The sequence below is a fragment of the Catharus ustulatus genome, chromosome Z (assembly GCF_009819885.2).
Source record: "Catharus ustulatus isolate bCatUst1 chromosome Z, bCatUst1.pri.v2, whole genome shotgun sequence".
Classification (NCBI taxonomy): Eukaryota; Metazoa; Chordata; class Aves; order Passeriformes; family Turdidae; genus Catharus; species Catharus ustulatus.
In genome coordinates this window covers 19,525,445-19,669,623 of record NC_046262.2, presented here as the reverse complement: position 1 = coordinate 19,669,623, position 144,179 = coordinate 19,525,445, and the positions used below count along the sequence as shown (strand labels likewise).

General features: G+C 40.7%; 3 protein-coding genes across 5 annotated transcripts; 2 read left to right on the top strand and 1 right to left on the bottom strand.

Annotated features, from left to right (window-relative positions):
- The first annotated feature begins 24,024 nt into the window (after positions 1 to 24,024).
- SMIM15 (small integral membrane protein 15) lies at positions 24,025 to 26,667 on the top strand. Of its 2 annotated transcripts, XM_033085734.1 has the most exons (3): positions 24,025 to 24,092; positions 24,207 to 24,263; positions 24,884 to 26,667. In XM_033085734.1, exon 3 carries the CDS (start codon positions 24,911 to 24,913, stop codon positions 25,133 to 25,135), a length of 225 nt encoding a protein of 74 aa, XP_032941625.1. In that variant the 5' UTR covers positions 24,025 to 24,092; positions 24,207 to 24,263; positions 24,884 to 24,910; the 3' UTR covers positions 25,136 to 26,667. The 2 variants fall into 2 exon arrangements, with proteins under 2 accessions (XP_032941625.1, XP_032941624.1); XM_033085733.2 differs by lacking the exons at positions 24,025 to 24,092; positions 24,207 to 24,263 and adding an exon at positions 24,334 to 24,538.
- Positions 26,668 to 27,354: 687 nt separating this feature from the next.
- NDUFAF2 (NADH:ubiquinone oxidoreductase complex assembly factor 2) lies at positions 27,355 to 91,221 on the bottom strand. Of its 2 annotated transcripts, XM_033085730.2 has the most exons (4): positions 91,042 to 91,221; positions 53,677 to 53,766; positions 42,978 to 43,018; positions 27,355 to 27,710 (listed from the first exon to the last, which is right to left on the bottom strand). In XM_033085730.2, exons 1-4 carry the CDS (start codon positions 91,166 to 91,168, stop codon positions 27,453 to 27,455), a joined length of 516 nt encoding a protein of 171 aa, XP_032941621.1. In that variant the 5' UTR covers positions 91,169 to 91,221; the 3' UTR covers positions 27,355 to 27,452. The 2 variants fall into 2 exon arrangements, with proteins under 2 accessions (XP_032941621.1, XP_032941623.1); XM_033085732.2 differs by lacking the exon at positions 53,677 to 53,766.
- Positions 91,222 to 91,380: 159 nt separating this feature from the next.
- ERCC8 (ERCC excision repair 8, CSA ubiquitin ligase complex subunit) lies at positions 91,381 to 123,037 on the top strand. Its single transcript, XM_033086027.2, has 12 exons — positions 91,381 to 91,503; positions 93,379 to 93,474; positions 93,624 to 93,725; positions 103,942 to 104,065; positions 106,810 to 106,891; positions 107,563 to 107,631; positions 109,233 to 109,299; positions 110,385 to 110,488; positions 111,535 to 111,659; positions 114,041 to 114,238; positions 121,247 to 121,333; positions 122,656 to 123,037. Exons 1-12 carry the CDS (start codon positions 91,427 to 91,429, stop codon positions 122,722 to 122,724), a joined length of 1,200 nt encoding a protein of 399 aa, XP_032941918.1. The 5' UTR covers positions 91,381 to 91,426; the 3' UTR covers positions 122,725 to 123,037.
- The last annotated feature ends 21,142 nt before the right edge of the window (positions 123,038 to 144,179 follow it).

Genomic DNA, 144,179 nt, shown 5'->3' with positions numbered 1-144,179 from the left:
CACCCATAAAAGGTTATTCCCTGCTTCTAAGTTAACTCAGAGTTTTTGGAGTTATGAACCACCCATTATTTCATTATGACAGCCCCCACAGAGACAGATATGTCAGCATGGCTATGAGAAAAGGAGGGTAGATGTTAACATGGAATCCTACTTAGAGCTAACAGATGTTGAAAGGTATGATGGCAGGGTTTTCCCATAAATTTCAGACTGAAAGAGTACCTGAAAAAGAGCACAGGAAGCACTAAGCCACATTTGTCAGCAACTAATCATAAAAAAACTCATGTGAACTTAGCTTTTACTTTCTACAAGAGCAGGTAGTCTCATTATGCAGTTCAGTGATAACAGCAGTAGCAATAACCAGTTCAGTCATATTAATTTCAATTCCTGTTGCAACTATTTTATATGCTGATTTATTGACTGAAACACAAAATATGACCAATAATTAAAAGTCAGTGATACGTGATTACATTCTCATAATGTCTCTATAACCTGTTAATATGGAAAAAAAAAAAACCTGTGCCTACTCCAAAACGTATACCACTATCCACAAAATTATGCTTTATTTATAACTGATGACACATAGCTATTAATAAGGATCAATATCTGAATATAACCATTTTAGGGCTTCCTTAGGACCATCTAGCTAAAATCGCAGCAATTATTTGTGTACTGAGAGCAGTACACTCAGTAAGAATTACCTTCTTCACCTGTAAGTGGCCTGCCAGTGGAGAAAAAAGAAAAGCTGAGAAATTAAATTGATAAAGTACAAGGACTGCGGGAACAGAGGTTTCCTATAGGAACAGAAACAGGGCAGCTTGAGCTGTGAAACATTATCCCATTATCCTACAAATAGAAAGGCAGTATTATATGAAGTAAACATGGGAGCGGGAAAGGAAAAAAACTAACATGCTGTTTTGTATTGTCGTCACTGTTGAATTCACAATTATATTTTTGTGCATGGAAAATACTGTATAAAAAGTATAAACAATCTCAGTGAGACTTTTTTTATACTTCTTGTTCAGTATGATGTAAAAATAAAAGCCATAGATAAAGGGTATAATATGGAATTTCTCTTAAAAACAGGGAACAAAATCCTGCAACACTTCTGTTTGCAGCTGCTTTGTTACACTTCAGCAATGAAACAGAAAACTAATTATTACCTGTAAGATGCAAGCAGTCTATAGAAATTGGCATCATCCCTTTGGCTAAATTTCAAACAACTAGTTTTACAATTTCTTAGGCAGTTGGTCAACACTTGGAAATGTCATTCTGTGGATAAAGTAGACTATGCTCCATGTCTGCTGCACTAAACAAACAGTCATTCAAAGCAAATATTGACAGAACCTCACTTAATGCATGAGAGAATGTCCATTTCCATTAATTTATTTTCTTTAAAATGATAAATTATTACACTTGTGAGCACAGGAAGACAACTACATCCATTAATATACCCAAGCTTAAACCAGATTAGGTCCCGAAGAGGAAGTCCATAGTGCCAGTTCCTCCAGGCAGAAATTGGTGAAGTCTGTCCACTGACTTCTAAGTGCACTGAATCATGCCATTAGGCACCATTGCATGAGTTTAAATCTGCTTATAGATGGGTAGTTTCTACTTATAAATATATATGCTCATGTTTTAGTGACTATAGGTCACTATTGTGGCATCCTTTTACAAATTTTTCCTTACACTCAACAGAAAATAGGGATTCATCCTTTAAATGAAACATTTTGCACGTCCAAAAATAGCTAAATTAGAATAGGTTTTGTATGCATAAAGGGAGAGGTTACTTTTAAGGAGTTGTTATGTATTTATTTCCTAGCTTTCTACTTCCATGTTTGGAAAGAGGATGGCAATGCTGGTTTTATTCTGGTATAGAAGAATAGAAGGAAAGTAAATTTCCTTTTTATTTTCTTATGAGTAGCAAAGTATGTCGGACACCAAAACAAAAATTAATCATGGTTTACTAACAAAGGTGGGAGCTGTCCATGAAATCCAAGGGTATCCCTTCCAAGGCAACATCCACTGTATTTTAAGTATTTATCCATGCAAATACAAAATAAAACAAACAAGAAAACTATCCTTTCTAAAGCCAAAAAAAAGAAAAACATGTGCTGTTATTGCACAAGCATTCTATACCCTAGGAACAAGAATAACTTATACCAACATCTCCCTGGGCTACCTCAAGGATATTCTGAGGCAAGCTGCTGACTTCCAATAAGAGGACTTAGGCATCTACAAGGAATACTTAAAAAGTATAACACTATTTAAAGAAATATTTTCTTCATGTGTGGCATAGCAGCTTGCATGGCCAGGTTCTGGACCTATGTGTTTCCATGGTATCAGAGGCTGAGTGAGAAGGCACAGAGTACAATATTCCGGAGAGATTCTCAAAAACTTTGCCAGTTTACACACAAGGTACAGTAATTTCACGAATACAAGCCGCAGCAATTTGACAAAAATTTTGGTGGAAACCCGGAAGTGCGGCTAATAGTCGGGTGCGGCTAATATGTGAATAATTTTCTGACATTTACAACCCCAGATGTGCCAGCCAGAGTGCCGAGCCAAGCACCTGCCAGTAAAAGCCGGCATTTCGCAATTGTTACAGTGTTACCGTGTTGCCCTGGCTCCCTGCAGGCAGCACGGGGGGCGGGGAGAGAGGCGGGAGAGCTCTCTGCTTTCCTCCTCTGCTGCAGCCCAGGGGAGGAGGGGGGGGGGGGCGCCGCCATTGCCGCGGCCCGGGGAGCCGACGGGGGGGGGGGGGCGCCGCCATTGCCGCGGCTCCGGGAGCCGACGGGAGCCCTGCGCAGCCATTGCCGTGGCTCGGGGAGGAGGCGGGGTGCTTTGTCCGCGCCCGCCGCCGGCGCCACGGGTGCGGGAAAGCTCCGTCCCCGCCCGCCGCCGCTGCCGTAGGAGCGGGGGAAGCTCCGTCCCTGCCTGCCACCGCGGGGCAGCGCCGACCCGGGGTGACCGAGCCCAGTGGCAGCGGCGGCCAGCCCCGAGCGGCAGCACCGGGCTGGGCCACCTGGCCCCGTCAGCAGCCCCAAGCGGGCCGAGCCTGCACAGCCTTAGCTCAGCCAGTAAACCCCGCCCTCCCGCGGTTCTGTTACTAATTGCACGCGGGTCCTCGCTGCGAACGACAGAGCGGCTTATATTCTTGTGCGCCTTATCTATGGACAAAAACCGAAATATTTGCCAACACCCAGAGATGCAGCTTATACTCAGTGCGGCTTGTATTCGTGAATTTACTGTACTTTTGGATGGTAAGGTGCTTACAGCTAGCATAAATTTTCACAACTTTTTAAACTTCATTTTCTGTGAAATAAACATGGGAAAAGTGAGAGCAAGCCTAAGCAAGAGTACCCTCTGCATCCCATTTTGCCACACAGGGTCAGGCAGTGCTTTTGAACTCTTCTGTGGCTCACAATAGCACCCATACCCCATCCTGAGAAATTAGTAACTGATGTGGGACTTGTCTTTCTCTGTCAGTGTCCTACTGACAGAGAAAAAACAACCAGACAACTGGACAGGTACCCTGATGCCCCTTTAGCTGGTGAAGTTCTTCCAATGTGTTTTTCTTTGTGGATATGCATGAGTGCACAAAATCCCACCTCCACAGCACATGACTCCCAGGGGGTTCTGTTGCCAGGGTGCTGCAGCATTTTTTCCCTACTTTTATTCTTATTTGGGTTGCTACTCATTTGAGAGACCAGACTACTCTCATTTATACGATGTGCAATAACTCGTATTTATATAAAGATTTATACGCACAATGTTGGTGTTAACAAAACTGATTATATGATACGTAAGGTTTTTTTAATATAAGATTTTTTTTCCTTATTGGTATTTTTTCCCTATAGACAAACAGGTTAACCAAGCATACATATTAAAAATTGATTGCCTAATTTCTGCCATATGATCTCAATACAAACACTCTTAATTTCCAAATGCAGTGAAAAGAGCCTTGTCTGTATTTATAAAAGCTCTCCTGCATATTTCTTTCTGGTTTACAAATTTCTTTGAAAGAAGCATAGTCAATACCAAGTAGTTTATGACAGAATGAACAGAGATAAGCAGAGTATCACTCTATAAAGAGGCAGGCAGAGAAAATATAAAAATCTATACTAAAACACAAAACATAGAAACATAAAACATTATTTCTGGAAACAAGGAGAGAATCTTTTTTACTAAAAGTTTATGCTGTGTGAGAAGCAAGACTGCTCTATTAATGAAAATAATATAGTGCAAATTCATTTTACGTTGGAGGAAAAGTGTCGACTGCAGTACTAGATTTTTGAGATGTCCAGTTTAAAGAATATGAAGAACCCATCTGAAGCACTTACACATGCTTCTGGAGGAATGAGGGGGAGTCACATCATTTGTGTGGGAGGAATGCTACGTTATATCATGAGAAGAAGAAGGAGAGGAGTAGTACATACATTTGGGATTATCTGACTTGTAAATTCATAGTAAGTTGTTTGTGGATGATCTACTAATATGACATTCCTTCAGCACTACACAAACAAGAAGGTATTTCCAGAATTAAAGTTACACTAATTTCACACATACAAGGCACAGCCTTTTGACTAAAATTTTGGTCCAAACCCGGAAATGTGCTTTATACCCCAGAGCACCTTATATATAGACAAAGTTCGGAATTTTGCTAACCCAGAAGTGCGAGCCGAGCCAAGCCAAGCTGCGGAGCCTCGGCAGCCGTGGAGCCCCGCCGACCCCGCCACCCCTCGCACCACCTGCTGCGTCCCCGCCCGGCCCGCGCCCGGGGCTGTGCAGCGCTGTGGGCACACCGAGGCTCCGCAGCCCTGCCCACTGCGGCTCCGCTGGGCTCGCAGCCCCCAGCGCGGTGCCGCGCTCACCCCACACACACAGTGCGGCTGCAGACACCGGTGGGCCCGGGCTCCGTGCTCTCACCTGCTGCCACATGGTGCCCAGGGCAGGGGTCGGGCGGTGGCACCTCTACCCACAGGGCCCCTCTGGGCGGGTCTGCCCCAGCCAGCCACGGACACTGGCGGGCCCGGGCCCCGTGGCCCCGCCGGGTGTGCTCGCCCTACCCCGGGGTCTCCATGGTCGCGGCCCTGCCGCCTGCTTGGCTTGGCTCTCTGACTGCCGAAAAAGTTTGAGTATTGAAGGGATCTCAAAACAATTTCTGTTTCACATTATGCAGCAACAAACATGAAGCTCACAATGAAATGACCACGAGCAGGCACGTACTCATTTTGAGGGGTTTTTACTTTTTCCCTCTGTGGAGAAATTTTTCCCATTATCGTGCTAACAAAGCTGGCAGGGTGACTCCCTTGGCTGTTAATTGCTCAAGACAAAAGAGATGGGTGTGTGCTCAATGGCTAAAGTCGCTGGGGGGGTTTGAGCGGTCAGAGTGGATGGTTATGGTTTCCTTTTTTTTTCCCAGCCTGAACACTATTTTTTTTCTGCGGTCAGATCTGCCCTGCAGAAGGGCACTGCTAGGGCAGGGTCCCAGGGAGCAGAGGTCAGACGTGGGCTGCATCCGCGCCCCGGGGCAGGACACTGACCCAGATGGCGAGCAGTGGGGCCCACCCCGTGCTGATGGCCCTAAGCATCCTGCAGCCCTGGGCCACTCCAGCTCGGCCGGTGAGCAGCGGGGTCCACCTGGCACCGGGGCCACCCCAGCACTGGGGCGGGCCAGCGCAGCTCTCGGTGGGGCTCCGCCACTCACCAGGAAACTTTCCTGCCTGCGGCCCCCGCCGCCTCTGACAGCCCGGGACAGCAGGTCCTCAGCCCGCCCGGCCCCGCTGCCCTCACCCCGCTGGGCCGTGCCCTCCCTTCACCTGGGCAAGAGTGGAGTCGGTAGGTTTAATAGAAGTGAGTGATTTTTGTCCATATTTTTTTTAGTCTTTAGGCTGCGATCTGTGAAAAATGTTTGCAAATTGAGCACCTGCCAGTAAACCCCGTGATCTCGCAATTCCGTTACTAATTTGTTACTTTGTTGCACAAGGATCCTCACTGCGAACGAAAGTGTGCCTTATACCCCAGAGTGCCTTATGTATGGACAAAGTTCAGAAATGTGCTGACACTCGGAAGTGCGCCTTATGCTCCAGTGCACCTTATACTTGTGAAATTACTGTAATTCTTTTCCAAGCGGAATGTTTCAGTTCAGTCAAATAAATTCAGCCTTAAACCATCACTTCTTTCTAGTAGCTGTAATGAGGAATTAGGGCTCAACTGTAGCAGGTAGGCAAGATGAACTTCTACCCCAATACTTGTTAGAGGCACAGTTAAAAGCACAGAAGAAAAATTCAGTGCATGAAGTACGGGAAAAGTTATCTGTGTGAATGAGATGTGACTCAGGCTGAGAACGGGATGGAACAGCATTAGGGACAGAATCTGTCTGTTTCTGGAAGACCCACACTTAGACAAGGGATACAGAGCCAGCAGCTTGAGAGAGGAGTTCATACAGACAAAAGTGATCTCTCAGAGGACAGCTGTTTTCTGGGATAGTACCAAAATGCAAGTGACTCTTCTTCAACCTATAATGCTGTACAGAAGAAGGTGTTGTGATCTCCCACTTCAGCAGCCTATTCTGACCTCCTCAGTGTCATTGGCAGCAGAAGAGATGAAAATGCTGTGGTAGATATTATGATGCCTAGAAGAGCCAATTCAAATGGGAGCTTCTAGAAGCTTTTCAGGCTGGATTACACAAAACACTTACTGGGTGACATTACAACATAGATCTGTTCTAAGGGTTGGAACTGATGGAGTTAGATTTTACTGATGTGCCCTAAAGTCTAGAGATATCCCATGGGTCCCTATCTGAAAATCTTACTTTACAGTATACAATTGTTCCTTATTATTCTTGCTATTTAAGAGACTCATATCCTATCTTATCCCCTAAAGAATCTGGATACAGAAGACCTGATGTGTTTCTGTTGTATGACAGATTAATTCCTTGGCTAGATTATTGATAATGTAGTTTGACATTACTGCCAAACAAATTTAGCTGTACCAACACTAGCAATTCTTCCCCTCCTCCTCTTGCTCCTCATGCTCTGGTACCTGGGAAAGTGTGTTGGGAAAACCTCTCTGACTCAAGCAAGGAGAAGCAGTGAAGTGTGCATGAGGAAATGCTAGCACATGGGTCCTGCCCTTCACCTGGGGCAGCACTTGTCAACAAAACAGCAAAATTAGTTACAAAGATAGCCTGTCATTAAAAAAATATTTATTTGAACATTTGTCAGAGGACTGCAAAGTCATGGCAGTTTCAAATTTCTTAGCATCCAACAGAAAACTGAGCTTTGCTGTCTTTAATTCACTTTGGAAGAAGAAAATGTAAAGAGAAATTTAAACAGTATGAGTGTCTGCAAACAGACTAATCCTGTAACACTCATCCCACTTCACTTTATATTAAGTCACAAATAGGTGACTTCCAAGTATCCAGATATTTTGTTGGCAAAAATCTGGTGGCAATCTAACCTAGGAAAGGAGATCTTTTAGCTTGCACCAAGGATTTTACAATAAAAATACTTTGACTTTCTGTTAGTAGTTTTACAAGGTCTTTCATATGGAAGCTAATAAAAGCATGAAAAATAAAATTCTTTAAAATTAATCTAAATAAAAGCTGTCCAAAAATACATTAGCCTGAATTCCTGCTTTAGGCAAAATGTAACTGCCCTGAACTAATGTACAGTAATTTCACGATTATAAGCCGCACCATTTTGACTAAAATTTTGGTCCGAACCTGAAGTGCAGCTTATAATCAGGTGTGGCTTATATATGGACAAAGAATGAAAAGTTGCTGTTTTAGTCTGGAGGACAAGCGTCTGCTGAGAAAGGCAGGAGCCTCTCTTTGATATGGAGAATGTAAACCCCCTCCAAATTATTCTAATTTTGGAATCAAGGGGCTTTCAGGCAAAAATATGGGAATTAGGAATAACAGTTCTTTACTAGGAAAATTAAAAAAGAAATACAGTACTACAAAGAAACAAACTCCAAACCCTGACAAAGTCAGAGTACAACCTGACACCCCGTCAGGCAGGGTGTTGGTAGTAGTTTGATTAAATGGTGGCTGCATCCTCCTGCAGTGACAGATGTGATTCAGTTGGAGCAGTGCTCCTGCAGAAGGTGCAATTTCCCTCCAGAGGTCCAGTGGTGATGTGGAGAAATCCAGCTCCCCTCCGGAGTCTAGTGGAGAAAGGGGCTCCCTTAGTGTCCCAAAACCTCTGTTTTTATCTTGGTAAGAAATGTTGGGCTCTTCCCCCCGGCTGGAGCAACTTCCAATGGGATGAAGTAATTTTATCAGTCACACAGTGGGACTCAATGGCCATTAGCAGAAAATGACTCGCTGGAGGAAGGATGGGTTGTGAAAAGATAAAGAACAATGCCCCACCTGGTTTCAATGGATGGCCCATCAGCAGAATATCTGCCGTTGAGATAGGATCACTGCCTCCACCCTCAATAGATGGTAATAGAATAGATACCTTTTACCACACTCTGTATTGTAATGTGTGGTTTATAATCAGGTATGTCTTATAATCATGAAATTACTGTAATTGTTTGTTTCAGAAAAAGTTTCTGGAAAAGATGGAAATTCCAGGTTCTGATTATAATTCTTAGGAAAGGCTGCAAGGTGTAAGAAATTAGATAATTCAATCAAGGCCACAAAGAAGACTGTGTCTTCCACAGTCTTGGTACACGTCTTCAGTATTATACCAAAGTAGAGGCCAAACACTTGGCCCTTATCACTGCATCATGTGTTCTAGGAAGAATAAATCTCAAATAATATTAAAAGTCATGGTCTCTCTCAGATGGACACTTCATATTCTTACTCCTATTTAATTTAGAATACTCCTCTTTCAATATTAAATGAGAGCTGTATTTAATAAGCAGAAAGCATTTTATTTTATATACATTCTCTGTGAAGATGTAGTTCCATTTGAAAAGTGTTCAGAATTAGGAATGCTAAGCGATACTGAGAAAAAGGTATTATATATCCATTATTTCCTTCTTTATATTTATTTTATGTTATCACTAGATATGCATTAGAGAGATATGGTCCAAAAGCAGAGCCCCAAATCTGACACTTCCCAAACAACTTGGGAGTTCAGGAATAAGAGAGTACTCTTCAAGTGAGCCCTAAGCTCTGGGATCTGATTCCCTGTTTAGTTTATAATTCTCTGGATTTAGAAATATTCCAGGTATGCTACACAGTTTTTCTTGTCTTGATGTTCAAAGAGGATTAGGCCTGAAAGATGGAGGGCTGGAAACAGTGAAGAACAACGTAGGTTTGATAACACTGGTCTCTAGAGTGCCTTTGTGTTTTTGTGGGAGAATATGCAAACAGTAGCATGAAGAACAGGAAATTTTGATGAACTGAAGTATGCACTGAAACCTTGAAAGCTTTCACCAGGCCAGATGGTGACAGGTGCTTAGAGCTGTGGGTCACTGTACTTGTTCCACAATGGGGATAATATGAAGAAACCATGCACTCTAATGGAAACAAATAAACCAAATAACACGCTTCCGAAATAATCACAAATATGCAAGATATAGCTAGAGGCATGCTGCTGCTCTGGCTGGTTTCTGGCAGCTTCCCTAAGCTATTAGCACTATAAGCACTAATAAGCACTAAACTGTGTACAGTAATTTCACGAATACAAGCCGCAGCAATTTGACAAAAATTTTGGTGGAAACCCGGAAGTGCGGCTAATAGTCGGGGGTGGCTAATATGTGAATAATTTTCTGACATTTACAACCCCAGACGTGCCAGCCAGAGTGCCGAGCCAAGCACCTGCCAGTAAAAGCCGGCATTTCGCAATTGTTACAGTGTTACCGTGTTGCCCTGGCTCCCTGCGAGTAGCACGGGGGGCGGGAAGAGAGGCGGGAGAGCTCTCTTCTTCCCTCCTCTGCCGCAGCCCAGGGGAGGAGCGGGGGGGGCGCCGCCATTGCCGCGGCCCGGGGAGGGGGGGGAAGTGCGCGCCGCCATTGCCGCGGCTCGGGGAGCCGACGGGAGCCCCGCGCAGCCATTGCCGCGGCCCGGGGTGGAGGCGGGGTGCTTTGTCCGCGCCCGCCGCCGGCGCCACGGGCGCGGGAAAGCTCCGTCCCCGCCCGCCGCCGCTGCCGTAGGAGCGGGGGAAGCTCCGTCCCTGCCTGCCACCGCGGGGCAGCGCCGACCCGGAGTGACCGAGCCCAGTGGCAGCGGCGGCCAGCCCCGAGCGGCAGCACCGGGCTGGGCCACCTGGCCCCGTCAGCGGCCCCTAGCGGGCCGAGCCTGCACAGCCTTAGCTCAGCCAGTAAACCCCGCCCTCCCGCGGTTCTGTTACTAATTGCACGCGGGTCCTCGCTGCGAACGACAGAGTGGCTTATATTCGGGTGCGGCTTATCTATGGACAAAAACCGAAATATTTGCCAACACCCAGAGATGCAGCTTATACTCAGTGCGGCTTGTATTCGTGAATTTACTGTAATTAAAAGGTGCACAGGTGATTTACAGAGACACTAGTATATTCTTATGCACTATAAAATCAAATTGGTGCTGCAGAAATCAAATCAATAAATAAAAATAAATGTACACTGAAAAAAAAAGTAGTCCACTATGTTGTCTTTTTTTTTTTTAATGAGAAAAAGTTGCACGCAATGTTTGAGGGAATTGTAGTTAATTAGAATAACATTCTCAAATATCACATATCATAACTGGGAAAGATTCAGACAATAATGCTGAAGTCATACTGATGTCTGGAAGCTGAAATGGTCTGAGCTGTGTGCCGTTTCAGCAGCCTGTAAGGTAATTTAGTGCACTGTATTTGAATTCTAAATGTTAACCAAACAACTAATAAACAATTAAAGTAATTTCACAGATATAAGGCACACCCTTTTGACTAAAATTTTGATCTGAACCCGGAAGTGCACCTTGTACTCCAGAGCACCTTATATATGGACAAAGTTTGGAAATTTGCCAACCCAGAAGTGCGAGCCTGCAGCAGCCCCGAGCTGAGCCAAGCCCGCCTGGCCCCGGGCCAAGCCAGTAAACCCCACAATCGCGTGACTCAATTACTAATTCGTTACTTTGTTGCGCGCGGATCCTCGCTGCAAAAAAAAAGTGCGCCTTATACACCAGTGCACTTTATATATGGACAAATTTTGGAAATTTGCCAACACCCAGAAGTGCACCTTATAGTCGTGAGATTACTGTATATACCATTTCCCCTGCCAAACCAAAATCAAAACAATAAGAACCTTTAACATAAGTGCAGTAATACTAACTACAAAGACAGACGTATCCACATTTTGGCTACTTTACCTAATGCAAACAAAATACCAGGGCAACAAAGAAGATATAAATGTAGATAGGACTGGATCCTTCTTAAATAAGCTTTGGTCTAACTGAGAATTGTGCTTATAGAATTAAATTTCCTCTTATTTTACCACTTTCTGCAAAGACATTAAATGAATTGTCTCTGGTGTTCACATAGGAAAATTCCAAGTGCCTTTAAAATAGCATTGGTAGATATTACTATTGACTGTTCTTTTATATTGCACGATCATACAATACACATGCCCAAATACAGTATGATAGAACACGATTCTGTTTATATATATGTTTTTATATATATGTTTATATATATATGTACATATTATATAGGAAGATAAATGCATATAGTTATATATTTGCATGGCTCATTACAGACCACTGTGCAGTTCAGTTTTGACTGTGATATGCTACATCTTGGTGTCTGAAGTTTTGGGATCATGCAATTCAATACCCTATTAGGGTGTAAAAGTGAAAAATGCCAGAAGAATCTCTGAAAATGTTTGACATTTCCCACCTTGAACTTTACTAAAGTTAGAGGTTTAATGACACACTAGCATGTGTGATTTTATAGCATTCTCACCATAGACTTCCCCAAAGTCTATAGAAAACAGTGGGGCCATGGGAGAGCTCCTGACTAAGACGCACTGTCAAAGAAATTTCTGTATTGAACACCTATTATATGAGAACAGCAATCAAGATCAAGTTGCAACCTGCCTACAAGAAAACATCTCAGAGACGGTGAATGAAGTGATGCACTCTAACGCAGAAGGTAAATGTCAAAACCTCATGTGCTTTTCCATACTTACTGACCACAGAACTGAATGGTCAACTTTTCAAAAAACAAAGGACAGATAGTAAAAGATTAGTTTTACGTGAACACTAAGCTTACAGTATTTCATGAAATCACTACCTTGTTATATTTGCATTTATTATGTTGCATTCAATGTATTTTTTGCTTTCAACAGATTTTTTTTCAATAGACTTTTGCATGGTCTACAGTTGTTTGAAAGTCATAGTCTTTTAAAAATTCTTACCAGTGAACATACTAGAATCAGACTGAAGATTTCTGAAAAAAAATCAGAATTGTGTGTGGCTTATCAACACCTCTTAGGGAGGATTGCTGATTTCTCTCCAAAGGGGCAGTATCAAGTTCTGCCACATGGCAGCAGAATGGTGATATTTAACTGACAATATTTTCTCCCTTTGATTTATGAGACTATTAATAAAGGCATTTCCTATGAGGGAATCAACAAATCCACCATTAAGGCATTCCAATACTCAGTTCCAAGCTGTTTTATACTTCTCTGGCACCACCAGAATGTTAAAGAGAGAAAATATTATCTGAGAATATCTCCTCACTGGTCAGCCACTTGCCAGCATTAATGGATCTTATCTGAATCCCTGATGCAGGGGTTTGGGACACAATTATTTTGTACTTTTTGAGAAAAGTGCAGTGCAAGGAAGAAGTCCTCCTACATGTTTTGCCTATCCTGATTATGCACATCTGTTTTAATTTATTGGCTCCCCGAGGCACAGGCATTTTGTAAAGCACTTGCCCAGTATGAAGTTCAGCAATCATCACTAAGCAATTCATGTAGCCCTCTCCTCTGCCTTCAATTTCTTTTTCCTGCAGGTTTTCCAGTGGTGTAAAAAGAAGATGTAGCTTCCAAAAAAGCCCAACAATTCAATACCTGCCTCTCTCAGACTGATGGAAACAATGATTTTTGAGTAAATATTTTGTACCATGCTCCTCAATGCCATTTTTGTGAGTTTGACTCTCATTCCAGTCAAGTCCATAGGAAATTCAATACCAATATGGGCAAGGTAGAATTGGACTAGGAGTCATAAACATCCTTCATCTGACCAAGGAGTCTGAGGGCTGATCTTCCCACTGCTTAGAGCAGTTTGTGGGAACCACCAGAATTCACACATCTTTCTGTTCTCTGTTCCAAAACAGAGAGAGCAAAATCTCATATGGAAATGTTTGAGCAATTAAATAAACACAACAAGCACAGAGAAGTTAAACTTCAGGACTGAGTATAAATAAACTTGATTGGTTCAAAACGTTTTAAGAGTGAAAACTAGGGGCTATGCCTCTTCCTCCTTGAAAAGGCCCGTGATTAATGTGAAAAAAGTCTTTAAATCAGAGCAGAAAAATTGTGCCTTCCGGTTTTTGGAATATTTCCTTGGTATTTTTGAGGAAGTGGAAGCTCTCCTTGGAGAAAACACATTGCCTCTATAATGCATGCCTGACGGCAGAAGGAAAGCTTCCTGATGGCTTCCATTTCAGAAGCAAATTGGAGAAAAAAGCATAAAATTTAAGGACAGAAATGAAGCAAAACTTTGAATGCAAAATGGTCCTAGTCATGCAGGTGTTTCTTTGTTAATCACAGTTTACTGGCAAATCTCAGAATCAAGGACATTGTGTCATGGGCTGAGGGAGTCTTGAAATGTGAGAGCAGGTAATTCAGTACCCACATGACATAAAAGACTGGGTTGAATCATAGTCTTCAAACACATTATGAAACACTTCCATACAAAAAGGATGTCATAGCCCTTGGCATGCTCCAGCAAACATTATATAATGTGTACAAGAGCAGAACAAACAACTTGGAGAGGTGTGACACAGAGTATGAACACCTACCTCATCATCCAAGCAAGATGAAAGATATCATTGTTGGGAAATAAAGTGAAACAGACTCACAAAAAAGTCCTGTCTCTTAATCCGGAGGATTGTTACACAATGTAACATACTATTGACTAAGACTGTTTCAAAAGCAATAGTGATAAAATTATGTTTTTTAGCTGGAAATAAAAACTATGTATAGGAGACAAACATTTTCTTTAGGTGCTACCATCAACAGGCATTGTTGCCACTAGGAGCACTGGTTTCAGTTTAACAGAATATTCACTAAATATGTATAGATGTGGCCACGGACTCTGCATGCTGATTGATTCCAGCTATGAGGTTTCTTTGTATCAGCTTTTTGTAAAATCACTTTCCCTACAAAAGGGTCCTTTTGAGAGGTCCTTTCCTTTAATAAATAAGTGTTCACATGTATTAGGCCATGAACTAGGCTCTTTACCAGATGTAGATAATAAACATTTACTAAATATTTCAAACCATCCTGGGTGAATTCTTTCATTAGAAGAAAATACAGTCAAACCTCCTAGTTATCCTTAATTCTGTTGGCGATAAGCTCGTTTGCTTCCTTGTCTTACCAGCTTTCTGTACTTCTTATCTTCTGCTATAGAATAAGAATTAATGCTTAGTTTTCCCTTTCTTGATATATATTATTTCTGAAACAGTGGCTTTAGTTTTCTTTTTTTTTTTTTTTTTTTTAGATTGCATCATCTAATTTTTGATTTTGGGACATCTAGTAAAACTTCATTGAAAATTTCTAAAATCATTCATTTTTATAAGTTCCCTTTAGTAAGTTATTCATCTTTTAATTACTTGCAACATTTTTTAATGAGAGAAGAAGATATGAAACATAATTTAGGAAAGATGTATATTACCCAACACCTTTTTTTAAACAAAAAAAAATCCATAAGCAAAAGAAATTGCTTAAAAATAGGGCTCATTGAAGGCAAAGAAATGGAAAGTGGTAATATTTAGTAATGAAAAATAAAGGTAAAATTTCCCTACTTGAACAGATTGACCTTGATAATCTGGGTTTCTTAGTTACTTTTATTAATAAGTCTGGCATAAAAAGTAGAGTCTTGATGACAAAATTGCATATCTGTAGGTTGTATTCAGTTCAAATAAAGCAAGTCCAGTGTATGTACACAAAGATCATTAAGGACTTGGAGTATTTGCCATGTGAAGCAAGGTGCATAAGCGAGCACGGATCAGCCTGGAGAGGAGAATGCTCAGAGGGATCTTACCAGCCTGCACAGATACCTGATTAGGGAGGAATAGAAGGGGTGCAGAGGAGATGTAGCCAGACTCTTCCCACTGGTGTCCAAAGGAAGGGCCAGCAGCAATGAACATGAATCAGAAATTCCATTCCAATGTAAGAAAATCTTTCTTACTGTGAGGACAGCCAAACACTGGAACAGATTACCCAGGGAAGCTATGAAGTCTCCACCCTTGGAGATGCTCAAAACCCAGTTGGATATGGTCTTGAGCACCTTGCTTTAGTGACCCTTCCTAAATTTGGACTAGATGATCTTGAGATCCTTTACAAACTCAAACATTCTGTGATTTTGTGAACCTAGAGGATGATACTGGCATAAAAACCAACCAACCCTTAAAAACTAGCCATCAACACATTAGATCTGAAATTTAAATGTTAAAAACCTTCAAAATAAAGAAATTCTGTGGAAACAAAATTTTCCTCCTAGTTTAGAGGTTGAATTTGAGGAGTTATCAAAAGTATTAGAAGACAGTTTCACACAATTGCTTGTAGTAAGACTAATCTACTCAGAAGATAATTTCTAGTCTTCATTTTCAAAACTAGGATTTTTAAAGCATGAAGAATGCAAAGGTATTTAATACATCCTGGTCTAGCCACAGACAGTTTGAATTGTTTGCCTCCCCTAAAGGCCTACCAGCATCAGTGCATATTGTTCCCTCTCCCAGTTCTGTTAAATTATACAGTTAATCTTAAGAAGAGCCTAAACAGGTTATCTCAAGCAAGTTTCTACATCTGGTAATTACAACAGAACTGTCAGAGAGCAATTACAAACATAGGTTCAGATGGGTGGTGGTCTCTCACATAAAATCTTTGGTGAGTAATGCTGGGGACCAGCTCATTAACTTGTATCAGCTATAGGCAGAACAATTCACCTTACCATGGCCAAAACCTCAGGTGTGGATCTTAATTTCTTTCTCTAGATATCAAGGAAGGCTACTGAATAGATATTGAATAGAGACGCAGTTGGAATACCAAACTGCATTAGGGCCCCAAGTGTATCTCTTCTCCAGAAACTGTGGTCTTACCTAAAGTACCGCTCAAAGTTTGGCACACCTCAATACATGAAAAACATCAAACCACTAGAGTATGTCCAGAGGAGAGTGGCCATGATGGTGAAAGATCCTGAGGATAAAACTTAGGAGTAGCAGCTAAGTTCACTTGGCTTTTTTGGCTTGGAGAAAACAAAGGTGAGGGATGACCTCCTGGCAGACTACAACTTCCTCCAGGAGATCAGTGGAGGGGATAGCCCTGATCTCCTCTCTCTGCTCCCACTGATAGGACACAAGGAATTGGAATCAAGCTGCATTAGGGAAAAGTTGAGATTGGACATTAGGAAATGATTTTTCACTGAGAGGGTGGCCAGTCACTCGAACAGACTCCTCAAAGAAATGATCATGACAAAAAGCCTACCAGAGTACAAGGAGCTCATGGATGATGCTTTTAGTCATTGTTAGGTTTAGGTTTAAGCAGTCCTGCAAGGAGCAGAGATTTGGATTTGATGATCCTGCAAGCTTCCTTCCAAGTGGAGATATTATGTGTTTCTCTGATTCCATGGTTTAGCTGCCTAAGGCTCAAGCTCACCATTGGCTTCATGCAGCTCTGTGACCTTGAGTCAGAGGCAGGCCTAGAAAGTGCGGTGTGAGAAAAAGCTGTAGGTGGGGTTCTATCCACTTTTGCTATAGAGCTGCTTCTAAGTTCAGGCTCTTGCTCTTAGTCTCTGCTTGTGCTTGGTCTTCCACCTTCCAGCCTCTTTGATCTGATCCTGACCTGATCACTTGATATTCTGTCTTTATCTTGGACTGTTTCGTCCCTACAGGCTTGCCTGTGGTCTGGTCTGTGAGCTGAGCCTTGATGCCATCACTAGACCTGCTCTGCTCTTCACGCTTAGGTACTGTGGCACCCTTGCCAGTGTCCTACCTGTCTGCATCCCTGGCTCACCTGCTCTCAAAGTGGCAGTGGATCTCAAAGATCTCCTGCCCTTGCTGCTTCCTGCTCAGTATGACAGGGATCCTTTGGAGGATACAGAACAAATCACCATGCTAGTCCTGCGGACAGAGCTCTTAAAAAGCATGAGTACAGCAAGGAATACCTCTACCTTCAAAAACATACCTGACCTCTTACACAGGATTTCTGCTATCAAGAGAGTCAGATGAGCATTTGAATCTACTGCTCTTCTATGCCTTAGAATGGAGAAACAATTGAGGGAAAAGCACCTGATTTTTGTTGCAGTGTGAAATCCTGACAGCAGCCTTCAGTTGTCTGAACTTTTGAAGCTACTCTGTAGAGCTGGTTCTAAACAAATGAGATGTATGCTGCCGTATTTGGGGACAATAAAACTTACACAAGTTTAGTTGTTTTTTCATAGAGATGCTATTCTAAAAGTATATTCCATATGTTTGAAACTTAGGAGTTGACCTTGCAATGGCAAGGACAGACAAGCTGATGCCTACCTACCCAAACTGATGTGTGTCATGAACAATTCAATTCCAAGAACATACACTTTTACATTTACTTACAATACTGATCCCCACTGTCATGATGAAGGTAAATTTATGTCCGTGAGACTTCTCAGCTGTGAAGGTTCTTGTAAAAACATTATTTCCTATAATCTGATGAAGAAATAAATGAGTACAAATTCCATAGCAGTGGAATTATTTTTCTGATTATCTTTTGAGCATGCAATACAATTCAAGCATGTGATCCTGAGGCTGAGGTATTTTAGACAACAAAATCAGCATCCAGACTGGCTGATATTTAGATATTCTAATCGTGGTGATGCTCCTTTATGTTTAATTATTCTTCTTTGCTAGGAATGAGCTGAGAAGTTTGTAGTTTTAGGTGTTTTAATTCCGGCATGAAAATTAAGTAAGGGAATGCATTAGAATTTTGTTTTTGTTCTGGTAAAGACTCCTTTGCCAACAAGTAGAAGGCAAGAAGGATGTACACATAATGCTACAGATTGCTAAAGCATTCCATTCCATAGACCTAAGAATTCATATGAGATACAGACTCACACTTCCACCGAAAACAGTTTCTTGCCATATAAGAGCAGGAAGCAGCCAACAATGCTGGCTGTCTTTCAGACCTCAGTGACTCATGCATATACTACTTTTCTAAATTAACTTAATTCTGAAATGGGGGCCCTCATTATCAATACTGAAGATTTATAGTGTCTTTCAGCAGCAGAGAGACCACAATACTTTATAAACACATATAAACAAACAAACAAACAAAAAAAGATTCTGCCATGTTCAGATGGAAAATTATATAAAACTATAAAACACACAGTAAAAATGTACCATAAGGTCTAGTTACCCAAAAAGGAATAAAGAATTAGAATTATAGTGCCTTGCTATAACAGTAGTCCTGACTTATTAAAGTATATCCTACTATGAGAATTTCCACTTTTACCCTAGATTACCTGGTGCCCTGAAAAACGGAAATAAAAATCACTGGAGGTGTGAAAACAAATTCAGTTGAGAAAATGTATTTGAACTTGAATTAGCAAAGACACTTAGAAGAGCTGTGAGTGACTATGTAATGAACACTTCAGAGTACTGAAACAATAAACAGTACAATTATTATTACTGAAGTATCAGGAAGTCATTATTATGAAATATGCAGATCATGATGATTCAATAGAAGAGGTTTTTGCAGACACTACCCTGGGACATTTTTTGAACTCCAGTTAGGGACAGTGTGACCTGCAGAAAGCAGTTGTAATACTCAACGAAACAATATTGTTACTTCTTGCTGCTCTTGGAAAGAAACTGTGAAAACAATAACTGTGCTCAGCTCTCCCATAATGAAATGTAGTGGTTAAACAGAAGCGTGGTTTCTTGTTCTCTAGTTCTCAGAACCTCATTCTCTAATTCTCAGAACATACAAAGCACTTACGTACACTCTAGATGTCATACCTTAGAGTGTACGTCAGTCAAGCTGAACAAAGGATGTCATTTAAGAGTTAAATTCAATTACTTTTCTCAATTCTGTCTTGTCTGCTGAAGAAACCATTAAAATTATCACAATTGTAAACAGTTTGAGATGTCTAGATGCATATTAGAAATACTAACATCTCTAAACAGGAATAGGGTAAGAACATAAACAGAAGAAATTTTAGAAATGAAACCCTACTCCCTGAACTTGAAAAAGCTGTCTTTAAAACCCTTACTTGCATATAGCTTTATAACAGACATAAATTGCTTGTTAAACTCAAGTGTCTACAAAATCAAGGAAAGCCTGAATCCTAGAAGTTCAACTGATAGTCATGCTAATATTGCTTCTTTTATTCAAGAACCTCAAAGTATTTTAAGAAGGTGAATAAATATTAGCACCTACTATATATGGAGTTGATTCATTGGAAGATATGCTGTTTGGTTTGTGTTTCTTGCACTTCAGTTTGGCATTTCACTGAGCTGTTTAATCCTCAGTCCTTAGGGCCCTCCATGCTCTGTGAGCACAAGCAGCTTCAGGGAATGACTTGCATTGTGGAGGACCTGAATTACCGTTCAGAGGTACCAATCTCTCTCCAGTGCTTTTCAACTATGTTGAAATGGAGATAAGACTTTAGGGGAGATGGCTAATTTTCCAAATTAGCCCAGGCCTAATGTCACAACTGGTATATTATCCTGTGATTCCCGTTTCTTACCTGACCTGCTATACTAAATTACCTCTGGAAAAAGATCCAAGGATTTATAAAGTTGTATTAGCAATGATTTTTTTTTCTCCTTCCATTTAATATAATCCACAGTTCTAGAAGTCAGTTGAATTAATGCCTGCATCAGTTATGCAGTAAAGATCCAGGAGATGAAAAGATCCCTGCCATTTGAATAGCTTATTTTTCTATCTTGGATCAATTTTTTTGTTTTTGAACAGCAGCAAGACCTACAACAGGAACAACTGAAGGTTAGAGAAAAGCATGATACACTTTAGTTTTTCAGTTATATTATTCATTAAAACAGTAATAAAAACAATGCTATTATATAAATGACTCCATCTAGAGCACAGAAGCATTTGATCATTCTTTAATCAAATATTGGTCAAAAGTACTTCTATGTTCTGTTACCTTCTTGAGATACAAAAGCATGCAGCATGTCAGCCTTTGGGTCATGCACTGTCCCAGCATGTCCTGTCCCTGAATATATATAGGAGTAGAATAATTTGTAAGGGTTGTTTGAAGTGAATTTAGTACAGCAGCAGTACTAATCATGATTTTCACAACTTTAGTCTTGGACACTCAGAGGTAACTGTTGGGAATGATAGTCAAACTACAAACATTTGGGGTTGATCACACAATTTACAGAATAAAAATGGACTGCAAATCCACTTCAATATGAAACACCAAAATGGTTAAAGATTTGTAGCAGAAAAAGAATCCTTACTCCTCGCTGCTGCAAAGGAGTTTCGTTGGCTTAAGTACCATTGTAAAAAAGAGAATGTTCATTGGCTGGCACATACTGTGAATGTATCATACATGGTCAAAAAACTGCCAATAAAACTTTCACAGCTTAGTTATTCAACAGGCTGGAGAAAAAAATAAACAGTTTTTTACTTTACAAAACTTCTAAAAAACCTCACCATTGTGCAATGGCACAAGAATTCCACCTAGCTCTTCTAGCAACAGAGATATTCAGCAAGTGGACTATGCCATACCCAGGATACGAATAAGAATACATGAAGATTACCGGAGAATTCATGCTGTATGTAGAAAAGAACTAGCCTCAAGGAATTAGTTTAACCTCAGACTGTACAAATGAGAGAAGGGTAGCTAGAGATTACACTGAGGGAAATATTTAGCAACTTCCTTATTCGGAAAGATTCTGGACTACTGATACATGTCAACACATCTGAATGAAATTAATACATTTACTCAAACTTGTCTTAACACATACAACCAAACACTTCACAGACCCTTCAGTCACTATTGGGGTGAGAAAGGCTTCGCTTTCATGCAAATAACTCTCCCATTTTCCATGCCTGTATAGCATTCCCAGAATTCTATCTTATTTTATTATTTCTGGATTCTTGGAGTGCTGTTTCCATCTCCCTGCCCACTCCCTCACTGTGATCTTCGATCAGTGGATCCTTCCCAGACAGATACAAAATTAATGACTGTCTTAAAATAAACACAGGCACATACATCACTATAAATAACAGAACAGGGTAATTTAAAGGAATTCTAGATTAAATGTAAAAGAAAGTGCAGATTTGCAAAGTAGCAATTCAGTGACAAAACTACAGTTAACATAAACACATGCTTAATGTGGTCTTTTAAAGTACTCTGATGGTGTACTAAGGGTTGTGATATTTTGTGCAAGTTGTAGTTAATTCTGAAATTCCTGTTCTCTCTTTGACTACTTAAAGTCCAACAGCTGACTAAATCAGAACACCAAAATAAGTATCCTGATCTACCACAGTCTCGTGGTAGAATTATTCTGAATTTGGTAAAGTACAAGCCACAAAAGAAGTCTCCCCATCTGGTAGTAATTCCCATAACACCTATTCCTATTAGAGATGCACTGTAGCTTTCAGTCAAGGTGGTAGTCTGGGCCTGTCTTCTTTACCTAGCCATGTGTTTTCACAGGTCTTAAAAGGAGCAAAATTATTATCTACAAGACTTCTGCTACTTTGCAAGTAACATATAACAAGTGAATAGCTTCACAAGCCGTTAGGGGGAGAAGGACAGCAGGAAAAGTAATCACATAAGATCTGTTTATTAGAAAAAGTGAATTAAAAATCTCAGCCTTTTTTTCCTTCCCTGCCACAATGAATCAAGTACTTTTCCTCTTTAAAACAATAAGACAGAGAAAATATTGAAAGACAGACAGATGAGAGACTTTCTATTATGTGAAAGACTGGAACTGGAAATTAATTTTGCAGTGCTTATATTAAAAACCTTGTATATACCTGCTGACTAAGTCAGTGCTTATTTTGGAAGATGTATCTGAATTTGACATCCAAGCCTCAGAAATATAGCTGTGTCCCCTCTAGCCTAATATGCAATTTTACCAAAAATAGGATATACTTACGTAATAGTCCAGCTACTTTTAACATAGCTGCACAGCCCACAAAAACTTCCTATTGTGATACCATTAGATACAACATCTCAGAAACAGTATCTAAGATCCAAAAAATTGATACTGTTATATTTTTCCAAGATTTACAAACTACAGACCAAACAGGGTCCCATAACTTCTCTTAGGAGTTTTAATGCTCACATAACAGCTGAGTAACACAGGTCCAGAGACACATGAACAGACAGCTCCCAAAGATATTGGAGTCCCTGGGGTCCTGGATGGGAAGCTACACAGCACTATTCCAATTTACAAAAAGGGCATGAAGGAAGATGCAAGAATACCTCTTGGCACAACCTCAGTTCCTGGATAAATTACGGAGCAGATCACAGTGGATGCAGTAGAAAGGTGCTTAGAGAATAATGTAATCATCAGGCAACTTTGTCAACAAAGTTTCACAAAAGGAAAGTCTTCTTTGACTGATTTGATATCCCTCTATGACATGGTCACCTGCCTAATGGGTGAAAGGAAGGATGTGGATGTAGTTTTCCTGGATTTAGGAAAGATTAAGGATTCTTAATGGATTAAGTCTGGATTAAGCCTTCTGACATGTAGCTCAACAGTGGGTTCACAGGTGAATCCTGGCTGAAGGGCAGAGCTCACGGGGTGCAGTGACTGGGTCTGCATTTGCCTGGTGACCAGCCACCAGCAGTGTTCCTCAGGGTGCAATTCTTAACAACATCTGTAGCTTTTGGTCAGCCCTGAAAGGGCCAGGCAGTTGAACCAGATAACATTTGTAGGTACCTACCAAAAGAACTATCCTATCCTATCCTGTCCTGTCCTGAAAAGACATTACAAGAGGCTGAACACAACAGACAAGTTTGAAACAAAACCACACAAATAATGCAATCTTCCCCATAGCAAAAAATTGCATTCAACATATGGAAACTAAAGCAATCTAGATAATCAGTCAGGTGTCCTCTCAATAATTACTTAGCAAAATATATTATTATTTGCCTGTTTTTTGCACTTGAAATAATATAAATATTCTCACAAAGAAAAGATATATGAAAACAGATTGCCATGGTGGTGTAGTATAGAGAACTGATCCTGAATTGTTCAATACAATTTAAGTGATTGTAAGATCCTCTCATGAATTAACCGAATATCCTAATCTACACTTTTCCTTGCACTGGAAACATAACGAACTTGTTATTCACATCTGCGTCTCTGTGCGAAGGGAGAAGGCTTAGTGCAACATATAAAGGTAAAACATGATTTTTTAAAAAAACACCAGATTTTCAGTATAAGCATATTAAAGGCTCAGAATAAACGTAGATCAGCCGAGTATTTTTGCTGAGGTCAGTCCAGTGGGGAGCAGTGCAATAGCCAGCGGCTCCGAGAAGAGCCACAGTGCGCCCAAAAGGCAGACCCAAAAGGACCGGGACGTACAGGTGGCACCTCGCCAAGCGCACGGAGCTCCCAGCTCCGAGCGGCATTCCAGCTTCCAGAGGCTATTCCAAAACGTGAACTACCCATCCGGATACCTCGGAAACTCCTTCTTCCCGGCTTACAGCTTTTTTCTTAATGGACTGACGAACCCTCCCCCTTCCCGCCGCGTGGTTCCCTGCAGGCAGCAGCGCCTGACCCGCGGAGGCTGCGGGCGGGGGTCAGGGAAAAGCAGGGCCGGCCCCGCGGAGGCTGCGGGCGGGCCCGGGCTGAGGCAGCGCGGACGGGGCGCGGCAGCGCCGCTCCAGCCCCGCGGCGGGCGGGCTCTGCTCCCCGCTCCCGCCCGGCCGGCAGGGCGGGGCAGGAGCCTCCTTCCTGTTTCCGCTCGGAGTCCCGGAGCCCTCCAGGGCCGCGGTACCGCGGGGCAGCGGCGGGCGGGGGTCGGCCCCGGCAGCGCGGCTCGGGCGGGAGTCGCCGGCGGCGGGGGGACATCGCCGTCCTCTCACGGCCCGTGTGTTCTCTCCGCAGGGAGCTCGGCTCGCCCTTGCGCCGCTCGGGAGGCCCGGAGGGTGCCCGGGGCCGCAGGTGAGGCGGTGCCGGCCGCGGCGGGGCGGGGCGGGAGGGTCGGAGGGCGGCGGTCAGGCCGGCACCGCCGCCGTGGGTCTGGCGGCCCGACTGCTGCTCAGCACCCAGAGCACCGCCGGGGCTCCCTGTGAAACCTGCAGAGAGATAAACCAACCGCGCTGGCTTTCCTTCACTTCCAGAGAACCACAAACCGCACTCTTTTAGCAATATATTCTTGGTAGCATTTGTTCTGTTGGATTAAATTACTAATTATTCTATAAGCACTGAACTTTAAGGTAGGGTCAATGCTTTGTGTTACACATTCATATACTATGCACAGCTTTTAGCTTCTAGCAAAAATGATCTTGCCCTTTGATAGTGAACAATGAGAAGTTATATTAAAATGGTACTTGGTGTCTCAGAATCACCTAGAGCAGGTGACACGGGAACCTGTTGAAGTGAGCTTTGCATTTCTCCAGAGGGAAACCACAACCTTCTGGGCAGTTCCAGTGCTCAGCCACCCTAATGTAAAGTTGTTCTTTCCCATGTCAAGGTGAAGTTTCATGTGTTTTGTTCTTGGGTATGAGTGCTTTTATTTTGTTGAGTACTCAGAATTTTTTTTTTTTTTTAATACTCCACAGGCTTTTCCCAATAGGAAAACAGAAAAGATGTTGGATATTAAGGCTTGGGCTGAGTACATCGTGGAGTGGGCCGCCAAGGACCCCTACGGCTTTCTCACGACCGTGATCTTGGCTCTCACGCCCCTGTTTGTAATTAGTGCGGCACTGTCATGGAAGCTTGCAAAAATGATTGAGGCCCGGGAACGAGAGCAAAAGAAGAAACAGAAACGCCAGGAGAACATTGCAAAAGCCAAACGAACAAAGAAGGATTAAATGGCCAAAAATGGCCTTCCTTGTGCAAAGAATCCACTTTTAAAATGAAATACTTGTAGATTTTGTGTTGTAACTGTCCTTTGATACTTGATCCTATTATTTCTTGAAGTATGAAATTTAATACTTCCAGTGTATTTCTTTTCCTGCTGATTTGTGTTAAAATTTGCCCCAGTGACACTTGTTAGGGTAATTAAATTTACTACTTGTATTCTAGTGCAGATTGCTTTTCTAAATTTGCGTGTTAAATTAAAAAATTAACCTCTTGGGTGGCTCTAGAGGTAGACTATTTTTTTTCTCTTAGCTGATCTGTGACTTAACAAGTGTCTTAAAATTGTCAAGTTTAGAGGAAAATGTGAATAATAAACTGGATTACAGAAATGCAAGTTTTGATTTACCTTGAGCAGGGCTGTAGAGACAAGCTAGGTGTAGCATTAGATAGCAGACATGACTAATTTCCTTTAAGGTCACTGCATGTAGCTGCTGCAGTGTCTTTGATGGTGGTACTTGTCTGCAGAAATAATCTACCTTATCTTTTCCTGTTTCCTGAACTAGGGGCCATGAACAGCCTTCAACTTCAACCCAGGTTCTAGGAAACTGATTGCATGTTTTTATTATTTTCATTTCTTTTAAGGCCCTCATGTTCTATAAAATACAGTACTGTTGTTTGGTCTTCCTTAACAATCACCTGAATGCTCCACCTGTAACTGATTTGTTTTTGCCTTCATAAACTCTTTATGCCTCAAAGAATAGCCATAAATGGGGTGAGACCAAAGACTCAGGTAGCCTAGTACTCTGAGTCCCAGAGACCTATAGCAGATGGCTGTGCAAGGATGATGCACAAGCTGGTGACAGTAGTTCTGCTTGCTAACCTGCTGGCTACCTTTGATCTGAGACTTGAGTTTAGGTAGGACTTCTGTTCTCATGGCCCTTGAAACTTAGCTGCCTTACAGGTTGCAAGATTCTGACATAGTCAAAAAAATTCAGGTGTGTGTTGTAAATACATCAAAATTATTTAATCTTTTTTCCTGCTAATCTCTTCTTAACAGAATTGATTAATTTTTCAAAGCCTAATTTTTAATAATGGTCTGTGGTGGCATCTATGTAGTCTAATTCAAAAGAGCTTGTAGCAGTCATTAGGATTTTACATTTTTGCATATTTCTAAACAGCAGCACGGAGCTGTGCATTCTAACAGCTGCTCTTTGATCAGGTTTAAAAATGAAACCTTAAAATAATACCATTGTTCAAATGAGACCTATAGAGCTGACACCAAGGGGGATCAGAAGTGGGGAGTCTAACTGAAATTACTTTAAGTAAATGTGCAGTTGATCCCCTTTCAATTTTGTTGGTGAAAGCAAGCATTATTAAAATATGACATTTGGGCATTTTATAAATATGTGAGATTATGTCTCCATGTTTTGTATGAAGTATTGTCAAATATGTATGTGTTCGACCTTTGATACCTACGTAGCTTGAAACAGAGGGAGGAGAACGGATGAGGGATACACTCCATAAATAAATTTGATACTTTTTGGAAAAAAAATTGTGTTGTCTTTATTTTTATTTGAAGTTCTCAAACATTGTATCTGAGCAAATAATATGCACATTTTATGTATCTAAACTATGGCCAAAATGATCTAATCATCTAGGGAAGTCCACAGATACACCAGGAATAAAAACTAATTTGTTTTTTTAAATATTCATGATGTCTCAGACCTAATGTTATTTTCCAGCTGTTTTATCAAGCTTCCATTATAGCACTTATATGTTGTTTAAGTGATTTTACCCTGTGAAAATTGCTGCCTGCAAATGAAACATTCAAATAAGTTGACTGTAGTAACTTACAAGAACGACTCTATGATAGTACAGTGCATAATCAGTGTAGTGTCATAGTGTGATTCCTGTTAATGAAATCAACTTTTCCATCTGCTTGCCAGCAGAAAGCATGCGGGCACTGCCAAGGGGTTTATTCTTAAGAGACAGCTTGGCCAAGGTTTGGGAAAATGTAAGTGTACTGACCACAATTCTTACATCAAGAAGAGTTTTAAAACTAAATTTGTCTTCAAGGAAAAAAATTTAGACTTATGAATTCAAGAGTAACTAATGAACAGCAACTGTCAGAATCAAACTTACACACACTGTTTTTCACCAAACCCAAACAATTTACAATACTCAGTCATGATTAAGCCCATTTGAATAGTTCTGCAAAAGTAACTGAAACTGCTTTAATACTACTTTATTGCACTCTTGCATATAACAGCCATGTGTGTTTGTCTGTTAAAATATTTAGCCATTAACAGTACCTGTCCATTAAATTGCTTATTTATTTTGACTGTTACCACTGCCTGGTGGCATCCAGGCACCTGGCTGGAAGGTATTTGCAGTGCTTGTGGGGTCCTGTGAGGGCTCCTTCTTTCCATAGTAAGGGGCAGATGCGTGGCCTTTAACCTGAGTATGACTTGGTTCAGCAATAAGTCCTTGCTCATATTCCTTGGCCTGAAGCAGCTTATCCTTTTCAGATACATCCTTGGCTTTCTGTTTAATTTCTTCTCTATAATTTTCATTCCTAAGAATCTCCTAAGAAGACAGTAGAAAGACAATTAGATTAGTCAGAAGCAAATGCAGTACACAGCGTTGCAATAAAACATTTTAAGCAGTCGTTTCTGTTCTTAATTTTATAACACACATTTTCAAGTATTAAAGTAAAATTAAATGTGGCAAAATTGGTTGGTTTTCTACAATTGCAAATTCAACCCTATTTTAGAAGATTCTTAATGTTTGGATTATCTTGTTGAAGAAAAACTGCATTGTGGTGTCCACTATTCTGATGGAGCAAAAAGAAATTAAGACATTAAGTGCAGTCATCAACGAATGTGAAAGTACATTAAAAATAAAGCTATTTTTTTGCATTGTCTCCTATGTAGGAATTGACACTTAACAGCTATTTATCATTTGCATCTCTTCCTGCAATTTACTACGCCTGTGGTGTTAGGTACCTGTGCCTCAGGGCACAGTTTTGGGACAAACAGATGTGCAACCTTTGGGGCCTTGCTAGTGCAAGACTACAAAATAAGTAACTAAAATCACAAAATCACAGATTGGACAGGTTGGAAAACAGTACAGTGGGTCATTTGGTCCAACTTCATTCAACCTCCATGCTCCAGCAGGGTCATCCCAGAGCACACGGCACAGATTTGTATCCAGATGGTGCTTGATTATTTCTGGTGAGGGAGACTCCACAACCTCTACGGTCAATCTGTTCCAGTGCTCAGTCAACCTCACAGAAAAGAAGCTCTTGCTCACACTCACGTGGAACTTCTGTGTGTCAGTTTCTGCCCATTGCCTCTTGTCCTATTGCTTGGCACCACTGAGAAGAGCCTGGTCCATCTTCTTGGCACCCTCTCATCAGACACTGACATTCTTCGATCAGGTCCCCTCTCAGTCATCTCTCCTCAGCTTTTCCTTGTAGGAGGGATGCTCCAGTCCCCCAGTCAACTTCATTGCCCTCTGCTAGATCTGCTCCAGAAGTCCCATGTCTCTCTTGTCCCGAGGAGCCCAGAACTGGACACAGCACTCCAGGTGAGGCCTCACCATGGCTGAGTACAGGGGTAGGATCACCTTCCTTTACCTACTGACAATGCTTTTCCAAATGCCCCCCTGGATCCCATTGGATTTCTTGGCCACCAGGACATGCTGCTGGCTCATGGACAGCTTGTTGTCCACCAGGACCTGCCAGGTCCTTCTCTGCAGAGCTGCTCCCCAGCAGGTCAACCCCAGGCTGTGCTGGTGCCTGGGATTGTTCCTCCCCAGGTGCAGCACCCTGCCCTTGCCTTTGCTGAATTTCAGGAGGTTCCTCTGCCCAGAGTCCTTCTGAAGGGCTGCACAGCCCTCTGAGTATCAGCCACTACTCCCACTGTCCTCAGCAAACCTGCTGTCCCTTCCCAAGCCACTGGTGAGTAAGTTAAATAATCCTGGGCCCAGTACTGAACCTTGAGGGACACCGCCAGTGACAGGCCTCCAAACAGACCCTGTGTCAGTGATTACAACCCTCTGGGTTCTGCCATTCAGCCAGGTCTCCATCCACCTCACTGTCCACTCATCCAGTCCACACCTGTTCAGATTTCCTCCAAGGAAGTTGCAAGAGACAGTGTCCACAGCCTTGCTGAAGTCGAGGTTCCACTGTGCTCCCCTCCTTCATCGAGGTAGTTGTATCATCATAAAGGTCAGTTAGGTTGGTCAAGCATGATTTATCTGCAGTGAATGCATGCTGACTGCTCCTGATCACCTTCCAGTCATCCATGTGGATAGAAATAGCCTCCAGAATCAAAAAAAGGCCGAGTTCTTTTTTTCCAGATTGCAAGTATATGGAAGAGTTAAAGATAAGCTGTACCAGTCCTCTGAGAGCAAGGGACTATGCTACTATGTTAGGAATTCAGGTGTTAAAATACATGCGATACTGCCAAGAGTTGAAACAGTAATCATAAACACCTAAGAAAGCTTAAAAGACAGTAATTAAGGAAAACCTTATAGAGGGGGTTGACCATGGCTGGATGCCAGATGCCCACCAGAGCTTGTCCATTCTGTCCACAGCTGAACAGAGGAGAGAAAATATAATTAAAAGTTCACAAGTTAAGGACTATGATAGATCACACACCAAACACAAGCAAACCAGACTCAATCCTATTCTAGGATGATGAGAAGTAAAGTAAGATCCTAAAATGATCATCCCCCTACCACTCCTTCCTTCCCATTTCAGTCTCCTCTCCCTAGCAAGTGCAGGGAGCCAGGGAATGGCAGTTAAGGTCAGTTCATCATACATTCCTTGCTCAGGGAGAGGAGTCCTTCCCCTATAGCATGATGAGATCCCACCCATGGGAGACAGTTCTCCATGAACTTCTCCAAATGAGTCCATCTCATGAGCAACAGTCCTCCCCAGACTGCTGCAATGTAGGCCTCTTCTGTGGGCTGCAATACTTCAGGCACAGTCTGTTCCAGCGTAAATCTCCTATAGGGTCACAGGTCCTACCAGGAAATCTGCTCCAGCATGGGCTCCTCTCTCCATGAGTGGGCAGGTCCCTGACAGCACCTGCTCCAGCACAGGCCTCCAGCACATGGGTCACAGCCTCCTCTCAGGCATCACCCTGCTCCAGCAGGGTCTCCTCCAGGGGCTGCAGGTGGATCTCTGCTTCCCCATGGCTCTCCCTGGGCTGCAGGGGCACAGCTGTCTCACCATGGGCTGCACCAGGGGCTGCAGGGGAACCCCAACTCTGGCTCCTGGAGCACCTCCTGTCCCTCCTTCTGCACTGACCTGGTGTCTGCAGGGTTGTTTCTCTCACATACTGTCACCCTGCTCTTCTCTGAGCACAATTACAACTCTGCAGAACTTTTTTAGGTCTCCTAAAATATGTCATCAGAGAGGCATGACCACCATTTCTGACGGGCCCAGCCTTGATCAGAGGCACATCAATGCTGGTACTGGCTGGGAGTGTCTCTGCCAGACATGGAGGAAACTTCTGGCAGCTTCTCACAGAAGCCACCCCTGTAGCTGTCCTGCTACCAAAACATGGCTACACAAACCCAGTACACCTTATCTTAGAGGTACCATGGAAAGTAACCCCTTTTCTTAGTTACCTCCGTACTTAAATTCACATATATACAGAGCAGAGGCAAAACCCTTTGCAAACAAATGGAAATTGAATGGAAATACACAAGTAATACACACATGACTTTGCAAACTGAAGAGAGGTGAAAATTCTCACATGTTCAAATAGAAATATTGCCAAGCATTACAAGATCAAATTTTAGACAGCTAGTATAGCAAAACCTCTTTGTGACATCTCTCAATTCTATCCTTGTTTACCACATGCCTATAAATCCACCACAATCTTATTGATTTCAATGGGTTACTCCTATGGTGCTTGTATTAAACCACTACTAAGAAACAACTAAAGCAAACACCTTTGTGATAACTGAATACTGCATCATTGTCTCTGCTAAAGCAATGGAAAGTGATTTATTAAAATACAAGCATAACCTACTTACTGTGAACAGCAGTTACTAATTTAAAATCTTTTCAAGTGATTACTTAACATAAAGTTATCTTAGTCAGGTAAGAGCAGCTGTAACCAAACACCAAATGCTCCTAGTCCATTTTAAATGTTGATATATACAGTAATTTCACGAATATAAGGCGCACTGGAGTATAAGGTGCTTTTCCAGGTGTTGGCAAATTTCCAGGCTTTGTCCATATATAAGGCGCACTGGCGTATAAGGCGCACTTTTTTTTTGCAGGAAGGATCCGCGTGCAACAAAGTAACCAATTAGTAACGGAATCACAGGATCGCGGTATTTACTGGCTCAGCTCAGGGCCAGACGAGCTCAGCCCTGCTCGGGGCTGATGCCAGGGGCGGCCCCAGCCCTGCTCCCACTCAGGGCCAGGCGGGCTCGGGGCTGCTGCGGGCTCGCACTTCTGGGTTGGCAAATTTCTGAACTTTGCCCGTATATAAGGCGCTCCGGGGTATAAGGTGCACTTCTGGGGTCGGACCAAAATTTTCATCAAAAGGGTCACCTTATACATGTGAAATTACTGTAATTGTTCTCTGGTTTTCAGAGTTAAATAAGGCTCTTATAATCAGCTTTGTGGGGACAAAGTATAATTGTGATACAGTAAAATGAAAAAGTGGATCTTACAAAAAAAAAAAAAAAAACAACATGAGAAATTATTCTTTTTAGCAATTGCAGAAAAACCACCCCAAACTGAAGTTTGAACCCACAATTCTCTGGACAATCTATCAGGACAAAATTTTTCAACTACAAAATGTACATATTCATTTTTGGCATTAAACTCATGCCACTAATATGTTTATTGATATCACTGGATTCCCGTGAGCAAATTAAAGAAAATATGAATCGGAAATATCAGGTCAGTTGGAATGTTAGAAAAACTGGGTCAAATACATTCTCACTTTGAGACTCCATTGCTAACCAATCCTGTCTGATTATGTTATAAAAAGTAAAAAAGGTTATTAAAAGGTTGGTTTGTTTAAAAGTCAGTTTGTTTGTGGGGTTTTTTCCTTTGTTTATTTGTTTAAGTTACATTGTCAGGTTCAGAACACTTATATTCTCTCCTCCTCAAAGTTGAATTTTATAAGTATTTTATAAGATGGGTATCTTTACTGCCCTGCAATAAATTTTCTGCTAAAATATAAGTACATGAACATGTAATGTTCTCTGAGTATTAAAGAAAGTACAAAAATCTTTCTATCCAACCCAGAGAACATATAGCTGCAGTTTTTTAAGGATTAGCTTGTTCTTCCAACACTCTTTTTTTGTACAAATAAATTACATAAGCTCTTTGAACCAGCATTTCTCAGGAAGTACATGGCATCTCAAGAGTATCAGAAATGCCCTTTAACATTTTTATTAAAAGAAAACTCTAAGAACAGCAGCTATGCAGCAAAACTAAAAAAAAAAAGCCTTAAGACATACAGCCACATTTTAAAGTAGTTGAAATCTCTACATGCAGATGTTCACTTTGAAATGTATCAGCTCCCAGTATATGGAATAGGATACACATGATATGCCAAGAGCTAGGTCCAGCTACATGTTCTGCAGTTTATTTTTAGGTGGAAAGAAAAACAAGACATTTTATCACTGCAGGTTGTCCAGCTTTGGTGATTATTTTAAGTTGTATGAGGTTTTTAACACTTTTAATGTTTGGAGCTGCATGTGTTCCCTCCTTAGGAAGGCAGAGTTTAAGAAAGTGATGTCTAAAGTTTTTCTTGAAGATCTTTATTATTAAGGAAATACTGAGTAGCCCTTTGTGGAGTTTGAGGCAGCTGTTTTTCATCCACAAAACTGCTGACTTCTGCATAACCTGACATCCTAGTATTGGTAACAGCTGCATGATCAAAGAATGAAAGATGGCCTGCTCCTAGGAGCAACACAGCTCAGGACATGTAGCTGTCTTCCACGGGTGTTTCTGCAAAAGGCATCTGGCTGTACTTCCTGCCACCAGCATGAAACTTTCACTTTTTTTGCAAACTATGTATCTTTCAAAGCTCTCAGGTAACTCCAGAAGCTGAGTTATATCACAAAGTATCCATGGTGGCATGGAAACTGTATTCACATCCACTCCATACAAGGAGAAAAAGCTAGACAAAGGATTTTAGATGCCTACCTGACTGTACTGGAAGACCTGTTTAGTAGGGCCAATATTTGGAATGCACTTTTGAAATGTTCTTTTGCTCTAAAAGACCCTCATATTGTCACTTCTTTGCCCTTCTTGAATAAACCAGTAGCCTTACAGAATGAATAAAATTAGTTCCTCTTGAAAGGAAGTTGCCATGAATACCAAAGAAGGTTCTCTAGACAGGCTCATTTTGTCAAGTGGAGTCTGGCTCAGTAGTGACCAGTCTTGGCTGAGTGGTTCTTGCTATTCTTCCGCACAGGCAAACGGCAGCACTGAACCCTTTCTACCCTGCAGCACCTGCTGAACCTCACCCCCTGAGGACCCAGTCCTCCCCTCACCATACCCCGCCTCAGCCCTCGAGCCAGCCACAGTCACACCAGCACCTGCCTCCCACAAAACAATTTCAAATTTCTGGGCACAAAGTTGTGGATGGAGCTCTAGGGATGCAGGTACATGCAGATATGCAGTACCAACATGCAGTGTCTAAGGGGCAGAGTTTAAAGATTATTTTAAGATTGGCACTTTCCAGAAGGTCTTCTAAAGACACTAGACCTAACCCTTTACTTACAAGGCCTTTATTTATTATTAATTTTGAGGAAAATGTCACATTTCTTTTCAGATGAGTTTGTATTTTGATTAAATTAGAAATAAATAGCTTCTTTATGTTGTCTTAGAAAATATTTCAACTTCTCAAGTTATCATAAGTTGAAATACTTATGATTTCTCTTGATTTGAATCATGTTAGCCAGTTATTGTTGGATGCCAGAACTGAGAAACAGCTGGACAGATTAATGATTTTTGAAGACAGTGCAATTTATAGAATACTTACATTTTGTGTCTAGTTTGAATTTTTTATGCTTAATCATGAATGAACTTGAACTTAGAACTCCGCCTGCTAACAATTCATACCTGTAGGTTGACAAAAATTTCAAAAATAACAAATGGAATGAAAAAATTGGGCAGAGTATTTAAAAAAATTGATGTAAGACAATTAACATGTCAAAATTTTTCTTCATTATCAAATTAACCGAAACTCAGGCAAAATGCTAGAAGTTAAACTGAATCACTATTTTTTAGAATATCACCAAGCAACTAAACGAAACTCCATTTTCCAGTTTGACAAGTTCAATAGGCAAGATGAAATAATTGGCTATTATATCATATTTCAAGGGTAGGAGGCGGAGAGAGGATCTCATCTTTGGGAAGCACTGAATGTTCTTATCCAGGGCAGGTCTTGATAAGTCAGCAAGTGAACATGAGTACCAGCTTGGGAGTGAGAAATAATGTCGTAAATGAAAAGCTGTCACGGCATGGCAAAAACAGAGGAGTAGTACGAAATAGAAAGGCTTATTTGGATTAGCCAAAATAGTTATTTAAATTGAACACTGACTCAACTGACTACTAATTTAATAAAGAACATACACTAAATATCCTTGGTCCATCAACAAATAACATTAATCAAATCAATGTAAGATTTGCTTTACGCAGGTTCTGTTTTTGATCAAGTCTGTGATCAGTTACAATATTTAGTTTTACATACAGTGCTAATATCACATTTTCTACCAAGCTAAATCAGTTAAATATTAATCATAACTCATGTAATTTTTGTTTAAATTATATCTGGAGACAAGCAGTGCTTATTACTAGTGAAGTACTATAGTGCTAGATATGAACTATAGAATCCTTGGCATGAGCTGACATAATTTCTAGGGCACCACAGTGTAACACACACGTTTGGCAACAACATGTACCAAGAGGCAAAAGGAAGAGCCGCTGGACTGTAAAGCATATCACTAACACGTGCAGACATTAGGGTTTTGTGCCTGAACTATTTTTAGAATTCTGCAAAGATATTTTTCCAGAACCACACATATATTCAAGATCACAGATGAAACTGTAGAAGCAGCAAAAACCACAAACTAGTCTGGCACCACTGCACTCTGCTCTGAATACAGGGCAATCCCCACAGAGTAAACAAGGAACTGTAGCTGTGACTCAGTCACAGTTTGGTCCTTGCTTCCCCTAGTCTGCATATGATGTAATCTGTACCAGCCCTTTTCCTGGTACGCCTCACTTTACCCTCCATCCCCACTCAGCTGTGCTGCCAGGGAATCAGGACACAGAGCTGGTGCACCATGAACTCCTTTTCACAGGGATAGGAGTAGAAGAACACCAGTACTCTTTCTTCTGCAGCCTTGGAATCTGCAGCATGGGCAATCTGGAAGCAATGGACAAATTGGTGCCTTGATACTCCTCTGTGGAGGTTGACAAGCAGTTGTATTTCAAATTTGAAGAGAAAGTTAAAGTGAAGTTCTTTATGTTATCAAATTTTACAGCCTTTTTGCACTGAATAATAATCCTTTCTGGAATCATGCATAATTTACTATGCAAAATGCTATTTAGTGCAACCTAAGTTATCAAATATGGCCCAAATCTGGTTGTGATTCTGGACAATAATGGTGGGAAATATTTTGCTCAGAGACATGTTTATCCCCGTGCTTTTAAAATATTTTTTCCTTGAACTGTTAACCATACTGTGCAGCTTTTGGTGGCTTCAGGAGTAAATTACTCATGTGCTAAGCCCTGGTCTCTATGTAAGAATGTACAGCCTCTATGTCAGTGTTCTCATGTTACAACTTCTCAACTGAAGCATCTGAAAGCAGACAGAGGCAAAACTATAACATGTAATCCCAAGAGTGTCAAACAGAATTTTTCTAAACTGTACTCCACTCTCCCTAAAGGAACGCAAATTTTGTGTAAACTAATCTCCATGAACGAACCTACTTTTGATCATACCATCTCTCATAAGTATTACAATAAGTAATATTTATGATCCAAAAAATGGGAAGAGTGGATATACATTGTGGGAACTAAATAAAAATTTAATTTAAATGTACAGTACTTTCACTATTACAAGCCGCACTGACTATAAGCCACATCGCTGGGTGTTGGCAAACATTTAGTTCTTTGTCCATACACAAGCCACACCCAATTATAAGCCGCTCTGTCATTCGCAGGGAGGACCTGTGTACAACAAAGTTGCCAAATAGTAACAGAATGGCTGCATGGCGGGGTTTATTGGTTCGGCTCGGGCCGTGAGGGCTCGGGGCTGGGCCAGGTGGCCCAGCTCAGTGGGGCCGCTTGGGGCCGGCCACTGCCACTGGGCTTGCTTGCCCCGGCCTGGCGCTGCGCCGCAGTAGCAGAAGGGGATGGAGCCCGCCAGTATCCAGGTGGAGGCAGGGATGGAGCTCCCCCGCTCCTGCAGCAGTAGGAGGGGACGGAAGCCCCCTGCCTCCCCCTGAGCCACGGGGCCAGCAGGAGGAAGTCCCCTGCCTCCCCTGGGCTGGGCTGCCTGAAGGAGGGAGCTCCCCCGCCTTCCCCACCCCCTGCGCTGCCTGCACGGAGCTAGCTCCACCCACCACGAAACAGAGTAACCAATTTGTAACAATCACACAGTCCCAGGTGTTACTGGCAGGTGCTCGACTCAGCACCTCGGTTTGCACTTCCAGGGTTGTAAATGTCAGAAAATTATTCACATATTAGCCACTCCTGAGTGTAAGCCGCATTTCCGGTGTGCGAGCAAAACTGTAGTCAAAACGGTGCGGTTTGTAATTGCGAAATTACTGTCATTAACTGGGGTTTGAGAGGAAGAAATCTTATGCTTTTTACAACTCACTGAAGTATGTTTTTTCCTCACTTGACAAGGAGTTTGCCAAAACAGATAATTATGGATACCCTAGAACCATTTTGAAAGAATAAAGGTGTCATCACAGAAGTATTTTTTAGCATTTCACCTTCTATCCAACTATGCAATTCAGAACTCACTGAATTTTATTACTGTGTAACAAGTACACACTGCATGAGAAAAGTAGTAATTTACAGTAATTTCACAACCATAAGGCGCACTGGACTATAAGGCGCACCCCCCGGGAGCCAGCACATTTCGCAACTTTGTAGATCAGATAAGGTGCACTGGACTATAGGGTGCACTTGTTTGTTTTGCAGCGAGGCTCCGTTCCCAGCTCCCTCCCGTGCGCTTGCTGGCCGAGACCCAGCCTCAACCCAGCAGCCATTGGCTCCCGGGCCTGCCTGTACCCGGCGGGGCCAGGCTATGCCTGCTGCCACTGCGTGCAGTGTCCCTGGGGCCGGGCTATGTCCGCTGCTGCTCCGTGCAGCGTCCCCAGGGCCCTGCTGCTCCGGGAGTTCCCTGGCACTCCGGATGACCTGATGCTGGCAGGCTTGCCCTATGCCACCGCTGCCCCAATTCCAGCTGCTTGCCCCCTCCCCGCGTGGCAGCCGCCCCGATTCCGGCGGCTTTCCCTCTCCCCGTGTGGGGGGCTGTACCGATGCCGGCGGGCCCACCCCGCACGGGGGATGCCCTCATGCCAGCGGGCCCGCCCTGCACGGGGGACGCCCTGATGCCAGGGGGCCCGCCCCGCATGGGGGATGCCCCGATGCTGGTGGGCTCGCACTTCTGGGGTGGGAAATGTCTCAACTTTGTACATCAGATAAGGCACCGGACTATAAGGCACACTTCCAGTTTCAGGGGAAAATTTTAGTCAAAAGGGTGCGCCTTACAGTCGTGAAATTACTGTACTGTGGTTTTCAATTTCAAACCATTTTCAGGATCTTTATGCTAATTAAAGGAAATTAAATTAATTTTAAAATTAATTAAATTCTTTACTTCCCATGAAATATTAATATAACACACACATGCATATGGAGCAACAGAGAGCTTACAGTTCAAACTGAGATTTGTGGCTGTGCAGCCCTGTGTGTTTTTTTGCTTCCTTGCAGCATCTCTACCAACAGGGAAGTTCTATCTAGTAGAAAGATCTGTGTGCAGAAAGATGTGTTACTATGGGTTCACATTTACCACTTTCCAGATACCACCTTGGTGGGTTCAGAGATAAACTATATTTCTCTCCACACCAATTTCTCTCAGCATTGCCATAATTGCAACTTTCCTCAGTAGTTTTCTGACACCCCAAGAAAGTCTGTAACTTTATTTCTGTCTTCATTTTACAGACATGGCTTAAACAATGCCATGTTTCTCAGATACCCTTGAACCTCAGGACATTGTCAGAAGTAGTGCAGAGCTGTAAGATCTGTTATGGGAGAAAATAAGGGTTAGAATTTTAAATAAATTTGGATATCTTGTGTTACAGATGGCACAATTCTTTAAAAGTCTCTACAAATTTGATGCCCTCTGAAATAAGAAAAAAAAAATCAAATAAAAGTTAGGCACACAAAAGCATGAAGAGAGAAGGTTTCCTGCCTGTCTTCACAAGCATATTTTCTTTTCTTTCCAAACAAGATGTGAAAAATCCAGAATATAAAGATGATGTTTAAGGTCAGTAGAGAAATGTGTAGCTAGAAGAAAAACTAGAAGGTAGAAGCATATGCAAGACAGCACATTTACATTTACCTTAGAAATATTTGGATGAACTATACAGATGGTAGATTGTGGCTCAAAGAATGGAAGGGAATAGCCTCTTAAAGAAGTAATTTGCATGGCTGGAACATCCTTTCTATACAACAACTGCTATATCTCAAGACATCTTTTCTTAATAAATTCTGACAACATTAAAGCTTAGCAGGTGAACAAATATGCATGTAAAGTGATAAATTATTAAATCTGCTTCCATGAAATAACATTTGATTAAAATTATTTTAATATTAGCAGCCTTTAAAACATTTTCATTAATTTAAAACTGTAAGGTCCACAGACAATGACATATTTCCTAATTTGCCAAAACACTTGCTACATACATCTAGTTTCCTATATACATAATAAAGAAATGCATTAGTCAACTTAGTTATGAATCCCTAATTAAACTGGTTAAAAGAAATAAAGGTAATGATTTTCCTCAGCCAACCATGTATGATCATATTCAATATACATATAAAGGATGCTATAGTACTGCAAAAATATACATATTCAAACTCAGATTCTCACTGTTATTAAGGAGTAAATATACTCTACATATACTGTACACATGCTCAGACAGGACAAAGGCATGATCCAGAATTCTATATCAAGACAGATTCCCTGATTACCATAGGATCAGAGTATGTTTAAGAAGAACATAAGAAACAATGTGATTTGCACTAATTTGTCAAGTTATCACCCTCATCATAATTGAGTTGAGACTTGGCTTATTTCAAGCTGTAAAAAAATCAAAAAGCAACCAACTGTTAACTAGTATCCCAGAAAATTATCTTAAAGCCCAAGACTTCCAGCATTAACATTCTTTATGTAATTGCCAGGTTAGAAATAACCAAGTTGATGAGCAGCATTCACGAGTTATGTCTAGCCAGACACAGAAGGTCAAGCGATTTCCTTCAAAAGTGGGGAAAAAGGGATGGCCGCACAAGGAGGAAAGAAACCATCAGGGGAATGGTATATTTAACACTGCACAAGCTCACTTTGAGTATTCTTCCATTAAAAAAAAACAAAAAAAACCCCACAAAAACAACAACAACAAAACACCCAAAAAGAGAGAAACTAAAGAAAGCGAGAGGTAAAGCAACTTATTCTTAGCAAAAGTGATGGAAACAAGCAAACAAAAAAAATCTGTTAGGTATGTGTGGAAGAAAGAATGGCCTGAATAAAAAACATGATCAAGTCTCAAGAAAATTGTCAACAGACTTAGCTTGATGTCATGACCCAACTACTCTGACCACTGTCAGGCAGGAACAACTCACATTTGTTCTCACTTAAATGACTGACATGTCCTGATGATTATGAATGATATTTAGTAGCTTACAGTATTTACCAAACTATTGGTTCCCAACATGTGGTATCAGCGTGACCAGTAAAATTCAACCACCTTGTGAACCTGTATCTCTGCAATATTTTCAATTAAAAATTCATCATAGCCCTCATAATGAAACCTGGTAAGCTGAGCAGTCGGGCAACTGCTATCATCAATGGCCAAAGGCTAATAAAAGATAAGATAGACAAATATCTTAAAAACCCCACAATATTGATATTTTGACAAATATAAAAAAACCCCCGTATATAAGCTTTAAAAGGGGGGGTCGTAGGCTAACAGAGGGGAAACAGAAATCGTAATAAAGTTTAACATATGTCATTTGATGTTAGAAAGAAGAAAAATTATGAGCAAAGGACAGGTAAGAGAGGAAAACAGAAAATCATCCAAAAAAGTATTTTTACAGACTGCAAAGCTAGGAACATTGACACACCTCCAGAAACTTATGCTTTAGGAACTTTAGGTTTGTTACAATAAGATGTTGACAGAAAAATGTCATTAAAACAACAATGCAAAATTTGAGGACTGGTCTCATGAGAAATACACAAAAGAGCATGGAGATTTGTTATACAGGGTTTCAACATGGAATATGCCACAATATTCCCTTGTTTCACAGCTGTCAAACAGCTATGAAACCATACCATCTTTACTGTCAATAGGGGAATATAATAGGGAATAGCAGCCAGTAAAGTTTATGTAGCTAAAACGCTAAAACACTAACGCAAATCAGCCCTACAAATAGGGACTAAACAATATGCTATATGTACTTCACTACTATAATTATATTTACAATGATATTGCGATGTAAGGGTTTGTGCCAGTTTCAAGTTAGGAGAAAAGCAGATCATATATACGTCCCACACTGTTCTTTGTAATAAAGAGAAAAACATTAGGCTTTACTATCACATATTAAACATAAGACTGGAGCACTCTTCTCAAAATATTTGCAAGAATTTTTAATGTATATATATTTTAACTACTTTTTCTTACACAGGAAAAGAAATCTATTTAGAGATCACTAAAAGGTATCTATTTTCAAATTCCTAGTTTATCATTGCTCTGTGATACGGTCCATGCACAGCCCTGCAGGTAAAGTAGCTAGCTGTTAAATTATTTCTCAGATCTATTACCTCACAAAACTAAAAATATAGGAAGTCCTGTAACTCTGAATGAAGCATTAGTCACAGTAATCTTTCACTCTCCATAAACTGCCTGTTCTGGAAAGTAAAGTATTTAGAATACTGTTGTTCCACAGTTCTCTCACCTGTGGAGACTTCTTGCTCCCTATTTCAAAAAATGAACCAACATCTCTAGCACCAGAAGGAATTTTACTGCATCAATTCCAGACCAAGGCTGCTTGCCTCAGAGCAGGTTTACCTCAGAGCAACTATCACAGCAGCCTGGCTCACAGAAACGACTGAACAAAAGACACAGCACCTCCCATCTTCAAGTATCACATTAAGTGGTAATTTCAACAATAAAAGTTGTTTGTATATTGTTTGAATGTAAACCCCCCCCTCCAAATTGTTATAATTTTGAAATCAAGGGGCTTTTCAGGCAAAGATATGGGAATTAGGAATAACAGTTCTTTACTAGGAAAATTAAAAAAGAAATACAGTACTACAAAGAAACAAACTCCAAACCCTGACAAAGTCAGAGTACAACATGACACCCTGTCAGTCAGGGTGTTGGTAGCAGTCCCATTAAATGGTGGCTGCATCCTCCTGCACTGACAGATGTGATTCAGTTGGAGCAGTGCTCCTGTAGAAGGTGCAGTTTCCCTCCGGAGGTCCAGTGGTGATGTGGAGAAATCCAGTTTTCCTCTGGAGTCCAGTGGAGAAAGGGGCTCCCTTAGCGTCCCAAAACCTCTGTTTTATCTTGGTAAGAAATGTTGGGCTCTTCCCCCTGGCTGGAGCAACTTCCAATGGGATGCAGTAATTTTATCAGTCACACAGTGGGACTCAATGGGCCATTAGCAGAAAATGACTCCCTGGAGGAAGGATGGGTTGTGAAAAGATAAAGAACAATGCCCTGACTGGTTTCAATGGATGGCCCAATAGCAGAATATCTGCCGTTGAGATAAGGATCACTGCCCCCACCCTCAACAGATGGTGATAGAATAGACACCCTTAATCACACTCTGTATTGTAACATATGGCTTATAATCAGGTGCGGCTTATAATCGTGAAATTACTGCCTCCACAGGTATAATTTTGAATCTTCTGCAGCAAACAGTGTCTTCTCTCTCATTCCTAGTTGATGATTAGCAACTTCTAATAGAAATGGTGGGCACATCGTATACGTGTGTACAAGCATCAGCATACACAGATCAGCAGTCAAACTTGTTTCTTAAGTCTTTACAAACTCATCAGCATGAAAGACACTATGGGACATTTCTCTACTTTCTCTTATGAAAAAAGACATAGCCGCAACTCCCTGTAGAATTAGCAATGTAAAATGCTAGTGCAACTCATTTTCCTGTTTTGATGAATCCACTGGCAGCTGAGTTTGAAACCCATATTTCAATATCAACTACCATGAAAAAAAAATCTTACATTAACTGAAAAGCTGTAGCAGTAATTTAAGGATTTTTTAAATTGAAGAGATCTTCAAAGTTTATGATCACCTTAAAGAACCTACGTATAACATCTTGAAAGAACTCACAAAGAGAATGACTAAAGAATAATGGAGTTTATCTTACTTTTTAACTTTTTTCTAAGTGTTAGATATCTAGTCAGTGTGTATTTTCATCAATTAGGCAAGGAACATACTAAATTCTCCCCCACAAGTGACACGTTATTGTACAGATGAGTCCACTTAAATTACTTATGGTAGTTTCATTACAACAATTAAAAATTTAAAGCCATTTCGTCTCACCTCAATGGTGGGTGGATCTTCTCTCTTTTTTCTTATCCATGCTGAAAAAAAAAAAAAAAATCAAATTGATTATTTCAAAGATCATAAACAGTATTAAAACTCAAAATTATTATGAATTTATAATAGAAAGAAATATTTATTAAAAAATTACAATAGAATTTACCACAACCTGGCAAACCTGTCATTTCCCAAAATGTAGGCACAAGATGTTATTTCCCATTTCCGTGCTCTCTCTTCAGAGAAGGGAGGCATGGGGGATGGTGTCACCACTGCGTGGAGACCTCGGGCACAGTTTACACATCATCTCGGTCATCAAAACAGGGCTTAAAAAGTAGGGCTTATGGCACAGAGTTATTGCTGAGCTTGCAATACAGAGTTGAGGTACACCCTAAGAAAATGGCAAGCTGACTGATGGAAAGTCAGAACAGCCTTAGATCACTCTGTAAAAAAAGGATTCCTGTACATGTTTCAGATATTCTTAAAGCTGAAAACCTTTTTATGTTACCATCAGGTAATGTAGTAACCTTTTTATGCTACCAAAATTCCTTTACAGTCATGAAAGGTTCAGCCCCAGACCTGACTGCAGGAGTGAAGCACATCATGTGGCTCTGTGGGATTACCCACTTCCAGGAGGGGTGGGTACTGTGACAGGGGGAAGGATCCTCCAGCTCAGTTAATTCGTGCTGAAGAGACAGCAGAGGAATGGAGGAATAAAAGCAGTGGTGATGACAGTTGTCCTGTGGCTCAGGTTTTCTGAACAAGGTCCAAACAGACATTTGCCCACCGCCATCACTAACACTGGCAGGAGGCAACAATCCAGACACTCCATCACAGATGCTGACAGGTCTCATGTAGTACAGTCAATGAATTAAGAGACAGAGCTCCAACTACTACAGACACTAGTTAGAGGAATGACCTGACATCACTTTTTAGAAATACCACTATTCTAGCATTTTTTCATGCCTTTATAATCCATGCAATTGGTAAATTCTTGGTTGGATACTTTCAAGACATTTGTCTTTTCTGCCCAAATTTTTCAAATTACTTAGAAGTAGAATGCAAGTAGCCAGTAATGAACAGAATGACAAACATAAGGAAAGCCACTTCCAAGTGCTGAGACATAGCAAAATGTTATTTCATATGTTTGTTTTGATAATTAAGATTTTTGTTACTATGCTTGAAAACTAAAGCAAAAATAACATTTTGTTATAACCTACTCAAATTCCTGGCCTCACGTGCTGCCGTCTATAAAGTTTCAGAAATGCTTGAAGCAGTAACTATTACATATTTTAATTTTCTAATAGCATCTGTGTTGTATTTTGAGGGGAACAAAGGAATGAATTAGATAAGCCTAAGACACGAAAACCTGCACAGAGTCATAACACCATCTCAGTTTGGAAAACGCAATTACATAGAAGGTGAAACACTAAATACCATGGATTCAGCAGCAGTATGCAACTGGTTTTAGGGAGAATAGCTTCCAATTAACATATGAACAAAGGGAGACAAACAGTAGAAGAGCTTGGAATTTAGCCAGGATAGCAAGGCCAACAGCCTTGGTTAATGGTAAAGTTTAATGGTAAAATACCTGTAAAGATATTAAGAAAGGTAATACTTTTGGTTCTTGTCTATCAGATGCCACTCCAAGAAGATACGTACTTTTAAATGTCTTTCTCAAACTACTTTTCTTAAAAGCAGTCCCTGTCATCTCTTCTCAGTAGTCCTAACAAAAAATAGATCCAAATCTGACATTGTGGAAAAGTGACAGAGCTATGAACAGTCAACATTGCTCTTTCTGCAAGTTTTATATCAGTGGAAAGAAAAACAGCCCATTGAGGTAATTCAAAATACAACTTAGTGATTTTCTATTAAATCTACAGAAATAGATCTAGAGAACTTTTTGCATGTACCTTCAAAACTTACAAGCATTTCAAACTGCAAAATCTGGCAAGATGAGAGACTAAACTGAGACTGTCACCTCTCAGCCGGTAGCCTTGTATATACTCTGCAAAAAACCCAACCATGCTATTGAAGGAAAATCTTATCACATAAGCCTTTCCTCCTGACAGAAGTTACAGTAATTTCACAACTATAAAGCGCACCCTTTTGACTAAAATTTTGGTCCAAACCCGGAAGTGCACCTTATAGTCCGGTGCACCTTATATAATGTACAAAGTTGCGAAATTTGCCAACTCAGAAGTGTGAGCCATGAGCCAAGCCGTGAGGCAGGGCGGTGCTACGGGAGCACTGAGCCGCGAGGGGGTGTGGGAGCGGGCGGCCGCGGCTGGCAGGAGCCACGTGGGGTGGGCGGGATCAGGCAGTCACGGGCAGCCCTGCACCGCCCCGATCCACATGCGGTCCCAAGCCGCCCCGAACCGCGGGTAGCCCCAACCTGCCATGAGCCGTGGTGGCCCTGAGCCACCCTGAACCGCAGTAACTCCAAGGTGTGAGCCATGGCCACCCTGAGCCGTAGCAGCCCCGAGCCGCCTCGAACCATGGCAACCGCGAGCCGCGGCCGCCCCAAGCCCTGCCTCGCCAGCTGGGGGAGGGCGGGAGTGCCAGGCCCCACGCATGGGGAGGACACTTGGGGCTGCGTCTAAAGGCTACGCCAATCTGTGAAAAATGTTTGCAAACTGAGCACCTGTCAGTAAACTCCACGATCACGGGATTTCATTACTAACTGGTTACTTTGTTGCGTGCGGCATGGATCTTAGCTGCAAAAAAAAAGTGCGCCTTATAGTCCGGTGCGCCTTATAAAAAGTACAAAGTTGCGAAATTTGCCCACTTCTGGAGGTGCGCCTTATAGTCTGGCGCGCCTTATAGTCATGAAATTACTGTCCCTTTGCCTGTACTTAGCAGCAGTTTCAGAATCCTGAAATACTTACCAACATCATTCAGAAAAAAACCAAAAGTAATAGATATTTCAGATATAGAAAAGTGTGTATACTAGACACTGATCAATAGAAGATATAGCTGGAGAAGAAAAGGAAAAATACTAGTTCAAAATGTCTCATAAAAAGTAAACCTTTAAATCATCAAAATTTAACAGATTACTTTCAACTAAATATCATTTTCTACCTTGCCATGCTTTGATTCTGACCTGTGGAAGGATAGTATCACTGTTTTCAATTTCACAGCTGTCAGCATGTAAAAATTGATTCACGTTTTTTGAAATATCCAGTGTTCTCTTAAAACACCAGCTGAATTTTAATTTCAGATGATTATAATAACTGATCCCGAAAGAATTTTAAATACTCCAAAACTTAAGCTGCAGTTAAAAAGTACTGCTTAAATATAAACATTACAATAGATTTTCTTTCAAGAGCACCTGTCACTTTTAGCAGTTATTTGACCAATGATTTTCAGATGAACCGAACAGTTCTAGTACATGATTTTATTATTTAATTACCTACGTCATCTAAAAAGCTGCAAACAAAACAGTGAAGGCAACACAAGCACATATGTTCTGTAAACAGAGGCTGTAAAGTAAGGACCACTACACAATACATTTTCATTCACTAACTAGACTCAGTATCAACTCAAAAGCAAAGAAACAAGCCTTAATTTAGGCATACTTTCCATAACAAACATACCATAAAAGAACTGTATCTATTTAAATACATAAATAATGCACACAGTTTTAACACTGTGCTCTTTTTTCCCCCCAGTTACAACAGAACTTGAATACATGGTTTCATGTATTGGAGTTATTAACTTTCCTTTTTTCTAATAAATGTCAGGAGTACAAATTTTTTTCAGCTTAACGGTACATAAAACTTGTTGGTACAAATATTCATACTATTTTCTGAATTACTGCAAGTAAATTAATTTTAATATCTCTCATAAACCACATAAGAAAGTCATTATTTAATGAAGTGCCATGTATTTAATGCCATGTAGCTAAGGGAGAATATAGTACAAGAATTCACTAAAATCTTTTTATATCCACAAGGTGAAGTCAGCTAGATTTAAAATTATCATATTCCTCTGTACAAATCCACTTCTCAAATATTCTTCATAAAGGTCAAGATGTAATACAAGCTTAAAAGCAAAGAAAAGACGGTTAGATTTCAGTATATTTTAGCACACTACAGTTTAGCATCTAATAGTTTTATCAGTCTTTAAAAACATATACATTTTACTAATAATTCACCTGACCACTCCTTAATTTTTGGGGATAAGAATGGGATTACTCTTATATACTTAATTCTCACCAGTTTTTATGTTGTGCTCTTTGAGACAGGAGGATTTTTCAGCGTCTTTCAGATATTTGATTTTTAAGCTATCAATAAAATTTTGAGCACTGAACACACTGTTCAAAAAAAGCACCAACACCTCATAACTCAGATGTAAGAGAAATTCATGGTAGTAAAGGGAGAACAAAGGTGTACAGAAGTAGAACCAATTTCCTACTGAGTTCAGGTTTAACAAAATTCAAGTAAACAATACATTGAAGTTTATATAATTTGCATTCACTTTGGGAAATATATCCGTGCATACATTTGAGTAAAGAAAAAGCTCTTGCACCTTTCTTTATGATTTGCATTACACCTTTGGTGAATGCACTTTAAATTACTGAATAGCTTTATACCACAGTCAAATATTTGTTGATGGAAACAAGGTAGGTAGGTGTTTTATTACATTTTATTTGAAAAACATATGCATGAATGCATATTATTAATTAAAAGTTGACAGTTATAGCTGGGAAGAATTGTTACATGACATTCCCATTCCCCAAGCTAACAAAATAAAATACCATCACCATTGTGAGCCAAAATGTTTTAAACCTGGCAGAGAAGGTAACATGTATGTACTGAGTGCAACCAAAACATCTGGCCCCCTAAGCTTTGGCAAAATGAATTATTGCCTCCATTTAAAACTGTTGCTTCCACTTTTATCTGGATGCACTCATTCTAATTTCACCTTTGTCTAAAAGGAGTTTTACAAGCAAGCTGGACATTTCCCATCTTGAGACATTTGGATTCTTTCATCAGAACTCATTTGCATATTTTTTCTCAGTAGTATGCACAAAATTTTCATTGAACTTTAAGACTCCTACTGGCAGATAACACAGTATAAAAACATGAAAGTGAACATGCAAATTAAGACTTCCATTAATCACTAAATGCTACCAAGAAAAAGAAAAGAGAGATTAGGACTAGATGGCAATAAAATGCTGCATGAAGCTGTCATCTCCTGAATCTCTGTGGTACATAAAGTTACAGATCTCCTCTCATGAGCACTATTGACACATCTTGAGGAGGTAAATTACACATTCTTCAGTAGGTGAATATTAAGAACCAAACTACAGAAACTTTATCTGTTGTATGAATCCCTACTGCCTAAGGAAAAGTAGGCACTCACACTTTGAAGTGAAATACAAGAGACTTCACCAAAACAAAACCAGGCAATATTTGCATTATACATATGGATTGCATTCTAAATTCAAAACTATAATACAAGAGGAAATACACTTTTAGATTTTTAAAATCAGAATTAATTTAATTTTATGTGTACCAAGAACTAACACTAAGAATAACACAATGAATTCTATTTTAGTTTTACAAAAGCCTGAACTTTCCAAAAAATTCACAGTCTGAGAATGTAGATAATTCAATCCTGCAGAGCACTTAAAATTAACATCTTCAGGATAAAATTTCCAAACAAGTCCTTCAGGAGTAAACCCTTGGCCTTGTATTCAGTAAGCTCCCAGGACCAGTACAGAGCCAAAGAAACAGATTGCACAGATTGCATCTGTAATCTGGATGATGCTTTATAGCTTCCTACTTGGTCTCCTTTACCTTATCACAAGTTTAAAGCTTGATAAACACAGCATCAGAATCAGTTCCTTAGGTTACCAGCCGTCCAAGTAGAATGCCTTAGGTACAAAACAAGACTTAACTCAGTCCCTCTTTCAATGCCTCTACAACCTGTTCCCACTCCTTACACTACCCTTTGTCCCTGGTTTTGTGAAAGTTCTCCTCAGACAAGTGATGCCTATAAGTATTTTCAGGGAGGGTAGTTTTATTAATTTTGGTCACAAAAGGTTTCTTTTTCTAGTCATACAGACTTAGAGTTGTGCAGGGTAACAAAGAAAGGGAAAGGGTTCTGGGATGACTGCTTTTAAATGAGCTGGCCATTAAGAATTGTCCAGAAGTACGAAAACCCGAGTCCTGGCAGAACAAAGATAGTACAGATAAAAGTAGCTCTCTAAAGGTCTCAAGAAAAGGAGGAGATAAGGCAACAGACTCTTCAGCACAGTCCTAAAAGTGAAAAGCCTGAGAGGAACAGGAAGGAGCGCTAGCCAAAACTTAAGCAGAGGACATGGATGTCAAAGTACATACACAGGCTTTGAAAAGGAGATATGTGTGCCCAGCAGAGTCCAAGAGCAAAGAGAAAACAAAGTAAGAAATATTTAATAAGTTTCTAACCCTATACTCATCTTTTACTGTTCAGAGGAAACAGTAAGTATTTTAGAATTCCTGCAAAGTCTCAGGCTATTTGCTGGAATGATCAGCATCCATAATAGCATGAATTATAAAGTGAACACCAACAGAAAGAATGTACTGGGAAATTTTCAAGCATCTGAACAGAAGACACACAGTGAAAGTTCAGTACAGATCCTGTAGGTCTAGGAAACTTCTAGACCAATCTTAAAGAGAAAAAAATTGGGACAAATGCAATGAGCATTTCACTAAAGAGTGTCTAAATATCTTGAATTAAACTGCTCCTACTCAGATAGTTGGCTTCTATAGTAGTGTTTGTACTATTTACACTTTACATTCCTTCTCATTTTTAACTAGTTCAGAATTATTTTTTTTACAGGAGGCAAAAAAGAACAAGTGATGAATTGAAATTCAGAGCATCCGACATCCCTCACACCCACAATACGCAGCAAAAGACATGATAGTTATTTGAAAAGCTTCTATACCCACAGCAGAAGTACCAGTCTTGGCTTTTTAAAATTCTACATCCACAAAACTGTTTACAAAGGTTAGACTAGCATTAGACAAAAGAGTACAGATTAGCCTTTTTTCCAGAATTCCCATGTTTATCTCTCAGAAGCATACACTACACACCCATTCTGCTTAATAAATGGACTGGGGAAAAAAGCATGCATGTACCTCTTCTTTCTAGAGAAATTCAGTACTGTTGAGCAATGGTACTCCCCAATTTAGTTCACCCACAAAAGTTCCCCAAACCACACTGCCACCTGCTCACTCCCTCTCCCCCTCCTCTTCCACTGTTCCCCACTTGAGGAAGGGATCCCAGGAGGATGGGGGGCATGAAAGGCAGAGATCACAGCATGAGGTAACAATTTACTGGAAGCAGCAATGAGATAAGGAAATAAACATATATTAATACTAATAATAAAAGTATACAGAAGAGTGGGTAATTTACATACAAAATGCTCACCAAGGATGATGTGAGACGATCACAGCCATGTTTTTTCCCCAACCAGAAGCCACACCCTTTTTCTCAGAAGTCAGAGTTCCCTTCCCTTACTTACAGCAAAAACCTGAGGTGGTATTGTGTAACAACTGGATTCTGGCCACACCCGGTCAGCCACACCTTCTCCTGGAGATTGCAAAAAAATTAACTCTGTCCTCGGTCAAAACCAGGACAAGTACTTAAGAGAAAAAGACTATTACAGTAATTTCACAAATACAAGCCGCACGGACTATAAGCTGCATCTCTGGGTGTTGGCAAACATTTTGTTCTTTGTCCATAAATAAGCTGCACCTGAGTATAAGCCGCTCTGTCGTTCGCAGTGAGGACCCATGTGCAACAAAGTTGCCAAATAGTAACAGAACCGCGGCAGGGCGGGGTTTACTGGCTCAGCTAAGGCTGTGCAGGTTCGGCCTGCTCGGGGCTGCCGATGGAGCCAGGTGGCCCAGCTCGGTGGGGCCGCTCGGTGGGGCCGCTCGGGGCCGGCTGCCACTGCCACTGGGCTTGGTCACCATGGCCTGGCGCCGTGCCGCAGTGGCAGGCGGGGACGGAGCCTGCCTGCTCCTGCCGCAGCGGCGGTGGGCGGGGACAGAGCTTTCCCGCTCCCACGGTGGCGGCGACGGGCGGGGACGGAGTTTCCCCGCTCCTGCCACGGCGGCAGCGGGTGGGAACGGAGCTTCCCTGCTCCCGCGGCGGCGACAGCGGACGGGGACGGAGCCTGCCTGCTCCTGCTGTGGTGGGCGGGGACAGGAGCCCCTCGCTTACCCCACGGGCCGCGGGGATGGCGGCACGGGGCCCCCCAATCTCTCCCCCGGGCTGCGGCAGAGGAGGGAAGGAGAGAGCCCTCCTGCCTCTCTCCCTGCCCCCTGTGCCGCCTGCAGGGAGCCAGCTCCACCCGTGGCGCAACAGAGTAACAATTTGTAACAATCGCAAAATGCCGGCTTTTACTTGCAAGCTGCTCGACTTGGCATCTCGGTTTCCGCTTCTCGGGGTGGAAATGTCAGAAAATTATTCACATATTAGCTGCTCCTGAGTACAAGCCGCATTTCCGGTGTGGGAGCAAAATTTTAGTCAAAATGATGCGGCTTGTATTCGTGAAATGACTATACTCAATCTGCAAATTTTTCTTTCCTCTGTGAATTCTTTCTATTTGCTGACATTATCACAAAGGGAAGATCTCGCAGCTGCGAAGATGAGGAAGTTAAGCAATAAAACTGTAAACATAGCTCATAAAACCAGGACTGGCCAGTTAATTGTTTCTTCTTTAAAATAAACCTGAACAGGATACCTTGATTTGAAAAGTGTATTTCAGGTCTGGCAGCTGTAGCTTTTTAGCTAAGTCCATACATTCATGAGGGTATGTGGTATTTGACTTCAAGGTCTTGTCACACACAACCTCCCAAAAATCTGCAACCTTCCAGGCACCACACTGTCAAGTCACATGGATTTGTGCTAAATTTCTGAAGAGAGATATAGCAGAAGCTTTTTAGTACTACACAGATCCCTATAGCACAAAGCAATTGGTTTGTATAGCAATTTGATTGAACACTGCAGTCTAAGACCATTTGCGAAAGGATGACTAACCCACAGCCGAGACAGTCTTACTGTCTGTGCTGTGCTCCTGTTAATTTCAGCCAAATGCAGACAGAGTCTACTGAATTGTCCTGGATGAAAATTCATTCACGGGAGAGCAGAGTTCCCCGAAGCCTCATATATGCTTCTTGGTGTCTGTGGTGCAGTGTTTGCATGACAGTCACAGAGAACTAAGATGAGCACTGATGCCTAGAGAATTTTTGGATGAGGAAAGAGACCTTCAGAAAGCTGGAAAAATAGCATTCATCCATTCAAGCATCAGATTATTTAGTTAGGACAAGCCTAAGAGGTTGCTGCTCTCCTTCAGGAGACTCTTGGACTGACAAAGAATCAGAAACAGCTAGAGCAAGACTTGCCAATCCACTGCAGCAGCAGATGACAGAAACTGTTGATACTGTAGTTTCGCCATAGTTGGAAAACACTTCCAGTAGTGTTGAAACACATTTCAGAAGCTCTCAGGTCTTAATACCAGCCTCAGTTGATCATGGCAAAAATTCTAGGAATTAGTGTAATGATACACAGTACAAAACGAGAATGTCTTCTACATCTCTACTTATTCCATGAAGGGATATAATGGGTCTGAAGTTTTCTCTTTGCTCAGTATCATCTCCCTCAAGAAGAGCATCAAGCATAAAAAAAAAAGAATGAGGTAAAGCAAGGATACTAAGAAATTTCCTCAAAACATGTCGTAGACTTAATTTATTTGAACTTTATTGACAAATTAAACCACAATAATGTCTGTGTATAACAACATTTTTTATTCCACCAATACTTTTAATCTCTTACAGAACTCATGCAAACTTTCAGCAAGCAGAATAGTCAACAACAAGGAATTCCAGAGCTTAAATACATGCTGCTTAAAATCTGCTTGCTTTAAACCTACCAGCTTCTGGGAGATGCCTCAGTATTTCTCTCTCCAAAAAACATGTTGAGTGATGGGTGATTTCAGGGATTCCTTGCTTATGCTGCAAAGTCATGGATTTCAAGACACATTTAACCTCACACTTGGCTCAAGCACCTACCAACCTCAAATACAACATAAACTGCTTCCCTTGTTTCTCTCTTTCTCTTTCTCCAGGAGCTGATCATCTAACTCTAAGGAAATGCAGAAGCTTCCCTGAAAATTTATTATATCCCAAATTTTCAGACAAGAATTTAATTCAGTAGCAGCTGGACAAAGTGGTTAATTATTAAGAGGTCCTCCAACTCTCTACTAGATTGCACATGCAATAATACAGGAAACCAAATACACCATACAAAAAGCAGTCCAATCACTGTGCCTCCAATATGTCGGTCAACTATTAGAACTACATAAGAACACTGCAATGAAATAATAATAAGGAAGTTTCATATTATTTAATGCATTTCATGCTGGTTATTCAGTCAGATGCTCCACAGGCACAAATATTTTCACATTTAACAGGAATAAGTCATCTCCACATAAGGTTTACTTTTATTAAGTATTGACTTCTCAAACAAAATCTGTTTTAAAAGAGGTTACTATAAGAATTCATAATTGTTATGCAGTTAAATAAAAGCCTATCTTACCTAAAATGAAAGATAACAAATGACTTGCTCACATTGTCAGGTTTTCCATTAAAAATACAGAGCCTACATTCAATGTAAAATCATTTTGAACTAAAACCAAAATATTTACCTTCCCATTCTGCTGGAAAGTCACCAATTTGATACTGATATGCTTCACGATTTACTGCTTCTACAAATCTTCTTTCTGGTATAATCTGCCCTATAGTAGAAAAATAAAAGAAATAAAAATACATATATTTATAGTATATATTTTATAAATATAATTGTATGTAGTTAAATATAATACATAACATATAATATATAATTATGTAATTATGCTTATAATACATACTTATATATCCTACATATTATATACAGTAAATTCACAAATACAAGCCGCACTGAGTATAAGCCGCATCTCTGGGTGTTGGCAAATATTTCGTTCTTTGTCCATAAATAAGCCGCACCTGAATATAAGCTGCTCTGTCGTCCGCAGCGAGGACCCGGCGTGCAACAAAGTTGCCAAATACTAAGAGAACCGCGGCATGGCGGGGGGTTTACTGTCTCAACTAAGGCTGTGCAGGCTCGGCCCGCTAGGGGCTGCTGACGGGGCCAGGTGGCCCAGCTCAGTGGTGCCGCTCGGGGCTGGTTGCCGCCTCTGGGTTCGCTCGCCCCGGCCCCGCTCCCACTGCAGCGCCGGCCGGGCACGGAGAGTGCGCCCCGCTCCTGCCGCGGCGCCGGCCGGGCACGGAGCACCCCCTGCTCCCGCCACGGTGGCGGAGGGTGGGGACAGAACCCCCCCATCCCTCCCTGAGCCGCGGCAATGGTGGCGTGGGGCCCCCGCTGGCTCCCCGGGCTGTGGCAGAGGAGGGAAGAAGAGAGCTCTCCTGCCTCTCTCCCCGCCCCCCGTGCTGCCTGCAGGGAGCCAGGGCAACAGAGTAACACTTTGTAACAATCGCGAAATGCCGGCTTTTACTGGCAGGTGCTTGGCTCGGCGCCCTGGCTGGTACGTCTGGGGTTGTAAACGTCAGAAAATTATCCATATATTAGCCGCCCCCGAGTATTAGCTGCACTTCCGGGTTTCCACCAAAATTTTTGTCAAATTGCTGCGGCTTGTATTCATGAAATTACTGTATATTATGTATTTCCATATAAATTTATAATTCCTGATCACCTTATCATTTCGAAAGAACTGCACTTACTCACGTGAATGCAATAACATACAGGATGGAAACAAAAGATTAAAATACTGCGAAAATTATTACCATCCAGATGTCAATCTGAAACATTATATTTCAGTAACTTCAAGAGAAGCTTCAATGTTCTATTTCCAAGTTGACTTGTATTATTGAAGATGAAAAACAGCACTCAAAGCTCACTGGTTAGATTTGCAAAGCAGCCACATTATCTCCAATCATCCGCCCTGTGCTTGTGAGATTTTTTACAACTGCCTATAAACTATACATATTTTGTGTTAGAAACCAAAAACCAGTAGGTAGTAATCTGATAGAGAACATTCAGTTTATTAAAAGGGGAGACAGTGTGGTGAACCTGAATCTACATCCCACATTCTGATTCTATTGTTGGCAAAGAATTAAAAAGTTCAAACAATATGGTGATATACAGCAGACTGACTGTCAGATACTATGCTACTGTATAGAGAAAGAAAACTGCAATTTGCTTTTAAAATTAGGAAGTACTGGAAATATATGCAAGGTTCCCATCCCTCATAGGGAAAAACGTAACAATATTCCCTAGGCTCTTTCTACCAGCTTTTTCTCTTCCTGGGGTGCTGATATGGAGAAGTTTCACATTTTGAGGAAACATGAAGTATATCTGCATAAAATATTTTATTTCATAATGAAGTGATTAATGCAGTTCATTCCTTCAGTATGCTTTCAACAAGTATTTCAACTGAAGTTATTTTAAAACTGATACCATTTGGGACTTGGAACCATTAGTAGCTAAACTCCACACTATTATTCATTATTAAGTATTTAATACAGTAAATTAAGAACTTGAAATTCCTTTTCTAAGATTCTTCTTTAGCTTTACATATTATTTTAAAGCAATACAATATTTTTATTCTTTCAAGATGTGCCATCAGGCAAAGAACGTTTTGTAGAAGGCCTTCATCTTCAAAATTAGATTTTTTTAAATCAGTGTTGGAAGTTATATGACTGATACTTATTTGTTTTATAAGTATACAATTCCATAATGCTGATGAAATTGTAGTTTGTACCTTGCTGTAACTTTTTTTTTCTTCCAACAGTACCAAGGAAGATTTAATTTCTTATGCTGTTTATGTACAAAGCAAAACAAAACTTTCTTCCCATACCGATGTCCAGAAAAGCTGAAGAGGTATCTAATACGGCTGATCCTATAAAAGTCTCAGAAAAAAACCACTCTTCTCCAGTCTTGTACTGTTAGAACAGCGCCTTTTAAAAAACTGTCCATAATTTGAGTATTACACCATCTGAATAAATCACCATTAGAAAGAATAGTGAGAACTGTTTTTTTTCTAGCTGCCACCAGAACTTGTGATTGGTAGTATTTAAGAAAATATTCCTATTCTCCTAAACTTCTTATTCTGCTGCAACCTTTCACAAAATTCACATAAAAATTCATCCTCCAGATCACAGAGTTAAATCACTTTTGAGCCAAATTCAGAAACTATTTCCCAAATGTGTTCTTTTGAATACTGCTGGTGGCTTTTAAGCCTTTCTGCATTTGTGATGCACACATGATGCTAATTAACTTCAACTGTCTGATTTTCCTTGTCCCCTAGGTTTTTTTGGCAGGCAGACTACCACTGTCAAATAATTTACATAGGCTTTTGTAGGGAGAATCACACCGAGGCCTCTTTAGATGTAATTAAAACATTTTTACAGTTTAGGGAAGGGGTTTTCATACTAAATATTGAAATTCTTCACTGTTTTGCTTCCAATTAATACATTCCCTTATTTTCAAACAAATACTTGGGTCTTTTCTACAGCAATGCAAGAAACTTCTCTTGTAAGGGCACACATACGAAGCAGTTAAAAATAACACCAATAGAACAGCTTTATCTTTAAAATTACCCTCATTTTCATGTGACCACTGAAGAACTATTAATGATTCAAACTGGGATTATATACATAATACAATATACACAATTGTGTCTTAAAACAAAAAGCATGTCACTTCAGAAAGAATTTACTAGAAGTACAGAATATTCACATAGAATATCAGATACAACATCCTTTCACACTGAACAGTAAAGTAGCCAAGATTTGCAGTTTGAGCCTGCAAAAGGGACAAGAAGCCTAAGTAATTGCTGGATCTTTCAGCAAGTGACACAGTATTTACATTTGTTACATTTTTATACTTTCTTATTTCACCAATTTTCTCTAAACCTTTCAGTCTCCCTCTATGGAAAAATCAACGCGTCATGACTTAAGTGAATTCACATAAAAGCCCCAAAACAAAAGTGTTTAGCAGAAGTTTTGTGGCCTGCTGGCATACAAATGGGATAGTCAAAGCCAGCAAAAGAAATAGACAGTGAAACATAAAGGGGTAGCCTACCCTATCTACAGATTAAGGAGCCTAGAAACCAAGTTATATTTTCACAACAATACCCATCATTAACAGTAGATATGCACATATGTTATAAAATTAATATTTCAATTTTTCATTAACTTCTAAGGAAGAGTCTTTCTACAGCCAAAATATCCTAGTTAATTCACTGCATCCACTAAATATTATATACAGTAATTTCACAAACATAAGGCACACTGGATTATAAGGCACATCTCCGAGAGTCAGCAAATGTCGCAACTTTGTACATTATATAAAGCGCACTGGACTATAAGGCGCACTTTTTTTTGGCAGCAAGGAGCCGTGCCGTGCACAACAAAGTAATGAATTAGTAATGGAATCCCACGATCGTGGACTTTACTGGCAGGTGTTCAATTTGCAAACATTTTTCACAGATGGTGTAGCCTTTAAATGCAGCCTCAAACGCCCTCCCCGTGTCCGGGCCCTGGCACTCGCGCCCGCCCCTGGTGCTGGCTGGCGAGGCGGGGCTCGGGGTGGCTGCGGCTCACAGCGGTTCGGGGTAGCTCAGGGCTGCCGCGATTCGGGGCGGCTCAGGGCTGCCGCAGCTTGCAGTGGTTCGGGGTTGCTGTGGTGTGGCCGCGGCACGCACTACTGGGTTGGCTCGGAGTGGCCATGGCTAGCGGCTTCTGCGACAGCCTGCTCCCTCCCTTCCCGCACCACCCCGGTGCTTCAGGAGCCATGTGCTGCTCTGGGAGCCCCACATTCCCCCGGGCTTTTCCCCTGCACCAGTGCAGCCCTGATGCCGGCAGGCTCCTGGAGTGCCAGTGCAGCCCTGATGCCAGCGGGCTCCTGGAGCACCGGCACAGCCTCGATGCCAGTGGCTTTCCGCCACACCCGAGCTGTGCCTCTGGGCTTTCCCCCCCCCCACACAGGCTGCTCCGCTGCCGCCAGCTTTCCCCCCACACCGGTACTGCTCCGATGCCGCTGGGCTCCCCCTGCGCCGGCGCTGCCCCGATGCCACCACCAGGTGGGCTCTACTTGGCTTGGGACTGTTGTGGGTTCGCACTTCTGGGTTGGTAAATTTCCGAACTTTGTCCATATATAAGGCACACTGGACTATAAGGCGCATTTCCGGGTTCGGACCAAAATTTTAGTCAAAAGGGTGCGCCTTACAGCTGTGAAATTACTGTACATGTAATTACATTTAGAAAAAGCCTTTGAAGAACCTTCCAGATGAAAAGAAATAATGAATCCCAAAATTGTGTTCTATAAGTAAATTATTAGATGGTGGAGTCACCATCCCTGGATGTGTTTAAAAAAAGACTGGATGTGGCACTTGGTGCCATGATCTAGTTGAGGTGTTAGGGCTTGGGTTGGACTTGATGATCTTGAAGGTCTCGTCCAACCCAGTAATTCTGTGAATTCTGTGAATTACTACTCTGTTACCAATGTCTAATAAAAATAAGTATACACACTGTTCTAAAGATCTTCAGCAGTCCTAGATTGATTTTCACTGTTTACAAAACCATTAATTGAAAAAGATTTCATGTTATCCCTGGAACAAATTTGTACAATGTTCACAGCTAAACAAACTATGGCCCACATAATTAGTAAGAGCAGAAATGGGACCAGCAACAGGGAACTGGATATTTCTGGTACCTGAACTGAGCTAGCTGAACAAGAGCCCCTGCGAGATATAAAATACCGGCATGGCTTGTAGTCAGCAGATGGAAATGGGATTTCCCTCTCACACACTACTATGTGACAGTAAGAATTCCCATTCAAACTGAATGAGTATCAGATGTTCATGAGAACTCAGGACCAGGACTCTTTCAGCTTGCTGATTTGCAATGTCTGCATGCTAAGAGTCAATGGAAGAAACACTACACTAAGATTTTTTTTTTTTAATGCACAGACTGAATATACAGCCTTTGTGAATTTAAAACAAATGACCTAAACACCAGTTTGAACAGCAGTGCTCTAAACTTCATGATGAAAGAAGCATTTTTAAAGCATACCTTTTTGCTGAAGTGCTATGCACTTTGAAGAGAATAAATTGTACTTCATTCGCTAACAGCCTATTATTTCCTTGCCAGTAACCCAACATAAACTTCACCCACTCAAAACAAAGGTTTCTAAAATTTATTTCAGCGGTAACTTACAACACTCAAGGAACAGGTCACCCATTTCTTTCCTATTAGGCAACCACCAGATAAACTAGTTTTTGCTAAATGTGAAGAAGTACTTAAATTACCAAAGCAACTTAACTATGAGCAGTTCTTCATACAAAGCCGAGGAAGAACTACTTCTCTAGAAGTAACAAATGTAGATTTACATAGGCTGCGGGAGCAGCCCACCACTATCAGAACGAGATAAAGGGTTTTCATCTCCACTGAAGAAGGGAAAAAAGTTTGTTGTAAAAGACAACCCTTTTAAAGGTGAGTATTATTTTGTGAAAGCCACTATCTTTCCTTTGCACAGACTTTTAGCTGAGGGAGTCTGTTCACTGATAACTGTCTTCATGTTACCTCATGGTCATAATTCCAGTGATTCTGCAATAATTATCTTTGCCTCAGGAAAGACATAAATATTTAAAAATAGAACCTTTTCCCAAAGATTTATGATTTTTTTTCCAAACCTAGATTTCTATGAGGTTAATTAACTTTTGCATACAATAAATACAGTATTCTGAAATACAAAAACATTAAGTATTTGCACCGAACAGCTATCACTTATAGATGTAGTTATTTCTCCAATAATTAAAACACTTGAAATAATCTAAAATGCTTTATGCATTATAAAATCATAACAGAAACACATTTCAACTTTTAAGAGCAGCAAGGCCACAGATGTTCAACGGTTCTGATTTCCATTAACCTGAAATGAACCAGATTTCCAGTTTTACAGCAAATTGATTTCCAAACTGATTTTCAGCTTTATCGCAATGCAGAATCAAGCAAAATTAAACTTCTTAAGTGCTGGCTCAACAAGTTCAAAAAAGCTGTAAGTACCAGGCACTCATGGTCAAAAATTGTGTTTCAATTTTTCTATTTCTATTTACATTTTAATAGCAATATATTTGGATTTCCAGAGTTGCCTGCAAGTACTAATTTCTTCCCAAAGGAAGCCATGTTTCTTCAGACTTATACCGAAAGTCTGAAGTCAGGGAAATTGCTTCCATTTTTGGGAACATGTACTGTCAAAGAAAAAGACTCACATAAACTACAAACATCATAGTCCCTTTTCACTTCCCAAAAGAATTGCCAGCTGACAAAGTCAGTAACTTCCTCTGGGATCAGTGCCCATGGAGTTTATATATGTTCACACAAATCTTACATTTTGAAAACGTGCTGTATCTTAGACTGCAGCAGTTACAGTAACATTCGCTCAAGAAACAATTTCCTTCAAGGGACAGACAAATCCCTCTGCTAAATATCCACTGCCATTGTAGCCCCTGAGCTCTCTTCATCTGGCAGCAGGAGGCAGCGTCACCAGTTCCCACTCCCAGCTCACTGGTAAGCCCTACGTCTTCCTCCTCATCTGTGAAGCCCCATACATACAATGTCTTTGAAAAGAAGCACTGTTTTGTAAATGAGTCTACAGTAAGATTACTGGAATCATGCAACATTACATTCTTTTGGAAACATAAGTGCAAATGATACTAGCACAAATGACAAGTCCTTGGAGAGCTGATGGAAGCTCAGTGGTCTGTCACAGAGAAGCTTTCTCCCAACTGTTCTTTTGGTTTCTTTTGGTCTATCAGATTCAAGAAACGCTTTTCTACCAATTACTGTCAAAATGTGAATAAATCCAAGAATGAGGTGCTGAATTTATTCTGTAAATGTATGGAAAATGGCTTAAAATGGGAACTTAGCAAGTATAAAGGGAATTTAGCAAGCAGATAGCACACAAATACTGTCATAAATAAAGACATAATGCAGGGAGATAAACAAAAAGGCAGAGATACAGGGAAGCGAAACAGATAAATGACAGCAAGGGTATGAATTGTAAATAAAATGGAAAGTCACAGCCATGAAAAACATCCATTCTGCAATATGACCCAACACATCAGTGGTAAGGACTGGTTGGGATGACTCATTACATTTCAATTAGAAATCTTTTGCAAAAGCTCACTTACCATCTCCACTTTTTCCAAATCAAATAGAATTATTACACCTAGCTGCACATACATTTTCAGGGTAATAATGCTACTTTTGGGGTTTAGTATATTTTAATGAATTTTACAAAAGGGTTGCAGTAAGACTTGCAAAGAAAATTCATTTCATTCATTCATTCAATGAAAATTCATTCATTCATTTTCAAAGAAAATTCACAAGGTCTGAACAAAATTACAGCTAATACTGTACTGTACTTGAAGGATTAAAGAATACTGGTACTACTATTTAATTCTGCTTTTCATTGTGGAGGTTAGGGAAAAACACTCATCAGTTTCAGCCACAGTCAACACAATAGTTCAACTTCTGAAGAAAGCTAGGTAAAGTACTTGAGAGGTATTACTCACTTCATGTGTATGCATATCCTACAAGCATTAAAAGAGTCTTAAATGTTACTCTTTTTTTCTACAAAATGGTATCTTCCATTTTTACAGAAATTAGGAATGTTTAGTTTACTTGATTAGAGTTCTAAGATAAACAAGTTTAGCACATATAAGCAATAATTTAATTGATATTTAACAATGTAAAATCATTTACAATTCAACAAATTTCTTTTTTTTAAGCTCTCTTCAAAAGTTTGGTTTTTTAAGCTGGTCTCTGTGTGTGCATACATTAGTTAAGGGTGCATGGGTCACTTTCCAGTAACACTGATCTGGAGAAAAAAGTTCATAGTTGAGCTGATTTGGTAGGCTCAGGTTGGTGTAGGTGGTGAAGAAATAAATTAAAAAAAAAACAAAACAAGGAATTGCATACCTGATCTGCTTTCAAAGGTACTTTGAGCAGAAAAAGACTTAAAGTGCAATAACTGAGAACAAGGACTAACTGTAAGTCAAAGCTTTTTACATTTATTTTTCTACTCAACTCTCAGACTTTGTGTGGTCTCTCTTCAATTTAGAAAGAGCAAATGCATGAAGTCTGTCTTGAGAGTTTTCCCTGTTCTAGTTTCACAGTCCCAGGTTAACTAAATCGTAGACTAAACAGAAAAAAACTGAAGTCTATGTGCTTTCACAGTGTGTAAGTACCTAATCATCAAGTACTTAAATACAGTAAATTCACGAATACAAGCCGCACTGAGTATAAGCTGCATGGCCGGGTGTTGGCAAACATTTTGTTTTTTGTCCATAAATAAGCCGCACCTGAGTATAAGCCTCTCTGTGTTTGCAGCGAGGACCCGTGTGCAACAAAGTTGCCAATTAGTAACAGAACCGTGGCAGGGCGGGGTTTACTGGCTCGACTTGGGCTGTGAGGACTCAGGGCTGCCGACAGGGCTGGGTGGCCCAGCTCGGTGCTGCCGCTCGGCAGCAGGGGAGGCACAGAGCCCGCCGGCACCTGCGGCGGCCATGGGAGCCGGGAATGGAGCCTGCCTGCTCCTGCAGCGGCGGCACGCGGGGACGGGAGCACCCCGAGCCGCGGGGCCAAGCAGGAGAGAGCTGCCCCGCCTTCCCCCCGAGCCACGGGGCCAAGCAGGAGAGAGCCCCTGCTTCCCCCCGAGCTGCAGGGCCAAGCAGGAGAGAGCTGCCCCGCCTTCCCCACCCCCTGTGTTGCCTGCTAGGAGTCCGGCTCCACCTGCTGCGCAACAAAGTAACCAGTTTGTAACAACTGCGTAAATGCAGGGTTTTACTGGGAGGAGCTCGACTTTGCAGTTTGCACTGACTTGGTTTGCACTCCCAGGGTTGAAAATGTCAGAAAATTATTCACATATTGGCCGCACCTGAATATTAGCCGCATTTCCGGTAGGGGAGCAAAATTTTGGTCAAAACAGTGCGGCTAGTATTCGTGAAATTACTGTACCTATTTGAGTGCTCATTGATTTAAGAGTATTGCACCAGGTGCAACTATTTGAATAATTGTCAGTAAGGTTATACAAAAATTTCTATGTGAAAGCATTTACCCTGATGCCAGAGAAAGAAAAGAATAAAGAATACTTTTAGATGGTAACCTTTTGAATTGTATAGCTTATAATATAAGTGTTTAATACACAGAGTTTACAGCCACCAAAACCACAAGCTGTGATATTTATAAACACTATAATCAAAATTTACAAAGCTACTCTGTTACACTTCATCAATTTAATGTCTAAAATGTGAACTCTCAGAAATAAAGAAACTCTCAGAGATTTTCATTTTGCGAAGTTGCTCAATTAACCTAATTAACATTCTAACCCATTCTTCTCTGGTATGAGTAGCTAACATATGTGATCCTCATGTCTTTATATTAAGATGTCACACAAGCACTTTAATTCTTAAATATCAAGACTACATGAATTTTGTCTCACCATACTAAACCACAACTCTGCATTGTCCAGCTGTTGGAACTCCCTTTTTTGTTTCTGCAACACTTGAGTGCCTACTGACCTCGAAACTCATATTTGTTGACCTTCCTTAACTGCAGCAAAGGATAGCAGCACCAGTGCAGACTACAAACTATGAGGAAAAGGCTTCCAGACACTGCTTGTGTCGCTGCCTTGCAGTGCTTTGAGAGCTGCAGGCAGAAATCTCTAACACCAAGATTAAAGAAAGCACCTCAACAGTGAACTTCTCTCTCCACAATGTAAAGATACACAGATATTCTGAAAGTTGTTAATGGATTGACAACAATGATACTGCTTTACTGCTTCTATCAAAAAAGAAGATGCTTCAGAAATATTTGACCTTTTCCTTCTCCTGACCTCCTTCTTCCATAAAAACAGAGACAGACATATACAAAAATACTGTAACCAAAGAAGATAACATTTGTTATATTCTGTTATAGCATTTGTCTCAATGACATTTCTTACTAATAGTTTTGATAACATGAATTTGCTTTATGTGAATGCATTTTTTTTAATGACCAACATAATGAGACTTGTTACTCAGAGAAATAAATTCAATTCTTCCTATCTGTGTATGTGTATGAATGACAGGAAGCATGCCACAGATGACATGAGATTTCCACCCCTAAGAAAGATAACCTATTCTAGTATATTTCAATGCCATTCATTTTCTATACTGGGAATTTATTACACAATCAAATTACATCTATGATAAAATTTCTGTAATTATCAGTAAGAGTCTTATTTTTCAGTTTAAGAACACTTCTGATTTACAGTTGCATTTTACATACTGTACAAATGACTGCATGTATATTTAAATATCAAAATTCAGACATTTTTAGTTCAAATCAACTGTCAAACTGAGAAATCTTTGCTTTCTGGCTGCCTATATTTCTCTTTAATCGTGGTCAGTATAGGACCTTATTACAAGTAATTTGTTACTATAGGGCAGAGAAAGAAATGCTAGCCTCACAAGTTTCGTCATTTCCCCCCCACTTTCCCTGCAGGTTGCTATTGTTGATGGTCTTTATGGAAATATAAATTCAATCACCAGCTGCAAATTTCATGAGACGTCCATCTTCATGCTGAATTTCTAACTGAGTGTCAAAACAATCCATGGATTTCTCCCTGATGAAACACACTTTGAATTGTAAATTTCTGCAATTTTCTTATGTTAGAATTTGAGCTGCACTAAAATAGAGCCAGCCCAGATATAGTGCCTGCCAGATTGAGACAAGTAATTTTCCCCCTCATTATCTCAACTCTGACATTGAAAGGGTTAAAAATAACCCACGAAAAATGATGCTTCTTTTTTATTTTACATCTAAAATAAAAAATCCCATTTTTTCTTTTTAGAAGAAAAATAGGTGGGTCTCCAAAACACTCCAAATACTCTCAAATAAATTATTTGAACCTGCTATTCACTTTTCAGTATTTTGCAGTGATAAACCCCCAGAAATCAGTTGCAAGAGAACTTAAAGAATTTCCCATGGTGCCAAAATAGTTCATAGAGATAGTTTGTTTCTTCTAAGTCCCAACTTACATTAAGTAAGTTGATGGAAAACAGAAAATAGATGCATAAATTACAAACATCAAGACTTTAGTAGAGTTTTGAACTGTTTACTGTCTCCTGAATACAATAAAACAAAATAAAGTTTCTCATTCAATTACTGCTTCTTGTAGTACTCCAGGAGGCACATATAGCTTATCAAGTATATTATAGCACTTCAAATACTTTAAATGCTTTAGAGAAACATTTATTTCTCTCTTCTGCAGTCACTGACACGAAATATATAAAACAATACTGCTTTACCAATTTTCAATCAAACTAATTTGTCTGTTTATTATATAGAAAGAAAGAAAAATTCACACAGAGAAATTCACTATTAATGATTTATCTACTCACATAGCTGAGAACGAACTGACTTTCTGTTTGTTTTCTTCTGACGATAAATGTGGTGGGATGGGTGAAGGGTTTACTGAACTGCACTTCACCATGCAGATGGTGAAGAAATGAAATGAAAAGAATGAAAATGAAAAGAATGACACTGTATTGGATGTTTTAGTATACATACCACATTCTAAAACACTATATTGTCTTTCAGATGGGCATCTTCTTTTGTATACATCAAACTTTCTGTTCATTATCAGAATGAGGAAAGAAACCTAAAAGTGAGCTACAGAGTCATTCCATTGCAAAAGATTTTTAACCTAAGCTTTTATCACTTTATCATTTCTACTCCTTTTATCACTACAGCATTTCTTCAGCTGAGTCATTCCCTATTCCCAGTTGCCTCCCTCAGTTACCTGCCCTGCATTCTGGTTTATGTGAACTGGAATGACCTGAGAGTTGATCACAATTCCAAACCCCCAAAACTGATCTATACACCTTCCCTGACTAGCTTCTTAAACTTAAGTATAATTCAATGATTTAAAACCAATAAATATGCAAGAGCACTAGTCTGTGTAAAAAATAAGGTTAGTCTCCAAAAAACATTAGAGGAAAGAATGCTGGTATGTAGCTGGAGAAGAACTTGCACTAGTTAGGTGAAATCTTATGCTCTGGCAAACAGACAGATCAGAGGGGTATGTCGCTCAGAGGAAAATTACTGGGCTTCCTACACTTATTAAACTGATCCTTATAAACTTGCTATTCTTAGAATGTTCCATACTCAGCATGACAAAAACACCCCTCAACTTTGCTGAAAATGTTACAACAGAACTCTGATTTAGTTTCATTGAGTTGCAACATCCAGATCAAATAATCCTGATACTCTCACTTTTACACTGTCATATACTTATTAGCTTTAACAGCAAAACAAAGACACACACCAATTTCTCCTCTAATAGAAGTAATTTTACATAGTGAAGCAGATGTTCTGTTACACATGGCACAAGTCACAAGTTTTAGCTATAAATTCTGCTTGGGTAGGTAGTAAGAGTAGTAATTACTTTCATTTTATTATTGAAAATTATTTGGTTATTTTTATCTGTAGAGCCTACCAGAAAGGAAGGTAGCAATAAGAAGATAATCTAGTCTCATTTCTCAAAATACTGAGAGTACCATGGGTAAGAGTCTGTAATAATTGCAAAGCTCAGGAACAAAAAATCTTTCCTATGGTATTAATCATTGTATAATAACTGCCTTCTTTAGGATTTAACTTTATTTTGCATTGTTTCAAAACCTCACCACTTCTCAAAACAATTACTTTCATTTTATCCACATCTTCCAAGTTCTAGGCCACGACACTTTATTAAAAGTGCAGGGTGCTGAAGCACTTCCAAAAGAAGCCAATTAAACTTCCATTGAATACATTAAAGTGCAGAGTTTTCCCATTTACATGTGGAGTCAGGCTTGCTAACCTCTAGGCATCCTACCAAAGCTGAAAACAGCAAAGTACAGTAATTTCCCGATTATTAGCCACACCATTTTGACTAAAATTTTGGTACCAACCCAGAAGTACAGCTTACACTCAGGAGCAGTCAATATATAAAAAAAGTTCAGAAATTTCCTAACCCAGAAGTGCGAGCCCGCAGCAGCCCCGAGCTGAGCTCACGAATTGAGCACCTGCCAGTAAAACCTGGGATTGCGCGATTGTTACAAAGTGGTTACTCTGTTGCGTGGCGGGGGGAGGCAGGCTCCCGCCGTCCCCACAGCAGCGGGGGTAGGCAGGGGCTCCAGACCCGCGCTGCAGGCTCTGGTCCCGCCGGCCCTGTAGGGAGAGCGGAGCTTGCAAACTGCGCACCTGCCAGTAAAACCCGCGATCATGTGATTGCTACAAATTGGTTACTTCACTGCAAACAAAAGTGCAGCTTACAATCTGGTGCAGCTCATATATGGACAAAGAAAAACGTTGTCGACTCCTGGAAGTGCGGCTTACAATCAGGTATGGTTTATAATTGTAAAATTACTGTAATTCAATACTTACGGAAGTAAATGAAAACTGAAAATAGTGTTAATAAACCACACAAAGCTGCATAAAAGAAAACCCACAGCAGTACAAACCCAGTTGTGATCCTTTAAAACCTAGCGTGATCTGTGTATTTCCCCATTGCCATCTTCTGCACTGTAAAGCCACTGAAGAAGTGTGATTTCATTTTTCCTTCCAATATAACCTTGGATGACGCTAAACTTACCTTTTGGCAAGGTATCAGAAGTAACGTAAATAAATAAAAATTTCAACTTTTATGGCATTAAGGTGCATCACCTGTAGATTGTATTACTTTCCTCCCACATTAAAAGTTTTGCTCTTAATTTAATAACATCTCTTACACACATGTATAGAAGTTCATGAAGACTTCCTTTTCCTCACCTTCTTCCTAAGACAACTAGAAAAGATTGTAAATGGCAAGGCTGCTTAAAAAGGTTGGGAGCACCTTATGCAGCTGATTTTTAAAATACAGCATAATCATGGCTAATAACAGAAGCAGGAAAAAGTGAAGTGAATAATCAAAAAACAAAAGATCCATTACTTTCTCATCCAAAGTATTCTGTTGCAAAGCACTCCTATGTAATCTAATAATTCCATTCACAAAACTTGAAAAGTATCTTGTTGAAAATTGATGTGAAGTTTAATGAAGTCTTTTAAAGCAAACACTGAATAGTTTCCAAAGCAGGCCCAAGCAGTGGTTAACTGTTATCTGGAGGACAGTCAGTTGATTCACCTTAGGTGTAAAATACACACCCTCTCTGGAAACACGAACGCTCTTATGTTCTGTGTGGCCTTCTCTCCTTTGATAAGGAAGAAGGGATGTGATACACAAAGAACACTGCAACAGTGTCCAGTGCCACAACCTTGTACCTAAATTCTCTCAGGAAAAGCCTGTGGAAAAGCACTTGGACACCAGCAAGAAGAGAAAAAAGAAACATTACAATTGTTTCCGTTGAGATAGAAGGAAACAGAATCACATCACTTCCATCATTAGATGGATCCCTAGAGAAAAATTGTCATATTAACCCAGTAAAGTCCCAGGGAAATTAAAAAGTGAATGGAAATGTCAGTTTATCCCTCAGGCAAACCTGATTCATATCTAGAATTCTATAAGCATTGCTTAGATAATGGCATCTATAATAACACTACATCACCCTGAATAAACACAAGGTTTATCTTTTAAAAGGAAACATGGTTAATATCCAGCCTCCCAAAAAATTTTCCTCAGTATAATAGAAATCTGTGTGCAGGTTTCCAGAAATGCTTGTGGTTCCAGACTCTTGAATCATTACCAAAACTGTAAGAATAATCATTGCTCAGTGACCTCCAATATCACTATTTATGATAGCCACAAAAGCATAATGGAGTGATGACATGCTAATTAATGCATAATCAAGCAAACATTATTTTTCTGTTATTCTATGCATTAAGTGTAATTTTCAAATATTTTTCATCAACAAGATGATCAACAAAAATAATTTAGAATTGTTGAAAGATCCTAAAGAAGCAACGTGCATAATATAAGAGTTCTCTAAACCTTGATGTAAAAGGAAAAAGATAATCACTATACAACTTCTAGGTATCAGCCATCAAATACTAGCCTTCCATGTTCATGAATATTTGCAACTGCATTCCTAGTCCCCACTAAAACTAGCAGAAGTTTCAATGTCTTTCTCTCACTTACTCAAAGACAAGCTCAAACTGCTTTGTTATTCACCTGTTTTCTCCTGACAAAGGGAAAAAACCCAACTAGCCAACTACCATCAAAAAACTGTTTCACAGTTGTTTCCTGTGGCATTCCATCTCCTCTACACAAACTACCCTCCCTGAAGGGCATGAGTCTTACTGAATTTAGCAATCAACAACACAGAGATGTTAAAGATTCTGTAAGTTTAATTCCTCTTGTAAGCTGCATCACAAATAGCAGGTTCAGAGCATTGCCCTACAGAGAAAGTATTGAAATGAGAGCACTGAAAAGGAAAACAGGAGTGTGGACTTCATGGTAGGGATTTGCCCATCCAAGGCTTTCCACACCTTTGGAATAAAAAAGAGGCAAGCATAGGAGATCCACCTTTTCTTCTGAAGGCAAGCAGTAGAAGTTCTGTCTCTGATACAGTGTAGTAGTTATCAGACTGATCCAACATCATATCTTATACATCCATCAGGCAAGTTGTCTTCTAACAATTTTTTTCACCATTTTATTTTCTTTAGCACCTATGAAACCTCTATTATGCATACTATCTAAACACTGAAGAAACTACCAGTCACTTTCCTTGCTGTTTTTCAAATGCTATTTGTTAGGTCCTCATAACACTTCAAAAAATATTCTAATGTGTAATAATTCTACTGTCCACATTAAATATATTTTGCATCCTGTCTTTCATTTTACAACAAGTTGTAGGTTCTTTTTCTCTATATAGAATTAAATACTATGTTTCAGTCCTCTTTCATCTTCAGCCATATTTTACTCATCACATTTACCCAAATCTTAAGATGCATTCAATAGCCTCTTTTCTTTTGAGCCAACTCTAACTTACTTTTTATACTTTTGGCCAATTTCATTATGCTGTATCTTTTCCTAATTAGCAATGTCACAATTTTTTTAGTCAGCTCAATCTTCCTTCTAGTCCCTTCTTTTCTTCCCAGTTTAGTTGAACTGACTGAAACAATTTCATTTAGTCCAGCTAGATGCAACCTGCAGACATATATACTTACACATTCAAATCCAGAGTTAACACATTCTTGAACCTCACTGCACAGAAATGGCTCAGTATTTTACAGAAACACCTCAAAATCTCTGCATCCATACTTGTTCACTTACAAAATGCATCAGAGCCTCACTATGCCAAAGTCCAAGAGTCTGCCATCTTATTCATGCAGGCTATCCATTCTTGCCTAGAAATTATCTGCTATAAACTGTTCCAACTTCACTAGCAGTTAGGAGGTCTTCTATCACATACAATTTCATGATAGCATAATTATTTTCAAATACTAACACTTCATTAAATAGTGTTGATTTAACCTACTGTGTGAACTTTAACATAAAAGTTTCAGTCTGCCAACGACTCTTCAAAAATCTGAATGCCTTTTGAAAATACTCAAAACAAAGCAACACTGAATAAATGACAAACTGCCATCCAAGAACACAAAACTTTCTAAATTCACAGAAATATTACCTTCATCGTCTCCAAGCTTTTTCAGCATGACAGAAGGCAAACTACAGAACATGCCTTGGGAAACAGCCCTGAGAAAAAGTGGCATGTGCAGCTATTCAGAGATATGCTGGCTACAGATGAGCCAGGTAGTAAAAAGAGGTAAAATGTTATTGCTACTTGTGAATTTTTACTAAAATTATGCACAGTGGTTGCTATACTTTTCACAGCTTGAGGGTATGAGGGGGAGGTAGGTGAAAAGTCTAGTGAATACTGCATATATATCATAATTTATGTGGCCACTGCAGAGCCAAAGAAGTGATAGGAAAAAAAAAAAACCCCTCCTAATTTGAGATAGGTTAGTTTTACACATAAAATCACTTCTTTGTGAATCAAAACTGTACCAGGAGTCACCTTGGTAAAAATTAAACTTTAAAACCCACAAAAAACAACAGAACATGCTGCCAAATTAACATATAGAAATTATAACGTGCTTCAGAGAGTAAATGTTCTTCTACACAATTGAACAGATGGAAAGCCTTACTGTTTGTTAGCTGGACCCATACCTAAAATATAGTTCAAATTAAACTGAAAGATACTGCCTTCTAAGAAGAGGTGCACCATCCCAAAAATAATGAGTGCTTTAGAGACTGAGTGACATCACTATTCACACTATACATTTATGCAATAATTAAATAAAATGTTAAAAATCAATACACAGTGGTTTAATTTGAGGGAAAACACCCACATTTCATATTGGTAGTTCTCATGGGTAAACAGTATTTTGTGCCTCTGTTTAGGAGGAGTCTGTGAGATATAGCAATTTGGTGTCTGGTGGTTATTTGCTGTTATTTCTCGCCCATTGCTGCTCTGCTTGTTAGTAAGCTGCTATTTTTTCATTTGTATCTACTCATACTCACTCCTTCTTGGTAGAATTGGTTGAACCTCTAAAGGAAGGGATTGGTTGAAGCTATGAAGGAAAGCAATTCATTCTGGAGTGCTCACCTTTAGTGTCAAACCAAGACAGCAAAGGGAAAAAAACACTAAAACACTGCCACGGATAGACTCCTCTAAATCTCAAATGCCCATACATTTCTGCTCACATTCCCCCTCTGAACTGTTCTACTGGTTCCAAAACCAGTTATAAACCAAATCACAAACACCAATCACCATCCGACATTAAAGCTCCCACCAGAGAGTGTTTTTTAAAACTTTTCGGTCCTTTGAATTCCATTTGCTTTTAAACTATATTAATTATGAGGAAAATTTCTTATTAGATCCAATCCTTTTCCACCCCTCATCTTATTGCCAATGTTTATTTATTTAGTCTTTCATGACATTTCCTCTATACAGTCTGTCAACAATATTGCTTTCAAATAAAACCACCACTATGTCCTTTCTCACTAGTTACACTTTCTCTCTATGCTACTTCATTGGTTTACAGGTTTTTCTGTTCCATCAGCAAGATGAGCTAGGAAAGCTCCAGTACACTACTGCATTTACAGCAATTGTTCTAACAGCTACTCTCAGAAATATGTAACCAATAACTATCTTGCAGTACTTACATGGCAAGTGCCTCATGGAACTGCCTGTCCTTCATCCCTGCTTGTCTTTCAGTGCTCACCCATCTTATATACAGAAAAAAATTCTTCTCTACTAAATGTTTAGTCTTTCCTCCTTACCATCTCTCTCTCTCTCTGGTTTCTCCAAATACATGTATAATTGTCATATAAAAATTAGCATGTCTAAACCACATCTTATTATCCTTCCTTTCCACATATTCATGATAAATGCCATCATTCTCCTCCTTTCTTTCTGGTACTCAGGATTTCTCTTCAATGTGTAGGTTCTTTCTGCGTAAGGTATTTTCACGAAGATTTTCCTGATTTTCCACACTGCTAAATCTGCCATTAAGGAACAACTATAATAACATAATTTTCCCTTGACATGACATACACATCTCAACCTACTCATGAATTTATAACAGTGCTGCAAAGACTGGTTATCTAGTCAGAACTGTGGGAACTCAATTGTATCTTTAGACCCACTTTTTCCCTTGGACTACAGGGTACTTTGTTTCCAAACTCCTGTGCAAGGAGGAGCCTCCTCTGTACCCTTCTCCTCTTTCTATAGCCTGAGACAGGTGGACTTCTATCACATATGGGTCTGTATCAACCAGGCAAAACCTATTTTCTGTCTCCTTCGCTCAATGTAAGAACTCCATATCCACAAAGGAATTTCAAAGTTTTATTTTACCTTCTATTTGATGTGATGTATAAAATTTCTACCATGAATGTTTTTGCTAATAAAGGATGTCTATTACTATCCATACTTATCTACAGTACCTCTCCTTAGGCATCAACTTTCAACACCTTGGGTAAAGGTTATCCTTTCATTGCAATGACCAAGCAGGTAATAGAGATGCAAGACACTGCTGTGGCTCATAGGCATAATAAAAATTTGAAAACAAAAATTTAAACAACACAGATGGGAAAAATTGTGCCACAATATCCAGGAAGATAAAATAAAAGCAGAAACGGCTCTTGTTCTTTCCTCAGCAATACAGAAAATTTTGAAGTAGTTCTACAGCAGGTGTTTTCCTACTATAAGAGCAAAAATTTGAAATAACTGTATATAAACAAATACATTTCACCAGCAGAAACTGAACTTCACTATCCTTCCAATTTAATTATTTTAATTCCAGTTCCAGAAGAAGGTGCTTCTTTGCAAGGTATTTATTTTTCGGTAGAATACGGAAGATAGAAAACAGGCATCTACAGATAGTGAATTTGCAGTAAGGAAGAAGTTAAATATTTGAAATTTCCTAACTTATTTTTTTGTTTGATTTTTTTTTTTAATCTGAAGGGAGAAAGATATAGTAAGGGAGGCTGACAGAAAAATGGCAGGGCATCATTACTGCTATTGCATTACATTGAGCAATGTCAGTCCATGAGTCAAGATGTCTGTCTATAATCCACTTAGTAGCCTTGTGCTGGTTTTGGCTGGAGTAGACATTATTTTTCTGACTGGTATGGGGTTGTGTTTTGGATTTATGCTGAACACGTGGTTCATAATATAGAGCTGCTTTTGTTACTCTGAGTAGAGTTCACACAGAGCCAAAGCCTTTTCTGCTTCTCATACTGTCACACTGGTGAAGGGTCTGGGAGTGCCTGGGAGAATGGAAGGAGACAGGTGATCCCAGCTGACCAGAGGAATATTCCAGACCTTGTTGACATCATGCTCAATATATAAAGTGGGGACAAAAAGGAGTAAGGGGGGTAGGATGTTTGGAGTGATGGTATTTATCTTTCTCAATAACCATGATGCTGCTAACCTGAGATGGCTGATTTTCTTCTATACATGGCTTTCACTTTCCTAATTGAATTGTCTTTATCTCACCCTGCAAGTTTTCCAGCTTTTATCCTTTCAATTCTCACCCAGATCCTGCTGGTGGGGGAGGAAGCAAGCAGCTACATGGGACTTGGTGGTTGGATGGGGTTAAACCACAAGCCTCCATAAATCCACACTTGATAACATCAGAACACATGATCTAGCAGCGCTGATTTTATCATTAAGTAATGCCTAACTATTTTATCTAATGTATCTATTACGCCTAAAGAGCCAAGAAGCTAGACACTGAGGTCAGACCTAATCTCAGGATGTTTGCCAACAGAAGGAAAAAAATCAAAACCAGTTTTACAGAGCACCAGGTAAAATTTATTTCCTTCCCTCATCCATCTATAAAGAAGACCTGCATTTGCACTTCACACATTCAAACAGGACACAGTATCACACTGAGTCTGTCTTTGGTTTCCACTGTCCTACTATAACAGATTATCAATTTCTTCTCTTATAGTTCATGCAGTTTATTTCCACTTAATTGCCCATTTACATTTAGATAGTTGTAGTCCTGCTTCATGTTATGCCATACCTTGCTACTAAAGAAAGATTTCCTTCATGTGCTCTATGCCAGGATAATACAGCTACAGGGATTCAAGAACACTTGAGAAGGAACACAATCCCTTTCAGCTCAAAAGAGTCTGCAAGCTGATGTATTTTAATCCCCAGTTCCTTTGTATTGATTAACAGAGGTAATGTAACTTTGTACTGGCATTTTCATTATAACCCCCCATAAAGAGTACCAGCAATGCTGTAAACATTTACCACAAACCGGATTACTGAGTGCATTCAGTTTGCATTGTAAGTATATAGATGTTGGTAAGCAGTCTGAAACCACAGTAATTTCACAATTATAAGCCACACCATTTTATCTAAAAATTTGTTCCCAACCCGGAAATGCAGCTTACACTCAGGAGTGGCCAATATACAAACAAAGTTCTGAAATTTCCCAACCCAGAAGTGCGAGCTGCGGTGCCGAGTCGAGTACCTGAGAGTAAAAACCTGGGATTGCACGATTGTTATAAATTGGTTACTCTGTTGTGCAGCAGGTGGAGGCAGGCGCCATGCTGGCAGCGCAGTGGGGGAGGCATGGGGCTCTGTGCTGCCGGCCCTGTGGCAGCACAGAGAGGCGGGGGGCACTGTGCCTCCCTTCCACCAGCACCACAGATGTGAGCGGGTTCCGTCCCTGCCTCCCACCGCCACCATGGGTGCGGGCGGGTTCCGTCCCTGCCTCCCGCCACCACGGGTGCAGGTGGACTCTGTCCCTCCCTCCCACCCTCCACTGCTACAGGTGCGGGTGGGCTCCATCCCTCCCTCCCACCGCAGGTGCAAGTGGGCTCCTGCCGGCACCACAGGGCAGTGCCAGGGCAGGGCGAGCGAGCCCAGCGGTGGTGGTGCAGGCGGCGGCGAGTGAGCCTGGCAGCGGCAGCAGCAGCGGCTGGCCCCAAGTGGCTCCGCTGAGCGGCAGCGCCGAGCTGGGCCACCCAGCCCCATCGGCAGCCCCAAGTGGGCCGAGCCCACCCAGCCCCGAGCTGAGCCACTAAACCCCGTGATCCAGCGATTCCGTTACTAATTTGTTGCTTTGTTGCACGCAGATCCTCTCTGCGAACGAAATGCAGCTTACAATCTGGTGCGGCTTATATATGGACAAAGATCTAAACGTTGCCGACACCCAGAGATGCGGTTTATAATCAGTTGCGGCTTGTAATCGTGAAATTATTGTACGTTTATATCTAAGCTTCTTGCTATTTTAGACTTTTGAGGACAATTCAAATCAACTTTTTCAAGATCCAGAAGGTTTTGAAAACATTTCGAGGCAAAAAAAGCATTCAACGTAACAGTTTTTCCATCAGAACAGATTCATAAACTTTAGCAAGGAGTAGCTAATACAAATGCTTGAAAACCAGTTTCCATCTTCACTCATCATGCGATTCTTTCTTCTTATCCAAAAGAGAGGCAAAGTGGGAAACTCAAGAAAGTGCATCTCTACTTTCCTAAAGTTCCTCGTGGTAAAGTCCAGGAACAACAGCAGTAAGATTTTCATGGCAGTAGGCCCCCAGGTGAAAATTTAGATCATCTTTAGATTGGACAACCAGCAAAATAGACTCTGAGATCTCCATTTTCCTTAGGTAGAACAACACGAATGTTTGCCCCCCAGAACCATACTGGTTGTGATAAGTGACTCCAATGGCCAACTAAACAATACCTATAACCTAATCAATCATGTGGTAAAACTCAATGTAGTCTTTTTTGGGTCATGAGATAGTAACTTATATTAAACGACCTGGTGTCTTATGTACTTCAATAACTTACAAATGTATTATTACAAGACAGTTTGATGACTACTCTTCAATGTTAAAGTTCAGAGATACAGTCATAATTTGTAAAAATCAGATAATAAGAGACAGTGCCAAGCTGTCACTCAGGAGACAGGTCAGGATGTGTAACTAATTGAAGCCCTCTTCTGTTTAAACACAACTGTAAATGGCTCTATGGTGCTTGAGTGACACACGCTTATTTCTTTACTTCAACAGTCTGTTCACCAGCTACCTCAATATTATTAAAGCAAATCTAATATACAACAATTAACTTGTGACTTATAGAACAAGCATGTTTTTTGCTGATTTTCTGGTACATTGAAGCGAGTTTGGTAGGCTGGTATGGTTAGGCCTTCAAAGCCTCTAACTCTGATTTGGATTAGCCAACTTTCTTTTACTGAGGTGAAGATGTGAACAACCAAAGGACATGGAAGAACCAGGCTTACAGACACTACTGTCTTGCTGCACAGAAGCAACAGAGCAGCAGAAATCAGTTAACCAATTAATTACTCCAGAAACTAATTAATTACCTCTTTGAGAATATCCAGAGTCTGTTTCAGAGGATAGAGTTAGTCACATCCAAGAATACTGTGCCTGTTGAAAAAGTCGAAAATCTAATATGCCCTGCAAGAGACTGTGCCTCCGTCACTTCTCTGCTCTCAGAGGAAAGTCCTGGTCTGGAATGGACAAGGACCTCCTCAGAAGCATTACCTTACTGTTGTACAGGATCTTCACAGACCACACAAAACTTACAGCAGACATTCCATTGGCAAAAAGTTTCTATAAAGCTTGTTAAAATACTCAATTTGATAATCTTCTCTTCTTGTGACAGGGTTAAATGGCTTCTTTCAGAACTGAAAAAAGGTTAAATATACCTATCAGAACCCTGTAATCATAGCAATATATCATAGTAAGCTTCCTATTTCAGCAAATATTACCACTTCTTTCTCATACAAGAGATGTGTTTTAATGTAAGACAAAACAAACATCAGAATCTCATCAGTAATCCTACAGAAACACTGAGTAAGCTGCATATGGAGGCACGTGTCCCCCAGCAGTCTTCTAGGACCCTCCACCCAGAGCCGCCAGACTCCCACCCCACTTTTAGCTCAAAGGTTCCACCCTCTTTCTTTGTCCCACCTTCTTAACACATGCAACTACACGTTCAACTCTTTAAACTGAATAAAACTAGCTCAGCAACAGTTCTCATGAATACTACTGTTAGCTCAAAGAAGAGAAGGTAAAGGATGAATAAGATCTCTCCCTTTCATCAATGACAAACCCATGCTAATCAACAGAGCCAACCTCATTTCACCTTCAGGTTCGCAACAGACTCTGGCTCCAGTTTTTTTTTTATTTTTTCCCATGCAATTACATATCTGTGTCAGACACAAATCCAGAGCTGCTCCTTTTCCAGTTCTGGCTCAGAAATTGCTTACACAGCATGTCTTTTCACTTTGAGATGATGAAAATGTCACAAAACCAGTTGTTGCATAAACTACCTGTCACCTCCCACTTACAGTAATTTCACGACTATAAGGTGCACCCTTTTGACTAAAATTTTCCCCAGAACCCGGAAGTGCGCCTTATAGTCCGGTGCGCCTTATCTGATGGACAAAGTTCAAAAAATTTGCCTACCCAGAAGTGAGAGCTGCGAGTCACGGGGGGAGCTGGCAGGGCCGTGGCTGCCAGGTGGAGGCGGGGCGGAGTAACGGCGGGCACACCCCAGCCCCGTGGAGGTGGAGCCGCCCCTCCAGAGGCACGCCCCAGCCCCGTGGAGGCGGCACGGCCCCTACACAGGCACCCCCTGGCCCCGTGGAAGCGGCATGGCCCCTACACAGGCACCTCCCAGCCCCGTGGAGGTGGCAGAACCCCTCTACAGGCACCTCCCGGCCCCGTGGAGGCGGCACGGAGGTGTGGCGGCCATGCCCCGGCCCCACCGGATACAGGCGGGCCTGGGGGCCTGCAGCACCACCCCTGCCGGGTATAGGTGGGCCTGGGGGCCAATGGCTGCCGGGTTGAGGCGGGACCTCGGCCAGCAACCGTGTGGAGGGAGCTGGGGACGGAGCCTCCCTGCAAAAAAAAAAATGCGCCCTATAGTCCGGTGCGCCTTATGGTCGGGAAATTACTGTAATTATTTCAAGAATCTAGGAAGTTTTTGTACGTTACACTGAGCCAACATCAATGCTTATGGTTCTCAAATCAGGGATAGACTAGGTAACATTTTTTCCCTGAAATTAGAAAATATCGATATAATCAAGTGCATATTAATAGCATGGAAAATTGTCTCAATTGTGATCTGAAGAAACTGTTAGAGAGATACAAATTATTACACTGAGTAGTAAAAAAAACAAAACAAAACAAAAAAACCCAAACCCAAAAAACAAAGATAGCAATCACAACTTATGTCTAAAACTACTCTTTTATAATCATTACATAGGTTTGATTTAGATTTTTGTTTTGTATAAAACAACAGTAGCATAGTTCTATTGTTATTACAAATGGGAACCAAGAAAAACAATACCAATTTCCAAATCTCCACAAATAGGTAAAAATGTAGCCTTTGACTTTTTAGAATTACTAGAATCACCTGGATTAGTAGTTCAATTAGCATTTCAAACTAGAGGATCCACTGAAAGTAGACAGCCTGGACTGTTCTTATTCCTGGACGCTTTTTAGCTCTTTACACAGCTTGTGCCATGAACCACACTAAGTAACTCCTTTTGCTGAAAAAATCAGCACACTATAGGTTAGACAGGCAACAGACTTAGCACAAGGCTGCACAAACACTTGTAATGAGTATCAGAAGTAGACATGAGCAGCCAGAAGAAGAGGACTGTTGTTTTTTGGCAGAAACCCTAGACTCTACTCTCAGATCAGAGATTTACTTTATCACACAAATAAATGGATGATTATGGATGATAATTTTAAAATAACCAAGCAGTTTTGCAGGAAATTAAACCATTAGCAGTTTAAGTTTTCACAATTTTAGAGTTCAGTGTTTCTATTATATTGCCTAGATCAAGTATTTACAGTTTGTGTTTATACACTGGTTTAAACACCAGAACATGCATTAAATTTACCATTTAAATACAGAACTGTCTCAATAGGTATTTCACAAAAACGGCAAAAAGTAACATTCTGGAAGATAACAGACATTCTGTCATTTACTTCAAAAGAATAAGTTTTGTCTCATTTCTTATGGAAAACCATTCCAAGTCTGCATTTTAAAAAAAACTTAGGTAGTAAATGAGGAAACACAGATACGATAATCAAACATTTCCTAACTGACTAAAAATAGGAAAAGATACATTACAACTGCTTATGAAAGTTGTGTAACTATATCTGAAACATTCGTAGTTCCGCAATTAGAGGTTTTTGGCACAACACCAAACTTTTTTTCTTGTTTCTGGAGGATCAGTCTATCTGAAGCTTTAGTTGTTTCAATATTACGATGACAACACTAACCAGCACTGTAGCTAACACACAGGGAAAAGCCACCATTTCTAAAGTAGAAGAATATAAGATCTGATGGATAAACATCAACTCTAGAGCTTTTCAGGCATATTTAAAGTCTTTGCAGGTAACAAACAGCTCTGTGGCTTCTCCCTTGCTCTGCCTGAATCTTTCATAACTCTCATTCAGCAATGAAGCTCTTGTGCATGAAGCAGTCTTATCTGTTTTTCAGTTTCTTTCAGCACAAAATGAAGGCTTGTTGATAGGAGAACAAGGAAAGCTGCTTGATACAAACAAATTAGGCTAACATTGAACTTGCTGGCTAGTCTTGTGCTGGTGTGAAAAAGTAGTAGCAAAGACCACTTTGAGTGAGAGTGCAGGACGACCAAGCAGACTACTATCCTTAACTGCAAGGTCTTTTAAAATTGTCTATGGTTTTGGTGAGTGTGTGTCCCCTCCTTAAGTGCCACTGTTAGCAATTAAATAGTTTGTGACTGAGCATGGCAGCAACTGTTTCCTTAGTACCCTGTTACTGGATGCATCTGCTCCAGATAACTGCCAGCAGTCCTATGGGAAAACACAGATTCTGACATTCTGAGTGCCTGGGAACTTTATTTCCCCTTTCCTCAATTCCTAATCAGTAGGTCCGCTTTACAGGAAAATGAGCAGAAGCAGCCAGCAGCCTCCTCTGAGTATCAATTTATTGTACTGAAGATGCTGAATTAAGACAAGATTTAGAATTCCTCTTATGCACTTTACATTCAGAGAAAAAATACCAATACTCAGCTGACTTAAGTAAATTTACTGCTGCATTGTTAAACTTACCAAACCTCCATGACTAACCTTCCATATGAATCAAACATGAACTATAATCCCAGATGAATTCCTCCCAATTCAGGTAGAAACTTCACCTTGACTGTTATCAACCTTTGGGTAGCACATTATAATCCAGAAAGCAAAACATGATATGAAAGAGCTCAATTTCCTTATCTGAATTTCTTCACTGCATTCTGTATCTTCCTGTTACAACTGTTAAATTGGAGTATTCTTAACTATATATACAGGTTCTTTTAGTGGAGGGGATGGCTACAGGGAGTTTCTCTTTCCTGAGAAGCTGTAAGAAGCTCCTCCATGTCTGACAGAGGCAATGTCAGACAGTATCAGGACAGACCCACTGCTGGCCAAGGCCAAGCCCATCAGCAACACTGGTGGCACCTCTGGTTTAACATACTTAAGAAGGAAAAAAAAGTTACTGCACAGATGAAATTGCAACCATAGAAGAGTGAGAATATGTGAGAGGTAAAACTCTGCAGGAACCAAAGCAAAATTAAGAACAAGGGTAAGAAGGTGTTCCAGGTGCCAAAAGAGAAATGCCCCTGTAGCCCAAATTTATTTGGCTATGAGTCTTTTGAGGGTCATCTTGAGGTCATTTGGGAGCATTCCATTCTTTAAAATTCTCTTTTATGGATCTTCTGATGAATCTCCTTCCCTTGAGAGTATCTCAAATATGTCTTCAGGTCATGATGTACTTCTCTTATCATTCTTTACTCCAGTGCTCTATCTCTGTTCTTAAAACTAAGATATCAACTAGTATGTATTAATCACTAATATAAATTAACAATGAAGCATTAGGTGTCACAAGACTTACTAGTCACAACAGGGAGTTAGGACAAGGCCACATTGATCTCTGGTATTTGTACTAAGGACAAAACTAAGCACTAACCACGAATATAGGGGCCATACATTACTGTGATAAAATTTAAAGAATTTTCCAACATCCTCCCCCACTGTTGCACAGACTTCTATTTGAAGAAACATCACTTGTTCAGTAACATCTGTGGCGTATCTTCAGTGGACATCCTGCTGCATAATGCTATGTTATCTTTCTATTCGATCTTCCTGTTTGTAGTTGTCTGCAATAACTTTTCCTCATCCTGGAGTTTGATATCCCTCTTACAGACACAAAATATCCATCAGTACATGTGCTTACTACAAACCTAGTGACATTTTCAGTTCCTACAGCACTGACCACTGCCTACAGAAGTCTGTCAGAATCCACTTTTCCTTTGACCTCTTCTAAATTTCATACTGACTGCAATTCCTGCTGATGGTGTCTCCAGATCATTTAGTTGAAAGAAGCTAGTCAAATCACTCCTTCACTTCAAGAAGGATGAAACAACTTTGCTAAACGTTATTTCAAATAAAATATTCAATAACATATTGTTATTGAAATAACACATATTACCAAAAACAAGGGACACTAAGAATTTAAGATCTCACCTCCCTCTCACCTCTTGCCAGTTTGCTTCTGGCAGCTAAAAGAAAAACATATGGAACAGATTATCATGAGTGCTCTCATGCAGCACATCCAGGAGAATGAGGGGATCAGGTCCAGCTAGCATGAGTTTAGGAAAGGCAAGTCCTGCTTGACCAACCTGATCCCCTTTAATGACCAGGTGAGCTGCTGAGTGGATGAGAGAAAGGCTGTGGATGTTATCTACTTAGACTTCAGTAAAGCCTGCAGCACTGCATCCCATAGCAATCTCCTGGAAATGTTGACACTGTCACTTGGACAGAGGCACTTATTTCACTATAAACTGTCTGGATAGCTGAGCTTAGGGAGTGGTGGTGAATGAAGTCAGGTCCAGCTGGTGGCTGGTCACAAGCAGGGTTCCCCAGGGCTCTGTAATGGGCCAGCTCTGTTCAATTTCCTTACTGGTGATCTCAATGAGGGGATTGAATACACTGTCAGTGAGTTTGCAGATGACACCAAGTTGGATGCGAGCATTATGTCTTGGAGGGATCTGGCCAGGCTGGATCATGGCTGAAGTCAACAGTATGAGGTTCAACAAGGCCCAGTGCTGGGTCCTGCCCTTGGGTCACAACAACCCCAGGTAGTGCCACAGGCTGGGACACAGTGGCTGGGAAGGACCTGCTGGTGCTGGTGACAGCAGCTGAACATGAACCAGGGTGTGCCCAGGTGGCCAAGAAGGTCAATGGCATCCTAGCCTGGATCAGCAATAGTGTGGCCAGCAGGAGTAGGGCAGGGATTGTCCCCCTGTCCTGGGCACTGCTGAGGCCACACCTCGAGTGCTGTGTCCAGTTCTGGGCCCTCAGTGCAAAAAAGACACTGAGGGGCTGGAGGACAGGGTCTGGAGCACTAGTCCTGAGAGGAGCAGTTGAGGGAGCTGGGGGTGCTTATCCTGGAGAAAAGGGGGCTCAGGGGTGACTTTATAGCTCTACAACTGCCAGACAGAAGGGTGTAGCCAGGGGTCGGCCTCCTGTCTCAGGAAACCAGCGACACAACTAGAGGAAATGGTCTCAAGTTGTGCCAGGGGAGGTTCAGGCTGGACATCAGGAATAATTTCTTTATTGGAAAGGGCTGATAAACATTGGAACGGATTGTAGAGTCACCATCTCTGGAACTGTTGAAGAAACAGTTGGATGAGGCACTTAGTACTATGGTTTAGTTGACATGATGGTGTTTGGTCAAAGGTTGTACTAAATGAACTCTGAGGTCTTTTTTATACCTTTATGATTCTATATCCCTGCAAACAAACATGGGTCTTTCAAATATTAATGCTTTTATAATCTGCAATGAGCGCATCAAAATGTAATTATTTTGCTATGTGAAGTATCACCCAAATTGAGAAGTTATTTTGTCATTCCAGAGTTATACTGTCCTAGGAACTGGCAGTCCACAGTGCAAGTAAAATTTCTCTACAAACACACATACACAAACACACACAATTATTTTAGAACTATGTTTCTGTATTCTATAATCTCTCCATAAAGGATATCAGAGAGTTGGTAGTACCTGCTGTTCTTCTGTTTTTGAAACAATGTTGCCACCATCTGGACAAACTGTGGTGTGAGAGTCTGTATCTGGAAAAAAAAAATCCCACACTTTCTCCATAGAATAATTTCCATAACCAAAATAATGAAATCCTCTAAAATTTGGTTTTCTATTAATGAATCAATATTTGAATTCTGTGTTTCATCGGTATCTTAACACTGGACATGTAAAACTAAATTTTATTAGCTTTCCACCAACATTTGGAAAACTAACTTGAGAAACTACTTTTAATGTTCAGTAATACAGTGCACAATTACCTGCAATTCTCAATAATGCTTCATACAATCAAAATCAGTTTCTACCTCTTCCTCAAACTTCATTCCTGTTAGTGAGGAAGCTAACATTCAGACTCAGAAGAAAACCATAGCTTTCATGTCTGAAGATATGCTTTGGAGATTTATTGCTTCTTTCACTCTGCCATTCATCGTAAAGCATAACAGGAATGTTTCATAATGTCTCCAGTGTTTTATAAAACATTTGAAGAGAAGTAGAAATTCTACTCTAAACTTCCGTTGCACAGGAAGGTGAAAGGCCACTACCTAAAACACGAAACAAAGAGCAACTAAAACTATCACGGAGGATTCCTTTAGTCTTGACAGAACCTTAAATCTTTCTAACTCTCATTAAAAAGTGTACATACTTGTACTGGATTAAATTAAATTAAATATAGGACTATTTATACATATCTAACCCAACTGATTATTAGTTCTTTTCCTTATACAGATTCCTCTTTATTTATTAATTTCTGGTTTGTTGAGAATTTAGTGCACAAGATACAGTCTTACGCAAATACGAGCAGGCATTTCACATGAAGTCCGTGCTTGCATTCAATTACTAGCAACAAAATTGAAACTTGCTAATGCCACATGCATTTCTCAATGGTATTTGATAACAGTACTGAGAAACTTTCTTTCACCATTTTCCTCCTTAAAGCTCATAGCTTCAGAAACTTAGGCCACATACAGTCGCTAAGGCAAAGCCTGTGCAACATATAAAAACCTATGGAATACAGAACACTTCATGCTTTTCCCAGCAACTCCTGGTAAGCCAAAGGTCCAAATAAAATCAAACCTGAGTCTGCTGCTCCTGTAAAGAGAACTTTAAAATTTCACCTATGCTTTATACACTCCTACATAATCTTAGAAATAAACTGACCTCTTGATGATGACCTACTGTTCTTATAAAAATTTGCATATGGTGGTACTTTACAGTGCTCATTTTAATTCTTAATCATTACAATGCATAAGAGTCCAAATGAAGATATTGAAAAAGTTTACAATCAACATGCTCATTAATCTGCCTTTAACAAAAAATTGTATACCAGATCTTAAGTATTTAGGGCCCTTTATCTTCCTGTATTTTTAAACTAAATTTATAAAGGCTCTTAATTACCATTTATTTTCAGTGGAAAATGGAATCAGCATGCAACACATATTTGGTTGCAATAAGTGCACAAACTGCACGAGGAATTTGTTTTTCAACCAAAAACATATGAACATTTTAAGTACCACTCCATGTTCTATTGCTAGAACAATTAATCATGTACCAAAGCTATGGAAATGTCCTGACAGGATGTTACATAATAAGAAAAATAAATTACTTACATTGATAAATCTAGTCTGTTTAGTGACATACTTGTCCAAGATACTGAAATGAGTCATCAATCACTACTACTCAGTCATCTATTCCCATATTTTATCATAACCAGCTGAAGAATCATGTCAGTGTTAATGAGTTATGTTGGATGTTCCTCTCATGCCAAGTTTGGTGTAGCTGTATTTTATCACTGTCATCACTTTCCACCACTAACAGAATGTAATTAAATACGGAACCATCTTTACATTCAAATAAGTCCATCTTACTATGTTGTTGAAGGTGTGACCTGACTTTCAAGATGATCATTTTTTCCCCACTTGAACATTAAACTATGTATGTTGTCTCAAGGTTCAGTTTTTCAGGAAATTAACTACTCTAATTTTGAATTCTCTCATATTCCTGTTGAGAGTACAGTTACTTTTATAGTGCCTCTATATTGGCACTCAATTTTTTCTTAACTCTTTTGCTATTTCTAGTCATTAATTTCTTTACTGAATCTAATGACTGCTTATTCTTACAGTCTAGGGACTTTAAACATTTGCTTTCTCTCTTTCAAGAGAAGTACGACAACGAGACTGAAACAGTATTATTTTACATCTGTCTTCCCCTTCACTCCAAAAGGCCAATCCTTTCTATATTCACCCCAGAGAAAGACAGTATTTTTGCAAACTCATATCTTTTTGCTATTACTCATTAGAACACTTTGAATGAAGGCAAAACACATGTTAAAATCAGCACATCATTGACACTTCTTTAATCTCCACAATTATTCCCTTCATCTCAACAAAACCCATTCAAGTTACTGGCTCTTCTCCTAAGAATCTAATTACAGTAATTTCACGACCATAAGGTGCACCGGATTATAAGGCGCACCTCTGGGAGTCAGTAAATTTCGCAACTTTGTAGATCATATAAGGCGCACTGGACTATAAGGCGCACTTTTTTTTGCAGCGAGGATCCGCACCGTGCGCAACAAAGTAATGAATTACTGGCAGGAGCTCAATTTGCAAACATTTTTCACAGATTTGTGTAGCCTTTAAACGCAGCCCCAGGCGCTATCCCTGTGCCATGGGCCCCAGCACTCCCGCCCGCCCCTGGTGCCAGCTGGCACAGCTCACGACTCCCACTGTGCGGCCGCACCACATCCCAGCTTCCCTCCACCTGGTAGCCGCATCGCATCCCAGCGTCCTCCCGCCTGGCGGCCACGGCGAATCCCGGCATCCCCCCACCTGGCGGCCACGGTTTCCAGCTCTCCCCACGTGGCCACAGCTCCTGTGGGTCCCAGCTCGGCTCACAGCTTGCACTTCCGGGTTGGCAAATTTCCAAACTTTGTCCATATATAAGGTGCATCCAGACTGTAAGGTGCACTTCCGGGTTCAGACCAAAATTTTAGTCAGAAGGGTGCACCTTATAGTCGTGAAATTACTGTACTCAAAGACATGCAAAGTCAGGAACGCAAGGTACCAGTCTTATGATGACAGAGGTAAACATAGTCTCAGCATAAAGTTGCTACACCTTGAGTTTGACCTGGACATCCAAGGCCTTAGGATGTTGATGAGATTACATCTGCTGTAGTGACTTAAATCAAAGCAAGTGTGGCGTTGTAGTTAATCCTGTGTTGCCTTTATTTATCATGTGCTGATTTGGATCTCAAAGTAGTTTTTGAGTGCATAACTTGCTTTTTAAAGAAGAAAACCTCATTTATAAAACATTTTAAAAAATTACAGTATATTAGGTGTTGTGGCAGTGTGGAAGCCATACCTGCAGCATAAATGTGAAAATTTTGTATCCCTTTGAGATCTCCAAAGTCTATATTGCAGATACTCAGTCCTGGAAAACAGACTAAATTTAAGAAGCAAACTCTCTGAATCACAGACGCTGGAGGTATAAGGAAACTCAGCATCAAGCACTTATATACATTGACTTGCTTCTACAACTCCCTACTACAGACAAGGTCTCAGGTTAAGCATTTTGGACCCTGAGCTCTGTGTAGAAGAACCCAATTTACAACTGACAGAAAGAAAACATTAATTCTTTGTATCACATGTTCTACTATTTCTGTTCCAAACCACTGCCAAAGACCAGGGCAAGCCAAAAGAAAGGTGTCAGACAGCTTTTAATCGAAGCAGAAGGTGGCATAGACACTACCTACACTATTTACTCTCACCTCCAGTTTAAGGTGGGATGTTGGTCTGAAACAAAGCCCAGCCTATCCTGATAGACCTACCCCATCTAAGCTAAGAGAGACAATGCAAGATCTGTCTGTTTTGCACTCTGCAATATTTGATCCAGTACAGCACAAATGATCAAGCACATCAGGCATCGCACTGTGATAGAGCTACTCAGTCCTCCCTAAATCCATAGGGCAGACAGCAAAGCATGGTGCAGATACACTGTAGTGACCTCGCAGTGAAACCTGCACATATCATTTCACAGGTTTCCTCTACAACTCATTTTCTTTCTAGTGTTGCTCCAATCCTGCACTGGTCTCTATATGCTTAGGACACCGGGGGAGCCATGAATTATACATGCAGTAGATCTTCCTAATGTACAACAAAAAGCATTGCTTTCTCAGCGCTTTTATATTCCTAGTTTCTTTTAAAAACTTACCGTCAGAAATTTTCTGTGTATGTTTTAACTTCTACAGAACTTCCTCAATATCTATTACGTTTGCCATCCATATCTTTAAACTTTTTCACAAAGTCATAAAAGCCCAGAAATGCCAGGTGTGACCCTGTTCATATAGCACAGGATGCTGCTCAAAAATGCTGTGACAGGCAGTTACTTACCACCACCCATGGCAGTGGGTGCAACCATCTGTAATCACTTCACTAGTATCAGAATGACTTTTTTCCTCAGCCACCAGCTTGATACAGAACTTGCTCTGGAATAGATGAAACCCTGTATCTTTTTTATACTGTCACTGCAAACATGTGACACTCACATAAGTAAAGGTATAAATTGCAGTGGAAATGAGCCACCAGCGTATGGAGAAATAGAATCTCCAACATCCAAGTAACCCTAAACAACAAAGGTCAGTGAGAACTGTATCTTAAAACAATCATGAACATTCACAAGGAACTCCATCTGGTAAGGAAAGGGGATTGTCAGTCTGTCAGATGGAAATGGAGGAAGAAAATGGGTATCCAAATTTAGAGGTCACAGAAATGAAATTCACAACAGCACAATACTTTGATATATGCTGTACTACACACAATTTGTCAGTTGTGTAGATTCATGTTCTCAGAATCCTTTAACCAATAAATTACACCTGTTTATAAAGAAAACGTATGTTTTGATTCCAGACAGTCCCCTCATTGAATTATATGACAGTTTGACAGTGACTTCCCATGAGATACTCACACCTACTTCCCATTTCCTCCTGCACAGTTTGACCTCCAAATGTAATAAAAATACTTTATTGCTCTTCACCCAAATGCCTCATTAAAACGTTTGAGTAGTTCTGCCTTCAACAGGCTGCTGGTGGACTCCCTGCATCTGAGAGGGTAGCATTTCAGACTATTCCAAGAAAGTTGCTAGCCTGTCATGTACCTGCATAGCAAATTCTTAGCCCATATTCTTAAATTTAGCACACGAAGAGGTCCAAAAAAAATTGAAGTATTGTCCAAGCAGAAAAAAAAAAAATTGATACAAATCTATCTTCTCAAACTGAAAATTTCACATCAGTTTTCACTCACTACCTTGTGAATATACTTAGGAGATGTTACTTGTTCCTCTATTTTTCCAGCACTCATACCAGCTAACATGATTCATGGAGGGAGGGTCTGTTTTTCCTTTTACGGTCACTAAAAATTTAATATTTAGCCCAGTTAATTTATTGCTATACTTCCTGATCCTCATCCACATTAGGGCAATTTGTACTTGTCCTTTTAACCACTGGAAGAGATCCAGCTGATACATCCTGTGTGAGTTTTCACTGATTCTTTGTAAGACATTCACAGGGTATTTCCTATTGGTTTTCAGAATTTTTTGAAGCTTGATGCTACTTTCATTCTACTTATTTCCCTCTCTCCTTAATGACTAATGTTAAAACCCACATCTCAAGGTCAAGTATGTCTAACAGTGAGTACCATCTACTACTGTAATATAAGATAAATCAGCAGAATAACAAACAACACTTGAACACTTTCATTAAAAAATATAAATCACATCAATTTCTTTATTGTTAGCAAAAGGTATGCTTACTTCTGTCAGAGTTCTGTCATTTGCTGATGCTGAGTGACTAAGGTTTTTTTAGATCAAGCTAAAGCAAAGAGACAAATACACAGAAAATAAGCAGCATAAATACTAATGTCAAGAAAAAAAACTACCAGTATTTCTGATAGAAGTAATTTTCAACTGATTAATAAGGACTGCAACAATCACACAGAAGAAATCTGACTGTAGTTTCCCCTGTTTCTTGCTGTTAAAAGACAAAGCCTTCTTTTGAGGAGACATGGACTCCTCAAAGTCAGCATGAATCCCAGCAGTAAGACCAAACGTTAGAAGCAAGAGCAAGAAAACTTAGAATCATGTAACAGCATATCCACCCTGAGAAAAAACACACTACTGAAAAAATGTTCACAATCTCTTCCCAGATTCTTGTTTGACACTTGTTTTAAGTCACTACCAGTTGTTCAGGAAGTTGCATGGCAAAACAGGTGAGGGAAAGTGTTCTAAAGGGAAAATGAGTCCAGCAGACATGATGTGTTTCTAAAGAGAAGGCATACTGATTAAGTAACTGCACAGTCTTAGACTTTCTGCTTCTCTTTGTTTTCTTAAGAATAACAAATAAAAAGCACCCACAGCCCCAGGATGCTCTATGTGATGCAGTCATACAAAAGATGTGGAGTACAGCAAGCAGATAAACAAGGTTGTCCAGGAAAGAGGACTGTAAAACATTTTAGCACGTGCACCTGGCCATCTTCAGGGAACCCACCTTCCATGAATTATTTATAATGTGGCATCTGGATTCCTGGAACACAGGCAGAAACCTAGAGAAGTATTTTCTACAAGAGTGGGAAAAATGCACATATAAGAATTAATTTGACAGAATCAGTTAGGTTGCAAAAGACATCTGAGACCATCAAGTGCAACCTATGATCAAACACTACCATGTCAACTAAACCACAGCACTGGTGGTCACAAAATATCCAGTCGTTCTCTGAAGAGTTTCAGGAATGGCGGCTCCACCACTTCCCTAGGCAGGCCGTTCCAACGTTTATCAGCCCTTTCCATAAAGAAATTATTCCTGATACCCAGCTTGAACGTTCCCTGGCACAACTTCAGGTCATTTCGTCCAGTCGTGTCGCTGGTTTCCTGAGACAGGAGGCCGACCCCCGGCTACACCCTTCTGTCATGTGCAGCTGTGGAGATTGATAAGGTCACCCTGAGCCCCCTTTTCTCCAGGACAAGCACCCCCAGCTGAGCTCCGTTGCCCTTCTCTGGACTCTAGCTTTTAACAGCTCATGAAAACCACTCCGAATTATCAAGAAGAGCAAATAATGCTGCCTACCTACCTAGTACAGGCTGAGCTCTGAAACCCTCCCGTGAGTGGCTTTACGGTTTTTCTGGCATTAGCGCACCAGGAACCCGATGAGCGGCACTTTCCTTCACATTACTGTTCAGCCACTATAATTATTTTATCAGCCACCGTCCAGCCACCCTACCCGCAGCGGGGAGCGGACGAGGTGCCAAGCAGGGGCGCAGGGCACGGCTCCCTCCGCGCCCGCCTGCAGCCGCCGGCGCGGCCCCGGTGCGTACCTGCGCGGCTCTCGTGCTTGGGCACCCGGTAGTACTTGTTGCCAAACTGGTCGGTGCCCACCAGCTCCTTGGCAGGCCCCAGGAGCCGCAGCCGCAGAGCGCGGAGAGCCTGCCAGGTGCGGCTCATGCCGGGATCCGGGCGGCAAGGCCGCGGCGCCGCCCCCCACGGACACGGGGACACGGGGAGCGCGCACCCCGGCCCGGCCCCGCCGCCTCGCGCCTGCCGGTGCGCAGCGCCGCCCCGCCCGCCCCGATCCCGCCTATGGGAGCCGGGCGCGCCAGCTACGCCGCCGGCCATTGGCGCGAGCCGGCCCGCCCGAGCCAATCCCGTCCGCGCCCGCCACAAGATGGCGGCGCGGTGCAGAGCGGACCGGGCTGTCCCGCCATGTTGGCGCTCATGGCAGCTCGCCAGGCCGGGCTGGACGACCCCGCGCGGCTGCGCCGGGCCGAGCGCACCCGGAGGTACCGGGGCCGGGGCGGGTGTCCCTGCGCGGAGAGGCACCGGAGCGGCAGCCCCTGGCTCCGCCCTGCCGCGGAGCCTCGCTTGGCCCGGCCGTCACTGTGGCGGCCCGGGGCGGGGTGAGGGGCTGCACTGCCGCGGTCTCCCTGTGCGCGGGGCCCGGGACGGGGGAGCTGCGTGCCCGCTCGCCTGTTCTCGGAGTGCCCGGGGGGGCTGTGGTGGGATGGGTGGCTCAGCAACCCTGGTGTTTGTGTACGGCGTACTCAGTCCTGGGCGGAGTGTGCCCAGCGCAATGAGCTGAGCCTCCCTCACTGTCCGTGGGAGTTCACGCCCTTGCTGTCAGCGCGGCTCCTCCGGGTGTTCAATCTGCGTGCGGCTGTGCTCCCCTTGTGGGGAAGCAGATGTTTGTAATGCTCCTGTGCTCGCATCTACTTGTCCTTCCTTTTTTCAAACCCAGCCTTTTGGCAAGTTGGAAAAGAATCAGATGCGGGAGTTTTCTTAGCAGTTTTTGTGAGAAGTGGTGGCAGCATAGATGGATTTGTTAATGTTCCTGCTAAAGGTTATATAATGTGATATTTATTCAATATCAGAGAATCTATTTTGCAGATGTATTTCAAGATAAATCTAACAAAGCCTACCTTAGTTCGGTTGCACAACTTCTGAATCTGTGCTGGTGATTTATGGCTTTATGATGCTGTATCTTTGTAAAACAAATATTTGACATTGAAATGAATTTTGGTAGGACGGACTTAACATTACTTGGACAACTGTCTGCTTAGCATTTCTCTTCCTAAACCTTTTAATTTTGACTAAAAAAAATCCGAAGTCTTAAGTGGATTTTATTTATAGCTGCATTTGAAGTCATGTGTTTAACACATTTCCACAGGGGGATTTCTTGCTTCCTAAAACTCCATCTGGAGCTAAAAGATTTTAAATTTGGTATCTTGTATATGTCAGAATTCTTATTCTAGGTGAATTCTTGCATAATTATATTTAACATAGTTTAAGAGAGCTTAAATGATTTGCTGCTTTTATAGCATGTCTACAGACTTCATCTTGGGGACCTGGCTGTACCAGCCTAAAATTCTCATATCAGGATTTTTTTCCCCTTGAGCTGAAGCTGAGTAGGGGTACTCTGCCCCACAGCTTTTCAATTACCTACTTAGTTACATTTTTGTTGTGGTGGTGGTGTGATTGGTACAAAATAGGAAGCTGTAGGAGGCTGTGATCATGTTGCAAGGCTAAATTTTATGTGAGGTAGTATGATTTAATGAAACAGATTCTCTTTTTGGACTATGCAATATTAACGTATTCGAAAATACAAGCTAAGAATTGCAGGTTAGAAGAGGTTGTCTTGGGAGCTTCATTGGGGATAGCCTAGTTTTTATTTAGTGTTGCAGGAAATGTAGCATGCAAACTTCACATGAAAGGAAATACTGTAATCTTTGTAAAATAAATTACTTTGTCCACTAGGTGTCCGTAGTTCCAAGCAGGAGGAAAGGATACTAAATGATGAAACTTCAAAGTAGCCAATATGTGTGATTACAAGCTTCTTAATGTTTCTTTTTCTTAGTGTTTTGAAATTACATTCTAGGTTTTTTCAGTATGTTGATCCCAAATGCAGTTTTGCTTTTTCTATGAACCTGTTTTATGTATTTATTTCTCTCTTACCTTCCAAACAACAAAGTATTTTTTTCTGCCAACTTCACAAGACTTACTTCTATCTCTGTATTTTTGCAAAAAAATGTGTAGTTTTGCAGAAAAATAGCAAGGATGAGTTAAATGCATTGAAGAACCATGAAACGATGTTTCAACTGTTTAGAGTTACATGTAATAATTCTGCTCTTGTTCATCTCTCTCCCTTTTTTTGCCGGTAGGGTTCTAAGTTTGGAATTAAATAAAGATAGAGATGTGGAAAGAATACACGGAAGCGGTATCAACACCCTTGATATTGAGCCTGTTGAGGGACGATAGTAAGTATACACTTCGGTTGGTAAAAATGTATTTAAGTAATTAATTGTGTTTTGGTTCTATGGATTTGTTATCTTGTTGAACACTGCATTATATTACGCATATTGAGATTATGAGTGTTTTAACTTTTGTGCTTTATTGACATTTTCAGCATGTTGTCTGGTGGATCAGATGGCGTTATTGTACTTTATGATCTTGAAAACTTGAGCAGGAAACCAAGTTACACATGTAAAGCACTTTTTTCTGTTGGAAGGTAGGTACTCTTAAAAGTCTTTTAAAAGTACATGATATAGTTCCTGTGTGGCCAGAATTAAATTTGCAAATAAATGTCCATTCTTATTTCTACGATAAAAATAATGCCAGAAATCTTTGAAGGCGAGTAGCAGGACCTAATTGTTTCTTCTTGATTTGTCTACTCTAATAGTTACAATATATGCACAATGACTCTGGTATTGTTTCAGCAAATCTATAGCAGCTTCAAAAGTTAAAATGAAGGATATAAATTATACTTATACAGAAACTGACGTTACACAGTCTCATGTTGCTGTAGACACCACAAAAAGAAGTCAGACCTTGTACTCTAACCTCAGATTTTAACACTAGAAAAAGAAGATACGGGAAAAAAACCCCCGAAACCTTCTCCAACTCGTAATTTTTCACCTGTGAATTTTCTTACTGTTTCACGTTGAAATTTGGTACCTTTATGCCAGTAACTGAGAAAGTAGTTTTGGTACTGCTGTAGAAATATTCCCTGTATTCCCCAAATAAATTTAGTACATACATTTGAGAAAATACACTTTTAAGCAGAATAATTATGCAATTATTTGCATAATCCTTTTCATCTGTTTGGAAAAAATCTAATACGTATTTGCAGTTGTTTGTTTTATTTCCTCTCTTTCTTTTTCCAGCTTTACTAGTAGCTGGTTTTAGTTCATCAGATACTCAGCAGGTACAGAAGTGATTTATACAAAACTTCTTAAGAACATGTTTGAATGAAGACAGATGTGTTACTGAAAAAGTGGGATGTATTTTTCCAAAGAACAGGGTGCTACCATGCGATGTGTAATCTTTATAAAGAGTCAAAGCCTTTATTGATTTGTCAGGCTGTCCCTGCAGGCAATACAAATGTTTCCATTATAGACATGAAGTCTATAAATAGCAAAAGCTGTTTTTTCTTTTATTTGGGTAATCAACTTGTTTAGTAGGTTAGAACTTCACCTAAGATTCACAGTAAGAGATATTCTACTTTGTAAAAGGTAGCTGCATTTCCACCTTATTTTTTCCCAGTCTACAAATTATTTGAGGTCTAGGAGTCAGAGTCTTCATGAGTCAGGTATACAAGAACAGAACAGACTTGTAGCAGTAAAAGGCCATAACAATATCTTGGATCATAAGAAGGAAAAATGCTTCTAGAACATAGCTAATAGAAAAAGTGTTGATGGCTGGGCTTCTTGCACAAAATTATTTTAAATTGTAGTTGAGAACATATGATGGCTATATATCCCCGAATCTCAAAACTGAAATGAATTTTGGAACAGATGCAGCAAATTGAAGAAATTCATTCTAAGAAGGCACGATGTAAAAGCTGTCAAATCTGTGCTTAAGTCAGGCCATCATTAACTTCAGTTAGGTCAGTAGAAATATTCCATCCTGGGAAATTCTGTTTAGGAGGATGGTTGGTTAGTTGCCTGTTTCTTGAGAAGGTGTTAATTTGCATAGTTGTGTCTTCTATTTTTTACCACTCAAGTCATAAATTTTGTTAGTAGTGTTGAATTTTGTGTGGCACTGCTCAAAATTACAGGCTTATGATTATTATTGCTTAAAAAACCTTGGTGGGTTTCTTGCCTCAGTTATTTATTTGATGTGTTTAGGAAGCTTCCTAGTATATTTTAAGTACAGTAATTTCACGAATACAAGCCGCACCAATTTGACCAAAATTTTGGTGGAAACCCGGAAGTGCGGCTAATATTCCGGGGCGGCTAATACATTAACAAAATTCTAAAAGCTGCCAACACGGAAGTGAGAGCCCGCGGCAGCCCCAAGCCAAGCTGGAGCCCGGCCGGCCCCGGCAGAGGTGGGAAAGCCTGGCAGAGGCGGGGCCAGCAGTGTGGGGGCGGGCGGCAGAGCCTGAGCCAGCAGGGCGGAGCAGGGGGGGCGGGGGAGCCCGGGAGAACTGGGGCTAGCAGTGCAGGGGAGCATGGCAGAAGCAGGAAGGCCGGCGGGTGGGGCTGCCTGGCAGCGGGGGAAGCCCAGCAGAATCGGGGCCAGCAGCGTGGGGGAGCCCGGCGGTGCGGGGGCCTGCAGTGCCGGTCAGGGCGAGGAAACGCGGCGGCGGTGCAGACGGGAGGGGGCGGCCGGCGAGCCTGGTGGCGGCGGCGGCAGCCCTGCCGGCGGGGCGAGCGAACGCGGCGCTCACGAAAGCGGCGCTCGCGAAAACGGCGCGGGGCGAGCGAGGCGCGGCGCTCGCGAAAGCGGCGCTCGCGAAAGCGGCGCTCGGCGAGCGAAAGCGGCGCTCGCGAAAGCGGCGCGGGGCGGGCGCAGCGCGAGCGAGGCGCGGCGCGAGCGAGGCGCGGCGCAGGGCGAGCGAACGCGGCGCGAGCGAACGCGGCGCGGCGCGGGGCGAACGCGGCGCGGGGCGAACGCGGCGCGGGGTGAGCGGCGAGCCCGGCGGCGGCGGCGGCAGCCCTGCCAGCCGGGCGAGCGAACGCGGCAGCGGGGCGGTGCTGACGGGAGAGGGGGGCCAGCGAGCCCGGCGGCGGCGGCAGCACCACCCGACCAGCCCCGCCGAGCCGTGGCGCTGAGCTGGGCCACCCGGCCCCGTCGGCAACCATGAGCGGGCCAAGCCTGCCTGGCCCCGCCCCGAGCCAGTAAAGCCCGCTATGCCGCGATCCTGTTACTAATTGGCCAATTTGTGAAAGCTGCGCACGGATTCTCGCGACGAACGAAAGTGCGGCTAATATTCGGGGTGCGGCTTATCTATTGACAAAGACAGCAACATTGTCGAGGCACCGGGGGTGCGGCTTATAATCCGTGCGGCTTGTATTCGTGAAACTACTGTACTTAGTGTAACTAATTGTCTACAATTTATATATATATTCAGATATTTAGAATATTTTTCAGAGTTCCTGACTTAATAAATGAATTTATACTTCGGAAACACTTTTCCTCTGACTGTGTAACTCCTATCTTTGAGGGATATAGTGCTGACGTGTTGTGAGAGTTTGCCTGTCTTCCGTATTTGTAGGGCAGAACACAGGTCTGGTCTCAAAGTTGCTTAATGAATAAGCTCCTCCTTAAGAGTCCCTTTTTAGGGGCCTGTTTCTGATGATCCAGTAGTATGGAACAACAAAAGAGAGAATTCCTGGTGGTAGGCTGGGATTTACCCTGTGTTTCTCATTTAAAATATAGGGCCACTATAGCAAATGCAAAAATAAAGCTTCCTCTGTTTTCCTAGGAGTCAACACAGAAAACTTTACCTGGTTTCATATACTTCATGCTGTTCTGTGCCAAAAACTGGCGTTTGAGAGTAACCAAACAGTACCAGTTTCTAGAAAACATGCAGATAATGCTTATCTTTCAGGTAGTTTCTACTACTCAAAATACATCTAGGAAGAATGAAAGACAGTGAGCTATTATCCACAGAATTAATTCTGTATTTATTTTTGGTAGAAAAGGCTTGGATATTTTGAGTAATGGATGAAAATACTTCATATGAAATGAACTGGGAGTAATGTACATCCTGAGACATGAAACTAGGCTGAATGACATGTAACCACTGGTAAGCTTAGCCAGATCAAAGATGATTCCTGCAGAGCTACTCAAGAATTTGTTGGTTCATTCCTCATCCCTGTGGGTTATGGGAGAATTGACTGTCCTTGTATGGGGTTGATTACAGTCCAGTGCCGTGCACTTGTAGTTACTGTACCCAGATAATTAATTCAGTCCCTTCAGATTTTTCTGCACAGTACATAGAAATACCTCTCCAGGATTAAGCTCACTCTGAGTCAAGCTTGATTTCTTGGCTCTGCAGGTACGGTTTAACTCCAGCCAGCAACCAAGTTCTGTACAGGTACTTGCTCACTCCCCTACCCGTGGGATCAGGAAGAGATCCGAAGGGTAAAACCTAGAAAACTCCTGGATTGAGATGGTTTAATAGGGGAAAGCAAAAGCTACAAATGCAAGCAGACTGAGGAATTAATTCACTGCTTCATCCATCTCCGGGAAAGCAGGGCCCCATCACGCATAATGGTTACTAAAGAAGACAAATGTCATCATTCCAACTTTATATACTGAGCTTGATGTTATATGGTCTGGAATATCCCTTTGGTCAGCTGGGGTCACCTGTCCTGACTGTGTCTCCTTCCAGCCTCCCAGGCACTCCCAATCCCCTCACCAGCATGTAGTATGAAAAGCAGAAAAGGCCTTGACTCTCTGTAAGCCCTGCTCAGCGAAAACAAAAGCATCTCTTGTTACCATGTTACCAACTCTGTTTAGCACAAATCCAAAATGTATCCTGTGCTAGGCACTGTGAAGAAAATTGATTCTGCTGCGGCGGAAAACAGCACACCTCTCTGAATAATAGATGCATGAAATCTGTTGACTTTTATCACTCTACCAGAGTAAAAGGCCATTCTAGAATATGCCTCAGAGGTGAAGGAGCAATGCAAAAGCCATTAAACTAAGCTCAAAAGTTGCTCAATATCTCTTAGTGTTGTCAGTGCTGGCTTCAGGCTAACTCTCCTTGAAGGTGTCTTTTTTGCTTTATAGCAACCCAAGTGAGCAGAAAGGTTTATTAGCTCAGATCTATAGATGTCATGTGAAAAGGGAAGATTTCCTCAACCTCTAGCATCAAATTAGTCTGTCAGTGCCTGGGACACCTTTGTCTCCAGCCAGCCCCTCAGCACCCTGGTACATGGACCCTTCACTGAATAGTCCTGCTGGGTCAGAGGGCAGTTCAACTGACTTGTTCAGGGACACACAACCAAAAGCATAAGAGAGACCCCTCAGAGGGGTTTCCCACTTTATTCAAGTGTATTACCCACTGCCAATGAGTGCCAGTGTCCATGAAGGGCTCACTCTAACTTTGGAATAGCATTCTTTATTAATAAGAGAAAATTGTGATAGGTTAAGGTTAGAGGCCTGCCAGTGATTGTTTCTGGCTGCAAAAACGTGTTCAGACCAATATGTAGACAAGATTTAATCCCTAATAAAGCACACATAGAGTAAGGTTCTTACTAATAGGCATTCAGTGGGGGAAGAAGACAGATCACCTTGTTAGCTGATCCCAGAAGTTACAATGGAATCTTCCCTAACTTAACCATTCTTGACTTACTTTTAAACTATTCCATTATGTTTAGTTGGAACTTGAGGTACTATTCCTTTGTTATTGGTTGATGTAAAATTCTCTCCCTTTGCTCTTAAAGACACAGTCAATGAAATGCAGGGCACATACTTGGTGAGGGGTGATCTTACCCTGAAGGTGGGTAACTTGAGGTTAGCTCAGTTGGTAGAGCATGGTGCTAATAATGCTAGGGTTGTGGGTTTGGTTCCTATATGGGCCATTCACTTAAGAGTTGGACTTGTTGATCCTTGTGTCTGCCTTCCAACTGAGAATATTCTGTGATTCTGAACTTTGGGATGGAATGTGTTAGTATTACAGATGATAATGAACCAAGTTCATCCAAGGAGAGTGATTTCACTACAGTTGCTGGTTCAACAGCAAGACATCTTCTATCTTCCTTGGTGGACTGATGCTATGTGGTTTATCAGGTAGAAAGTACCCCTCCTAGCACAGATTTCAACAGTGCCTGGTCATGGTGTCTTGTCTCCACTGCCCATTTCATCTCCCTTAGCAGACGCTTGAGTTTTCAGGCTGTTTGTATGGGGAATCATTGTGGAATAGCTTTCACTGATGCTTACCACATTCCATCCAGAAGAAGCAGCTGCACCCTATAATTCCCATATCCTTATAACTTCTGTTAGGATGTGAATGTAATTTCTCAGTTTCCTCTAATTTTATCCCCAGACATCTTTCCGCATAGTCAACCCATGAGTAGTCACTTAAGCCTTGCAATACCCAAATAGAATTTGAGAATGTTTCACACTTCTGTACAGTGCAGATCACCTAATACATTTCTAGTGTGTGGTTATCTGATACTAGTGAGGGTAGCTAGTAGGCTAATTGTTTAATAATTTTCTAAACCTTAACATACAATATAATTATTAGAACAAAAAACAAAAGAGTTTTTTGTCATCAGCAAAATGACAACAGGGTGAACCACTCTGTTGAGAATTCTGATCGCTTTTAGTCACCATCCAGAAAGGGTCTCCCACCACTTTCTTCACCTACTCCATCATGTGCTTTATTTCTTCCACATCATGATGGACAATAAGCAAAGTCTGTTGTCCATTTTTTTGGGGCTTGTTTTCAAAAAGGAGCTCATGTCTTTGTGCTGCAACAATTTCTTTACCAGCGGGAGGTTCATACCAATGGGAGTAGGTTGCAATCTTGAATCAGAATATAATTTTATTGTAATATTTTTATATAATGCAATAGGAGCTGAATAACTAAAATTACATTCCATAATGTGGGCAAAGTTATAGCACTATTATGAGAGTGATTACAGTAATTTCACGAATACAAGCCGCAGCAATTTGACAAAAATTTTGGTGGAAACCCGGAAGTGCGGCTAATAGTCGGGTGCGGCTAATATATTAATAATTTTCTGACATTTACAACCCCAGACGTGCCAGTCAGAGTGCCGAGCCAAGCACCGGCCAGTAAAAACCGGCATTTCGCAATTGTTACAGTGTTACCGTGTTGCCCTGGCTCCCTGCAGGCAGCACGGGGGGCGGGGAGAGAGGCGGGAGAGCTCTCTTCTTCCCTCCTCTGCCGCAGCCCAGGGGAGGAGGGGGGGGGGGGTGCCGCCATTGCCGCGGCCCCGGGAGCCGACGGGGGGGCGGCGCCGCCACTGCCGCGGCTCGGGGAGGACGCGGGGGGGCCGCGCCGCCATTGCCGCGGCCCGGGGAGGACGCGGGGGGGGCCGCGCCGCCATTGCCGCGGCCCGGGGAGCCGACGGGGGGGGGCGCCGCCATTGCCGCGGCTCAGGGAGCCGACGGGGGAGGGCGCCACCATTGCCGCAGCCCCGGGAGCCGACGTGGGGGGGGCGCCGCCATTGCCGCGGCTCGGGGAGGAAGCGGGGTGCTTTGTCCGCGCCCGCCGCCGGCGCCACGGGCGCGGGAAAGCTCCGTCCCCGCCCGCCGCCGCTGCCGTAGGAGCGGGGGAAGCTCCGTCCCTGCCTGCCACCGCGGGGCAGCGCCGACCCGGGATGACCGAGCCCAGGGGCAGCGGCGGCCGGCCCCGAGCGGCAGCACCGGGCTGGGCCACCCGGCTCCGTCAGCAGCCCCTAGCGGGCCGAGCCTGCACAGCCTTAGCTCAGCCAGTAAATCCCGCCCTCCCGCGGTTCTGTTACTAATTGCACGCGGGTCCTCGCTGCAAACGACAGAGCGGCTTATATTCGTGTGCGGCTTATCTATGGACAAAAACCGAAATATTTGCCAACACCCAGAGATGCGGCTTATACTCAGTGCGTCTTGTATTCGTGAATTTACTGTACTTGTGTCTACAGTAATGTTGTCCACAAACACACAATCACAAGAGGATCTCATAAAAGTGCATCCTTTACTAATATACACAGTTTCCAAGTTTTCATTAGAATGAATCTCAAAATGAGAAATATTTTGCTTGGTGTCACAACAAATACCTTGGGTTTTGATGGTGTTACATTAACAAATGTCTCCTTGTTGCTTTCATGCAGTGCACGTGTTGCCATTTACTGTAGTCTCCCATGTATTTCTGTCTTTTCAGGCCCATGCTCTAGGCTCCAGAGGATGTGTATAGTTCTGTTGTGGTTTAATCCTAATGCAATGACTGGGTGCACTATTCATCATATATTGAAGCGCTGTGTATTGTTAACACAAAAGCTATGGCTGTGCTGCTGATGGGATCGTAGTAAAATTGACTAAGTACCAGCAGAACTGGAATTTCTTTGAAATTCAATGTTATTATCCCAAATTACCTCTTGAAATTCAATGAGTAAGGATTTCTTCACATTTCCTTGTAATTGTAGCTGTCACCAGTGCATCCACAGTTGAGCTTGGATAGAAGTAAGAGCTGAAGAAACTTTGGACTATGCTAAGTGCACCTGTAATCAGTTGATAGTCTTTTTCATGAGCTGCCTCCCACTGAGGTAATATATCCATTTGAAACCATTGATTGGAGTTCCCAAGGCCAAAAGGGAAGATCATACAGGGTGTTTCAGTTTATTTAAGTCACTATTTATTGTGACTAGTTTTGTTCCTTAATAAGTCAGAGTCTGTGCTATTTAGAACTCCCCATCCTGTTCCCAGAATACCAGTCATGTCCTTCCCGGTTTGTCTGGAGGAAGTGAGGATTTGTTTACACAGCCATGCTGTCCATCCTGCATAAGAGGCTTTCAGGAGCAGTGAGCAAGCTGATTGGGTTGTGGAAACATTATTCTGCATCAACAGTTCAACTTATTTGGGAGACCACGTTGGGTTAAATAACATTTGCTGTTGACCCGTATTCTTGACTAAGGAGGAACCAATGTTATAGGCGTGAAGAGACAGTTTGATAGAAGGCTGAGTTTTTAAAAATGGCACTTTAGAAATTGTGAATTGAAGGCCCTCATTCAGCTGGGAGTTCAAAGACAAATCACAAGTGTTGGATGGGATGTTTTAAAGGTATGCGAACACTCACGTTTAGAAGAACAAGTATATATGACTTTTTCCCTTCAGCATAATTCACTACACTTTGACGTAGCTTGTAACTTATACTGTTGTCATGCCTTTAGTTACTTTGATTTCAGCATCCTGTTGAGATGATGTTTCCTTTAATTCCTTTAATTTAATTTTCAGAGGTGAAAAGTGTTGATTTTCATTCTCCTTTGTGATGATCTATTCCTGCCTTTAAAAGGAGTTTAGGCAGTGCTGCTATAGACAAATTTAGACCAGGCATAGGTACACCCAGAAGTACATACTCTTTTACCCATGGCAGTACTAAAGATCTGCATCTCTTTGCATGATACCCCTGCAATACTGTTTGTGGCGGCCAGGACATTTGATAGAACAATGCAAAGATAAGAGCTGAAGGAAAGAAATCTTGTGAACCTTTTTCTAGCTGCGGTTGGAGACAGTTGAACTGCATTTAACTGGGATGGAATTAATTTTCTCCGTTGTAGTTTGCATAGTAGTATGTTTTGGACTTGTAACCAGTCTTGATAACACACTGATGTTTTAGTGAGTGTTGAACAGTGCTTGGTAGTGTCAAGGCATTCACCATTCCTCATTGTCCCTTTAGGGGGTGGATGGTAGTCTGTGAGTAAACAGCTGGAACACCTGACCCGCACTGACTATAGACATACTGATATTCCATACCATAAAATGTCATGTGGAGCAGTCTAAATCTGTGGTGAGGGGTTACTTCTGCATCACTTCTCTGGTTGGGAGTTTGTTTTGTTTGTTTTGTTTTGTTTGTTTGTTTGTTTGTTTGTTTCTTCCGGGTGGGAGGGGGGCAGGTAGTGGTCATTTTGTTCCCTTTCACTTACCAAGAAGTTTATCTCAATCCACAACTTTTTATATCTTCACCCTTTGAATGCTGTCCCTCATCCCATTGCAGAGGGTAGAGTGAGCAAAGAGCTGGTTTTGGGCCCCTGGAGCTGGATGTCTGTGAATCCAGCTCAGATATGAGTCGTCTAGCAGGTATTTGAATGACATATATTATTCAGAGCCTGGTCAGTTGAGTTCGTATCCTGGAGCTGTCAAGATTGGCTCTGCTGCTTATTCTTTCTGCCACAGTTAATTATTAGTTATATTGCAATCTCTAAATATCCACAGTCCAGTTTACAGTTTCCTGTTGTTCTTACTCTTTCATTTCTGAATGCAAATATAAATGGCTTTCAGTAACTTAGCCTACTGCTCTTTGGTGACTTTATCAGACAGGGATTGCCAGTAACTATGTAGCTGTAATTATTCACTAATACTAACGAATATTTAGAACTGTATGTGTGATTGTATTTTTCAGTGGATCCATTACAAGCATAAATGGTTTTTAGTGTTAGTGTTAGTTTTTAGGCCATCACTTTAATATCACTTTAACAATATCTGTGAACATTGCAAATTAAAGATTTCAAAAGCCATTTTTTATGCTTTATGAGTGTTTTGAGATGTGCTACAGTTATCATATTTTGAAAAGATTTCTTTAAATGAAGGCTCTTCAAGGTAATGAGTATTAGTTGAATGAAAATCAAGCCAACAAAAATATAGTTCTTCTTGAAAACCTCAGGACAAATTAAGAAAAATGTTTATGTTGTCAATTTGTCATCAAATACCAAGACAACTACAAGATGATTATCAAAACTAACCGGTTGGAATATTTTCCTTAATTTTAGGAGTCATCCTGATGTACATAAATTCAGTGTGGAGACGGTCCAGTGGTATCCTCATGATACTGGCATGTTTACATCGAGCTCATTTGATAAAACCTTGAAAATATGGGATACAAATACTTTACAAGTAAGAGAGTTTCAACAGATTGCAACCTTCTTCGTGTATGTGTTATTTATTGCATATCTGAGGTTCTCACAGAAGTGAACAGGACTATTTCATCCTGCAGATGAAAACTAGCCACCTATTAGAACTGTGGGTGCAGCAGCAGGATAGTGTGGTCCTGGCATTCATTTACACCTTGGTGTGTACCTTCCCATTTCTGAAGACCTGAGTCTAAACTGTAGGAGAGCGTGGAACCCTTGGGACAGTTCCTTTCTGCTTTTGCTGGAATAGGAATACAGCTAGTTGAATTTTTGCTGGGTAAACCTGTCCAGCAAGATCTAGTCTGCAGTTCATTCTTGGGGATCGTTTAGTCTAGTGGCACTGTACAGCAAGGCAACTTATTTTAAATAACAAGTGTCTAATAACCAGCACTTTTGAAGGACTGATGGTCTTGGCATGCAGGGTCCAGGTCCAGAATTCAATATTTTAAGCACTACAGACATAACTTCTAAAAGTCAGTAGAGAATGAAAGAAACTGTTAAAAATGTGCTGACCAGTGTAACTGACAGTAAGGTAAACAGATTATTTAGGAATTTATGTTGCTTTGACTTAGTAATTCTCACACCTTGTGTTGAACTGTGAATTCATTACTGCAGTTTGTCCTGTTCCCTGTAAGCATTTACATGGATTCATAGTATCATTGTTAGGTAAATAGGGAACAGGAATTTACATTGATACTATTTGACTGCTGTTTAACACACAGTAAAAGAATTTTTTTAAAAGAGGTCTGTCATCCTAGGGACATAATAAGGAACAATTTTTTTTTTTTTTAAATATATATATATGTATAAAACTTTGCAGTTGCTAGATCTTCTAATAAACAATTACAGTAATTTCACGAATACAAGCCGCACCAATTTGACCAAAATTTTGGTGGAAACCCGGAAGTGCAGCCAATATTCCGGGGCGGCTAATACATTAACAAAATTCTAAAAGCTGCCAACACGGAAGTGAGAGCCCGCGGCAGCCCCAAGCCAAGCTGGAGCCCGGCCGGCCCCAGCAGAGGTGGGAAAGCCTGGCAGAGGTGGGGCCTGCAGTGTGGGGGTGGGCGGCTGAGCCTGAGCCAGCAGGGCGGGGCAGGGGGGCGGGGGAGCCCGGGCCAGCAGGGCGGGGGAGCCCGGGAGAACTGGGGCTAGCAGTGCAGGGGAGCATGGCAGAAGCAGGAAGGCCGACGGGTGGGGCTGCCTGGCAGCGGGGGAAGCCCAGCAGAATCGGGGCCAGCAGCGTGGGGGAGCCCGGCGGTGCGGGGGCCTGCAGTGCCGGCCAGGGCGAGGAAACGCGGCGGCGGTGCAGACGGGAGGGGGCGGCCGGCGAGCCTGGTGGCGGCGGCAGCCCTGCCGGCAGGGCTAGCAAACACGGCGCGGGGCGGCCGGCGAGCCCGGCGGCGGCGGCAGCCCTGCCGGCAGGGCTAGCAAACGCGGCACGGGGCGGCCGGCGAGCCCGGCGGCGGCAGCCCGCTGGCCGGGCGAGCGAACGTGGCGCGGGGCGGGCGGCGAGCCCGGCGGCGGCGGCGGCAGCCCGCTGGCCAGGCGAGCGAACGCGGCGCGGGACGGCCGGCGAGCCCGGCGGCGGCAGCCCGCCGGGCGAGCGAACGTGGCGCGGGGCGGCCGGCGAGCCCGGCGGCGGCGGCGGCAGCCCTGCCAGCCGGGCGAGCGAACGCGGCAGCGGGGCGGTGCTGACGGGAGAGGGGGGCCAGCGAGCCCGGCGGCGGCGGCAGCACCACCCGGCCAGCCCCGCCGAGCCGTGGCGCTGAGCTGGGCCACCCGGCCCCGTCGGCAACCATGAGCGGGCCGAGCCTGCCTGGCCCCGCCCTGAGCCAGTAAACCCCGCTATGCTGCGATCCTGTTACTAATTGGCCAATTTGTGAAAGCTGCGCACGGATTCTCGCGACGAACGAAAGTGCGGCTAATATTCGGGGTGCGGCTTATCTATTGACAAAGACAGCAACATTGTTGAGGCACCGGGTGTGCGGCTTATAATCCGTGCGGCTTGTATTCGTGAAACTACTGTAAGTTTCCAAATAATTAGGTAGTTCTGTGAGCATCTCTTGAAAGACACAGTGTACACATAAAGGTTATTCAATAATTTCTGGCATGAAACGGTGTTTTTGAAAGTACAGACAACTCAGTTTTAAGAGATTTTTCATATAGAATATTTTAGAATGAGCCAAAAAAAGCAGTGGAAGCAATTGTACTTATTAAAGTAAATATTAAAGTTTATTAAAGTAGATATGTTCCATTAGTTTTAAACATTCATTAATCAGGTATTAGTTTTATATGGAAGTTTTTTATTTTTTTAGGAATTGAAAATGGTGTGTGGTATTTGTGAATGAAAAGAGACTTTAAACTTAGTCTTAAGTGCTTTCTTCGTGTTGACTCTTTCCATGTTATTATTTCCATATTGTTTATTTACTAGCTTTATTAATATGTGATATCTGTAGTAATTTTCATTCATGCTTCTCATTTGTCAGTTTTCTTGGTCTGTTTTTTGGTCTGTCTCTGAACTCTGGTGTTGTCCCACTGTTGGAAACAGGCTTACTCGGTGATGTTTGTGTGATCAGGCTTCTAACCAGAAGAGCTGTCATTACTATGTAAATAGTAATATTTGTATTAATCTTACTTGTTGATGTTACTGGAGAAAATAATGGTGAGCATTTATATTCTGTTAAAATACTTGCATTGTAATTAATTTATTGTTTTTGTTATCAGCCTGCAGATGTATTTCACTTCGAGGGAACAGTCTATAGCCATCACATGTCTCCAGTTGCTACAAAGCATTGTTTAATAGCAGGTATGTACTGATTTTTAAGAAGCATATATATATATAGATATAGATAAATAGATAAGGTTTATCATAATAAGCAAAAAATAGATAAAGTTTATAATAATAAGCAAATAATATTTCAGTTGGGTTTTTTTTCTCTACTGTCTTATTTTTACAGAAATCAGTTCTTCCTAAGATGTAAGTTTACTGGTACAATAAAATACTATCCATTAGTTGGATGATGTCAGTGAGAGTATCATATTTGTTCTTCTGAAATAATGCATCAATCAGTTCTCCTTATGGATAAAATTCTTAGCTATAATTAGATTCTTTCATAAAGAACATAACATAAGTTATCATTTAAAGGTTATTAGATCCAAATATAGCAAATTTTGTAAATAGATCTGTGTATTGCCTACATGTACACAAGTTAACTATGTTTGGAAAAAAATATTTGGGGAGGTATTTTTAAGTTTCCCAAATATTGTCCTGTTACCTCCAGTTTCTAAATTTTATTTGTTACATGGTAAATTTGTTTGGATTAAAAATGTAGATCTATTAATAGGAGCATTGCTCTGACTGAATGAGCAGCTGGCTTATTTCTAGCTTCCATTTTTTTGTCATTGCTAAGATTATTTTGTTGTTGTTCTCTCAAATGCTTGGGAGTTTTTTAGCTGTCTTTGTTTCTCTTGTTACAGTTGGTACCAAAAGCCCCAAAGTACAGCTCTGTGACTTGAAGTCTGGATCCAGTTCTCACATTCTGCAGGGTACTTTTTAGTCTGAAACATAAATGCTAAACAATAACTACTTTGAGTAAAAACAAGTCCTGTAAAGAAACACTGTATACAATGTATTCTTTGTCAGTAACATGACTAATTTATTTATAACCAGTTGTGAAAGTTACACAGTGGCAAAAGGTTCTTCTGGGTGTTTTTCTAGAATTTTCTAATGATTTGCAGAACACAAATGTTAATCAATGAGCAACTTCTGCAGATGGTTAAATGTAGTCATTGGTTTGGAGGATTATGGAGTGGTCAATAAGTGGTGTTTTACTTGGTCTTTAAAAAAAAGACTAAGTAAAACAGCCGAAACTTCCCACTAGAACCCAGAGAAGAAACCGCCTACCAAAACAAAAAGAAAAGTTTACTGTTTTTAGCAAAATATCCCATGGAGGTGTTTGAATGGTTTTGTTTAGAAGTTTCTGATTTCTGTAGAACAAGCTTTCTATAAAAGGATGTTACCAAATCCTTTGCATTTACCTAATTCGGTTAAATATAAGGTTTTATTGTTGCATAATCTTACTTTTGACACTCAATGAGAATTTACCTTTGATGGCCCTTTTCTAATGTGTACTTTTTGGAGTGTCAGTATATTTACACATGCTCAAGAGAATGAAATTATGAGACAAATCTTCGTGCTTCATATTGTAGAGAAACATTAAGTCAGACACAGCAGTTTGCAAATGCTTCTTTATTTCTTCACTGACCACCTAAGTCTAAAATGAACCTAGCTGATTTTTTTGTGGTTCAGAGCTTAAGCCATCAAACTTCTGTGAACTGAATTGGCTGCAACAGGCATGTCATGACCCATTTCTAGAACCAAGAGGTCCAGAGAAGGCAGCGGCAAAAACAGTTCTCTAAAGATCCTGCTTGGTTTCATCATGGCTTCTTAATTTTGACGCAAGAGTTAATGCTTTCCAGGCACAAACTCTGTTGTGCCTTTATACACAGCCTGTTATCTCAAGTACAATATTGGAAGATTAAGTGGAAGAAGAATATTATTGATTTAGCATAATCTAGTAATTATTTGCAGAACTGCAAACCAGTAGTGTCTTGATCATATGTATGAATATTTTCATATAGGCTAACTCTAGTGGCTGAAATGGAGGTATATGCATGGCTGTAGTTTAATTAATGGATCCCAATAAATCTATCTGCTCTGAGCTTTCTAAGTGTATCCTGTAGTACCTGTGTCTTGGAGGTTTTTCATATTATCCTGATCATTACAGTGCTTTGATTAATTCAGGTAATGGGAAAGCACCTACTAGAAGATGCACCAGAAGCAAGGTGGTTTTTCGTACCGCTAAACTGCACTAGCAAAAATGTGTTGTATGATTTAGTTTATTTTTCAACAATATGTTTCTGTTATGACATGAAGCATGATTGCAGTCCTTCCATTTATGATATTTTACCTTCCCACTGTCTGTATTTATTTAATATAAGTTTTAAAATGTGTATGCATATAAAAATCCCAATAATTCAGGTAATTATTCTGGCTTGATGAATCCTATACAACTAAATACTTGCTTTTACTTTCAGTTATTTACATTAAATGGTGTGTATAATAAACTTTTTCATGTGATTCTTAGGTCACAGACAAGAAGTACTGGCAGTGTCTTGGTCCCCACGTCATGAATATATTTTGGCAACAGGAAGGTAGGGATGTTGCTGAGCTGTGAAATGCACAGGAATATTGAACATTTCACATCAGTGAACATTTTATATATTCTTTATGCAGACTTCTTTAAATTTAAATACATTTTTGGAGTTAATTTTCTTCATTGAGTTTTACCTGTTCATGATTTTATAGCTGTTCTCTACAAGAAAGAAACCTGAAGAGCTGTACAAGTCATGCTTATTTTATAGCAAGTTTGTACAGAGTTTTGAAACACTAACTGTAACTACTGGTATAGGAAAATGGTAGAATACCCATTTCTTACATTAGTGTGTGCATCGCTAATCTGTCTTGTAATAGAGTAGAACATGTCTCGCTGAAATTACCATTCTGGTAATCACACTTACTTATGTCAAAGAGAATAACTTGGGTAGCGCAGCTGATGTAACTTTCCAAGCTATAGTAATTTGTATAGCTACAGCTATTTCATAAGCGTAGTGGAATGTTTTTTAAAAAGTTTAGTGAAGCTACCAGATTTGCAAACGTTTGGTTTCTGAAGTCAGGCATCAGAAAGGCTCATCGAAGTTGGAAAATGTTTTAACATTGTGTTGCTTAGGGGGTTGTTTGTTTGTTGTTGTTTGTCTTGTTGTAGCAGATGAAAAATTGTTTATGGACAACTTCTGTACCAGTCATACAATAGATCTGTCATAACAAAGCCCAAATTCTCACAGACAATGCTGGGGTCTGTAGCTACGGTTAAATCAACAGAAGAATTAGCAAGTTTATTCCCAGGCTGTGTATGTATGCAAGGGTGTTGTTATATTGCAAAGAGACAAGTGTATTGTGTTAACAGATGAAGATTCACTCTTAGGTCCTGAGAGTGTACCAGTTAAAGTTATTAATACATGTAAATGAAAGTCTGCAGTCCATCTTAAAATATTTTTAAATATTAAATAAATTAAAATATTAATTCTATTGACTTGAGTGTGCCCACATGATGAGTGGTTCAGAATAGTTACTGGACCAAGGTGAGTGCCAAATGGGTTGACCAAAGACAGTTCCTGAACTGTCCTGAATTGAATGGTGCACTCAAGTTCCCTAATTTATTCAAATCTGTTTTTCTTAGTGCTGATGGTAGAGTAAAATTGTGGGATGTGAGGAGAGCTTCTGGGTGTCTGAGTACACTTGATCAGCACAATGGGGAAAAGTCCAAAGCATCTTCTGAGGCAGGTAATGCAAAATATAACTGGTGGTAATTCATGTGTAACTAGAATCATTCTTATATGTCGTGAATGTTTTGAGTACTAAGACCAGCAAGGAGAGTAGTGATAATCCAGTTGTATATAACAGAGGCCATTTGGCTTTGTTTAGTTGCTTCTGTTATAGAGTCAGTGTTTTGTTGTTTGGGACCTTGTTTAGAGGGATTGGCTTAACAGCAGCAGTGTATCTGTTCTAAATGGCTTTCCTCTAAAGAGGAAAATTCTGTTATCTTTTTTGTGAGTGGAAGAATTCACTTTTGCTGTGGATTAGCTTTTACATAAATATAAAATTGATTGAAATTCAAGAAAATATTGAGAGGAAAGTGTTCTAAAGAAAGTTAGTACTTGGTCAAAAAAATAAATATTGTTTAATGAAAAACAATATTTAATGTCACTCCAAGATAACTGGTGCCATTTTATACATTCCTTTGAATACCATGTTGATTTGTTGAATCACATCTTTCTTTTCAACTTTATTTTTGTCTGAAAGGTTCAGGATTATTTTTTGGTTATCTAATGTCAATTGTATAGGCTAGGCTATCTAATTTATTGAAATGTATATGAACTAAACCAACAGCAGGTAATTATTATTTTCTAATAAAAATCTTTTAAAAGCAGTTTTGCGCACTTCTACCTAAAAGGTAGGTCTAAATTAGGTACTTCAGTAAAATACAGAGAGATCTTATCCTGGCTGCTTCGGAGCTGACTGAAAGCTACAGCATGTTGTTGAGGGCATTGTCCAAATGCCTCTTTGAACACTGACAGGCTGGGGGCTTCAACAACTGGATGATAGATTGAACAGGTCTGACCCTTGAACTGCACCTTGAGGAGCACAGCTGGTGGCTGTTAGTTGGGCTGATGCTTTTATAAACAAAAAATTAAATTACTTTTAACTGAATTTGCCATTTAAACAGCACTTCCAGTGCTCCACATTAGTAGAGTAGTGAAAGTAAAAATGTATACAGAGTAGTAATTCTTTTCTAGAAACCTGAGACCTGAACTCTTTTTTTCTGGCAGCAAATACTGCTCACAATGGGAGAGTTAATGGTTTATGCTATACAAATGATGGACTTTATCTGCTAACCATTGGTACAGATGATCGGATGCGACTCTGGAACAGCTCCACTGGAGAAAACACCTTAGTAAGTTTTCAAGGAACTTCAGTTGCATTTTTACTTCCACTTGATTTTAGGAGATTTATAATTTCTTCAGGTGTCAGTAGAACTTGGAAATCATTTTTGTAAAGGATGTAGCTGCTCAATTTCATCACTAGAAGATTTGATGAACATGTTTTTCTTCCAGATTTCTTTTCTTCTATTTAGTATACAGAGAAAGAGTATGAAGAAGCCTGGATCTATTTGAAGATTGCATGTGATAGCTCTATCTGTAATTTGAGAGTATGCTATAAACATTTCACACAGTAATAAAAACTTTAATAAACAGTGACTATGAGTAAAAAATTTTGGCATTTTTTTAAACTACTAGTTGCCAATGTACTATCCATAGAGCAGTTGGCCTTACCTGAGAGTTTCACTGGCTGCCTGGCTTTCTTGCAACTCTCGTTCTGTTTTTGTGGAATCTCTCCTGTGGAGTTACATGGCGGTGTTAAAAAATATTTATTCATCCATCTTGCTGGATTTGTGTTGTAATCACACAGCATCAGGAATGAGAGGTGGGAAATGTGTTAAATCTCTACTGCTATTACAGCCCTTCCAATGGCTTGTGGATTCTTTTGTGCTGAAGGTTCTTGTTTTAATTTTCTGTTCAGTAAAGAAAATTGTTTTCTTTGTTTATTTTGAAATAGCATACTAGGTAAGTCAGTATCCGTGGAATTCCAGTAAACTGTAATTATGGTCTGTCATTGCAATCAGGAAAGAAAGAAATATTGCTATACCTCAGAAATCTTTTCATTCTGCTGCTTAGTTTCAGAACAGAACAATAATAATTCCTTATAGATATTTAAATAAAAAGACTTCTCTCCATGATACCCATATTTGCCAGCTTGTTCTCAGCACCTCATACACAAACATCTTTCTGTCTTCAAATCACCACCAGCAAAGTACATAGTAGTTTGTTCACTTGCCTGTTACCAACTGGATCACTGTTTTTTTTGTTTTGGTGTGCCTGTTAGTTCATTGACTTCTTTCATAGGCTTTACAGTTTTCTAATCTGGTGTGGAATACCTTGACCCTGCTTTGCTTTTTCAAGTCCAGATTTATATTGTCCAGAGTACTGTGTTTTCACACACTGCCCAGAGGTATTGCTTAAAATAATTTTAAGTCATCAGCAAACAAATATTTATTTGTACAAGTAATACAGGTTCACACCATAGTCCTTTTATTTCCCTGACTGGCCCAACCTTTTGACTTAAATAATTTTTTTCTATATCTTTCAAAATGTGTAGAAATTAAGCCATACATATTCTTTTCTTTTGACAATGTCATTGTTGTGTTCAACGTTAGCAATGCTCTCTGTGTTAATCTTAAATTCCCCTACCTAAAACTGAAGCCTAGAGTTAAGAAAAAAAAATCCCAATTGTGAAATCTTTTGACTATAAGCTAAGAAATTTGTCAAGTTCATCAGGTAGTATTCTAGCACAACACATTTTCTTAATGAAAAATATAGTCAAAATTGTAGTGCTTTGTTTTAATTAAATTTGTTTAGAGAAAGGATATACTGTTCCTCTGAATATATTTCTCTGTCTCCTCATAAATACACTTTTAATGTCTGATAGGGCCTAATTAGACTGATATAACCAACTGGAATATTTCCAAACTTGTTTGGAAACTTCGCTTTCACTCTTTTGTGAGATTTTTCATCTGTATAAACCTTGTCAAGAGCTTGAAACTCTATAAAACTATAGCTTGAGACATTAATGCAGGTGTTAATAAGGTGCTTTTATACTATTTTAATTTGCAAGACTTCCCTTACACCTCACCAGTAAGGTCTTAGAAATTTTTTCTATCAAAACTACCCTGGGAGAAAACAGTCCAGTATTCTTCTGTTGAACTTCTAAATTGTTTCCCTGTCTCATATATTTTGTTACTAATATTGTTGTTTTTATCTCAGCTCATGATCTCTGCCTTTTGTGCTTGAGTCTGAGGTAGGTTAGTGAGTGGTTTTAGCACTATTGCTGAATTGGAAAATACCATTCCTAAACCACAACAGATGGTGATTCCTAAACCACGTCTAATTTCATTGAGGATTTAGGTGCTTGATGCAGATCTGGCATGCAACAGCCTGTGCAAATCCTATTTCTTAGTGTGGAATTGCTAATTTTTAGGCATTTCTTTCTTTCTTTCCGTTTCTTAAAATTGATATTAAGAAGAGTAAACTTTATTGAACATAAAAATAATTCTCTTGATAGACATCTTTAGTTTGAAATATCAGGAGATATATTAATACAACCCAAAATTAATTTTATTGTGGGTTAAACATTAAGTAAAATAGACCTTCTCATATAGTTTCCTGTGGGTTTACTTAATAGCTGATTAAGTAATCTACATGATCTTTTATTTTGCAGGTGAACTATGGGAAAGTCTGTAACGAAAGTAGGAAAGGACTCAAATTTGCCATCTCTTGTGGCTGTAATCCAGAGTTTGCCTTTGTTCCATATGGAAGTACCATTGCTGTTTATACGGTTTTCACAGGAGAACTGATAACTATGCTTAGAGGGCATTATAGTACTGTCAACTGCTGTGTATTTCAACCTCATTTTCAGGTAAGTAAAATACAAGTAGTGTTCCAGACAAACAGGAATATTTATGCAGATTGACATACCATTTGCACTATAAAAGCATTCACTTTTCAGGGTTATGCTTTAATCAACGATCATTAAAGGGAGTACTGTGGTTTATGTGTCATCCAGGAAAAGTTTAGTCAAGTTTTTCTGATTACATTTTCTGGGTTAGGTTCCTTCCACTGCTTGTTTTGTCTCACATATATAACTTCTCAATATACCTTTAGTAATTTTTTGGCTTGTGTAATCTTTAATAAGGCGTATGCATGGAGACTTTTGTTTTCTGTAAAACTGAAGAGGAGTTCTCTTTCTCAGAGATATGTGAGACTAATCACAGTAAAAAAGCATGTGAAGTGCATTAGTACCGCTGTGAGTACTGAGGAGACTCTCAAGTACTTTGCTGAGGTAATCTTGCTCAAATGCCTGTAGTTATACTTTGGATAAAGTGTTGACAACATCACGAGATTCTTAAATTAATCAGAGAATATTTCAACTGAGAAATACCATAGCATTACAGGGACTCATGGTACTGACAGATTTTTTTTCTTCTTCTTCTCTGCCTTTTTTTCTTTTCTGATCTCCCTCTGCTATATTTTTCTCTTGTAATAAAAGAATTAAGGATGATAAAGGTTAATTTGTTGTGAGCTACCTTAGAACAGATTGTTCATATGGCAGGTATTTTGCCAAGAGCAGAATGGATGATAGTGTGGATTTTCAGGCCATTGCATAGTTTGCTCTCATGTGCTAAGGATCATACTTCATGTTTCAGCTGATCCTTCCTTGCCTGTTTTTTCTGAGTATCAGGCTGAAATATTTGAGGCAGGTCTTCTCATATAATGAATGCATCATAGAAGTCACTCCGGTAGCTTCTGCTTTGAGTAGCTTTGTCTGAATCACTGAGACTGTATCATTGGGACAGACTTCATTGGAAATAATGAACACATTATGGACATGTGATAGACCCCATGCTAATAAGCCTGGAAAGCAGTTCTGGTATGAATAGTCAGTGAGATGCATCAACTGCAATACTCATGTTGTGGCTAATGCACATCTTTTCCAGAATGTTCTTGAAAAACTTTTTAAGAGTAGTTTCCCAACAAAACTTCTAGTGTGCTTATATAAAGTTATCTTTGGTGTTATATTTAATAAACTGAAGAGGTCAGGCTAATTACAGTAATTTCACGACTATAAGGTACACCTCCAGGAGTCGGCAAATTTTGCAACTTTGTACATTATATAAAGTGCACCGGACTATAAGGCACACTTCTTTTTGCAGTGAAGAACTGTGCTGCGTGCAACAAAGTAACAAATTAGTAACAGAATCCAGCGTTTGTGGAGTTTACTGGCAGGCGCTCAATTTGCAAGCATTTTTCACAGATTGGTGTAGCCTTTAAACGCAGCCCTAAGCGTCCTCCCCGTGTGCGGGCCCTGGCACTCCTGCCTGCCCGTGGCTGGTGAGGCGGGGCATGGGGCGGCCACAGCTGGCAGCTGCCGCGGTTCGAGGTGACCACGGCTCGAGGCGGCCACAACTCACACCTCGGGGTTGCTGCGGTTCAGGGCGGCTCAGGGCTGCCTGTGGTTCAGGGCATCTCAGGGCTACCCACGGCTCGGGGCCACCCGCTCCCTCCCTCCCTCCCCACGCAGCTCCTGCTGGCCAGGGGCTGCCCGGTCCCGCCCACCCCGCGTGGCTCCCACTTCGGGTTGGCAAACGTCGCAACTTTGTACATAGTATAAGGCGCACTGGAGTATAAGGTGCACTTCCAAGTTCAGACCAAAATTTTAGTCAAAAGAGTGTGCCTTACAGTCGTGAAATTACTGTAGGTCTGTCTGTAAAACATATTTTACTTGTTTTACATGTGGTGTGTCTACCTTGGCATTTAAGATCAATGGTATAGGATCACTCGTGTGCATATGCATACAAGAACTCCATCAGTCACTGTGTCTAGAAGTTTGTGATGTCAACAACTTCATTTGCTATCTGATTCTTTTTCGGCAGCACCCTTTTCCAGAGTTCAGTTCTATACTGTAGAACTGTGACTGGATTTCTTTTTTTTGTAAATGTTTTGCTTTCAGTTGTATTAAATAGTTAGTCCAAGAAACAGCATTGCTATATGTCATGGTTTAACACTGGCCAAACGCCAGACACCAAAGTCATTGGCTTACCCTCTCCTACTACAGGTTGGGCAGAGGAAAGGAGGGAAAAAAGAATTAACGAGGGGCTCATGAGTTGAGATAAGGATTGGGAGAAAAGCATTCTAAGGGCAAAACAGTTTCAAATGTAAAGGTATAAAGCAAATTTATTAACAGAGTAAGAGGAGGATAATGAGAAGTAAAACAAGCCTTTAAATCACCTTTTTCTCTCCACTCCTTCCTTCTTTCCCACCAGCAGTGCGGGGAGACAGGACCTGGGGGTTTTGGTCAGCTCATCACCTGAGATCACTTTTGTTTGGTCAGGAAGAGGAGTCTTTTCTCTGCTGTGCCATGGGGTCCCTCCCACAGGCAAACAGTCTTCCCAAAACTGTGGGTCACAAGTCCACAGGATGCAGTCCTCTAGTCTGCTCTGCTTTGGAAACAAGGGCCCTCTCTCTTTATCTCTGAAAGCAGGAACCCTTTCTTTCTATTCGGGTCTCCTACTAGGTCACAGCTTTCCCTGGCATCCACCTGCTCCAGCGTGAGCACTTTTCCCACTGCAGGGATCTCTGCATCCCCTGTGGACTTCGTGTTTTACAGGGGTGCAGCCTGTTTCACCATTGTCCTCACCATGGCCTGCAGAGGAATCTTGGCTCTGATGCTTGGAACACCTTCTCCCCTTCTTTATCCACTTGGTGTCACCATGTTCTTTTCCCTCACATGTCCTCATTTCCTCCTCTTCTCTGATTAGAAGAAAAATTGCTGCTCATAGGTACCACTGCCAACAAGTTCTACCAATGCAAAGGCTCTTCCAGGATCTCTCAGAGCTGAGAAGTTGATCTCTAAGATCTGCTTTGGGCAGGCGCTCACTGTATTTTCACTGCTGGCCAGGTGGCCCTGCCATGGCAGTGGTGCTGTTTGAGGCCTGTCCCTGTGTGGGTGTCAGGATGGAGAAGCCGTGGCACTGGCGCTGTTCGAGGCCTGTCCATGTGCGGGTGTCAGGATGGAGAAACCGTGGTACTGGCGCTGTCCGAGGTCTCCCTGTGCAGGTGCTGGGATGGAGAAGCCGTGGCACTGGCACTGTTCGAGGTCTCCCTGTGCAGGTGCTGGGATAGAGAAGCTCTGGCAGTGGCGCTGTTCGAGGCCTGTCCCTGTGTGGGTGTCAGTCTGGAGAAGCTGTGGCACTGGCGCTGTTCGAAGCCTCTCTCCATATAGGTGTCAGGATGGAGAAGCCGTGGCACTGGCGCTGTTTGAGGCCTGTCCCTGTGTGGGTGCTGGGATGGAGAAGCTGTGGCAGTGGCGCTGTTCAAGGCCTGTCCCTGTGGGGGTGAGAGGATCGAGAAGCCCCTGGCTGCCCCTGCCCTGTGCCGCAGCACAGCTGGCTCGGGGCAGCCATGCAGGCAAGGCTCACCACTGACCACACCAGGATGATACTGTCCATGGCGCCTCACCACCCCAGTGAAAAAAATCTGCATGCGTGATATTTTCATTTTCTTCTTAAATGTGTCATCAGAGAGGCGTTAGCAGCCTCTTATTGGGCCAGCAGCGTGTCCATCTTCAGAGCCATCAGCAGAAGCCACCTCTGTGGCCATACCCCACCACCAAAAAACCAGACCATGCCAAATCAACACTCTGTAATCAGGATGTCAACCCCAAGGTAGTGGTTCTGTTATTTTCACTGTGTTCACACATGTACTTCCAAGTATTTTATCCTATCTTGAGACAAATAAGTGCATTCATCAGTCTTCATGTAATTCCAATAAAAATTATGATTTTACCAGTAAAATTCCTTTCCTGAGAATGTAATGCTGTTTGTAAAATTTATAGTCACCTCTTCTATTTTACTCTATCAAGCATTACTAAATCAACGCTGCAAAGTTATGCACAGCTGTGCATTTGTATTTTGTTACTAGTTGTAAGTAAAATCAGTTTTGCTTGATAAAACCTGCTCTATTGCAAACTCTGTTGATGAATATTTATATACTTATATTTTAGCTGAATAATTTCATAATATTTTCCATTGTCATGTTTTGAATACAAAAAAATGTCAGTTCATTCTTGTCTATATTATTAAACTTTTTTTTTTTCTTTGAATGGCATGTTAGCTCACTTTCAGCTTTGGAATTTTTTAGTACATATCAAAACATAATTAAGCAAGCTGAAAGTTTTCCTTGATGGTTCTTCTGAGTCTCTCTGATGTAAGCTATGTATACACTGGTGAAATGTGTAGCAGATGGCTTTGTAACTTTTTTTGTTACTTGCTAGAACTGAATTGGACTTTACTACACTGTGTTCATGGGAAACAAGGTTTAGGTCTTTTCTGTAGTTTCAGCTATTTCCATCCAGTATTATTTGTTATTAAGAGTGTTCTTCATATTAACAGTCTTCTAAACTATTTCTGCTGTCTTTAACCCTGGTGACTGATTTATGTCCTACCCATCCTTGAATCTGGTCCTTAGATTTTTCTCACTGTTTTTTACAGAATTTCTTATTGATATTGATTGCTGTAAGTCCCTCATGTTCTTCTGTTCATTAACTGTATTTTAATTGCTATCTTTGTTTCAAATCATAACTAGAATAGGCTTCAAGAAGAAACTATATTATTGCTTGCCTTTACTGTTCTTACATAAATACCTCTGTGAAGTTAATAAGATGTTAGACTGCTTGAGTAATAAGAAATGCAGAATATGGCCCTTTAATAAGAAACATTAATTTAATGGGAGATCAGTAATTTAAAGGGTGGTGTGGAAAGAAATCTTCATTGTGCAATAGCTTAGATTATGTTTACAGTTGAATCTAACGGACTAGATATCAGTGTGCCATATTATCTGCTTAGATAATAGATCTGCAAGCAAGACCTGCCTTTCCCTTTCAGAAAAAGAAATTGCATAAATTATCATACATGTATAAATGTCATAAAATAGTAGATATGCAAAAAGAAGCAATTTTATTTAAATTGTAGCTGCTCATACTGTTCAAGAAGTGCTAGTGACATCTGCAAAGGTATTTGGCAAATCCAGTAGTAGGCTATTATGTAAGGTTAACTGAATGTTAAATAAAGTTTTATTTGCAATCTTTCTGTATATTGTACTATAAACACGCATAAAGCATGTTTGTAGTGCAATATATGTGTCTGTCTTGTACCATACTTCTGCATAGAGGTCACTAGCTCTTCTTTTGACTGATTTATGGTATGAGTCAACAGTTTAGGTAGTAATAATTAATTGTAAGTATTGCTTAGTGCAGTGGATATTAACTGAGGATCTTGCCATACCATGATCAAAAAGTGAGACAATTGGTAAGAAGAATTAAATGGAAGTATGCTGATGTCACTGGGACAATGCTCATAAGGAGTTATTTTGACATGGAAAGATCTTTTAAAGTGCTTAGAGATATATCAAAGACAGAAGGCCAAGTAGAGTACTGCTGACAGAATAAAGTAGAAATTAACCTATACTTTGGTGTAACATACCTTTTTTTAAGCGAGGTAAGTAGGATGGTTCTCTCTCTTAAATCTAATCTTGAATGTTTTTTATGCATAAAGAACTTCATGCATAGGATCCATTTTTGAAAAGTGTGGCAGCTCACTTGAATAAGATTACCCATGTAAATATTTATAGAAATTGAGCATTAAGCTTCTGCACCAAATGTCAATGTAATTAATGCAGTTCTAATTATATAGAAATTATATAGGAAACTTCCTGCAAAGGCAGACCTGTGATAATGTATTGAGCTTACATTGAATCAACATACTCATAAAATGCACATATGCAGAGAGTTGCTAGTTTAAATGTAAAAAGCAGCATACTTAAAGCAAGTCTTTCATACTGTCAACCTGAATACCACAAAAAAACTTTATATGTCTCATTCAGGCAGTTTAAATACATGACAACAATCAAGTGTTGTCAGACATCACATGTAATAGGTAGGAATAGAATTCAATATTGAAGGCATATAATATTATCTTCATACCTGTTCATTTAAGTAGCACTTCAGAAAATGCAATTGTTATAGGTGCAACATTTCTTGCAGAAGTGATGTTACTATTTCTCACCACCAAAATTTCGTCATCTTAAAGTGACAGAGAAGTCTGTATTTCCTTTAGTACACAACTAAGAAAATTAAGATATATTTGGCTTACAGTTATTTGGGGTAAGGATGGTTTGTTGCCATATGTTGCAGGGTGCCTTGTGCAATGGGATCTCAGTACTTAGTCATTTCCGTAATAAATAGAGTTATTTATATTAAAAGCAATAAATTAGTCTTTCTGATCTATACCTTCCCAACAGGGTACAAGCCTCACACTGTACTCTATTTGTCCCTTTCCTTCCCAGTGTACTGAAACTAATTTACTTAATACTTCTTTGTTCCATACATACTCTCTTTTCTGACATGTCTTGCTAGATACACTAGTATTTACTAGATTCTTGATTCTTCTGAGTTCATTCCTGGTTTTTACTTGTCATCAAAATACTTGTCTTTTTTTTGTTAGTGTATTCTTTTTTTTTTGCTTCTCCATAAACAATGTCTTAAGGTTCCTAACTGTTAAAATAGGTATCTTTTCAGGAGACAAGAGAGAGGGAAGAAGAAAAATGTATTTAAGCAATAAAGTTCATTTCTATGTGGGTTTTGCTGTTCTGGTGAGCAATCTGGAAAAAAAAAAAAACAAAACATATTTATTTTGTTTTGGCATATTACTTAAAATATGCCTACTTATCCAGATTACAATGTAAGTTAGACCATTACTATTTGCCTTTGTTTTTAAATAATATTCTCTACCTTTTTTTTCTGCCCAGTATGGTATCTATGTCACTGTTCAGTAAATTTGTGTGAAAGTAACTTTTGCTTGTTTTTTTACAGGAACTTTATAGTGGTAGCAAAGACTGCAATATCCTTGCATGGATACCAGCTCCACGAGAGGCAGTTCCTGATGATATTTCTGAAAAGGTAGTGAATTTTTGAGTTTGAACTGTATTTTTTATGGCTGTTATGCTTGGGCAGGTTGTGTGGAGACTCAGTATGAAGTATGTGATTCAGCATCAGCATTTTTAACAATTCCTAACTAAGAGAACAATCACCTGTGCATTCTTTTGATTCTTGTAGGGTTTTTAGATGATGTTTTCTCTTGTAGTTTAGTCAAATCTTTTGCAGGCTGCTAGCTTCCTACTTAGAGTAGTTAATGTCATTTCACTATGGATTTTTCAAGTTCTGCTTCTTTAATTTCCAAACTTCAGTTTGTCCTGTTTTGGAATTGTAGAGTTACTAGATTGTATTTTAAATTGTTTAAGAATACACTGTGTATTATGCAGTAAGATTAGGGATACCACTCTTCATACACAAATATTTTTGATGTGAAAATATGATAAAAGAGTTTCTAAAGAAATTTATTTTTGTGCCCAAGGCAAGACATTTAGGTTGATTGCAGGGAAGATCATATCTATGACTTTTCCAGTAGACTATTTTTTCTCTCAAGTAAGAAATAATTCAGTGAATAACCTGAGTGGGAAAAAGTCTCTATTTTAAAGCATTGAAACCATTTACAGAATACTTAGCTCTGATTAGAGCTACTCCTTTAAATTTGACACAGTGGCAGTATGTAATATATGTCATTGCTTTGAAATCTGTTAAGCTACAGCTGCTGTTTGCAAATGCTGTAAATGAACCCTTTCTCTGTAAGATGCTGTTCTGCTGTCTACAGGCCACTAATCCCTGCTGCCTCTCAGGTGCTAGAATAGACCTCTGAGTGCTTGTATAAACAGAATCTGAACCTAGAATAGATTAAACGAGAAAAAAATATTTACCCTAAGTGACTGTGGTTCAGTGCGCTGCATACAAACCCTGTAGTTGGACCCTAGTGAGGCTGAGGTGAGAAATATTTCTTGGATGTGCATAGAGGCCAGGACTGCTTCCTAAAACTGTAGTGCTAAGTTACGATGGGCTGAGGATATTATGACCTAAATTAAAACAGTGGCAGACAATAAACACAGTTATAACATTTGTTACATTTTGTACTAAACATTTGTAATACTTCCAGTCAGTCCTCTATATATTTTGTGCTGAAATTGGAATTAAATACAGTACTACTTCTTTTCATAATTTATCATGTCTCTTAATCAGCAGAATGTCTTAAAAATAGTTAAAAATAATCCAGTACGCATGTGAGATAGTTTGTCTACCTGTAGTAATTTAAAAAGTACATTTAGCTTTACCCTTATTTGATAATAGTATTTTTAATTAAGCAAAACTCTGAAAATTTTTATTTTCTCTAGTCTCTGCCTCAACAACATTTAAATCCAGCATATGAAGACGCATGGAGCAGCAGTGATGATGAAGGCTGAATTTAAATTATCAGCTGATATAAAATTGAAATTCAGGCACTGCATTCACATACTTTATCTACAGAATTTAACATTGTTGGATTTATCACAACTGGATTTTAGGTACAGTTCTGTTAGAGCTAGGTCCTTCAGAAATAAGTTTCCACTGTTCCCTGTGTTTCTTCGTCGCTGTAAAGTTAAATCCAAAGGATTACTTTTTCATACTTGCTGACTTTTGTACTTCTGCATTTTGTACATAGACATTGGTATACTTTATTCAGTGTTGAACAGCTGATAAATAAAAAATAAAAGCCCTTGGAACCAGTCAAAATTACATTGTTTCTGTTATCATTAGTACATGAGGAGATAACCCATTCATTTCCAAAATATATGATACAGAGGATTTTCCATGAAAGAGGGCTAGTTCAGAAATGCTTACAACTTTTATCAATGTCTTGGTGGACCATTTTTAAGTGCTTAGTAGGCTGTGGGAGTCAACAGATTTTTTTGCCTGTTCTTTTTGCATTTTCAGTTTTGCATGTTTTTCCATAAGTGCAGTATTTACTTCAGAAAGAGGTATAGCTGGGATCCTCTGTTTAAGTATTTATGTGGTGACCCTGTCATCTAATATCTGAATCTGCCCCAAAAAGCTAAGAATAGAAACCAGTTTAGAGTTTTTGTTGCTTTTGTTAGCAGATTTTTAAGAACAGTCTTCTATGTATGAATCACACATCCTTAGCAAACATGAAGGATTCCTGGACAGAAACAGGGTTGAAGTACAGTACAAGGCAGAGACTAGATCACATTTAGCAAAGGACTCATACAGGATTTACTAAACCACAACAGTATCTTACTTACAGATCTAATTTACAAATCTAAAGTACTTAGAGAATCTAAAAGACCAGCATTTCTTGTGCATTTGGTACAGAATATGCACACTTGCTTGCACACAGACACAAAAAGCCTGTACAAGGTGAAAAATTCCCCTTGAAGGTAGTGAAATACCCACTTCAGATGCCTTTGTGAAGGGTGGAGCCTCAAGGAGTCAGGGGTATCACTGTTCAGGGATCCTCTGAGTACAGCAAACTGGGGAGTTCCCTGGCTCTGAGAGGCCCTGCTCAGAGGGGTTTTGCTGGTCACAACCACTGCTCCAGGAAAGCTTAAACAGTCTCACTTTGGAACACTGTTTGTAGGGCTGCAAGAGAGGGGGCTTTGGTCATAACAGTGTTCCATTCTGGCCACACTTCAGGTTGGAAATTTTATTTGAAAGTCTGAGAAGAAAACATATTATGCTACTTGGGTTCTTATTCAGGCAAAAAAGTGTCCAAGGCTGTTCATTAAAACACAGGAGCTCATTAGACATCACAAATTCCTGGGAGCAGACTGTGTTTTTACTGATAAGTTAAGAGAGGCTCGGTCTGGGTGCTGTTCCTAAGGGGCATTTCTCAGGAGAGGGATTTGATGCACTGTTGCCAAATAGCCTTTTACACGCCAGTTTTTGCCTAAGTTGCACCAGGAATTAGTGCAATGTGGGATTCAGCTTAAGAAGAGACAGGCTGTGAAATATTTGTCCAAGTATCTTCTTACCCAGATGTCTTTAGGTTTAGTTGAACATAGAAACCGTTGAACATAGAAATTTGTTGCCTTGGGGGCTTCTTGCACCTACTGGCAGCTAATATCTTCTTCAGAGAATTCCTTTCAAATCCTCTTCTGATATTAGTTGCTGGTATTATTCTCCCTCTTGCCTGTTGTTCTCTGCTGGAATTAGAGGTGTTTCTGATGAGGGAAGTGAGAAACACCTATCTCTCATGTGGGCAAGAATCGAGACTTATTCTGCAACCCAGCTCCTGAAGCCGTCTATGTACTGGCAGTTGCTGATATATGGTCTTTAGTTTGTGAGGTTTAAAACCTCTTGGTTCTAGCCAGCATCTCAAACACCAATTTGTGTGAAAATTCTACTTTGAAGAATGGCATTTTTGCTATTATTTCCTTCAGTACTTCTTTCTGTAGTTGTGTTAAATTTTTTAAGCTTTCTCTTGAAAAAAATGTGTTTTATATCTTCTGCATTCTTATGGTGGCTGTACTTAATTACTAAGTGTGTCTTCAAAATGAAAAATTTTGAAGAGCAGTGAAGGTGTACTGTATATGATTTCTTACTGCCAAGAACTAGGTACTAAGCCAACACCATCACTTGCAACTTCAATCTCTTTCTTGTGTGTAAGTTAAATGTTATAATTACAGTAATTTCATGACTATAAGGCTCACCCTTTTGACTAAAATTTTCCCTCGAACCCGGAAGTGCGCCTTATAGTCCGGTGCGCCTTATCTGATGTACAAAGCTGCAAAATTTGCCAAACCGGAAGTGTGAGCTGTAAGCCGTGGGGGGAGCCGGAAGTGCCACGGCAGCCAGCTGGGGGCGGGCCCGGAGGCTCGCAGCACCACCCCTGCCGGGTGGAGGCGAGCCAGGGGGCCCGCAGCACTGCTCCTCTCGGGTCCAGGCAGTCCCGGGGGCCCATGGCTGCTGGGTCCAGGGGGCCCGCGGCACCCCCGTTCCCGGGTCCAGGCAGTCCCAGGGGCCCATGGTTGCCGGGTCCAGGGGGGCCCGGCAGCTTGCGTCACGCCCCCTGCCAGGTGGAGGCGGGCCCGGGGGCCAATGGCTGCCGGGTTGAGGCAGGGCCTCGGCCAGCAACCGCGTGGGGTGAGCTGGGGGCAGAGCCTCACTGCAAAAAAAAAAGTGCGCCTTATAGTCCGGTGCGCCTTATCTGATCTACAAAGTTGCGAATTTTGCCGACTCTGGAGGGGTGCTCCTTATAGTCCGGTGCACCTTATGGTCGTGAAATTACTGTAAATCTGAGTTTTCCCCTTTGTTTATGCCTTTCTGCTTACATGCTTATGGCATTAATTTTTATAATGTCAAACCTCTTAGAATCCAAAATGGAACAAGTAGAGTGATACAGACTTAATCACGCTTCACATCCTTACCCATCGGTCAGGAAAAAAACACATCTGAAAATCCAGTCAGATGTCAAAAGGGGTGCTTTGTTCATACTGGAATAAAATTGCTCACTGGAGAGTCAACTAGCTCATAGCTGGATTCTTACTGCTGTTAAGTGCAGTAGAAGAGTTTAAGGAGAGAGCTTAGGCTGCTATGAACTGCATTCTTATCTCATTAATGGTACTGGGATTTAGTAGTCATACTGTATCAGAGAACACAGAGAATCTAATCTTAGATTCTAGAGAATTTAATCTTTTCAGGCTGTTCTGGGAATTGAATATTGCTTAGAAGACTTTCTTTGTCTGCCAAAGTAGTAGAGATTTTTATTTAAGCTTGATACAGTAAGTATTAAAGATGGAGAAAAATTTATTTGTTCTTACAAGAGATCAAAGACTTTTCTTTCCCTTCTAGCCTAAGGAAACAATGAAGGTGGAGTCAGACTGAGCTAGTCCAACTGAAGAAATACAAAGAGCCTAAGACAAGTCTCCTTCACTTAAGTGGAAGTTGAGTTCTGTGGAAGCAGTAAGATAGATCTCTATTTATGCCTAGGTTATGGTGCTCAGAGAGTATCTGCTATTCAGACAACCAAGAAAAACCTCGTTATTTTTTTTTCTTCCTAGACAGAGATGGAAGAAAGCATTAGCACATGAGAATTTCTATATAGTTATCTCCCAATTAGTGGGAATAACAAATTAACATCATATGCTTACCTCCCTTTGCCCTCTTTTCTGTGCCTGGTGTACTAGCTCTTGCATATAAAATGACAAGTCTTAAAATTTAGGGGTTTCTTTGGTACCTTTTTTTCATTGTTTGTAGTCAGACCAGGCTTCTCACAAGACATCTGGGTTGTTTTTTTAAATCAAGAATTATTTCCTTAGTCAGCTTAGGACCCAAAATTTTAGAACACCATCATAGTAAACCTGCAAAAAAATCTCAGATTTAGCAACATCAGTATTTGTTATGTTTTCCTTCCCTATTTTCAATACTTGTATAATAGTTCTTATCTTACCTTGAATGAATACATACACATATATCTATGTACACAAGATATAAAAGTATTTGAAATGTTACTGCTTTGCCACTACTGGAGGATAGCTCTTGGTTTTGTTCCTACCTCATGGAGGCAAGGGTCTGGTTCATGTAGGTGAGAATTGTAAGCTCTTCAGTGCACACTGGCCTAGCATCTGCCATGGTGAATGGGTAAGCTTACTGCTAGCTTAGTACACATAAAGTTTGCAATACCTAGTTGCATTGTGGACATATCAGTTAAACAACAACATCTGTGCAAATAAGGGGTTTTTTAGCATGGTTAAAGTAATCCTTAAAGAAAGAGCTTGAGTATTGGCTGCATACTTAGCCACCAAGATGTGTGCTGAGGTTTTGGCACCTGAGAGATGTTCTTGAAAGCAGTATATTAGTTTCAGTGGGCAGCAGTTTGTGGTTATAATACCTAACAAAACAAAAGTATGTAAAAGATATCAATAAAGTCCTTTTGTGTGGTTAAGGCTGAGTTATGAAATGGTCATGCCTTTTTCATCCTTCACCGTTTTTGTTTCTTTAAGTCTATTTTAGAAAAATAATGGCAATGGAGGATAAAAAGGGATGACTGAGTGGCCAGGAATTCAGGCAGGTGCATAACTACTCTCCACATCTTCATCCTTTCTGATCATGTCTGTGTGTTTTGTCAGCCTTACTCACCAGCCCACAGGCTCTGCCCAGATGACAACTAACCAATGTCATCCAACATGCTGGCAACCCTTAACCACGCCCAGTCCTGCCAAATTCCAGTGAACCCAAAAGACTGAGAAGAAAATATTTGGGGCTATTAAGGAAGCATTTTATTTACACATGAAAGAATATTTTAATTGCATAGGCATACAGCACTGTTCCTAATTTTCATTTTATCACCGTTTGCCTTCAAATTAAGTTAGGAAAAAACTGGTATATTTTTAGTGGCACATTTTAACTTTGTGCTAAGGAGTCTTTCAGATGCTCACTGAGATCTATGCACTGGAAAGATTACAAATCCACCCTTTTCTTAGAACTATGAGGCAGGGATACATCTGCAGTCCTAAACAAGTTTTGTAATAAATTTCCTCATGCCAAAATGGAGATTATAATCAGCAGTTTAAATCAGTCCAACCAGTTATTTTTACAGCCATATGTTTGTAATCTAAAGTAACATGTTTAAGCAAGAACCAGGTGATGTATTCAGCAACGAAAATATGTATATGCCTTTGTTTAATATAAAACGCGTTAATATGGGAGGCAGAGAAAAGGGGCTTATGAAAAGATTTTTTTGCTGTTCTCTTCACATTTGGAAAATACTGAGCGTTGTTTCTTTCTATTGCTTCTAATTGCAAGGCACTTACTGAATTGGCTACTTTGCAATGACTAAAGGTCTTAGCTCCAACATAATTATTAAAACCTTCTAAGAAAATTTTAAATCATATTTTTAGAAAAGTTATCTCAAAATAAATATTCGTTATAAATAAAGAAATATATTATAATTTTACTGGAGATCACTGACAAGAATAAAATTTGGTAGCCAGCCAGTTCCATTTTTATATAAAATTTAAAGTTGTTTCTTAATCTTCTCTGTTAGTATTTCAGGATGACCTCTGAAAGAAATATAGCTATTAGTGCCTGCCTACAGTTCTAATTTCATCCACACAAATATGTCTTGGTCTGTATGATGGATCTTTTACATGTCATTGCCATTTTAAGAAAGGGGGGAGCCTGGGAAGGAAACAGAGACAAGAGAAAAAAAAGATAGTGCTTTTTTCGGGCTTAGGGCACGTCTGTTCTGCAGGCAGCAGTGTGATACAAAGCTGTTAAGTTCAGCGGATGTGAGCAGCTCCACCACATGCTGATCTGTCTGCCTGGAGGCTCTGCATTGGTTCACCCGGAGGGATGGCACTTTGTTGATATGCTTCTTTCCTATTTTCTGTAGGTACACTGTGTCAAAGGACACAATGAACGTAGCTGTTTGGGGAGCCCATGTTTGCTATGATAAAAGATACACCAGGGAGTAGGTGTATGTTAAGAATATCGAGTTCTCATGTTTTGTGGCAGTTAAAAGGGAGTGTCTTGTGTTGCTCAACAGTTAATTACTGTTGCTATCACCTCCCACACTGTTCTGTAACACCGCAGGAAATCAGCTGGGGATTATTCTCATGCTAGCAAAGATGAAAAAAAGTGGTTTGGGATTTTATAAAATATTAGATTTTCCCCATCTCTAATTCTTCCAGGGGAGTATATGGCCCAGAAATATATTTTTGTAGCAGAATCGTGCATTATGGCCTATGAGAGTCGAAGTTAAGTATTCAAACAGTCTGATGCTGTTCATGGTTTTGAACTGTCACTACTGTAACAGGAGCCTTAGACTGAGCAGTTCTCGTACACATCTGTGGGAAATGGTCACATGTTGGCATGTGCTAGGAATGTATTGCATGTTCTCAGGGTAGTGCACAAATTGTTTCCCAAGAAAAACGTAGTCTAGAGTTGCATGGAACTTTGACATCTGAATACTATTCATCATTATTTATAAAGTAAGTTTCCAGAACACTTAATTGTGTTGCAGACAGCTAATATACCTGAGGGCCTAAATGAATGTTTGAAATAGCTGCTTCATCCTGTTCTGCCACTCTGGTTAATGACTTAAGTTTAGGTTGACTAATGGAGTATATCAAAGTAATTTAAATAACACTCAGCAATGAGCTTCTATATTAAATGTAGATACCTGTGATAATTGCTGAATCTTGTAGTATAAGAATTATATTTATGCTTAGCACAATCCCCCTGTGTTGGACTATAGGTTTCACTGCTTAAGGAGGCTTGCTTTGTGTGCCCTAAACATGTAAAAAGTCTTACTGGTACATCTCCTATCAGTAGGAAAGTGGATGTTCTAGTGGCCTTGAAAACTGTGCCAGCAAAGTTTTTTGCCCACCAGAAAGAGGAAAAATTATGCAAGTCAAAAGATAGGCTGCTCAAGCACAAAAAAAATATGAGTGTCATGGCTTAATCTCAGAGAGCAACTAAGCACTGCACCACTGGTTGCTCACTCCCCCCTACCCTAGAAGGATGCATGGGGGCAGATAATGGAAGGGTGAAAGTGAGAAAACTCATTGGCTGAGGTAAGAATAGCTTAATGATGGAATAAAATATAATTACAATTATAATTATAAATTGTAAGGAAAAATAAAAAATACACACACACCCCCCCAAAAAAACCCAAAACAAAACAAAAACCAACCAACCAACCAAACAACAAAAAAAACCCCCAAAAGAACAACCAAAGAAAACACCAAACCACAAAGAGATAGAAACAAAACTCAAGAAAGACGACTTGCAAATAAAAAGACCATGCAAAAAGACGATGCAAATAAAAACAATTGCTCACTCATGATCAATGCTTCTCCCCACTCTTCACTTTCCATTGGCTTTATATGCTGAGCGTGATGTCATATGAGATGGAATATTCCTTTGGTCAGTTGTGGGCAACTATCCTGGTTGTGTCCCCTCCCAGCTACTTGTGTCCCTCCAACCTCCTTGCTGGTTGGGTGTGGTAAGGAGAGGGAAAGGCCTTGACACTGTGTGAACACTGCTCAGCAACAGCTAAAACATCCCTGTGCTATCAACACTGTTTCCTGTGCAAATCCAAAAGAGCTCCATGATAGATACTGTGGGGAAAATTAACTCTACCCCAGACTAAACAAGCACATAGAAGAAAAAAAGGAGCTATTGTAGTTTACAGATGAAAAGGTAGACCCCTACTTGTGCCACAAGATACACAGGGTATGCAAGTTCAACAGTCCTCCATGCTACAATGGTGCATCAACCAGCGCTAGTGCCTACTTCTGTGTTGCCCTAATCTTCCAAAACTGGGGGTGAAAGTCCTGCTCCATGGGGATCAGGTCATGAGAGCTGTGAAAGCAAGGCTTTTCACACTGCTCCACCTTCCCTATATCTCCATTGCTTTAGCAATGTGAATTAAATACAGGTCCCTCATGGTCCCTAGCTCCTGTCTCCTTTCTCCCCGGCAGGCTGTTCATAATCTTTTCTATTAACTTGCATCTCTTTTCTCTGCTGCCCACAGCAATGCCTACACAGATCTCCAAACCAGGACATAATCCTGTCTACACCAAAGTTCTCAATCCTTTATACATCCAATATAATTCATCAAGCTTGTCTTAAAATTAGTAGTTTTCTTTGCTTTTGAAGTATCACCCAGCCTCTCTGGGGAGTGCTTAGGCATGTCCTCCCCTTTCTTCTTGATTTCCGTTTGATTACGTGCTTAGGTGCATACAGAGATTTGCTAATTCAAATAGTGTTTTGAGCAGCAGAACATGAAAACTTTGATCTGAAAGACATTTGACTGTGTTAGAGCAGAAATGTACCAGAGTAAGGAAAATGGGAGGGAGATTTCATTATCTGTTTTATAACCCAGTATTAACATATACATGCACTTTCTGGAAATCACACTGACTGCTTGTTAAGTCACTTGGACTGGGTACAATATTTTTCTATCAATTAGCAGCTTACTGGTTTTCACACTTGGAACATTTATTCATTAAAATGAGTAAAAAATGTTGTCTTAAAAACTTAGCATTTAAGGTTTTTTTTTTTTCATTTTATAATTGATCTGTGTTCATTATTTTCCTCAGACACTTGCAGCTTCTTAAAATCTTGCAGTCATATACAAAAGTGCTTATATCAATCAAGGTCTAGTTTATCTAAAGAGACTTAATTAAATAAAAGTATAGTTGAGGTATTATAGAAATCTTTGTAAATCATCATCACTACTACTACTACTACTACTAATTGCTGTATTAAAGTATCGCTCAGTTTTATAATAATTTTTGAAATCTAAACTGTCAGCTTTGTTGTTGATGCTCATTGTAGATGATCTTTCCTTCTTTGCCCAAACTAATATTGCTGCCCTTCACATCAGGATTTGTTAAATGCAAATCCAATTTGTTACGTTCAAATCCAGTTTCACTAGTCCCAACTGATTTACAGTAATTTCACGACCACAAGGTGCACCGGAGTATAAGGCGCACCACCGGGGAGTCGGCAAAATTCGCAACTTTGTAGATCAGATAAGGCGCACTGGACTATAGGGTGCACTTTTTTTTGCAGCGAGGCTCCGCCCCCAGGTTCCCCCTACGCGGTTGCTGGCTGAGGCCCTGCCTCAACCCGGCAGCCATTGGCCCCCGGGCCTGCCTGTACCCGGCAGGGGCGGTGCCTCGGGCCCCTAGGCCCACCTGTACCCAGCAGGGCCGGGGCATGCCCAATGCTGCTCCGTGCCACCTCTCCGGGATCGGGGCATGCCTGCTGCCCCTCCCTGCCACCTCTCCGGGGCCCGACTATGGCCGCCGCCCCTATGTGCCGCCTCCACAGGGCCGGGGCGTGCCTGTGGAGGGGCTGTCCCGCCTGCATGGGGCCGGGGCATGCCTGCTGCCGCTCCACCCCGCCTCCACCTGGCAGCCGTGGCCCTGTCGGCTCCCCCTGCAACTCGCAGCTCTAACTTCCAGGTAGGCAAATTTCTGAACTTTGTGCATCAGGTAAGGCGCACCGGACTATAAGGCGCACTTCCAGGTTCGGGGGAAAATTTTAGTCAAAAGGCTGCGCCTTATAGTCGCGAAATTACTGTAATTTCTCTTAAGATGTTCTCATTGCCTTGTCTCTCGTCACTATGTCCAAGACAGCTGCAAGCTCTGCTCCATGCAGAATTGAGATATTATCAGTTTATGAGTCTGCATTTTGCTTTCAGCAGCATCCCATGCTGTCCAATTGTTGTGGGTGTCCCAGGCCAGTGTTAACCCAGCAAATGGACAACTGACCATAGCTGAGAAACATTAGACCTTGCTTCTTTTTCATGATCATATTATCCACTCTCCTTCCTTTCTGCTATCCTAAAGCTTTATCCCCTTCAGTTCTCATACCACTGAATGCTTTTATCAGAGGCACATTAAACATATGAATGATTTCATAAAGGATGAAAACCTTAATCTAATACTAACAGAAAAGCAAAAATTTATTTTATTGCATCTGCAGATTATAAATACTGTAATTTGTATTATAAATCATTATAAATTGTTTTGGGATAATTAGCAAGAAATAAAGGGACTAAGTAGCATTGCTTTACAGTGTCTTGACAGAGACACCTGGCTTTGTTAAAAGCTATTGTCAAAAATATCTTGAGGAAAGTATGAGTTCTCCCAAATCTTGTAAAATCTGAGCTCATACTACACAAACTGAGATTTCCTTGATTAGACTCTGCAGAAATCTGCCAGTAAGTAATGTTCTGTATTATTCCAAATCCACCAAATGTTATTCTAGGCAGAGCTGTCACCCATTCAAGAAGACAAAGGTATTACCAGAGATAACAAAATCAGGGAAAGTCAGCCCTGTTTACCACTCTGCCATCTCCGCCTACATGCAGTTTTTGAACCTCTCAGGGCTTTTAAGGCAGTACAGTCGGGTACAGGGATGTCCTTGGAAACTGGGTGCTAGGGTTCAAAATTATTAAAATTTACTTTGCATCCCCTCTCCTCAAACGCAAGAAAGCGAGCTCTGGTGCAAAATTGGATCGCTTCTTTGCTCTTCATGAATGAAAATCCTCTTATGTCTTGGTAGAATCTTAAAAATAAAATGCAGTATAATTGAAAGGAGTTTGTAGGTAAACTCTTCCACTCTTCTGCTCTGCGCACCTTCCCTTTTTACATTACTTAGACTATTTTCCCCACCTTTCTTTGTAGCCTGTTTGAAAAAATAAGGTGTTTTCTTGGAAACTCTAATCTAAAAACCTTTTAACTGTTAAAGATTAACCACTAAAGCATCTGTGAAAAAGCACACAATTCTCTGACATTTGACTCCATCCTGCCGCGCTGCGAAACTATTGCAATGCTTCAATGGCTTGTTCACACTTACCAGATTGACATGAAGGCACAAAAGCAGGCTAATGTCGTGCCGTATAATGTCGGGAGCCGCGAATGCCCCTAACCATGAACGAGTGTAGGACTTGTCTTTCAGTGGCACCATTTATTGGTGATTTTGATAGTAATTAAATGTTCTACTGAATTTTTTCAGAGTGCCTTGTGCACTTTCAGAGTGGAACAGAGGAGGGTTGCATGAGTACCTGTGCACAGAGAGGGAAGGGGATGAATACAGCAAATCACGCCCAGGTGGCGGACATAAAAAGGCTTTTTAGTAGTTTTTAGTTGGTTGACCCTCCTGGATGTAAGGTGCCCACCAAAGCTGCTCTGTCACTACCCGCCACAACTGGACAGGGGAGAGAAAATAAAAGGCTTATTGGTTGAGATAAGGACAGGAAATTGATCACTCCTAGATCACAAACCAGACTGAACTTGGGGATATAAATTGAATGTATTACTAAAAACATCAGAGCTGTATAATGAGAACACCTTCCCACACTCCTCTCTTCTTCCCAGCTCTGTCTCCTTCCCCAAAACAGTGCAGGGAAACAGGGAATGGGGGTTATGGTCAGTTCATCACATGTTGTTCCTGTCATTGCTCAGGGAAAGGAGTCCTTCCTCTGCTCCACTGTGCTCCTCTCCCCATGGGAGACACTTCTCCAACACAAATTCCTCCCGCAGGCTACAGTTCTTCACAAAATGCTCCAATGTGGGTCCTTTTCCATAAGGTGCAGTTCTTCAAGAATAGCCTGCTGCAGTGTGGGTCCCCGACAGAGCCATAGGTCCTACCAGGAAACCTGCTCCAGCATGGGCTCCTGTCTTCGTGGGTGGGCAGGTCCCTGCCCCTGGAGCACCTCCTGTACTGACCTTGGTGTCTGTAGAGCTGTTCCCCTCTCCTATTCTCACTTTGCTCTTCTCTGAGTGCATTAACATCTGCACAACTATTCCCTTTTCCTTCATGATTTGCCATGGCCAGGAGTGGATCTGTCCTGAATCCAGCTGTGATTGGGTCTGTCTGGCGGGTGGGAAGCTTCTTGCAGCTTCTCACAGAAGCCACTCCTACTACCAGAACCTGGACATGCAAATGCTATACAGTGATGTACATGTGCAGCTGGGAAAGCAAAGCTTTGGAATTAGTATTTTAGATCACACAATATTATTTCAGACAAGAAAACTAATGCCCTGGTGTGGATAGGCATTTTCCAAAAGGTATCTACACATGTTGAATTTGGGTGCCAAACGTGGTTCAAATTTTCAGAACTTTGCAACTGTATCTGAATTTACCTGGATTAACAGATATTTTGGCCTTTCCTGTAAACAAGTTGGTGAAAAGCAGTTTCCAATGTCATTGAGAAGTTTTGCATAGTTCTCTTTTAGTGATATTAAAATATTTATTTATAGGTCACAATAAAATCATAGTAGAAACCATTTCACAATTTAAATTGAATTAGACCAGATTGGTAAATTTCTCGGCTTTTAGGAATTTCAGTGAAATTTCAAGTGGCTATGTGATTTTTGCCTTAAAATTAGAAGTAATTACTTTTATTGTATATTAATTTGTGATCTGGAAGATTACAGAGACAAAGACTAGCAGAGACAAAGACTAGATATACAAGAACAAGAAGTAATCCAGCTGATAATCAGAAAGAGAGTGGGAGAAAGGGAATGTTGTTGGCTTTTCTCATGTATGTATTTTTAATTTTTTTGTTGTTGATGTTATTATGGTTGCTGTCACATTAACTTCTATGTGTATGTAGGATAACTTCCTTCACTATTCTCTGCAGTTTGCAGAATCTTAGACCAGAGGATTAGGGGCATGTCCTGACAAAGAGCATTAATTCCTGTATGGCTTCATATATGAAAGTCGTGCCACTAGAAAAAAACAAAAGTGCTTGGAGGTAACTTCTCCTCATCTTTAGTATCTGGCAAAGAGACGGGCTGCCTTAAGAACGGAAAGAGTGACTAGAAAGCAACAGTAAGTAACAGTCCTTTTCTTTTGGTTACAATTACATTGTATCTACTAGGAAGAATTTCAGCTGCATTCAAGAATGTGAAGTGTCTGAAAATCTTAACCTAAGTTTAGAATTTCCATTTTGTTCTCTTACTGCATGTCTCAGTAGAAAAGGTGAGCACAACAAATACAATAAATATAATACCTCAACTGCAGTAAGACTCTCTATAAAACAATAGTTGTCAGGAAGGGAAAAGATTAAAGATGAAGCTTCAGAATATTCATTAGAAATACTTGAGAAGGCATGTCAGAATCACAGAAATGACAGGTAGCATCGGTTATTAGTTTTCTGCTATCCAGTTTAAGAATTTTTAACTCCTAGGAGTCATGATTTTTTTTCCTATGCTTAGTCTAGAAACCATAGTTTCTGAGTTTGTGGCTGTTGCATGCACAGAGAAAACAGTACCTCAGGTGCAGAACTGGTCTATGAACGTAGGACTTGCAAACTTCCCTGAAGATTTAGCCCCCAAAATGTCTCCATGTGAAAAACATTAGACTATGTATTATTCCATAGCAGTCCATGGACTCATGCAGAGGAAGTGCATGCTTTTTTTTGAAATGTTGAGATTTTAAAATAAGATTCAATTGCAAACAGTTGCAATTATCTCAGCCAATCTCTGTTTGAAGTGTTCTTATAGCCCATTGCTTTGCCTGTGGCTACTCTAGAGTGAGTGTAAAGGCAAATGGGTGGAGGTATGAAAACAAGCATCCTTAAAAGGACTTCTCCACAAGAAATTCTTTGCTGTGAGGCTGCTGAGGTACTGGAACAGGTTGCCTGGAGAAGTTGTGGGTGCCCCATTCCTGGTAGTGTCAAGGCCATGTTGGATGGAGCTCTGAGAAATCTGAGCTAGTCTAGTAGGAAGTGTCCTGCACATGGCAGGGGATTTGGAGCTAGATGATCTTTAGGGTGTCTTCCAACCCAAACCACTCTATGATTTTTCTCTCAGCTTCCACCTACACCTAAAAGTGAAATAATTCTCTGCCATTTGATATGAAGCCACATTCCCACTTTCACATTTTACTCTAGATCTATTTAACAATAGTAAAGAAGGAGTAGGAGCAAAGAAACAAATACCGCACTGCTATGAACCACACTGTAAGACATAATGGTGCCTCGTGCAGGTGCTTAGCGTGCCCCCAGATGCAGCTGTGAAATATGACAGCAGTCCGCCTGGGAAAAGGTTCTCAGCATCAATATAGGTCTGGAATATATCCTGTAACAAAAATATGCCCTGATGCATTTTAAGTCTCTTGCTGACAAGTTGAATTGCTAAGCTAGAATAGAGAGTTAGTGGTTTGGGGGTTTTCTTTTGGGGGGTAAGAAACCGTTTGTTTCTAAGACTATATTTTTCACTAGTCTGTTTGTTGGGTTTTCTTTCTTCAGTACTCGATTTAGGCTCCAGATTCTCCGAGGCAGAATGTCTTTTTCCAGTCATGTAACTAATCATATATTTAAGCCGGAGCCTCACTGTTTGATAACTCTGCTTCCCTCATTTAAACAATAGCATCTTTATCTGTAAAATTCATTGTTCTGAAATGTTCCAAGTGCCATTTTTGGTGAGTGGAATGGAATAAAGGAATTTCAAGCACTTTGTGAAAAAATCAGACTACCTAGCCCATCCTCTGCAAGCATGTCACATCTCTATAAGCGGTAGTGCTGCCTGCTAGTAGTGTCTGCTTTTAAGAGATTCTCATGGCTGTCTGGAAGATCAAGGATAATAATGGCAATGTAAATGAAGCTGTGTTGGCCTGTGAAGGGGTATGCAGGGTTTTTAGCTTGAGTTGATAATAAAGTCAAATCCCCAAAGCAGATTGATGCACAGACAAATAATAGCCTGGGCAACAGTTTCATAACCTCATGGGGTCAGCTCTTCTCCTGTCACCTCTCCTCCTGACATGGTGCTTCTTAAGTATAGCACAGCTTTGTCAGACTAGGCAGACTGAAGAGAGTTTACTTAGTCCTTGAGGAAGGCTTTAGAAGGCTTTAGTTCCTTGCTCTGGGTTTATTGTTGCTGTGGTTACAGACACTTAAGCTGGGAAAAATAAAAGGAGTTCAGGTATGTTTATGAGAACTCTTATGACATGCATGTCTAAATGCATATCCTTTAGAAGGAAAACTTTAATCACAATACGGAGATGTCTTCATTTGCAAGTTGCATTGTAGTGGATCAGTTGTTACCTGTGAAAATGTCAGATTTGACTGCAAAGGTTAAAGAAAAGAGGGATACGACAAGAAATGCAGGAATAAAAGTTTCTGTAACACTGTATACCTTGTGACCCATGGAGGAGAGATAGTGAGGTGCATGCATGGCTGTGGTAGCTGGTCAGGAGTGTGTAGACAGGATCAGAATCTTTTGTTTGGAGAAGGCTAGAGATAGTTTTATGTAAGTGAACGTTGAGTACGTATTAGCTATTTGAGCATGCAGTTTTATTTTCCCTTTATTTTCTTGAGGTCTTAAAACTCTCTGCTACCCTTTGGAGAATGTTAAAAAAGCATCAAAGAGAGAAGATGCAAGAAAGAACTACATTCTTGCCTATTTCCATGCCATGAGCTTGTTGCCGAAAAGGAAGGAGAACATCATGGGCAGAACTGAGCGTGAAAGAGATTTTGTTTGGGTAACAACACTATGAGGTGAAATCTTTGTCATCTCCTCCATCCAGAGTTTTGTTGTACACATTTTCTGTATTTGCTATTTGTCCTGCACAGCTTCAGCTCATTATTTGAAGGGACTGAAGACTGTAACTTGTCCTAGCAAAAAAATCTCTTTAAGATGGTTCATGTAAGTCTTCATAAGATCTTACCATGCAGTTTATCTAACTGTTCTGATCAGTGTCTTCCTCACTCCAAAGAGAAACATGAATGCCCTTTGCACTGAGGGTGGCATGTGCTCTCATTCTCCAGATTAAAAGAGATCTATGACTCCTCCAGCATTTTCTTTGTGACTGCCATTATTGTCTTGCAGCACACCTGCCATCTGGACATGTACTGGAAGATGGTGAGTTTTTGTGACTTTTTGAGTGTTTGTGACTATAATACGTTGGGGATGTAACTGCAGGCTTGCACAATGCATCCTTTCATAAAGGAAAGCCACTGGGTGTCCACATTTCTACATCATAAGAAAAGATATCCATTATGCCTTTTGCAACACTGCTAGAAAAACAAATACATGAGTGGAGAATGTTGATGTTGTTTGTTTGGGCACATTTTTTGTTTTGTTTTGGTTGGGGCTTGTTTGTTGGTTTTATTTTGTTGTTTATTCTTTCTGCTTAATTTCAAAAGCCTTATTTAAAATGCCTGATCTGTGGTAGTCTTATACATATGGAAGACCACAGAAGTGTCATTAGCTATGAAATATAACAACAATTTCTGTTTGATTGATTACTAATTAGCTTATGCAACTTCTTTTTCAGGAATTCTCTCACAGGCACATTGCCAGTGCAGATGCTCAGTTTCAATACCAACCTGTTTGTGTGGGGAACACAGCCATGATGAGACAGTTCAAACTACATGCCACACAATTAAAAATTAGTTGAAATTCCCAGCCTATTCTTCATAGCATTTTCTTCAAAACTTAATCCAAATTAGCAAGTTCTTACACTTACTAAACTGGTCACTTCTAAACTTATTGGAACCATAATTTAAAAAGAGGTAGTGCTTATTTTCATTCATTTGAAACATATCTTTTCTATGGCTCCTTTTCTAAGTGTCTTGAACAGCATGACTGTCTCAACTATTTTCCCATGGTTTACTTTTCCTTGAGCATTAGTAGCTATATCTTCAGTTTCAGAGTAACTTCCTAATCTCCGACCTGTTTACCAAACACAGGTGACATAGTTGTCATGGGGAGAATGGGAACAATTCAATCTTCTTTGTTTAAAATCAGATGGCATAACTCTAACATATTCCCAGAAATGTGTTGAATATCCCTTTCCCTTGAATATCCATTTCTTTACTTTTAGTTTCCTGTTTTTCTTCCCAATCGCATCTGCAGAATGTTTTTATAAAAATAAATAAATAAATAAATAAAAATCCATTAAAAGATTAGGTTTCCACAATGCATTGTTAGGTGCATGTAATGTGATCAAGAATCAATTTTAGAAAGTTACTTCTTGATACGATTTTACTGTAGTTTTGTATTCTTTGAGTAATGTCATATCTGTCAAGGCAGAATGGATTGTGGATTTGTTATAATTAATCATAAAGTTCCCTTTTCTGGTCTTTCATTTTTTCTTCATATCTCAGAGACTGGCAGAGAAAGGGGAGAAAAACTGCCTCACTGTTAGCAAGCTTATGCAATTTTATGGGATCCTTGTGGACACTGGCATAAGAAATATGAGAAGAGACAGGAGAAAAAAGTAGATTTTTTTTTTTTTTTAATAGAGAGGGGTGAGCTTCCAATGGCCTCCTAAGAAACTTTCTAGATTTCTTACAAGTTATGTCCTGAGCGTTGTTGGTTTGAGTATGAAACAAACAAAATAGTTCAAGGGCTTTGATTTGAAGGTCAGTTCTCATTGCTTCACCAAGATGTACCATCTTTGTAATACATTATCACAGAAAATGTCTGCAACCTGGCAAAGTTAGTTGAAGCTTTTGCATGGACACTGAACACAGCAGATAAAGAACTCTTTAACAGCATCCCTGTCCCTCCAGTTCAAGGAACATGGCAGTCCATGAATTTCTAGAGTGATGATTCACTAGTGAAGAAATAGGAAAATAATATGAGAGAGAGAGAGCTATTTATGCATCTCTGTGTCACCACATGCTTCTCGGACAAAGAGTCTGTCTCTTTCATCTTCAAAGTGCAAACTAGCAGCTACTCAAGCCTACACCAAAGATCTTATTTTTCCTTACCCTTGCAGATGTTGTGCAGCACATGGCATGTGGGGATGATACAGACAACTACATCTTCATTAGCACCAAAGAGTTTCCATAGGCTATATTAGTTTATCTTTTCTTACCTCATTAACTCACTTGTTTCTAAAAGCCCACAATAAACTTTTAATCAGGTAAAATCCAAGTTGATTATTCTCATTTGGAGATGGTATAACATGTACTAGTAGCTTATTGTCATTGATCTTCCTAAGCTCTAAGCACACACATTCGTGTGGGATTGCACTACAGCATGCACCTCTCAGCTTGGCCAACTAGCACAGTGCAGGTGTTCTTCAAAGTTAGCATTCACTTATTGGTGACCTTTGGTTTTGGTGTTGGGTTTTTTTTCTCTTGTTTTGTTTTTTTTTTTTTTCCTATGATACATGTTAGAATCTTTTTGGAGTCATGGAATTCCTACTGTCTAAAAGGAACTTATGTTTCCAGACATGTTTATCCACCCAGTTCATGGATAAGACTGTAATTATAGCATGCTGTTCTGGCCCAGGAACAACAAACAGGTCCCAGAGCCCTTGGCATCCTAAAAAGATTGTTACTTCTTTTAGCTTTGTCTGAGTTCCTACAGGATAAAACTTTTGCTCCTATCACTGTCAGTAACATATACAGGTAAAATTTGACTTATAAAAGATTTAAAACAGTTGGTAGATAGCCTCTGAATTAGAAATCTCAGCTGTGAAAAGCTGTAAGATGTAGGCTGCAGAACAGCCACTGTCCAGCTCTTTTTTCCATATAAAATTTTCAGACATGGGGCAGACTAAAATGAAAAATCTGCTGATGCAAGGTTACGATTTTTGGGAACAGGCTGGCCAGGTGTGCTTTGGTTTTCTCATTATGTTCAATCAGGCTTCTTTGGCTGACTGCAATGCACTTTTTGTGGGTGATTTAATTTTCCTTCCTGGTATAGATTGAGTTGCAATCAGCCTGCATTCAAGCAATACACTCTGAAGAGGTGAGTCACTACCAGTTTTCATTTGAGAAGCCTGGTGTGTATATAATAAAGTGCATCATATAATGTGTGTGTGCATGTATTCTAAGTTTACTTATATATACAGTATATTCTACATGTGTTATACTATATACATTATGCAGAAAGTTTAAAATATATACATACATAGTAGAATATATATATTGCATGTGTATATTATATATGTATGACACAGTGACACTGCTTCTATTAAACATCCCCTTTAATTATATTTTTCATACACTTAGGATTATTTCTTATACATTTGCAATAGTAATTTTTTACTCTACTTTTGGGGCATCTTCTCCTTTACTCCTGCCTAGTATCAATCTTAGATACAAAACAATTTTCTATGGACCTAATGATTTTAATACTGTTACTTGAGATAGATGGGTTTACATGGAAGGTTCTCTATTTGAATAGCTTTGTCATGTTTGCAAGAGTTCATCAAATTCACTATTGTTCAAATGTCACAACTGAAACCCAACATGTAGGTCAACACATAACTATTGAAACAGGCTGACTTGACAATAGTGGAGTACCCTGTGTTGTGGTTGTGGTGCCAAGAAGCCATGAAAACCCAGTGACTACTCACTTCTGTACAGTCACCTGCAATGTATGTGCCCAGATGGAGGGGAAAACCTCCCTGCAAAACTCAGCTCATCCAGAGAGATATGAGCAGGACTGAGTCATCTTTTCACCTTGTCCCACAGCAAAATTGATGATACACGTCTGAGGAAGAATTCCTTTGTGGTGTGCAAACTGCTCCTGGAAAGTCACTGCAAGCATTACACAAGGGGCCATCCATAGTGTTCTAGAAGAGACCTAGGTAGAAAAATTATCAGAAAGCTTCAGCTAAATGAAAGGCACTGTTTTGACTCAGAGGATTAGGAGAAGATGCAATATTTTCTGCAACAAGCAGTAAGAAAATTCTGAAAATAACTCCAACTAAAAATGAGAAGGGGCTAGAGGCCCTTCTTTTGCCAATCCAGCTGCCCAACACAGCGTTGTGACAGCTGTGAGAGACTGGCCACCTGCAGCAGAACCTGCCTCAGACAGGTTTGGCAATTGTGACTCAGAACACCTGTACTAGTGTGCAGACAAACCAGGTGCTCTCCAGAAAACCAAAGCTGGCAAACAAAATTTGGGTTACCCTTGCATCTCTTCAAGATTGCTGTGCAGATATCTGTAGGTGTTCTTGGGATGACTACCTTGTACTGTGTCAGCAAAAGCACCTAACACTGTTGCTGGATTAGGAAGTGGTTCCTGTGGTTCTCCTGCTGATCAGCTACTGAAGGCTTCAAATACAGCCCTTAGAGAATACTTATCTCTAAAAGTTTCTTAAAGCATATGAGCTACTTGGAATCTAGTAAGGTACAAAAATAAGGTAAAGCACTATCACTGTTCATGGCAAGTACAGTTCTTCATTCATCATACACCAGTAGTTATGTCTTTAGCATCTTGTAAAGTTCATTGGGCTGTCTCCAGAGTCTGTGTTTATCCCTTGTCCTACTCTTGGAAGGGACATATAGCGAACTTAAAAGATTACTTAAATCTACAGTAAATATCACGTGCAGCACTCTCAAGCTAAGAACTGAGAAAACTTGTCTGCTGCCATCTCCCTCGTTTACAATGTAAATGTCACTGACTTGCTGTGTGTCTTGGTTTTCTTTGTGTGTTTAGGGCACAGATGTCTCCTTTATGCTGCCTTTTTCCTGGTGCATGTTAATGATTTACCTGCCCTGAACAGGTCAACCATTATTTCTGTCCTCTCCCATTATTTCTGTCCTCACAGACTTGCTTGATGGTTCAAATTACCTTTGCTCCTGAAGTGCATGGAAAGCAAGGACTTTTTATGGGCTCCAAAGAAAGAAAAGCTGTTGATGCTTTTGGCATCGAATGTGTTAGATCTGTTAGTTTGCATCTGGTTATTGTTTCCTGGCTTGCTTTTCTTTTTTGCATGAATGACAACAGCTATGTATTTTTGAAGCCTACAGGTAACCTACTTTTTTTGCTATGCACCCCAATGTTACATTTTGTCTTAGCCAAGGCAGCCCTATCAGGCATGCCGTAACAGATTTTGCAACACAGGAGGAATATTAGTTGCTGGCTAAGCCACATCCCGCTGGACAAAGTCAAGACTTATTACTCTTGAGGCTCCTCTCTGAGCAGGGATATGGTGGTTCCTAAGGTTTGTTTGTGGTTTTTCTTGCCCAATATTTCAGGCAAAAAAAAAAAAAAAGAAAGTTTTGAACCAAGAAATAAAAAAGAAAAAAGGTTCTAACTTCTGAATGCTGAAGGAAAAGGGGATTATTTAATTTTTGTCATGTGATTTTCCCCTCCTAGGTGAGACATACACTATTGCTCAATGGTTTATCATATTTTGACATATCCCTTTTGGCCAAACCCAACGATCTCATTAAGATGCTCTTTCAAAATCCCCAGGATTTCATCATCTGTCATAATCCTAACAATTCCAATGGAAGCATGAAGCAAATTCTAAAGGACAAGATCCTCCCCCTAATCCCCACCCTAATCAATCACTCAGTTTTATGGAGTTTTTGTGGCATCTCTCCTGCAAGCTATGTTTTCCACATCCCACCATCCATTTGTCAGCCTCTCATAATGTTTGCACACTTTTAACAAGCTTTTATGCTGGTTCTGCCTCTTGTTAT

What these genes read in the sequence shown, in the direction of transcription:
- SMIM15 (XM_033085734.1), top strand. Translation starts at nt 24,911, where the DNA reads ATGTTGGATATTAAGGCTTGGGCTGAGTACATCGTGGAGTGGGCCGCC.
- NDUFAF2 (XM_033085730.2), bottom strand. Translation starts at nt 91,168, where the DNA reads ATGAGCCGCACCTGGCAGGCTCTCCGCGCTCTGCGGCTGCGGCTCCTG. An exon ending in CAAGCACGAGAGCCGCGCAG is followed by an intron (nt 53,767 to 91,041) that starts GTACGCACCGGG and finishes TTTCTACTATAG; the next exon opens with GGCAGATTATACCAGAAAGA. An exon ending in AAGATCCACCCACCATTGAG is followed by an intron (nt 27,711 to 42,977) that starts GTGAGACGAAAT and finishes CTGTCTTCTTAG; the next exon opens with GAGATTCTTAGGAATGAAAA.
- ERCC8 (XM_033086027.2), top strand. Translation starts at nt 91,427, where the DNA reads ATGTTGGCGCTCATGGCAGCTCGCCAGGCCGGGCTGGACGACCCCGCG. An exon ending in CAAAGCATCTTCTGAGGCAG is followed by an intron (nt 110,489 to 111,534) that starts GTAATGCAAAAT and finishes TTTTTCTGGCAG; the next exon opens with CAAATACTGCTCACAATGGG. An exon ending in TATTTCAACCTCATTTTCAG is followed by an intron (nt 114,239 to 121,246) that starts GTAAGTAAAATA and finishes GTTTTTTTACAG; the next exon opens with GAACTTTATAGTGGTAGCAA.